Here is a 143,730-nt window from a genome sequence, read left to right as displayed (position 1 = left end):
TTTCCTTTAAAATATGAGCCAGTTTCTCCTACAAATATTTCTAATTCCTCAATTTAAAGTGTCACCAGAGTGCTAGCACCGTGGTGTATGTGACAGGTTAAGCCTCCACTTGTGGTACTGGTATCCCATATGAGAGCCGGCTCCAGTTCAGGCTGCGCTAGTTCTCATCCAGCTCCCTGCCAATGGCCTGGGAAAGCAGTAAGGATGACCTAAGTGTTTGGGTCACTGCATTCATTCTAGAGAATAGAAAGAAGCCCCTGGTTGGTAGGCTCAGATCAGATCAACCCTGGCCATTGTGGTTGTTTAAGAGGTGAAACAGCAAAAGAAACATTGTCTCTATCTCTGCCTTTCAAGTGAAAAAAAAAAAAAGAATCTTTTTAAAAAGTTACCTTTTTCTCCTAAAGGATAATATCACATTTATAGGAGAGCCCAAGATCGATTCATCCATCCAATCCCTGTTAGAATTCTCTCTTCAGATCTGCCAGTGCACATTATTTTATTAACTAAGTTCTCTGGAATAAAGCTTAGCAGAAGAAAGTGAGAAGGGCAAGTATTTAAAGCGTTTCCGTAGAATTCATTTGTAAAACACCTCTCCTTATTAGAGCTACAGTAGAATCATGCCTTTATGTTACTCAGTGTTAAGAGACCTCTAAGAAAGAATGTAGAGGATAATTTCAAACATAAATAAATGACCTGTTCAAACCATTAGCTGTCTAACAGGTATAGATAAAATGGATGCCAAATGGTCTAGGGAATTGACCAAGAAATCATCTTGCAATGGGATTTATTAGATAACAAAGATAATATTATTGAGTTCACAAGGAGAAGGTATTTCAAGAACCTTTTGGGAATTTATAATTACTATTTTCACTTGGACCTGAAAGATTCAGGAAATGGAAGTTGGAAAAGTCATTGTTTCATAAGATAATAGGAAATAATATTAGAAGTAATTTAAATAACTACTCATGATTATCTAACTCCACTAGAAGCAACTGAAAATGAAATTGAAACACATGCACCTCTGCTTCCAGTGAGTCAGAGTTCTTGGGAAATACTGAACACTGATAAATAAAACAATTGGAAAGAGTCAATGAGCAAGAATATGTGTTCAGTCAACTCTCAGAGATCCCGTGTGAACTGAACATTAAATAGAGGGAAAGTTACAATGTGGGAAGTCAATCATGAAAGTATTCTTGTGGGATACATGCCATAAACTTTTGATTTAGATTGAATACTACAGTTTCAGCATGTAGGAGTATATATATATATATACACAAAGCAATACAACTTTAACTGCAGTGGTGTTGAGTGAATTGGAAAAATGATGATGCCATTGTATTCCAATCTCCCATCAAGATCAACTCTGAACCAAGAATCCAGTCCTGTTGTGAGGGAAGAATAAGCAGAAGGCCCTACAGTCACATGGGAGACCTGGAAGAGGCTTGTGGTTCCTGGCTTCAGATCAGCTCAGCTCTGGCCACTGCAGCCATTTGGGGAGTGAACCAGTAGATGGAAGATCTTTCTCTCTGTATCTTCTTTGCTTTTTATATCTGCCTTTCCAATAAAAAATAAAATAAAATAAATCTTTAGAAAAATGCATGAAAATATAGAAGTCAATAGAACATAAACACAAAAATGAGAAAATATAAGCAATTTTTTTTGGCTAGGAAACCTCAAAACCTCGAAGATAAACAACAAAACCAATAAATAAATATTATGGAAAATATTCAGAGCATTTTAGTAAAGTGACAAGATCAAAACCTTACCAACCAATAAAAACTTGGGATGTAAGAGGATTAAATTCTTCAATTAAAATATTTAGACTGACTGAATGAATAAAATCAATTAAAAGGCTCAGATATACAAGCATATCCAAAAGATATAAAAATCAGTGTATCAAAAAGATAGCTGCAGAAAGCAAAATGTTAGTTGAGCAAGTGACTCTGACAACCACTCATGCCAAAGACATACCAATTTGAAAATCTAATCATGTACAGGGTAGCCTTCATAAGAATGATACAAGCCAGGCAAGAGACCAGAGACTCCCTTTTTAGCATAATAACAAAACAAAAAAATTACATAGAAAAACAGATAGGATTTAAAGAGTGGCCTAACACCTCTCTCAGGTAAGCAACTCAGCATAGAAAATCATGTTCCATTTGGAGGAGTGAGAGTGATTTGGATTTCAGTAGTATGCCCACTACAATGAAATGTCAAAGCTGGGCAGATCCCAATGGTCCCTGCTCACTGACCCATACTTGCAGACTGAGTGTTTGGACTCTGAATAGCCAGCTTTCCCCTCCCACCACTTATACCTGGCATTACAGTTCAGAACCTGTCTATCACCATGACATGCTGGCATTTGATAAAGACAGGCACATACCCCTGGTTACTGTTTACAGATAGAACTTCTGGACTTGTCCTAACACGCGTTCTGGTAGGGAAGACTGATTTTTGTGTGTCAGCACAGGCCTTAGACAAACTGGGGTACATGGAGTCCTAAAGTCTATGACGCTCAGGTATGATTTAGTCTAGTACTAGTCTGAGTGGAAAAGAGACCATTTTATTATCGACTTCTAGCCTTGAGCAGACATGAATGAACAATAGAACAGTATCCTGAGAGTCACTGCTGAGCTAGAAAAGTCTAACAATGGGCAAGTCTATTCCCTAGGTACATGCTTGTGGACCAACCTCAGTATTAGACGGAGACTTGCACTCTGGTAGGACACACACGTTTTATAATGTTTCACCATCAATATCATGTGCTCCTGGTGTGCACTCCCAGGGCTACACAAGCCTTATAAGTGGATAATCACTCCCATATCCTTGGGAAGCGGCCAAAAAATTGCAAACCTGCTTTGGGATTCAGTGGCAGATGGATAGAATACAAATTTAACACAACAAAAGAAAGCAAGCTAGAGATCAAATCCTTGATGAACAAAGACGGTAAAATTCTCAAAAAAAAAAAAAAATGCCAGTAGATAAAATCAAAAGCACATTTAAAAAGTTATTCACCATGATCAAGTGAAATTAATTGCAGGGGTACAAAGATAGTTCACATACACAAATCAGTAAGTATAATACACAGCATTAACAAAATGAAGGTCAAACACAATATGATCAATTTTTTTCAGATGCAAAACAGCCATTGGATTGGCCAGTGTTGTATTCTGGATTAAGCAGCTACTAGTGGCACCTGCATCACAAATGAGGATCAGTTTGAGATCTGACTGCTACACCTCTGATCCAGCTTCCTGATAGTGTCCCTGGAAAGCAGTAAAAGATGGCCTAAGTGATTGGGTCCCTGCTCCAATGAGGGAAACCTGGAAAAAAGCTCTGGGATCCTGGCTTTGGGCCTAGCATAAACCCTGCCACTATGGACATTTGAGGAGTGATGCATCAGTTGGACAATATCTGTGTGTGTGTATATATATGCACGTGGTGCTGTAAATATAGGAGTAGAGGCCATTGTCTCATACGCAGATTTCTCTTCCTTCAGACACAGTCCCAGGAGCAGCATAGCTAGATCATCTGGCAGGTCAATTTTCAGTTCCCATAGATTCTCCATACTGATTTCCATAGTGGTTGTACACGCCAACACTCCCACCAACAATGAAGGACGGCACCTTTCCCCTCACGTGCACTCCAGCAGGTGTTGTTAGTGGATTTCTGGATGTAGGCCAACCTCACCCGAGTTAGGTGGAATGTTGATGTGATTTTGATTTGCATCTCCTTAACTGCCAGGGAGCCTGAGCATCTTTTGTCAGGGGTACAATCTTTTAGTCATTTGAATTTGTTCTTTTGAAATGTCTTTTCTTTTCTTTTCTTCCCTCCCCCCCCCCCCATTTCTTCACAGAATTGTTTGTTTTGCTGTCACTGGGTTTCTGAAGCTCTTTTTGAATGTTGGACATTAATCTCTGATTGGTTATGTAGTGTGTAAAGATTTTCTCCCATTCTGTTCCTTGCTTCTTTACTTTGTTGATCATTTTCCTTGCTGTACAGAATCCTTTAAGTGTGATATAATACCAATTGTCTATTTTTGCTTTCACTGCCTGTGTTTTTGGTGCCTTTTTCAAGACACCAAATATCTTGGAGAGTACTTCCTATGTTTTCCCCTAATATTTTCATGGTTTATGAGTACGAATTGAGGTCTGTGATCCATTTAGAGCTGCTATTTTTTTTGGTAAGGTTAGAGGTGGTATAGACAAATATCTCCATGTCTGAGAAAGAAATTGTAATTACGGTCCCTTTAAAGTAGTGGAAAGAGTAGCCTAGCAGCTGAAGTCCTCGCCTTGAACATGTCAGGATCCCATATGGGCACTGGTTCTAATCCCAGCAGTCCCACTTCCCATCCAGCTCCCTGCTTGCGTCCTGGGAAAGCAATCGAGGATAGTCCAAGCCTTGGGACCCTGTACCCATGTGGGAGATCCAGAAGAGGCTCCAGGCTCCTGGGTTTGGATTGGTTAAGCTCCAGTTGTTGCTGCCACTTGAGGAGTGAATCCACGGATGGAAAATCTCCCTCTCTGTTTCTCCTCCTCTCTGTATATCTGACTTTGCAATAAAATTGAACTAAATCTTTAAAAAATTAGTGGAAAGAAGTCTTAAGTACCTAAGAATTAATCTAACCAAATATGCAGAAGAGCTCTGAAAACTATAAAACATTATTTTAAGTAGAAGACATTAAAAGATGGAGAAACTAACCATACCCCTGGATTGGCAGGATCAACATCATCAAAAATATCCATTTTACCAAAAGTAATATATGAATTCACCATGATTCCAATCAAAATCCCAACAACATTCTTCTCATAAATAGAAAAGATGATGCAAAAGTTCATTTGAAAACATAAGAGACCACGAATAGCCCAAGTTATCCTGATGAATAAAAATGAAGCTGGGGGAAATCATAATTCCAGACTTCAAGACATGCTACAGAGCAGTGGTTATCAAAGCAGTCTGGTACTGGTACAAGAACAAAGAAGATCAATGGAACAGAACAGAAACACCAGACGAGAGCCCACACATGTATAGCCAACTAATCTTTGACAAGAAAACTGAAAACAATCCAGGTAAAAACAACAAATGCTGTTGGAAAGTTGAATAGCAGTCTGCAGAAGTAAGAACTTGTCTAATCTCAATGATCTGTGATTATTTTCAAATTTTCTGTATATGAGTGAAAGACATCTTTTCATTTGATAATTGCTTTTAGCTCTTGTTATTATTTCTGCTTTTTATTTGTCAGCATCAAGGCTTGACTATAATGTGCATTTAAAGATGTTATCTCAAAAATTAAATCAGAAAGTAAGGGTGGAAGGAAGAGAGATGGAGAAGGTGAAGTTAAGAGAAGTGGAATATTCTTAGAATTGTTTCTATGAGCTACATGGAATCTGTTCTCTTTGTATTACTATTACATTAGCATAATAACCCATGAAAATTATGTTGTAATTGGTTGTAACTCTAATTTTTAAAGATATTAAAGATTACATGATCATTTAATTTTTACACTGTTAGAATTTATAAATCAGATTTTTAAAATTTTCCACTCACTTCCTTTTTTCCCTTAGTCCATGTTGATTCATATGAACATTATAAATTTTAAAGTCTTGAATACCCATTCTATTACCTGCTGTATCAATTTTTCTATGTATAAGGGGAAAAACTGTATACTGTATATTCAATTATTAATGAATAAAGTGCGAAGAAACACTTATAGGCTCTCAAAGCAAAGATTCTATTTCTCTTATCTTTGCTGTAACCCAAGATAAATATCACCTCTTACACCTTCCGTTTCCCACATCAATGTGTATAAAGCATACAGGAGCAATCATGCATTTTAGATTTTTTTCCTAATTTTGTAAGTCATCTTAAAACATCCAACCAACGTGAATGTTTTAATAATTCCCACTGCAATTTGAACATCTGTTCACTCCCCAAGCAGTGACTGGTCTTTTCCATGCCTTCTTAGTAATTCCCTGAATTAAATCATTTTAATGTAAGTGTTATCAATAAAAAGGTCATAAGGATACTGGCTCTCCTTGCAGAAGATTCAGCTTATTTTTACTCCATACCAGCTGAGATCATCTTCAGAAGCCAGATTAGTATAAAATACTATGTGAAAACGTTTTTAAGGACATCAACCTACTTTTTTTACATATGGAGAAACAGAACTACTGTGCGACTAAGTAAGTTATCCGATGATAAGCATTTGGGATGAGATTTTAACTGACATTTTCTGAGGTGAGGGCCAAGTTTATTTCTGGTGTATACACTTTGAGAGCTTTGCGGCCGGCATCTATTGTAATATCAGGTAGGTGTACAGAAGACAAAAGATTCGGGAATGGATAAAAGACCAGAGAACAATGTGGTGTAAAAGAAAGAAAACTAACTTCAGAATGAAGACATCAATAGGTAGTTGTTAAAACCCTTTACTTATGATAGAATTTTGGGGGAAAAAAAAAAGACAGAACCTGTGTCTTAGTGGCGAGGTTAAAATTCAGCTTTTAGTGTGCTTTGTAAGAAAGGTCTCTAACCAATTCAGCTGTAACTTATATTAGTAAGTACTTCCAGGTTAGTATCACCTTATTTTGTCTCTGTGAAAGCCTGTCTCATAACTGTGCCATGGAAACTCTGGAAACAGGAAGAAGTTTCTATTTCACAGTGTTGTGGCGCAAGGCAATAAATTCCATCAGAATGAATCTGACTGCAGACATCATGGCTCTCTTTCTGCTCAAAATATACATTGAGATGTCAGAGTCCTTCAGGCTCTAACCACAACATACTCTTTATCTTTGAAGGCTGTATGGCACTGTGGACATGAAGCGAAAATCTTTATACCTACAATGCTATTGAAATTGAGCAACTGAGAAGCAGAAGCTATTTCGTTGTTCTTCCAAACAATCACCAACAGAAAATTGAAGCAGGTATTGTCTCTTGGCAGATCTTTTCTGTCCCTTTGCTCTCTATTACTTTTATTTAGGGAAAAAAAAAATCTTCAGCTTGATTTGTTGTATTTTGTCCTAGTTTCTCTACTACCTACAGATGCCGGAATTCCTGCAGAAATCAGACTGAATGGCCCGCGGCAATGAATCCGTCGTGACTGAGTTCATTCTATTGGGTCTGTCTAGCTCTGCGGACCTCCAGATCTTCTACTTCTTGTTTTTCTCCGTAGTCTATGCAGTCACTGTGCTGGGGAACCTCCTTATCTTGCTTACCGTGGTGATCGAACCTCGCCTTCACTCCCCCATGTATTTCCTGCTGGGCAACCTCTCCTTCATCGATATGTCCCTGGCCTCCTTTGCCACCCCCAAAATGATCGCAGACTTTCTCAGCGAGCGTAAAGCCATCTCCTTCGAAGGCTGCATAACCCAGATATTCTTCTTACACCTGCTCGGAGGGGCGGAGATTGTACTACTGATTGCCATGTCCTTCGACAGGTACGTGGCTATATGTAAGCCTCTGCGTTACCTAGCCATCCTGAGTCCCAGAATGTGCGTGGGGCTTGTGATACTGTCCTGGGTTGTCGGCATTTTTCATGCTTTGAGTCAATTGGCATTTACTGTGAACCTGCCTTTCTGTGGCCCCAATGAAGTAGACAGCTTCTTCTGTGACCTCCCTTTGGTGATTAAACTCGCCTGCGTGGACACGTACATTCTGGGAGTGTTCATGATCTCAACCAGTGGCATGATAGCCCTGATCTGCTTCATGCTCTTGGTCATCTCCTACACGGTCATCCTGGTCACCGTTAGGCAGCACTCTTCCGGCGGGACCTCCAAAGCCCTCTCCACCTGCAGTGCCCATTTCACCGTGGTAACCCTTTTCTTTGGCCCGTGCATTTTCATCTACGTGTGGCCTTTTACAAACTTCCCAATAGACAAGGTGCTCTCAGTGTTTTATACCATATTCACTCCTCTCTTGAATCCAGTGATCTACACTCTGAGAAATAGAGATGTCAAAGATTCCATGAGGAAACTGAGCAGTCACGTGTGGAAGTTTAGGAAGACTGCTCACACTCCTTAATTTTTTCTCACACAAAAATGAAACAAAAATATTTGCTCCTCATTTATTTCCTTTACTCACTTGATGAACATTACTGACACTTAAGAAAAATCAGTTCACAACGCTATTTCTGTAATCAACTGCAGCAGTAACTGTGTTCTGGGTGTATAAATTATTCCTTAGGTAACGTAGCGGTTACTATGGGGCATAGCCAAACTTACACTCAGCATCTTCATGTACGAGGACTCACATTTTACAACATTCAAAATTGTCAGATCTGAGAGTGAGTGTTCTTTACTTCTATGTTTTTAAAATTTATAATCACCTTAAAGGGAAGAGATTTCATGTATTTCAGATACATTGTTTAAGAATATAACGTTCTTTTCCCACCTTCCCACTCTCCTCTCTTTTCTGTTTTTCTTGAAATCTTGTGATAATTTTAATTTATTTTAAAATCACAAGTAAAAAACGAATCCAATTTACAAGATCTAGAAGGACCACTATTAGGAGTATAAATAACTGCTATAAATAATAATCTAATGTTTTAAGATTAAATTCTCTCCCAGTTAGTTACAAAGAAGACAAGTGTGAAATTATGAATGGCTAATGTGTATGCCCCTTGACACTGAAGTAACAATAGAAGTTTTATTGGTGACAAAGTTCTGAAGAATTTTTTTTTAAGTTTAAAAATCAGGTAGAAATGGATGAGTCTTGGAAAATAAAAGCATTTACTATTTAATATGCATGTCATTTGTCTTTGATAAAAATAAGTAGACATCTTACTTATCTTTAATCTCTATGTTCTCTAGAATGAAATTCTCAGTTTTAAATATCACAACAAATCAGAAAAATTTTATGTTGAAGATTCAAAGGATCCCACAATTATGTACCTCAAATTAAATTCACAGTTCATTTCTGCAAAATCATGAGACTAAGACACAAAGATACCCAAGGATATAGAAACATTTTCAAAATAATAATAATTATGGGCAACATCTAAGTTGCTCATCTGCAAATACTGAATACTGATATTTCTTAAGCAGCAACAATTTCTTAGGGTGCCATGGTGTTCCTGTATTGTTTGTGCTCTAAACAGCCTAATGACCAGTGAGATCCTGAAGGGATCTGTTTACCCCTAATGCAACACAGAACTTAACATAAGGACCCCATGACCAGTGGTCCTTCGAATAGTTGATATGGCAAACAGCTGGAGTTTGAGGAAGATAGAAGTCATTCAGTTAAACCTGTTTTACAGATGATTAAATCAAGAAACACAGAAAATGTTATTTTTCCACAAACACCTAACTGAGGCTAGAGGCCAGCCTAGAATGCTGGTTTTTATTTACTGAAATTACCTTGAAATGCATTTTGCTCATTGCCATCCTGAGATACGCTCATGGGAGAAAGGTTTAGTGCATGAAACTGAACCATTATAGCCACTAATAATTAGTCAATTACTTCTTATTAAATTTGGAAAACATTTTGTATAATATTACTCTAATCTGGGAATAGAGTCAGACAGAAAAATGACTAAGAATATTAAGAAATCAAACAGAAAAACCTATTAATAGATTGATGTGTTGAGAACTGGGTGAAATGGATGAATAACAATAAATCAGAAAAGTAGAGAGGAGATCCAAATGGAAACAAACACAAATATTTAATCATCATAAAGAAATTAGCATATACTTATTTTGACTCAATAAGTTCTGTTTTGTATTATAAAACCGTAAATTATAGCAATGTTAAGATTGAAAATGTATTGGATTTGGTAATTTAAAGAGTCTTCTGTGTGTTTTTCGTGACTTAACAGCTGGTTACATTTATCATTGTGTCTAATTAGCATTGTAGACATCTCCTAAGGAATTGTTAATGAAAAAACAGTTGCTTGTTTGATTCTAAACATTATAGAATGTTCTCTCACATTCTCAGCTCTGCTAACAAGGCCAACTCTGTTAGCTGTGCTGTTCGTGTTTCATTCTGATCAGCTGTATATGGTTAGCTTATTTAGGCTTAAAGAGTGTCCAGTAAAGAGTAATCACGGTCTTCCATAATTTTTTTATGTGCACCATTTACCTTCATTGAACTTCAGCTATTTCACAAGTTAATCTGGAATCTAGCAAGTGAAACAGGAGTGATTATGCAGATATAAAAATATGTGACATTACTGAAAAATAAATGTACGTGCAGGCAAAACAAAATTGTTTCAGCTTGAATTAACTTCAATCACTGATTCATTGAAACAAGCCGTGACATAAAAGTTCCTGGATTCTGGGCCTAGTGCGATAGCCTAGTGGCTAACATCCTCATGTTGCAAATGTGGTGGGATCCCATACGGGCTCTGGTTCGTGTCCCAGCTGTTCCGCTTCCCTTCCAGCTCCCTGCTTGTGGCCTGGGAAAGCAGTCGAAGACAGTCCAAAGCTTTGGGACCCTGCACCTGTGTGGGAGACGTGGTAGAAGTTCCTGGCTACTGATTTCAATTGTCTCAGCTTGAGCCTTTGCGGCCGCTTGGGGAGTAAAACATCAGACAGAGTATTTTCCTCTCTATCTCTCCTCCTCTCTGTAAATCTGCCTTCCCAATAAAGATACATTTAAATAAAATAAAACAAAATAAAATAAAATAAAATAAAATAAATAAAATAGTGAATCTTCGTCTCCATGGTGCTGTCAATTCAAAAACATACAAGGATTTTCCATTTTTGTGTAGTTCATTCTATTTATCTCTTTGGTGTTTTGTAGTTTTCACTGTAGAGGTCTTTCACATTCTGATTAAATTATTTTGAAGTGAATTGTTTTTATAAATTCTTGGAATGATCATAGGAATGAATGATCAGGAAGAATCTTCAGAAAAATTGAGTCAATATGAAGAGGAAAAAAACATGGCTATAACGAGCAGGTGGAAAACGAGCATATTTGAGGGCACAAGAGGAAGAAAGATTCTAGAAAATAGCTTCAACGTGCAAGGTGATGGGAGGAAAGGCGAATATATGAAGTAGGTTTCCACTGTGGTGCAGCTGTCTAGCTTCCACCATGGTGCGGCAGGGCTTGTGGGGGTTTGGGGATGTGGACTTGCAGAGGGCTTGGTGGAATGGGGGTGTTCACACTGGGGTGTGCAGCCACCAGAACAGGTTACTGTATCTGCCTGCATACATGTGGGTAGGTCTTGGGGTAGGCCAGGCTGGGCCAGGTCATGACACATGCTGGCAGACCAGGCAGGGCCACAACACCAGCCAGTTCACAGTAGTGCTAGTTCCAAGCCTGGAGCCGGCTGGACTGAGCTAGGCTGCAGCACCTGCCTGCATAAGCTAGAATTGGGGACAGGCTACAGCACTCACCAGGAAATGCTGAGGTGAGGTGGGCCATGCTTGACTGGGCCATAGCACCCACCAGCACACTTAAGACCTCAGTGGGGGCTGGCTGGGAAGGAAGGTAGTGGGGGCAGCAAGGATCCTCCACTGGGCCACTCCTTCCACTGATGAGTGAGAACTGGGGCCAGGGCAGACCAGGATAGGCAGAGCTACAAGATCTGTTAGTCTATATGTGAGCTGGTTTTTGGAAAGAGCTAGGTTGGGATAAATGACTGTATCCAACAGTGTATGCATGAACCAGAGTAAGTGCAGGATGGTCGGGCTTTGCCACAGCATCAGCTGGCAAGAGCTAGGAATGGAAGCAAGTCTTGTCAAGCTAGACTGAAGAAAAACTTGGAAAGATCTGGGGCTGCAAGTGGACCTCTTAGGAAAACTGTGGGTACCTCTCAGATAGGTGATAGCTCCCACTGGTGCGCATGAGAACCAGGGGTGGACCTGGCTAGAAAGGCGGTAGCACCCGCCAGCACACAAATGAGCTGGATAGTACGGTCAGTTGAGTTTGGCTAAACTGCAGCACCCATTGGTGCATACAAAATCTGAATGGGATGTGGGTCTGACTGGACCAGTCTACTGCATATGCCAACATGCACAGGAAGCAAGGCTGGGGCAGGCCTGGTGGTAGTTATTGGGGGCCGTTTCAGCTGTACTGCAGTTCCCAGCTGTGTATATGAGGAGCTGAATGCGTGGTGGATAGGATTAGGCTGGGCTGTAGCATTCACTGGTTTATGTAAGAGATGGGGCTGGAGCCAGAACTACCCAGCAATTACAAATACCAGTGAATGTGTAGGCTGATGTTGTTGATAGACTGAGTTGGACTCTGTACTGACTGGCTAGCACACACAAGAGTCAAGTCTGGGATCGCCTCAGATGAAGTTTCTTTGGGGATCCTCAACCATCCACCAAAACTGCTGGACTCAGAGCTCCAATCATGGGGATATATGCAGGATTTGTGGTCTGACCATGGAGTGCATGTGTCAGAACTGGGCTTTTTCAGTGGCTAAGACAGAGCAGTAGATGGCATGCCCAGAGGCACGTAGGGGATATGGCAATCCATTAGGGCCTACAGAGGACATCTACTACTGCAGCAGAGGATGGAAGACAGAAAAAATTGGACAATTCTCCCAGCCAAGTGTTGACAGCGAGTATCTGCAGAAATGGAGAATCTAAGGTGGACTATGTCAGCCAATGGACCTTGGAAGGATTTCCTCATCCTTGGATTGATGAGATCGACAGCATTTCAGAACTATCAGAACGCTCAGAGCATGCCCCACATCAGGGAGAAGACATTGGGCTGGCACTCCCCAGCCCCAGGTACTGATGCGATTAGTATGCTGGGTGCAGCTTCTCCACTTCTATCCCCCACTCTTTCCCCCAAACACAGGAAGAAGAAAAATTGGAAACAACAGTCTCATCTACTTCTTTCTAATCCTCGGCCCTTCCCACCCTAATCAGTGGTCCACATGGGCATCCTTCTGACTGTGTAAATATCCAAAATAAATCTTTTTTTTAAAAAGAGGGGGAAGAAAAAAAGAATATATGAGGTGAAAAAGCAGTCTTAATTCTAACAGTTGTTGGACTATAGCTGCGAATGGATACAGCTTAAGCAAATACATTCCGTTGTAGATGGGGTAGGGAAAGAGACAAGGAGAAAAAGCCAAGATGACTTTTAGTCTGTAGCTCCAAATAGGGAAAAATAATTAAAATACCACTTTTCATCAGACCACCTGAGAAGCCTGCTGAAAGGTCTCACAGTAGAAATCAGGTAATGCTTTAAGCAACTGCTTGGAGTCAGCCCCCGGTTATCCACGCTTCCCCGTTACTTCCACAAGCACTCTCTTGTCAAAGATGACTTCAGTCACTGCTCCAAAAAGTTTTAGTTGTCCCAAACACACACAAGTGGATCATATGTCTCTTTGGAAATTTAGTGAAGTCTAAAATCTACTCCCCAGAATAATATCTCAAATAAAAGAATAAAATATGCAGAAGCACAAAAATTAAAGCCCTGAAGTATAGTTATTTGAATATTCTTAAATTGTGATAGAGTGATATATGTATGTTTTATGAATGCATTGAATGAGATCATTTTAAGATAGTGGTAATCATTAACGGTGCTTTCATATTTCTGCAACAACTTTTCACAATATAAAAACATCTATGATGACGTAATTGTTAGTTCCAATGATACTTCATGCAGTCATAAGAAATGCCGCACTTCGATTAGAGATTATGAAATAATAAATGCGTTTGTACCATCTAAATTCATACAACTCCTGGTTTCTTAGAGACTTCTTGATAGTCAGTAATTCACAGGTTAAGAACTTAATTCATGCCCCCTCCTTCTCATGTCCACATTTATGTTTGAAAAAGGTTTGTTACTGATGTGTGAAAATGAATTTTTTTGTGAGAAATAGTTAAGGAAAAGGTGTGAAGATAGATGAACAAGCTTTTATGATAGCATGGACTAAACAGCTACCTAAGTATTGTTCTGTAGCTAGCACTGAGTGGTACTATACTACTAGGAAATAGATCAAGTCAATATATATCTTAGAATAAGCAGAACTCTTTGATAGATTGTATCAAGTGATAAATGAGAATAAGGTGGAATTCAATTATGAACGTGTTATTTCTACTTCATTCATTTTTTCCTCTCTCTACCTCTCTCCAGTCTCGCTTCTTTGATGACTGGTGTTCTACACAAACCATACAGTCACAAATAGGTAAAATCATAAAAGATGGATGAGCACTCAAGGATGGTGCAAACACGAAAGCTAGCTTCAGGCGTTTACACAGGGGACATGTTGAGAAGGGGCTGCTGTGTTATGGAATCGGTGCAGAAGTCATGACCAGCCTCTGCGTGATACTCCGAGGGTGCACTTCAATGCTTAGCCAATTTCTCACAAGTAGACTCTACTATCAGGAATTCCCGTGAAAATTAAACATTTATTTTCTATTTTCAGAAATGTGCTAGATAAAAAAATCTAATTTGATGCTATAACGTTCTGATTCTAATTTTGATATCTTCCTGAAAAGCACGTTATACAATGTCTCCAAAAAGACAATTTATTCATATTTTCAAGAATCCACACAAGATCATTCCGCCTATAGAAGAAATGTTTATTAATATACTTCATTTAAACTGAGTAGCTGAAAAGTAACTGCCATTCATATTTCCAGTCAATATTTCCAGTAAATTACATTATATAAAAAATTAAAACACTTCACTACTATTATTGAATAGAAAAATCCAAAAAAAAAACCACGTGAAACTAGTTTAAACTTCACAATCATGTTTATTTCATTTGAAGACATTACTATAGTAAGGCAAGATGCTAACCTATTGAACATATTTTATTTATTATTCTCCTCCTCCATGCAATCTGGAAATACATTTTAACATAACATTTTAAAATCCCCAAAAATATAGTATTTCTTTAAAAAAAAAATACAGGCACACAAAGCACATAAATGCATTAACAATTGGCACAGGTACAGTATTTCAACATTACTTAACAGTAAGTAAATTGTCATACTCTATTATGGTGTAAAATCATGCTGTTTAGGTTCCAGTAAGCTCTTTTGTTTCCCTTTCTAAAGCATCAACATATAACTCTCAGTAACAAATTACTAGTTAATATTAACTAATAGCAAGCATTGTTAAATAAGTTACTGATGCTTTTGTTTCATTTTTGAAATATTATCGAACACTAAATATTTTATAAATGAAGAAACTTGCTTAATAACCTTAATGTGATTATTCATGTTTGCACAACAGGAAAATTTAGGGACCGGAAAGCAGGCCCACTAGAGACTGGCCCTACCTAAGTGTTGGACCCATGTCCCTCCACCAATAAATCTTGAACTTTGATGGATCGCCAACGTCCAGCGAAAGCATGAAGTAGATTAGACATTCAACAAATAATGACTACGCTCAGGATCAGGGGCTTACGTTTGAAAACAACAATAAATTTTATTTAATAATAAAACTGAGGCAAAAATCAACTTCAGTCTTAACCTTTATTTCTAATAAGAGAAACTTCACTCAGCTCAGGTTTCTTAAATAATGTGAATCTGTGATATGTTTATAGAATTCAGTCCTACAAATCCCTAAATTCATGTTCACAATTCTGATGATATGTTCAGTCTCTTGTACAAATCGCCTTTAAGTTTCAATGAATTACCAGATGGGTCTGTACTCTCAAATGGGTTGCAAAACACTGTACTAACTTTTATCAAAATGGTACCCACTTCTGGTCCTAGCTTCTTATTTTCCTAAGTCTAGGCTCACTGACTTAACAAGCAGATTTTAAAGCAAACTGATCACAGCACATCTCCAATAGGGTACAACCATTCATTGCACTGAATATCTTGGAGTAGTTTTCCCAATATTGAAATACCGGTTACTTAGTTTTTTCTTCATTGCCCTCTTCACCTCTTGATTTCTCAAAGTGTAAATAAGTGGATTCAAAAGGGGAGTGAAGATAGTATAGAAAACAGAGAGAATTTTGTCCACCAGGAAGCTTGCGAAAGGCCACACGTAAATGAAGATGCAAGGACCAAAGAATAGCAACACAACCATGAAATGTGCAGTACAGGTAGAAAACGCTTTGGATGACCCCGAGGAGGAGTGATCGTTGATAGTGACGAGAACAATGATGTAAGAAGTGAGCAAAAGCAGAAAACTCACGAGAGCAATCGCACCACTGGAAGAGATCATAAAGATCCCAAGAACATACGTATCTATGCAAGCCAGCTGGATAACCAAAGGAAGATCACAGAAGAAACTGTCTATAACATTGGGACCACAGAAGGGCAAATAGAGAGTAAAAACCAACTGACTCATTGTATGCAGGAAACCCACAGCCCAAGAGGTTAGCACAAGCCCAACACACACTTTTTGGCTCATAATATTTGGATAATGGAGAGGTTTGCAGATGGCTATATACCTGTCAAAAGACATGGAAATCAGCAGTACAATCTCAGTCCCAGTGAAGAGGTGCAAGAAAAAGATCTGTGAAATGCAGCCCTGAAAGGAGATGGTCTTACTCTCAGCAAAGAAGTCCAGGATCATCTTTGGTGTGGCAAAGGAGGACAGACACATGTCAATGAGAGACAAGTTGCTGAGCAGGAAGTACATGGGAGCATGGAGCTGTGAGGTGCACAGGACAGTGAGCAAAATCAGGCAGTTGCCTATCATGGTTATTACATAGAAAAGGGAAAACACCACAAAGAAGAATAGCTGGAGCTCATGGGAATCAGTAAGCCCAAGCAACACAAATTCAGACACTCTGGAACAGTTTTGCATCTCCACCGATGTGCAAACTCTATATTAAAAGAAACAAAATTACAGAGCTGGAGAAATTTGATATTTGTATAACTTCATATGAAGAATTATTTAACAGAGCATAGTTACCTAGAATGCAATTAAAAATATACTGCCTAAGAAGACACAGCATGCATATTTACACAGCAAGCTTTAAAAAGTGTGTGTGTTCCCCTGAATACAGCACATGAGTTAAAATAACAATTGAAATTTCAAAGGCTTTTCCTATACAAAAGCATTATACAGTATTGAGTCAACTGTTAGTGACCACTGGATTCATTTGACACCTCACTAATTTCAGGAGATTCATACAGTGCCCTGTGTGAGTGACAAATCGCCTGCTTTCTAATTACTTAATTCTGTAAATGACCAGATGACCTTCTTTTTAAAAGTGAAATATTCTCAAAGTTTACATTCTCCTAAAAAGGCTTTTTAAAATAGACTCCTTTCTTTGTGTTTATGCTATGCAAACATTGCTCATTATTTTAAACTATTAAAAAGAAACATAAAGACTCAGAATCATTTTTAAAATTACATTTACAGTGCTTCCTGTTTGATAACCTTTACTCTCCATATGTTATATGTTATAAATGCCTCTGCCAAATAGTAGAAAATGTAATACTACGCAAATGAAAATAAGTTCTAGCAAGTGACAGCTGGTTTTGCAAGTAGGTTTTGTTTATTCGTCCCAATAGCTAATTTAAGCCTTCGACCATGGAAGTTTTAGCCAAGGTACCTAAAAAATTTTCCAAATTATTAGAATATATTCTGGATTAAAGTTAATTCAATAATTAATATAGCTTAACAGTTCTGGTATTTAGACATAATTTGAATATCATCAAGATCATTACTGTTTTTAGGTATTTGGAAAGATATCATTGTATGTAAAACTATATGGCTCCTATTGTATATTAGATTATTTGAGAATCCTCAATTTGCACATTTGAATATTTCATGTATGTATAGTGGTTTTAATTATTAAGAGATAATATCATTGCATCTAATTTTGTGATGCAACTTATCTATCTTTGAAAATTTGATTTTTGTTTCTTATAACCAAGCATTCTGAAGGGATTAAAACTTAAATATGTTGTCAAAGAAACATGGTGGACATACCTCAACAAATGCTAAATGTCAATATACTAACATTTATGTTATAGTTTTATTAATATGAATAGAAATTAATGAAGTCATTTTCATTGATACAGATAATTAGCAAATGGAAACAGAATCTGTGAAAGAATTATTTAGCTTTCATTTTCTCTCTACTCACTACATATGATCTCCCAAGAACTGTATAAAAATAATAGAAAGATAAGTATGCAGGCAAAACCACTGCAGTCAACACCAGCATCCTAGAAGACCCCTGGTTTATATCCTGGCTGCTCCACTCCTGATCCCACTCCCTACTGATTATCTGGGGAAAGCAGTGAGAGATGGCAAAGTGCTTGAACCCCCGCCACCCACACTGGAGATTGGGAAGAAGTTCTTGGTATCTGGCTTTAACCTGGCCTAGACCTAGCCATTATAGCCATATGGGGAATGAACCAGCAAAAGGAAAATGGCTCTCTCTCTCTCTCTCTCTCTCTCTCTCTCTCGCCCTCCCTCCTTTCCCTCCTTTGCCTCTCCCTCTCGCTGTATAATGCTTTCAAGTAAGTTGATCACAGGAAACTCACATTATAAAAATCTGAAACTACTAACCATAGAAGGTCAGTACACATATAGAATTAACTCTTCTATCAGTTACCAATTCAGGAAACAATGTTTATTAATATTTATGCTATTTTCTCTGGATTAGCTGATGTCAGCTGAGTGCCATTTTCAGCTAAAATGCCTGTCATGGTTTATAGGTCAAAAAATAAGTTTTACCTGACTTACAATAAAAATTAAATAACTATCAAATGCAACTTTAGCTTCTTTTATAGATAACTATCAGAAATTTTCAGTTAAATCCACATGCTACCTTTAGGAAAGATCCAGAGCAAGTGCCTTGATGGCGAATTTTACAGTCTGTTAGAAGTAGAAAATCAGTGAAAGAAAAACAGCCTTCTGACTCATTTTTATATTATTGCTTTGACAAGAAGAAGTCCTAAAAATGAATTAAACTCTGCAAATTATAATATATAATATATTAATATATTATTAAATAAAATATCTAACATATATTCTATCATTCCATCCTTAACTCACTCTAATTATAACCTTTCTCACTATTTTCTCACTAATTTTGTGTTACCTTCAGCAAAATTTCTCACATAATTTGACTCATGTTTTTATTTGATAACTATCTTCAAAATTGTCTAAAAAAAATCTTCAGGATTCTTAAAAATTAAACTTTTGCCCAGGGTTTGAATATGACTAAATTTTTGCTGATCTTCATCCTATCCCAATACTTTCTCCTAGATATGGCCTCCTGGGAGAGTTAAGTTTGGTGATCTGTTTAAAAACTCAAAGCGCATTTGCAGTGTGACTTAGCTGGCTTTCACAACTCCATATTTAAGAATGCTGTTCAGGAATAGTCAGCTTACTTTATTTCATGAATAGGGGTAATCATATTGTATAATAACGCAATTGTAGTCTAACTTGAGGAATTTTTAAAAAGACTATTACCAAAGTAATTGAATCCTTGTAGTTTTTAATACTTTTAGATAACGAAAATATTTGTTAGAATTAATAAATCTTGTCATTTTACTCATTTTTATTTTCTTTGCTTATAAAATTAACAAATTTCCATTTGTAAATTCTACTTGAAATCAATAAATTACATCTTTTTAAATTCTTTTCACAAGAATGATGTAAGTTGCTTTGAAAATTTTCAGCTGCAAGCATCTGAATATTTTTTCTATCCTAACAATAATTTTTAATGAGAATAATTTTATATCTTTATATATACAGTCATATACTTTAATAAAATTATATTTATGTGTATCACTGTAAGTAACTAAATCATTGCCAGTCTTTTTTCTCAACTCTGTCTCCAGGAAGACAGTTCTGATGCCTTCTTATTAGAGCTATCTACTGTTAGATTTCCAAGTTATCTGTACTTTTTCTTTATTATGCATCATTTCTTTTGCTTTATATAATTATTAAAAAATAGTTAATGTATTTTTGTGCTACATAAAAAAACAAAAACCACAACCAATTCTTAAAATCATTCCTGTGAGATTCAGTTTGTAACCTACCGATTAGCCACACAAGAGTGTAAGCACCTTTTCCTCTGATGCTTGCAAGCTCACTGAAATGGCCGAGCTCTTTTGTAAGAACCAGAAGCATGGAGTATGATGATATACTTTCTTCTGCCTTTGTATAAGAACTCTTAGAAGGCAGTGCCACACAGGAGATAGGGGATTGGACAGTACCATCTATTTGCAGAGGGAGTTGTTAAAATATTGAACTGCTTTTCACAGAGTTGCAACATGTACTGTGGAGTGTGTCTTTGCTATTTAAAGTGAACAGCCATGTCCATAATAAAGCAGCATTCATTAGAGTGGCCTAGAGGAAGAAGTCATCTCCTTGGAGGATACAGGAAATATCAAGTTATTTCTTTGAGTATGAAACTTTCCATCTTTAGGCCCCACTGCCCAAAACCCCACAGTGGGAATGTTATTCTTTAAGGTTATGATAATTTGTCCCTAAAGAACAGTTGCATATGTATCAAAGAATGCTCATGCATCAAACTTTCTGATTGCACATTTAATGGTAAGAATTTAATCTAGCAGTGAAACTGCCAGGGAAGATGCCCATGTCTCATTTTGGAGTGCCCAGCCCAGCTCCTAACTCCAGTGTCCCGCAAATGCAGATTCCAATACAACAAGATGGTAACTGAAGCAGCTGACTTCCTCCCACCTGCCTGGGAGATGGGCTGAATGCATGACCAGCAGGTTTGACCCTGAGCAGGAGTCATTTCACACATCTAAGGAGTGAGTCAGCAGATGGGAGCTCCCTCCATCCATCCTTTTCTCTCTGTGTCTCTAAAATATCCTTCCTTTTTAAATCAGTGCTAGACAAAGCAGGCATTTGTCTTAACAGTGAAGATGTTTGTGTTCCACATCAGAATGCCTGAATTAATTTCTGGCTGTTACTGTTCCTTTCAAATAAAATAAACAAGTCTCTTTTAGAAAATAGAAATGGAGCCAAATGACAGCCTAGTGGGAAGCTCTAGCGACCATATTCCTGCAGACACTGATATCAACAACTGCACACAATCACCTTCATGGGAGCGGCTCGAGAAGCCAGACCAGCAGCTCAAGACAGGGCCTCTAACCGGCTTTTGAGTCCAGTGGAGTTTGTGGTCCTGGTTGAGCAGTCCTTTATCACAGCCTGAATCATCAGTGGCTGACAGGTGCATCACCAACAGTGAGCCCACTGCACCAACAGAAGAAGTTTCTGGAAGAACAGCTGCAAATGATTCTCGATCACTAAAGCTAACCCTTCAATGTGCCTAAAACGGTATACTGCAACAAGCATCAGGAACACCGGGCAACCATGACCTGAATCTACAAGCAAATGTTCACAGAGGTGAACATTTCAAAGTAGTTATTTTAAGGAAACCTAACATGTAGAAATAATTAAATATGCTAATGGATTTCATAAAGAAATGTTATTCAACAAAACGAGGCAAAAATTCTACAACTTAAAAATACATGAAGTGGGCCTGGCACGGTAGTGTAGTGGTTAAAGTCCTCACCTTGCACACGCTGGGATCCCATATGGGCACCGGTTCTAATCCCAGTGGCCTCGCTTCCCATCCTGCTCCCTGCTTGTGACCTGGGAAAGCAGTCAAGGATAGCCCAAAGCCTTGGGACCCTGCACCCATGTGGGAGACCTGGAAGAGCTCCTGGCTCCTGGCTTTGGATTGGCTCAGCTCCAGCTATTGTGGCCGCTTGGGGAGTGAACCATTGGATGGAAGATCTTCCTCTCTGTCTCTCCTCCTCTCTGTATATCTGCCTTTCCAATAAAAATAAATAAATCTTTAAAAAAATACATAAAGTGAAATTAAAAATATGATGAAAAGCACAAATAGTAGCATGGAACCAACACAAAAAAGAAATTGTCCGAAGATTATGCTATTTGAAAATGCACACTCAAAAAAACATTAACAAGAATGAATAAAGCACATGGCAAATATGTGACAGCAAAAAAAAAGTGAAATTATTCAGATTACTTGGATTCAAGAGGGACTTGAGAATGACAAAATGATCAACTAAAAGCACTCTTAAGCAGCCAGTACTATAACATAATGAGTAAAGTTGCTGCCTGCTGTGACAGAATCCCATATGGGCATTAGTCCAATCTCTTAACTTGCTCTGCTTTCAATCCAGCTCTTTGGTAATGTGCTTAGGAAAACAGTGGAGGGTAGTCCAAGTGCTTGGGACCCTGTACCCATATGGGAGACCAAAAGAGACTCCTGGCTCCTGGCATAGGATCAGCCCAGCTCCAGCCATTGCAGCCATTTAAAAGTGAATCAATGGATATGAAAGCTCTCCCTCTCTTTTTCTCTCCATCTCTCTCTATAATTCTCACTTTCAAATGAATCTTACAAAAAATAATTCAGAGATAGTGATGGAAAGCATTCCAAGCCTAGAGACATTGGAAGGTCAAGTTCACAAGCCAAATTCAGCCCAATCAAGGTTATCCCAAGACATATTTTAACAATGCACAAAATTTATTCTCTTTATACTAATAAAAAATGCAAAAAAAAAAAAAGGTAGTTGTGATGTTGGCTTCCGATATGGGGTGCTGATAAGAGTTCTAGCTCCTCCATTTCTGATCCAACTCTCCTTACAACAAAGCCATTTTTGAGATTTGAAAGATTATAGGTAACACAGTGGAGACACCAACCAGCTCCTAAATGGAATGCCAGCATCACAGGTAATGGCTTTATCTGTTACAGCACAATGCCAGCTTCACAACACAATGCGAGCTCTTAATTTATTTGTTTAATATTTACAGAACATTTCTATTGAGCCAGGCAATAGACAATGTAAAGACATGCCAGTCTTGAAGCCTACCACTGCATGATGCCAACCAGGTGACATTCCAGAAAAAGCAACTCTACAGATAGAGTAAAAATATCGGTGGTTGTCAAGCTCTGATCAGGGGCCAGAGAGAGAAACAAGGATAAATAGGTAATGTACAAATTTCTAGAGCAAAAAAATCAGTAGGATACCACAATGGTTACAAGCATATGTCAAACCCATGAAACCCTAATACAAACCAACTGAACCTGCAGAAAACATTGTGGCCTAATGGGTTAAACCACCACCTAGAATACCAGCATCCTATATGGGCAGTGGTAATGTCCTGGGCTGCTCTACTCCTGATCCACCTCCCAGCTCATGTGTCTGGGACAGCAGCAGATGATGTCTTAAGTTTCTGGACCCCTTTTTCCATGTGGAAAACCTGACTAAAGCTCCTGGCTCCTGGCTTTGGCCAATCCAGTCTTGGCTAATGAGGCCATTTGAAGAGTGAACCAGCTATGGAAAATATCTCTGTTTCTATCTCTCTTTCTGTAACTATGCCTTTCAAACAAATAATCTTTAAAAAAGCAAACCTGATGTTAATTATGAATTTCCTTTGTTGATGATAGTTTAATCAGCTACAACAAATTCAGTACACCAAAGCAAGAAGTTCATAACAAAAGTGGGGGAGGCAAGGAAGATAGTGCAGATGGTGTATTTCAGCTGAAGTGGGGAAGATCTGGCCTATGGGTGGTATTAGTTCTGGCCCTGTCACAGCAAATTCAGGCAGAACTCAAAATGCAATAAATCTATAGCATGCTAATTGTTAAGTTGATAACTCTATATGCCCCATGAGTAATGTTATAAATATCCAAATAGCTATTGGCAATAGAAAGGTTCCCAACCCCTGAATAGAAATAATTGCATGTGTTCCATTTGTTTTGTAAACATTACATTGCTCTCAAAAAGTTTTATTGTCTTAAAATAAAGGATAAACAGTTCCTGAAGAGCTTTGCTGTGAAGAGGAGGAGACAAATGAGGTCACAGGTAGATGCAGAAAGGTAGCTAGGAGGTTTTACTCAAGGTGAAAGGTATGTAGTTATATTGAAGGGAAAACTCAAGAGGGGGGATATGTGAATGCTATAGAAGAGTTACAGTGCCCTCAGTTGGAAGGAGATGGAACCATGTGCACAGGTGCAGGGGCTGATTTACAGGGACTGTATCAGGACACCCAGGCTCAGAAGAGATGAAAGGAAACTCAGTCACAGTTGCAATGGGCAAGTGGTTGTAATGATAGGAGCTTGATGAATATTATTCTACTGCCTTCTCAGTGAGACTGGGAGCAAAATGATAAACTGAGAGTGGGAAACATTGTTTGTTGATTAAGATCACTTTCTATGCTTTGAATATTATTATATAGTCTGAATATTACCATGCCCAGGATTTATGTTCATAAACAACTTTATCTTTGGCTGTCAAAAGCAAACCTATGGGTTCCAGGTTTATTTTCAGATATGCCCAAATGATATTTGAATTTGGATTGTCTTTAGACGAAGGAGTATTAGCAGGAGAGGTTCCACTTTGGCCAGGATAGAGATTTGGTAAGTACACAGTGGTTCTGAATCATTGTTGAGACCTTGAACAAAAGCAATGATACTGCTCAAACAACAAACGGCTAAGATTGTGGAAAAGCCAGCTTCTGTGACAGCCAAGCTCTCCAACATTGTTCTGGGAGTTATTCATGGATGTCTGGCCAAATAATCTATTCTTCCAGACCTTTCAGCCAATTCCCTACATTAAATATCATGTTTTTTTAAACATAATTGGAATGGATTCTGCTATCAAAAGCAGATAACTGACTGGTCTGCTAAAGTAGTGTTTTATTAGACTCAGAATGAACACAAGCTAGAAATCATAAAAACCTTCTAAGAGTAAACACAGAACTGGAGAAAAGAAAGCTAAACAGACCCCTGATCTTTTCCAGTTAAAACAACCAGCTTTTTTTGCCTCCTCTGTCTAATTACAAAAGAATAATGGAAAGTTTCTTTCAAAATATATTTAGGTACATAATCTATTCCTTTCAGCTTTTTGATATCTGAATAAGCACTCTGTCATTGATGAAACTGCAACAAAGGTATCACACTGCTTAAAGTTTTAGAAGGCCCTCTTTGTAACTGCAATCCAATTTAAACACTCTACACCCATTCTATGTGTTTGGATATGCCCAGGATCTCCAATTTTAACTCTAGCCTACCCAACTTGGACAGTATTATGTACTTCAAACATTTTAAGTTTATTATCATCTTCAGGCTGTTGTACTTCAAGTTCACCTTATCTACTTTTTCTACAGATGTTTCCATGATTGGCTTCCTCCCTTTGTCCAGTTATCAGCCAAAATATCAGCTTATTTGTGCAAAAAAAAAAAAGGTTGGCTTCCCAAGCCAAGATAACCTTTTCAATCCACCTCCTTTAGAGCATTCTGTCTCCTGAAGGCATCTTGCTTCTACTCTACCTTCACGTAGGTTTCAAATTCCCAGAAAATTATACATCCAAAATAGCATGGACTTAGTCTGTATCACGAGTAATTCTTTCTCCAATACCAAGAAAAGATCTACCAACTGGGAGGTGTTAATAAATGCAGCATTTGGGAAATTAGTGTTATCAATTTCAAATGAAATTCTACAGACTTTTATTTATTCCTTTTTCAGGCTAAGTGCTTATTAAACAACTTCTTCATGGAAGCTTTCACTTCCTGGTTGCGAAGAGTATAGATTACAGGATTCAACAAAGGAAAAATCACTGTATGAAAGAGAGAAACCACCTTGTCAGCTGGGAAGGCTCTGAAAGGGCGAGTGTAGATGAAGATGCCAGGCCCAAACATAAGAAATATAACAATGATATGGGTGGTACATGTGGACACGGCCTTTTTTTTGCCTTCGGAAGATGACCCACGTACTCGGTAGAGGATGACGGCATAGGAGGTCAAAAGCCCCAGGAAGCACAGCAGTGTCATGAGGCCACTGTTGAAGACCATCAGAAGCTCCACTACAAAGGTGTCCATACAGGCCAGCTTGATGACCTGTGGGACATCACAGAAGAAGTTATCCAGCTTGTTGGGACCACAGAAGGGCAAACGAAGGATGAGAGCCACCTGGATAATGGAGTGGATAAAACCTCCAAGCCACAGAGCTAGCAGCATTGCATAGCAGGCTCTAGGGTTCATGACAGTTGAGTAGTGCAGAGGCCGGCAGATGGCGATGTAGCGGTCAAAGGCCATCACCACAAGAAGCAACCCTTCCCCTCCTCCCAGGAAGTGCAGGAAAAAGAGCTGAGTGATGCAGCCTCTGTAGGAGATGACCTTCTTCTCAGAAAAGAAGTCCACCAGCATCCTGGGAGCCACGATGAAGGAGTAGGACGCATCCAGGAAGGCCAAGTTGCCCAGGAAGAAGTACAGGGGGGCTGAGAGTCCTGGGTCCGATCTTATGGTGAGGATGATGAGGCAATTTCCAGGGAGAATGATTAGGTAGAAGAAAAAGATAAGTACAAAGACCAGGAGCTGCATATTTCGAGAATGGGTGAGTCCAAGGAGGATGAATTCTGTCACCACCGTGCTGTTTTTGCTCTCCATCTCCCTGGACCATACTACGTCAGGAATCAGAGTTCCATATTCCTTGGCTTCCGTCTAGACCTTAGTTTTTTTTCCAGCAAGAAAACTATTTAACTTCACAGAAACAATACCTATTAATCTTCTCCAGTATCCTGGATGAACTCCATTATCTTAACTTCTCCAAATTTAAAATAAACAAAAGCAAAACACTGTTCTCAAAGTCATAGTCTTATTCCCTTACGGAAACATCTACATCTTGATTGTCTGCACCCTCTATCGTGGGATTCTTGCCTAGGTAAGACAAATGAGAAATTTCCTGAGACAGATGTAGCTTCAATTATCAAAGTCTTTCGAATTTTTGATGATACTACAGTCATGCATCTATTTATGAAGTTTCAGTCATGGACAGACCACATCTGAAACTGTTCAAGTTGACAATATTCTCGTAGGCTAATGTTGTAGTAGCTTTTGAAACATGGTTGTACAATGCATTACTAGCTTATTTGTGGTAGTGCCGCCTACTGAGTGGTATCTGTATAGCATATATGAGTAAAAGAAGTAATTGAAGTTTAAAGCCTTTTAAGCTGATACAATGAATGTATCAGTATATGCGTGCATACACTTCATAAATAGATATGCACATATTTAAGGTATATACAAAAAATTTTAAAGCTGCTAACTATAACAAATGTAATAGTTAACACTACTGGATATTCTTCATGCTACTTAGCATGCTATAAGTACTACAAAACATGGGATGCAGAAAGGAAGGAAAATCTGTTAAAGAAAGTGCTCCTAGTTACACGGACAGGAAAGAAGGGTAAGAGAAAGCAGGAAGAAATAATAAAACAAAGCAGATAAAAACAGCAAATCCACATAGTAGCATCTTAAGGAACATCTTTCAAGACAGTAAAAACGAACTGTTTTCTGTATCTCTACAACTACATACAGAGGTGATAAAAAGATTTCCAGATGTTCGCGCAATCACAGATGGAATTTATCAAAGTTATACTTCAACTCATCAGCACCCACGTCTAGACACACAAAAATGCGCACACATAATTTTAGTGATACATATATACTTTTTGAATGAGCTTTTCCATTCACTGCTTAACTTTTTTTCAGAAATAAGAAGTGAAGTACTCATTTAAATATCAGAAAATCCTTATACAGCATAGTTCCTTAGCAATCACCATGCCTTTATTTTGATTTACAACAACCTCGGGCTAATATGTTCAGGATGATTAACTGAAAAAGAAAGAAACTAGAATACATTGTCAGTTGTGCAACTGTAATAGCATGTGTTTCTTCTTCCTTTTTCCTTTTGCAGGTTTTTTTTTCATGTTATTATTATGATAATGATTATTTTATGATGCAGTTCCATAGGCTCTGGGATTTCTCATGCCCCTTTCCAAGCCTCCTCCCCCTTTATAGCACAATGGGTGGTCCTTCATGAACAGTCATAAGTCTGTTATTCTGTCTGTCATAATTCTGAAATTGCATTCTTAACTTTTACCCATCTCAGTAATCATTTGCCTCAACATTTATTCTATCATTTATCTATCAAAAAATTCCCTTAACTCAAGAATCGCTTCTACTTACCTGTAACTCTTACACATCCCACACAATCACACAGTTAGTATTTCTTGATGTATAAGCCATCAGCAACATCTCGAGACATCAGTGCTCTCTCAATGTCTTTCAGGCTGCCTCTGTCCTTGGCCTCACTCCTGTTTACCCATGTTAGCTGACAGTGGACATACCACACTACTTAACATCTCAGATCTACACTCTTTCCTGTCCCACTCGATGAAGCTTCTCTGAACGGTGGTCGCAAAAATCCAGAATAATGTGTGTGAGAGGAACATTTCTCTAGGGAAAGCAGTTCACCCAAAAAAATCAGCCAAGTGTGCCCATGGTCAAACCAAGCATTTTGTTTTAGCCAAAGTGGCAGGAAAAGTACTGTCAGAAGGAAACAGAAATCTAAGTGCTTCCCTCTGTACGTCTAATCTCACCTTTTCAGTTGACTCAGAGGCTTGTGGGACTCCGGTGATGATCGCACATGACAGGGTTACAGAAAGTGAGGTTGGAACTCATCACATTCTTGGGTACAGACAGCCAAATGCCTACAGGCAACTCTGAGCACCGCATGCAGCTCAGCTCTCGAAGCCAGATGTTTCAAGACCCCAGTGGCACGAGCCCTCGCCCTTCCAAGGCACTTCCTCAAGCCTCTTTCCTTATTTTCCTCTTTCCTCTCCCTTTAAAGAAGCACTTTATTTATTTTTCTAAGTTTGCTTTTGATGCATATCCTCTATTCATGCATTTCCTTTCCTTTTCCCCCTCCATTCCCATTCAGTGCCTACTCATTTTGCTTCTCTTTGCTTACAGTCCTTCTTCATTTTCTTTTTTCCCCCTAAAATTTATCAGTGATATTCCTCTTTGAGAATCTTTCACTTTTACCACTTGTCCTCTATGCTACTGTAGGATAGCTGATGCTTATCTTGCTTATAAACTTAAAAATAAAACAAAAAGCAAAAAGATTATCCTTGTTTCTTTGCCATCAAGAGTGAGCGGTATTGATGCTTCCACTGTCTGAAGAATGTGTGACTTACTTTTCTAAGCTAACATGTATTTTTTAAGCAACTTTCTAAAAATGTTTTGAAAAGGAAAAAAAAAAAAAAAGATAAATCTCCACCTGCTGCCTCACTATCTAAATGATGAAAATATCCACAGCTGATCAGACCAAAGCAAAGAGCCGGGAATGGCTCATGCAGGTCACCCCTGAGGTTTCCAGGGACCAAGTGCTTGGACCATCAGCACTGCCCCCAAAGATTGTCAGGAAAGTGGAATTAGGTGTTAAAGCTAGGAACCGAGCTTAGGCACTCCAATATGAAATAAGGGTGTTTTAAAACACTTCTTAACAGAGAGAGCAAAGAATTGCTTAACCATTGATTTTAAATGGTATTCTTCTTGCAATTTACCAAATCTGAGTACTCATTCTTATTTCATAAAATGTATTAATTTTCTACTTGAGGGAAACCTGCTAAAATGAAGTGATCGAACATTTTAAAACAGTGGTACATGGTAATGTCACTGTGATAAATGAAAATACTTAGCAAAGATTCTAAAAATTATGTTAATTGTCACCATATTTGTTGAAATGCAATTTTGTTAAAGTAAAAAAATGGTAAGCACTAAAGCAATTCTGACTGAAATTCATAATCAAATAATGACTTCATACTGTTGCATTATTAATTGTATAGCACACTAAATAGGTGTAGAAATTTAATTATTAATGCAAATTTTACGAAACAGATACAGAAACTCAGCTTTAAATACATATCACACCAAACAGGCATAGAATTTCAGTCAGAAACTTCATCAACAAAATGAAATGAGATTGAGGTCTAAATTACTTTTTTAATGTCTGCTTTTATAAAATAAAAATCACAATAATGACTTAGAAAGATGTATAATTTTGAAATTATCTGACTCATGCTATGGCTCAGAAATTCACTTACACACTGTGTAATACAGGAAAGTCAGTTAGCTCTCGGAAGCCTAAGCTTTTATCTATCAGTCAGGACAATATATTGACTCTGTCAGTCTCATACTGGTAATTTTGGTACCAAATAGAGTGGTGATAGCAACTGATGTGTTACGCATTCATGTGGGCTTAAACCAAAGTCAACCCTGAAAATATTTAGATGTTAAGAGGTACCTCTAATGAGTGGACACAATGGTACTGTATGCTTTGTCAGCAGCTTTGGGTCAACCCTGGCACAGCTGTAACTGCGTAAATCTGCTTAATTCACATATAGAATAAATTGTACAGGTTCAATCGAGTCTTCAGGTAAAAATATCAGTGCAGCTTATGGTTGTATATCAAACTTTTTCTCTTACAATTTTCTCTATAACCATCAAAATTCAATGATGAATATTAGAACCATGGGTAATGGAAGAAACTCTCATACCTGCTAAGAATGGAAATGGAGATGGCCTGGCTTGCCTGCAAACGTCATAAAACTTGTTAAGCTTTTCTCAAGAGCCCTCATGCCACTCTTTCTGTGTCTTCCTTCTCATCCTTCTGTGCCTTATAAAGAAAATATGTTAGTCATTTGCATAATGCTTGTTCTTTTAACACCAGATGTCAACTCTCCTGAAGCTAGTGACAATCTCATTTATAGTAAACGAGCTGAAAGTTGTGTCCACCATAAAAATAATTCTAGTCACCAAAAGCAGGTGAACGTCTATTCCTGGAGAAGATACAAAATGTGCACTGCTGATTTTGGACCAAGTCATTGGCTCAGGTAGCCTGCTGAATCGCTGGCTGCTGTTTCATTGCAGACCAAGACAGCAGATAAGGCAACAGAATGCTAGCAATGCTTTTCTATTATTCTTTCCTTTTTGAAAACTCCCCCAGAAATCAGAATCTCCAGGAAATCTTACATTACCCTCACAGTCTACAATCTTCCTATTCATGATAAGAAATTAATTGATCACATTTGCTATTGTTCATAGTTATTGCTATGCAAGGAATCTTGGATGTTGAAATCCACTCTCCTTATGTTGTAATGGAGAAAGTGCTTTCGGGATTTGAGACTACCACAACCTACCGAATGCTTCCAAAGGGAGTTATTAGACTAACCCTAATAGTTACCAAAGATTTTAGGCAAAGGAAAATACCAGAGCCTTGTTAAGACTAAACAGTTTTAAAATATGTAACATAAAAACAAAATCCTGGCACTAAATGAAATAGAACTCAATTTGGGCATATTCTTATTAGATTAGAAGTAAAGAAAAAGCTGAGAGAGGTTAATTTGCACTTGATAATAAAATTCAAAAAGAGAAAAAAATAAATAGAGATTACTGGTTTATATCAAGAGAGAATTCACAAGTCCTCTTGGCTGAGACTTTCGTACTTCCTTAAATGATCTGTGCTATCTCTTGCTGTCCATTTTCTTGCCATCTTTTTTTTCTGTTTTGAAGTAGTAAATGTACTGTACTTTATTCCAAGTATTTCTTAAAGATTCTATTCTTTAAGAAAAATGAAGGAAAATAAGAAACAATAAACTCTAAACATGTGATTAAAACAGCACAGCATAAAAAATTCCCACTTAAAATGAAAGAGTAAAAGCATCACTGCCTCAGTAACTATCATGGAGCACATTAACAGAATTAACTGAAAAGTTATACGAAAGGAAAATCAAATGAAAAGCAGATAATACGTAATTATGCACAGCAAATACACAAAGTAAACATAAAACAGTTGGGAAAAGTAAATACTTACAAATACATCCAATAACATAGCAGAAAAATGATCTTATTAATAATGACAACATAAAACATGAAATAAGTTTAAAAACAATGGCTATTCATGTCAGCCCTATGTAACAAGCTGTATTTTTAAAGGTGCAAATAAGTTCAGAGGCAAATGGTAATGGATTAAAAATATTATCAAATGAACACATTCCAACACGAAAACTGAACATGATTTAATGAAATTTGACTAATAATTACACAATTATTCAACATTAACTATAAAGTTGGTCAGTCGAATATATATAGCAATGAACAGTCATGAGGAACTTCTACCAATATTGCTAGTATTATAAATCAAAAAGAGAGCATATGATAACAAAATATTAATAGATGAGAAGATAAGTATATGTTGTTTTCTTAAGTATGCCACATAGTTGCATGTCCGCTAAGGACAGCAGGGAATTTAAATCTGGATGTGTACTTTGGCAAATTACAATTCATATCTAAAGCTTTACATTTTTATATTTAAAATACCACAAAGTACACAATCTCACTTAAAGGTCAGTGGAAGATATGCTTTCAATAATAACAATGTCAAAAGCACAATGTGGTAGGAACAACAACTAGAATTTTTATTGGAAATTTCAAAACTATTTATAGAAAGTACTTCTGAAAGCCAAGTGTGAACATGGTATTACCACCAACGTCTCCCTGTGGAAATTAGGGACCAGCAAGTATTACGTGACACAGAGACTTCATCAAAAATGTGACTACAGGCACATCTCAGGTTGACTGTGTTGTCCTGATTGCTGCTGCTGGCGTCAGGGAATTTGAAGCTGGAGTGTCCAAGAATGGGCAGACCTGTGAGTACCCTTTCTGGCTTACACTCTGGGTGTGAAACAACTAATTGTTATTGTTGACAAAATGCATTCTACTGAACCACCCTACAGCCAGAAAAGATACAAGGAAGTCATTAAGGATGTCAGTGCTCACATTAGGAAAATTGGCTATCACCCTGACACAGTAGCATTTGTGCCAATTTCATGTTGGCACAGTGACTACATGCTAGAGCCATTGCTAATATGCCATAGTTCAAGGGGCGGAACGTCACCTGCAAAGATGCATTGCATCATCCCACCAATTACGGATTGATTTATTTTTATTGGAAAGGCAGATTTTTACAGAGAAGAGGGAGACAGAAAGATCCATCTGCTGGTTCATTCCTCAAGTGGCCACAATGGCTGGAACTGAGCTGATCCGAAGCCAGGAGCCCTGAGCCTCTTCTGGGTCTCCCAGGTAGGTAGAAGGTCCCAAAGCGCTGGGCCGTCCTCTACTGCTTTCCCAGGCCACAAGCAGGGAGCTGGGTGGAAAGTGGAACAGCCTTGCAAGGAACGAATCTCAACTGAACTTGAACTGTGGTTATGCAACAAGGTGGAGGAATCCACCATGGGGGGAGGGGTATGGGAGGGGTGGGAGGAATCCCCAGTGCCTATAAAACTGTATCACATAATACAATGTTAACAACAATAAAAAAAAAATAATAAATATTTTACAAAAATGAAAAAAAAAAAAGTGGAACAGCCAGGAGGATATGAACCCGTGCACAAATGGAATCCTGGTAAGTGCAAAGCGAGGACTTCAGCTGCTAGGCCACCATGCCGGACCTGGATGCCTAATTTTATTCTGAACTTTTGTTGACAACTCAGAGTAGTGCTCTTATACATGCCTACCAGAACCACAATCTTTATTTCTATGACTTATTTTTAAGGATGAATTTACTTTTGTATTTGTAAGCCTATTATTTAATCTTTTTCCACATTTCTGTTATATATGACGTATTTCACATTTGTTGATGAAAATATATACCAAATAAATCAGACATTTAGCATTTATTTAAATTTTCTTCATAGCTTTTAAATGTATGCATGGATGATTTTACTAAACATCCTAGGATAGGAAGGGAATGTTCATTGTAATTTCCACATAAACTTTTGTAATTGTGCAAAAAGTAACATGTACAAACATACGTTATAGGGCGTTTTGCATCACTCTTCCATTTTACCTGCACATAAGTTTTAAGCTTTTATGTGTCAATATAGCTGTTATTCCACTCGTAACTTCACTTTTAATGTCATATTTCACTACATATTTCATCTATAAGACTTTCAGAATTCTTACACCATTTTAATACTTTTTTGTGTTTCATTTTCTGAGGAAGTTGTGAACAAATGAACAGTCCTTGCTAGAACATTTACTACCACTCTACCAAATGTATTCATATGAAACTTTTTTAAAAAATTTAACTCATGGGCATGGCGTGGTAGCCTACTGGTTAACATCCTAGCCTTGCATGCTCCAGGATCCCATGGGCACTGGTTTGTATCCTGGCTACTCCACTTCCCATCCAGTTCTCTGCTTGTGGCCTGGGAAAGCAATCTAGGACAGTCCAAAGCCTTGGGAATCTACAGCTGTGTGGGAGACCCAGAAGAGGCTCGGGGCCGCTGGCTTTGGATCAGTACTGCTCCAGCCATGGCGGCCACTTGGGGAGTGAATCATCAGACAGAAGATATTCCTCTCTGTCTCTCCTTCTCTCCTTCTCTCTGTATACCTGACTGTTCAATAAAAGTAAATCTTAAAAAAAAACAAATTGATCTTTAGTACTAAATAGCTAGTGGAAATCATAAAACTGAAATGATCGTATGACTTTTTCTATGCAGTTAATTGTCTTTCTTTCCTATCCCTCTTCCATAATTTGATAAATAAAAATACATAGTCTTTTTCAAAACACATATACGAAGTAGTATTTGGTCTTCAGGTCTTGTAACTTCTTAATTAAGCCATGCCGAAAACCTGATGGTGTAGCTCTAATCCATTAAGAAAAAAAAAAATATATATATATATATATATAAAGCTCAAGACTCTACAACGGTTCCCTACCACTGACAAATATAAAATGTCTAACACGGTACAAAATAGTTCAGTAAGTTGAGGCTTACAGATATATAAACTTTGACTCTTACATTTCTTGACTACTCATTGTACTCCAACCACACCAGTTTTATTTATATGATTTGAATACACTGAGTTTATTCTCCTCATGCTGTCTTTAATAGATATGAACAAAGGGAGATAATCAATGAAAAACAATATTTGCTAAGTAGATAGATTCTAGACAAAATTCTCCTTTTTTGACGTCTCCCTATGAAATCCTTTCAATAGACCACATGCGAACTTAATAATCTCTTCATGGAAGTTTTGACTTCCTGGTTTCGAAGTGTGTAAATCACAGGATTCATCAATGGAAAGATCACTGTGTGGAAGAACGAAATCACTTTATCAGCTGATAAGGCCTTGAATGGACGAGTGTAGATGAAGATGGCAGGCCCAAACATGAGGAGTATAATAATGACATGAGTGGTACAGGTAGATACAGCCTTGCTCTTGCCTTCGGACGCTGACTTACCAACATGGCAGAGGATGACTGCGTAGGAAGCCAGAAGACCCAGGAAGCACAGGAGGGTGAGCAGGCCACTGTTGAAGACCATCAGAAGCTCCACTACAAAGGTGTCCGTACAGGCCAGCTTGATGACCTGTGGGACATCACAGAAGAAGTTATCCAGCCTGTTGGGACCACAGAAGGGCAAACGAAGGATGAGCGCCACCTGGATAATGGAGTGGATAAAACCTCCAAGCCACAGAGCTAGCAGCATTGCATAGCAGGCTCTAGGGTTCATGACAGTTGAGTAGTGCAGAGGCCGGCAGATGGCGATGTAGCGGTCAAAGGCCATCACCACAAGAAGCAACCCTTCCCCTCCTCCCAGGAAGTGCAGGAAAAAGAGCTGAGTGATGCAGCCTCTGTAGGAGATGACCTTCTTCTCAGAGAAGAAGTCCACCAGCATCCTGGGAGCCACGATGAAGGAGTAAGATGCATCCAGGAAGGCCAAGTTGCCCAGGAAGAAGTACAGGGGGGCAGAGAGTCCTGGGTCCAATCTTATGGTAAAGATGATGAGGAAATTTCCAGGGAGGATGATGATGTAGAAAATTGAGATAAGTACAAAGACCAGGAGCTGCATATTTCGAGAATGGGTGAGTCCAAGGAGGATGAATTCTGTCACCACTGTACTGTTGTCCATGTCCATCACCTTTTTCTACAGAAGTTTAAGAAATCAGGAATTTATTTCAATATTGCCCATACAGACCATGGTTTTCCTAGAATTAAAATCAGAAAGTGGGTCTAAGCTTTTGGGCCAGCAGTTAAGAGAACATGTTTCCCGTACCAAGCAAGTGGGTTTAATACTCAGTTCCGAACGGGCTTATAACTCTAACAAGACATGTGTCAACAGTTTAGGTGCAGAACATTTTTAGGATGGGTGTGCAGAGAAATCCTCAATACCCCAGTGAGGAGTAACTGATCTTTGTGTCCCACCTAGTGAGGCATGAGTGAATCCACGCTGACCGTATCCTGTCTGATTCTAAGCTTTCCTTGTTGTTCTCTATCTATCTTAGATTTTTTGTTTGTTTTTATGTTTGTTTGTTTGTTTGTTTTGAGGGGTTTCCAGAGCGATCCTGATGGTCATTGCGAGAGAGGGTGAAGACCCAGAGCCAGAGCCGAACAAGGACCAGAGAAGGCTCCCCTTCCTAGTCCCAAAGGAAGTTTATTGTTCTTCTGTTTCTGTGGACCAAGGTGGAGTAATCCACCATGAGGGGAGGGTGAGGGGAGGGGTGGAGGGAATCCCAATGCCTAAAAAACTGTGTCACATAATGCAATGTAATTAATTTAAAAAAAACTGATACAAAAAAAAATATACTCAGTTCCACTCCTAATGCCAGCTTCCTGTTAATGCAGTCCTTTGAAGGCAACAGTGATGGCTTTGGTAACATTCCTGCCAGCCATGTGGGAGACCCTGAATGAGTCTCTGGCTCCCACCTTGGGTCCTCAATCCAGAGCCAGAACCATCACAGGCATTTGGAGAGTGAAAAAAGTGGATACAAATTCTCTCTCTCTCTCTTGCTCACCCTCTCTCCTCTACCCCTTCTCTTTCCATTCTCTCCTCCCTAAAATCTTTTTTTAAAGATAGGCTGAATCATGCTCAGGGCAATGATTCAGTGGCTGTGTGCTAACCTTACAAGCTCCTGGATCCTATACTGGTGCTGGTTTGTGTCCAGCTGCCCCACTTCCCATCCAGCTCCCTGCCTGAGGCCTGGAAAAGCAGTGGAGGAGACCCAAAGCCTTGGTCCCCGCACCCACATATGACCTGGAAGGCGCTCCTGGCTCTTGGCTTTAGATTGGCTCAGCTCCATCTTTTAGCCACTTGGAGCGTGAACCAACAAATGGAAGATCTCTCTGTCTCTCCTTTCCTGTGTAAATCTGCCTTTCCACTAAAATAAATGAATCTTTTAAAAATAAGATGGATCACATCTACAGTGCAGTATCTCTTTAGCATACTCTTTATGATTCTTCCTTCCGTAACTGCCAGCATCCTATTCAGAAATCCACACTTCAGTGCTCTAGTGCTGTGCTTGCTTTTAGCTGCCTTTCCTATGGAACTCTGGGATGCCACTGCCCTGTGTTTGCTCTTAATCTACATCAGGTTGTGAGAAATTTCCCAGAAATGAAAGTAACCCCAGTTATCAAAGTCTTCTGTTATTTTTTTTTAATGAAGCATTAAGGTGGTAAATGCAAGCAAAGTGGAATGATAGACTTTTTTAAGCTAATAGACATGTACATGTTTGTGATCATTGTCACCCATGTTTGTTTATCAAAATTCATTATAAAGTGGAAATAATTTCTGTCCTTACTACCCATATTTTTCTTTCTTTCTTTCTTTCTTTCTTTCTTTCTTTCTTTCTTTCTTTCTTTCTTTCTTTCTTTCTTTCTTTCTTTCTTTCTTCCTTCCTTCCTTCCTTCCTTCCTTCCTTCCTTCCTTCCTCTCTGTCCTTCTTTCTTTCCTTCTTGGTATGGGCTATCAACTCATCAATCTGGTCAACATCAAAAACTTTGGAGAAAACAAGATGTGATGCCTTCCTGTATAGTGTTCTCCAAACTGAGAATGCTCTTATCTTGAGGTATGTGCATGAAAATGCGTTGGTATGAATGCCAATGCAATGGCTCAGTGGCTAAATCCTTGTCTTGCAAGCACTGGGATTCCACGTGGGCAGAGGTTTGTGTCCAGACTGCCCCATTTCCCATCCAGCTTCCTGCCTGTGGCCTGAGAAAGAGGTAGAAGATGGTCCAAAGGCTTAGCACCCTGCACCCACTTGGGAAACTCAAAAGAAGCTCCTGGTTCCTGGATCTTGGCTTTGGATTGGCTCAACTCTGGCCATTGTTGCCACTTGAGAATGAGCCAGTGAACAGAATATCTTCTCTATCTTCTGCTCTTTGTAGATCTGCCTTTCCAATAAAAATAGATAAGTCTTTTTAAAATAGATGTATGTTGGTATGAAAACAGTAGCATAATTTCTATGCATTGTATTGTATAACATTCTTACAAGTTATATTTTGCAAGTTTTGCAATTCATATAGGATTCTGGCATCATTGGCCATGAGATAAGCAAAATATACATCTTGCTGATACATGCTCATGAATGGTTTAGAGTTGAGATGTAAATTGCAAAAACTGAAGACTTGAGGTAGAGCAAAATACTAGATGTAACACTGCACATTATTTCAGGTACCTTCAATTATGTGGTACATTTGTTAATATGTTCTGGAATGTACAGTATAGGACGAAAATAATAGGGCTCATTAACTAATTGAAAGTGAAAACAGAAGAAACAAAGGCAGGGAGATAATAGCGAGAAAAAAATTCTTAATTAAAAATCAAAGGAAATACTTGCAGTAATACACTTTTTCAAGACAAAAAATACCTTCTTTGGCTGTAGCAAACCTCAGTTGAACATCAGCAGGCATTTCCACATGTGGCCAAAATTAAGAATTATGAAAGAAGTGCTTGATAACTTGCTGATAAAAAAAAAAACGATTTTTTCTCCTTCTTACTCCCTTTTTTCTGCCTTTTGGTTCTCTGCCTTTAAATTAAATAAGTATTTTTCAAAATGATATGGTGTATATTAATATGTACTACATAGTTTTTAACTCATGGATAGACATAATTGTAGTATATGAACATTCTATAAAGTGTCAATGTAGTTAAAGATCCTGGATAATTACATTAGTATTGACAAGTGTTCTAAAAAGCAGTGAAATAAATAAGTAGATAGATAAATAAAATTATTAGCTTCTAGAGCTTTTTAGTATTGTGATTTTCTAGACCAAAAAGCTCTGGTTTCTAAGAAGCAAAAATACGGTGGAGATGCTCAGGCCCTGCCTTAGGAGCGAATCCTTGCGGTAGCAGTGACTGTAAACCTGAGAGACTACATGACAGGAATGGTGACTGTTTCATTTTAGGCTGTAAAAGGAGCCTCTCAGCCCAGTGCATGGGAGCCAGGTCAGAGCTGCTTTTGAGCAGAATCATGGCACTGCTGAAGATTTCCTCTGCAGCTCTCATCCCAGCACCTCTGCATTAATTACTATCCCTACTCCCTCACTTAATTCTGTTAGTCCATATACATTTAAACACAAGTGTTACTATTCCCAAAGTAGTGGGTATTTTAATAAAGGCTGCATACATCCCAATTAAATCAGACTAAATAAGAGGAGGAAATAGAACCGTATCGGAGAAGAAGATGTTGCTCTGTTATTCAGTTTAGATCTCTCATATTAATCTATCTCTGCTACGGTTCTGATATTTACATTGCAAGACAACACCTGAAGAGCTGCAATATGTTTCTGCTCTTTCTTTCTACCTACTCCTTATAAACATGAAGAATGACAAAATCATTTACCACTCTGGAAATCCAGCATTGCTCTCACACGGCCAACAGGCAGATTGTCGGTGCCTTTGTTCGTAAATATATCTTCTCGTGCAGAGGCCTCTTACACACTGTGATACATGACTAATTTGTGATGCAATGGAGAATGTACTTTGGGAATTTAAAGGCTAACAAAGCTGCAGAAAACTCAAAGGGAATTGTTAGAATGCCAACAGGATATAAAGACTGAAACTAGAGCTATATTAGATATTAGATCAAACATATTTAAACATATTTCATTTAAATACTGTATTGCTTCTGAATTTCAAGAGCAACCTTCTATCAGTGATAGAATGGCAAGCCTGTCTGTTGGTTTCTGTAAATAAATAGTCGAGAATGCTTATTTTTTATTTTAATTGAAATAAATATATAATTACACGTGAATTTAGAAATCTTGACTTTCAAAAAAGACTTGATATAGTCAAGTAGGTAGTAAGCTGTTCAGGTCAACATGTCTGGTGACAGACGGGCAAACCCAAAACAGATGATGTTCCTAGAAACTCCTTTGGCACAATTTTTTTGAGGGAACTACAGGTTGTAAAACGAACTCCTCAAGGGGAGCTCTCTGCAAAGGGACTCTGTTGTGGCCTTGCTAGCTTTTGATAGGAATAAGTGTCTCCCATGCACCACTTAACCAGTGATGATGAACCATTTATTTTTCGGTTACATTTGATTGAACAGAAAAAAATTAATAAGAATGTAGATATAAACACAATTTAAATATCCATAGGCACACTTAATGGTAAAAACCCTCTATTTTTAAAAATTTAAATAATGAACAAACATAAATAAATAGAATATATAATCAAATATATCTTCTCATAATTTGTGTCTATTTCAGAAAAGGAGATATGAAAAGGTAGAACATACACAAAGTTATAAAGATGAAAAAATAAAGATAAGGGAAAACTAAAGAACAGGAACAAATGCAAAAAATAAAAGGAACCCCAATCACTGTCACCATTCAGAGAGTGAATCAAAGGATGGAAGATCTATCTACCTCTTTCTCTGTAATTCCCTTCTTCAAATAAATAAATAAATATTTTTTTAAAAAAATAAAAAAGGAGTAAGGAGGCCAGTGTATCAAGATAAAAGGCAAACAGAACAAATATTTGTAACAACGTACAGAGGTAGCCAAACTGGCACCAGTCATCATTCAATGCAGGATCTAGTAGGCCTATGAGTTCCTATCTGGTTTACATATTTAAAATGTTTTTCTAGCTACTGAATGAAGAACGTGTTATTGTAGGCAATGAGTAGAGCTAAGGAGATCAGTTAGGGATCAATGAAGTACTATAAGCATGAAATGAAGACAGGTTAGGTCGGGAAATTGAAGAGCAGATGGAAGAGCAACAATTTTGGAGATACTGTCAATGGGAATTGTTGGTAGGCTGGGTGTGAGAAGTGTGGGTTTAAGAATAATTTTTGATTTTTGATGGCATAACTGCCTAGATGATTGTTTGATTTACAAACATACAGATAACTGCAAGTCAGACATCCTGTTTTAAATGTATTTGTGATTAAAAAATACAGTTAGTTTTCAATGGTAGTATGTTTTTATTTTATATAGAAAGTAATAAATGCAGTGGCAAATTCTTATCCCATCTCAGCTTTCTGTTTTTCCACCTCTCAAAGCAGAAAGCGGACATTAATTTCTTTTCTGTCCTTCAAGAATTAATACTTTTACAGGCAAGCATGACAATGCATTCCTGGTTATGCTTCCTGCAATGTAATATATGCAGATTGAAATGCACAAATCTAAGTGCTCAGCATCGTAACTTCTATTAAACATATACCCTTGAGTAATTATTATTTCAAAGTGAAAGTATTTGCATCACTCCAGAACGTTGCCCTGTGAATTTTGTCATTGGTTCCATCCAATTACTACAAGACTGAATTAACATTTTCTAATGCATAATGTCATACATTAGTTTTGCCTTCTCCTTCAATTTTGTAAAAACACAATCAAATTATATATATTCTATTAAATCTGGGTATTTATATCAGCATTACGGTGTAAGACTTACATATATTGTTGCACTTTCTTCAGATGTCCATCTTGCCATTTTAAACTTTTATGGATATTTTGCTTCTTTCAGATACATAGCTAGGAATAAAGCATGAATGTGCTGATGAAAACCATTTTGTAGATAGGTGTTTACATTTCTCTTGGCTTACTTCTTGCATGTGGAAATATTGAGTTCTAGGTAAGTACGTTTATATCAACCTGAAATTTTCTCAAATTTTTATTCACCTTCCAAAAGTGATTTACCATGTTAAATTCCAAATGGAGCCCTTTTTTCTGTATTTCAGATACTGTGACATCACAGACCTTCCTAATATTGGAAGGATTGCCCCAACCATATCTAATCAATGCCTGTATATCATCATAACCTCATCTGCAGCTAAGCAAGAGTCACTTGTTCCAGGCATCCTTTGCATCAGGCACACACAGGGCTGTTGCCATTCAGGACACTATTCCCAGTCTTAATTACCCCAAGACAAGATGCCAACCCCCTAGGAACATCCTCTACACTTATTTACGCTAGATGATTCTAAACCAGTCACTCAAGCATACCCAGTCACCACCCATTAAAAGCATGATTCTTCACATATCTGAAAGGCTGAGTAACAAAAAAAGAGAAACAGTAAGAGAGAGAGTCTCTTTCATCCCCTGGTTCACTCCTAAAATGGCTATAACTGCCAGGGCTGAGCCAGAAGTCAGGAACTCCATCCAAGTCTTTCCCATGTGAATTAGCATGAAGCTGGATTGAAGCAGAGCACCTGGCACCCCAACACTTCCGTATAAGATGCGGATGTTGCAGGTTTCGCCTTAACCAACTTGCCACAAAAGTGGCCCCATGATTAAAACTCTTGCACACTTTTTTTTTTAACCTTTCCCTTGTCTCCTGTATGGGGTCCATGACTTCTGTTTCTAGGTTTCTGATCTTATAAAAGCATCTTCCTTCAGAACAGCCCATTTTCTGAATTTCATGTCTTATTTTTCTTGATTCAAATAAATCTCAAATACTCTTAGAACATCATGTGCTTCTAACAAATCCTACATTCTGATGCCAGAATGTTCATGGATGCCATATTGTGCTGATTCTGTCAGCAGCAGCCCTTGATTTCCTACCTAAAACTATGAAGCTGCAAAAGAAAAAACAAACAAACAAAACAAAACAAAAAGCTGAATCCTTCCATAGCTACTACATAGGTTAGAGTGTGGAATGCTTGAGTCTACATGCCCAAGACACTACATTTACTTCTCTCTGCCAGTGGATACAGGAAAGAGCAGCTGCGGGTGCACAGGCGATGTCCTCTGAAGGCAAGGAGAAGGAACTTTCCTCCTGGCACCATGGAGTGAGTCTCATCCATGGACCACACAGAAAGAACAAGCAATGGAGGCAACTAAATCACACCAAGGCCTCTGTCGTCCAGGACAAGGGTCAAGGGGCACTTGCTAAGCCACATCCTGCTTTCCACCTGGGTTTTCTGCAGCTCCTTCCATCCTGTTCCTCGGAGTAACGGGAGTGTCTCTGTCCAAATGCTAGGTCGTGTGTTGCAAACAATTTTCCTGTGATTCATAATGTGCACATGTTTATGAGCTTGCTACTGACTCGGGTAACTTCTTTTCTGAAGTGTCTGTTTAAATCTTTCAACAGTATATACGAATAATTGACAGAATCAGCATATTTAGCAGGAGAATGATAAAAGATATCATTTCAAATAACCCTAATTTGGAAAGGAAGAACAGATAGCACTAATTTTGTAACTGCTCATACTACAGACTTTAGAAATACTTTATGTAAAAGTTCCAGGGAGTATCTTAATACGAGTTATAGAAAATAAAATCTAGAAATGCACTGCCCAGCATGGTAGAGTGACGGAGAAACTGAATCCAAAGTTTTATCTATGTATTTAAATCCACAAAATCATGAGAAGGCAGTGGTTACTATGTTGCATAGCACAGCCTCAGAACTTTAACTCAGGTAACTTAAATGGTCTGCAGGTGGGCAAAAGTCCAGGCCCAAGGTCAAGGCCTGAGGGCAGGGGTCCATAGTCAGCCTTTGGCCAAAACCACAGACCTGTATGCTTTGGGGATTTCCTTGAGATAGTTTCATACTGACTTTCGTCTTGAGTTATGTTATTGTTTTCTGATCAAGTAATGGCTAGTTCAAGAACTCTGAGGTCATCCACTCCCTTTTGGATCTCCTACATGGGATGGAAGAAGCCCAGATCCTTCCTCACAGGATCTAATGTCAACGGAAAAACAGCCAGGAGCCCCAAGCAGCCCTCTGAAACAGAAAAACAGTAAACTTCCTTGGGACTTGGGAGAGGAGCTTTCTCTGGTCCTTATTTAGTTTCAGCTTTGGATCCCAACTCTCTCTTGCATTGACCATCAGGGTCATTCCGGAGCACCCCCCCCCCCAAAAAAAAATTTAGGTTAGATAGACAGAGATCAATAAAGAAAGCTTAGAACAGACAGGAAACGGTCAGCTTGGGTTCAGATATACTTTACTAGGTAGGATACAAAGATTAGTTACTCCTCACTAAGGTATTGAAGATTTCTCTGCACACTCCCCTCAAAAACTGTTCTGTGCCTCATCTGTTGACATATGCCTTGTTAGAGTTATTAGCCAGTTCGGACAAGCCTAAAATGTGCCAAGCTCAGTAAAAATAATGCTTCAATACTATAAACTGCTAAATGTAAAAATGAAAATAAACACTGGACAGCTGAATAGTACCCTACAGCCATTTTAAGGTGAATAGCAGCCAGTTATGTATAAACTAAAATTGAAATGTCAATGAAGTAGTCACAGGATGTGGATAAGAACTTGTATTTTCTAACATACTGGTCACTCAATACCATGGCAATTAACTCCATAGTGTTGTAAATTGTTGTGGACGTTTTGTTGTAGCTTTTCATTGGACAGGATGATATTCTGTCAGCTCTGCTTTCAGACCAGGGCTGGTCTCCCCAAGAAACTGCTGAATTTATCTGGACAATAAGATGCTGGACTCTATGCATGGCACATGCTTGCAATGAAGGAATCATGACTGGATTTGAACTGTAATACTGCAACAAGGTGGAGGAACCCACCATGAGGGGAGGGTGTGAGAAGGGGTTGGGGAAATCCCAGAGACTATGAATTGTGTCATAAAATCAAATGAAATTTTTAAAAAAAGTAATGGCTAGTTAATATGAATACTGGGCAAGGCTATTAAAGTTTGTGCCATATAAATTCTTATAGTTTGATTCCGTAGGCAGTGAAATAAAAACTTAAGTGGGCAGGCAAGTTCCTCTTTCATAGCCTTAATAGACTTAGAAGGAAGTTTTGTCTGGGCCCTGCCTTACACTCATTATGTGTTTCTCAGTTTCTTTCTTGGTCCCATTGTGTACCATTCTCTGTCTGCACCCTGGTTTACACCACACAGGGCACAACTAAAAAAAAAAAAAATAGCACACCTTGCCAATGCTGCTATTAGCAAAAGAAAGTCACAAAAAGAATGAAACTTGAATTCTGAAATTCACACGAGTCAGTGTGCCTTGCAAAGTTTAGCAACATCTTGAGTTAGCGATATTCATTTACTTAATCCAGATATTGTTACTTGAAAAAATAGATGCTCAAGGGCATTTTTGGAAGGAAGCCAAAACAGGAGAAATTGAAAGGCATAAAAAAAAAAGAGTAAAAGAAATTTAGAAGTAATCAAGAGGAAACAGGGAGAGATGTGAGGACAGAGTCCCTGGGTAAATTTAGTGGTTTTCTGCTGGGGGTCCTGGGATTTTTGAAGGCAGAACAGCACATGAACAGATTTTGCATAAGGTGGTTAGATGCCCTTTTCTTCTACAGTAGCCTGACTTATTCTTGTCCATTCTCCAAAAAGTCCCAGTTTCTCATTAGTGGGACTATTGACCCTCGGTCTTTATTCTTTATTTTGGGGAGTATATAGTATTCTCTATATTGGGGAGTAGATATTCTTTACTTTGTCAAATATTTAGCAAAGCAAGATGCAAATCAACAGCAGTTCCCACACAACTGGTGATTACACAAATGTCTCCTGGCATTGTCGAATGTTCCCAGAGAGGGTGAAATGGCCTTCAGTCCTTTTTCAAATCATGTATGCATGAATGTGACTAGGTTACTGCTTAGTGGTTCACCAAAAGTTTCCCACTTCATTAATATTAGTTTCTGATTTCAGGTAATACTTGCAACTATTTATAATAGTGCTGTTTTTGTGGATGTTTTCCTTCTATTGCTAGCCTCAATATTTTCACCAAATATCCTTCTGTAGTAGAGGCATGTCTTCTCTAGAAGATGAATCCAAGTTAGATGAGAGGTAAACACAAAATAAGCAGAACTATGACTGGTTCCAATACAAAGAAATGACAGTAAGGTAATATAAAATCTAGAAACATAGCTTTTTATTGCGTATATATGTATAACTTCTGTAGTTTACAGATTTTTCCATATAGCTTTTGTTGCAAATATTAGTGAGGTCTACTGTTTGTTCATTTCCAAATGCTGGGAATTCAACTCAAAATTCCAGAATCATAACTCCAATCCATGCCTCGCGTAGCACTGAAGACAGGACATCATCCTAGGGAGAAAGTCCCAAAGCAAAGGACAAACTTAATGTATCATCTCTCCTTCCTGTGCAGCTGAGTTACACTGGATCAGGCACAAATTGAGACAAATTAAATAGTCTCAATATATAGATAGAATCTCTGCAGTAAAACAGTGAATGTGGGTTCCTGATATAATATACATGTATCTATATATGTATATATATATATATATATAAAGCCTCAAAGCATAGTCATATTACAGCATCGAATAAGACACAAATATACATTTCAATGCACACAAAAGGCGTTTCCTCTTCCATTAAGAGATTCTCTGGTTTTGAGAAATGAAAATTTAAGTAAATAAATACATGACATGAAATCAAATCCTGTAATATACATTTTATATTTGTAGTTATAGTCAGTGAAAAAGCTAAGACAACTATATCCCATTTTGGTGTGTCAGGGTACAATGTCCAGCTCTGGCTCCTGACTCTAGCTTGCTGCTAATGCACCTACAAGGTGGCAACCACAGCAACAACCCAAATAACTGGGTTCCTGCTGCTCAAGTGGGAGACCTGGGGAGAGTTTCAGCTTCCAGCTTCCTCCTGCCTGAACCCTGAATGTTATGAGCATTTGGGAGGTGAGCCAGTTGATGGGTTTCTGCTCTCTCCCTCTCTCTCCTAATTAGCTAATTAGCTAATAATTTTAAATGGTTTAATGGGACGGATCTCTGAATTGTAGTGCCAACAAAAGGAACACTCTGTCAATTTAAGTTGAACATGAGAGACAGAATTAACAAATATAGTAAACATAAAAGGGCCAAAAACAGCAGTTTTTTTTAAAAATTACACAACGAGGTGTTTATTAATCAAATGCTCCAGATGGAATGCGTCTAACTTAGCCACCAAACTATGTTCTTCTTTGAATTCGTAAACATAATTTCCCTAGTATGGCAAAATGTTGAGTTCCACTGCTAATACTGTTGAAAAGTCAGCCCTTGAAATATTAGTTGAAGTGGCTAGTATAAAAGAAAATCTTCACTTCCATCAATTCAGGGAAAAGCAAAAAATAAAGGACAAAACGGATGTGTGTTTTTCCAGATCCGGGAATATGATTTGTCAAAAACCATCCCACTGGGCCAGGATGGATACACAATATTTAGTTTGCTAACTTAAGGGTAGTCACATTCCTATGTTGGCCACTTGCACTTCCTAGTTCATCATGTAGATGAATCACCAGGGCTTATCTATTTTATTATTTCTCAATCTGCCATCTCCTCCCAGTCAGAGTTCCTCTAAGATAGCCATGCAACAATTAGTGAACACACATATGTTATCAGATCAATGTTATAAGTTAAATGATCTGCTAGATATTTCAGGGCATATGTGAGTAAACTTATCTCTAACTTAATGTCGTTGTAATTTCACCAAAAAGAAGAAGTGAAAATCATACTGAGAGTCTAGGAATTCACACGAAAGGACAAGTGAAGGCAGCATTACAACTGCAACCTTAAAACACTGGTCCTCAGGAAGATATACAATGATATTTCACTTCTCTCTACATAAAATGTATCTGTTGACCAACTTCCTCAACGCTGTCTTTACTTCCTTGTTTCTCAATGTATAAATTATGGGATTAAGTAAAGGGAATATCACTGTATGGAACACAGAAACCACCTTATCTAAGGAAAAGGAGTCGAAAGGACGAGCATAGATGTAGATGGATGGCCCAAACATTAGCACCACTATGGTGATGTGGGAATAGCAAGTGGACACAGCCCTGTTGGTACTCTCACCTGAGCCTGAGTGCTTCTTGAGCATGGCCAGAAGAAAGGCATATGACATTAACAGAGCAATAAAACACACCACAGAGATCAGCCCACTACTGAAGATCATCACCAGCTCCTCAGGGAAGGTGTTGGCACAGGCAATCCGGACCACTTGTGTGATATCACAGAAGTAGTTGTCTAATTCATTTGGTCCACAGAAGGGAAGTCGAACAATCAGAGCCACCTGTATTATAGAATGAACAAAGCCTCCCACCCAGGAGAGAGCCACCAGGATGCAACAGAGACGGCGATTCATGATGGTAGCATAGTGGAGGGGACGGCAAATAGCGGCGTAACGGTCAAAGGCCATCACTGTGAGCAGGAACATCTCTGATGCTCCAACGAAATGTAAGAAGAAGAGCTGTGCAATGCACCCACCGAAGGAAATGATCTTCCTTTCTACAAAGAAGTCCACCAGCATTTTAGGGGCTGTGATGGAGGAATACCAAATATCAAGAAAGGCCAGATTTGCCAACAGGAAATACATGGGAGAAGTGAGATGGGGGTCAAGCCTGATGGTGCAAATAATAAGGATGTTCCCTGGAAGAATGAACAAATAGAAGGACAGGAATACAACAAACAAGACAAGCTGCACTTCCCGAGTCTGGGATAGACCAGTGAGAACAAACTCTGTCACTCTGGTGTAATTTGCGGGTTCCATTTCTTCAATTAACTTTTCTCATATTGTGGCTTTGAAAAAAAAAAAGAAGTCACAGTTACTATAAATAGCATTTAAGTTAAATTAAATTACAATGTGCAAAACAGTTTCACACATCTTCTGATGTTAAGAGGTTGCATTAGGTTACTTTTGGTTGTCCAACTTTATATCCCCGAAAAAAAATGAGAATAAGGAAAGAGCAAAGCATGCCCTTATAAATTAAAACATTGAAGCATATCTACTGTGTTACGTATCCAAAGCCCAAATCTCAGCTTGTCAGTGTTACAAAATGCTATTTTTAAGATACTCAACTTTTCATTAATTCTTTCCCCAAGCACCTACCTTAATAAGCAATATGCAGGTACTTTTGAGTTTATCCAAATTTAAAACATGTAATGGAAGACATGCATCTATTTCTTTATATATATATATTTTGGTTGAGAAAGTGTGCAAATTTGAAATTTTAAGTTGTGGTCTAATATTGGATAAGCTGATCCAGCAACAATTTTATTTTTAACTAGGGAGTGGTTATTTTACAAATTGGAAGAATCTGATGAGGCTGCAGTTCCTGAAAGAATATTACATGACTCAAGAGATATTGGATTGCAGTCTTATACAAGGTTTCAAAAATTAACCATCATCTCTATCTATTGTCCAATTTCTTTCCTTAGATGAAGATGTAAATGAAAATACTGGTTTCTCCCAGAATGAAAGGCACTTAACTTAGCCGTTCTTGGTAAACCAAAAAACATGCTCATATTTCAACTAACAAACACTTTCAGAATAGACTTGAATGACATCAAGCAGGATTAAAATGAAACTGAGAGATTAGGAGAATCTGCTAAAGGAAGAGGAAGATTTAAGTCTGAATCTTTCAGCTGATAGAACTGTATCTTTATGAATTACAAAGTCTCAAATTTGACAAGCAAAAAGTAGCTGATAAAAACAAGAAAATGTTATAAATAGACTTTAAGCAATGCTTGATTGAAAACCCTGTGCACCTTTCAACCATTCAAATGCACTGATTGTGGGGGAATGGTGGAGAGTATATTCTGTCTCAGCTGTACTGAGCTACAGGAAAAAGAAGATATACTGAGAAGCTGAGACTCGAGTCAGACAGGAAAGATGACTGATTTTTTTAAAAGATTTATTTATTATTAATGCAAAGTCAGACATATACAGAAAGGAGGAGAGACAGAGAGCAAGATCCTCCATCCGATGATTCACTCCCCAAGTGACAACAACAGCCAGTGCTGCGCATATCTGAAGCCAGGAGCCTCTTCCAGGTCTCCCACACAGGTGCAGGGTCCCAAGGCTTTGGGCCGTCCTCAACTGCTTTCCCAGGCCACAAGCAGGGAGCTGGATGAGAAGTGGAGCCTCCGGGAATAGAACTGGCACCCATATGGGATCCCTGCAGGTTCAAGGTGAAGACTTTAGCCAGTAGGCCATGGCGCCAGGCCCAACTGTTTTTTAAACAGTAGGATGTGGAAGCACATAAATTCATTAAGTGAAGGCTTTGGTTGTATTATTATAACTCAAAAATATTTAAAATACATACATTGTCTATACATTTTATGTAGTTTTAGTTTTTCCTCAAAGTCTTCACAAATAATTAAATTTGGGAAAATATGGGCTACTTATAAGACTTATGCAGGTAGCTAGAAACAATCTTGAGCAGTAAGAGAGACTTGGATTCCTGCTGCAGTTTAGACACCAAGACCTGTGTGACACTGAGAAGAATTCTTCATACTTTTTCCGTGACAGTTTCTTACTAGCAACATGAAACATTTATGCCAGCACGTTAAGAATTGTAGGGAATAGTCTAGCTCTAAAACTCTACAATTCAAAGCTTGTGCTGTGGCATAGTCGGTTAAGCTATCAGCCATATGGATGTCGTTTTGCTCCACTTCTGACCCAGCTCCCTGCTTAGGGTCTGGAAAAGTACTGGAGGATGGGTCATTTGCTTAGGCCCCAGCACCCACATGGGAGACCTGGAAGAAGATCTTTGCTCTCAGCTTCAGCCTGCCTCAGCCCTAGCTATTGTAGCTACTTAGAGAACCAGTAAATGGAAGATTCCTTTCATTGCTTTTCCCTTCCTCTCTCTCTCTCTTTCTCTCTCTCTCTCTCTCTGTGTGTGTGTAAAACCCTGTCCTTAGTCTAAATAATCTTTAAAATAAAATATGCAAAAACTCTATGATTCTATGGAAATAGAAGTTGATTTAATCACAGAAAGATACATCTCATGATGAACTAGAAAAGAGAATTTTCAGACTTGAATAGTAAAAATTGCTAAGTAAATAGAAATGCTGATGGCCTTATCTGATCATCACATGCTGTAACCACGTGTGGAAATATCACACTGTATACCATGAAAATGTACCAACTGAATGTTAATCCAGTATTTTAAAAAGGAAAAAGAAAAATATGGATGATGGTGTAGACAGAAGGCAATGCTGCCGCCATTGTGGATGTGTACAACTCAATAGCTAAAGGAAAAACAGAAACAGCTGCAATGTATGTCCCTGTTCTTAAGATATTAAGCCCATGTACGTGATTCAGTAAGACAGAGAGGAGGGAGTATGCAGAAAATGTCTTCATGTACTGATAGACCCTTGGCCACACAGGAACTACATAAATAACTGCATTACAAAAAATGTTCAGATGTTAAGGATGGGGAAAGGGCACCCTACTCCACTGCTGGTGGGAACGCAGTCTTGATCTGTGCACGTTGCTTTCCATAGTAAAGCAGACAAGAAGAAAATGTTAGGGTCAGAGATGGGATGATCTCAACATGAGGATGTTTTGAGGAGTATTCACTGCTTGAGCTTTTCTGATATAAAACATTTATGCGGAGCGCTCTAACCACAGCTGACTGCCACTGTGTAACATCAGGAAGCTCACTTCCTCGCTCTGCCTCCACACACCCTGTCAGTGCAAGACAGATAACACCAGTTGTCTACTACGTATTATTAAAGGATTAATGAGCTAATACACAGAAACAGCATGCACATAGCTCACATTAAATAAATCATCATCATCATCATGGTACTTCACAAAGTAGCAAGTGAAAAAAGGAAATATCATCTTAAATTACGGCTTTCAACATATTGTCCTGTGATGTCTGTGTGCTTGTCTCTGCCCCAACTTGGGTCTCGAAAACTAAGAGCAATTCTTAGTTTGGAAAGAGGAAATAAAGGCATTTGACTCTTTAAGCATTACTGTCTCCTATTTTTCCAACTCATTGTTCTTTTTGAATGTTGATAGAACACTATCACTAAATCATTTGTCTACTCTCAGGAAGTCTGCTTCCAAAATGCCTGCCATTTTGTCAAGGTCATGTCTAACAAGCTCTATAGACAGGTTTTCTAGGCTCACATGTCTGTATTCTATTCACACTTCCAACTAAAACTAATCTGTTATGCTGGTTTCTCAGTTCATACTATATCTGCCAAAAACATAGAAAACACTGGGCTCCCTGGGGCCATAGAACATTCATTATTTCTATATCTACCCAGTACCTAAGGTATCATCTGGTAAGCTGAGGTCCTTAATATGTTCTATGAATGCTGGATAGATGGATGATTGAATGGATTTTAGAACAATAAACAAATGAAAAGTGGCTAAGAAATAGAAAAATATTTTTAAATCTAATTATTTTATTAATCCATTCAATCTTTTCTGTTTCTCGCTCACAGACCTCGATTTGCTTTCTAGAATCCTCTTTTTAAAATACCTAGTCCACTAACTTTAGTTTTAAACAAGGTTCCTTGTTTTCAAGTTCCTTTCTTACACTAACTTAAAAAGCTATCGCTACTACTAATTCCAGCCTCTTAGAATTACATGCCATAAACTCCACGTATCTAACCACTTCACAGAACTCATCCTAAAGAATGATCATTAAAAAATCCAGGATTTTTAGGGAATTTTCTGACTTTCTTTCAAGAGTGACAGCACTGTAACGATTAGCAAATTATTTTATTAATTTGGTACTCTCTGGAGATCTGTAAATCAGAAGCGCTTTCTGTATCAGAACTTGTTTCAGAACCTCTCTCGGACACAGTCAATGACCAAGGTGTCAATGCCCAGTCTAGCCCTGAGTTCAAAGAAGAAATATTATCTACCCATCCTCTGATTACGAGGTGTTTTGCACTATCACCGTATTTCCCCAAGACATTTTCTTGGTTAAGACTTTCTGATTCTTACCTCTGTCTTTGAGCATTCAACAGATTTTCTTCCAAAACTGTATCTACCCAATTATGAAACAGAGTGACTTATGTAAGAGCTCAATAGTACTCTTTCACCTACCAGTTACTGTGCCAGTCTTGGTACAGCTCAGGAATAAGGAGTTGCGGTGGAGGATGCCCCTTCCCCACCAACAAAGGGCTTTGTCTCCTATATTTCAGTATATATCAGTTCCTGCTCTGATGAAACAAGGAGCTAACTAGCACCATAGTTTGTAACAATAAAATCAGTTCCCTAGAGGACAGAAGCTGCCACCCAGGAATAAAAGCCCTAGGGGATGATTTAAATGTTGCCATGTGCTTCCTCCAAAGAGCATTGACTCACAACTTCTGAAATGCAAAGGATAAGTTAAGGGAATTAACTAATTCCTAGGATCAGAGATAGAAAATGTTATGATATGCTACTGCATTTCCAATTTCATTGTCACAAAGGACTGCGTCATTTAGAAGCGAACAGAAAACTTAGGAAAATTAAAAAATGCCCAAATTCAATATTCACTACTTGAGCAGTTTACCTGTGTTTGCCAAGGAAGCCCTAAACACTCATCCATCAACCAAACATAACATCATACAGTATTTCCTACATACACTAAAAATTATGTGTCAGACTGAGTAACAGACACCAGATATACGATGATGAAAAACAAAACTTCATTTCTTTCCATTCATCAGCCTAAAACAGGCCCATTTATGAAACCACAGAACTTGCTTGTATTTCCCATCTTAACATAACAGTTTGCACTGGAAATTATCTTTCTATGTCTTAATGTTGTGGAGCCTAAACAGGATGATAAGATAGGACAGCCAGAATTTTGTTGAGCTAATCACTGCATTGATAATTATAAATAATATACTGGATAAGTGAATGTGTAATGAACAAAATTATATTTTCCTACATATATTACCACTACCTCATACTATTTAATAAGCTCTTACAGAATCAACCTTAACAAATTAAATGACCAATTAAAAATTAGATTTGATTCTATCTCAATTTTACTTTGTCACCCTAATCTCATTTTCACATTTTTAAAAGTTATTCTCATATGGTTATTTGTTTAGGCATTAAGAATAAAATTATGAATATGAGGTTGACAGAAAAGCAATGAAGAATAATGAAAAGGAATAACACATAAAATCAACAGAAATTATACGTTAGAATGTTCTACATGAAAAAAAGAGAGAACTTAAAAGTTGTAAGGTCACATGACATGCAAATAATGTCCATTAAATTGCAAATTTTATGCCATTTACTGTCTTACTGCTCTGGCTAAAAGAACATGGCTAACAAACAGGACTGAGATGCATCTATTTTTATTTATAATTATACATCATTCTTCAAAGAGTTCATAAAAATGTAATTAAAGATAAGTTTATTTTCCTGCAAAAGGGTTTAATTCTGTACATATTTGTTTCATAATGCATATTTTTGATAAAATTTTTAAAGATCTTTCTATAGACATTTTCTTTATCTATTCATTGGTAGATAGAAACTTTATTTGTGTTTCTTGACTGTTTTGAAGAGGAATGTAATAAACAGGGAAGTGTAAATTACTCTTAGACAGACTGATTTAGTTTTCTCTAGGTATATACCCGATAGTGAGATTCTATTTTTAATTTTCTAAGCACTTCCACACTTTTTTCCATTATACCTCTACTAACATCCATTTCTACCAACAGTGATGAAGGTTCACCAGTACTTGTTAGCTTTTGTCATTTAAAGAGTAACCTTAGAATTTATGTGAGCAGGATGTGGTGTTGAAATGCCAAGCCTACAGCTCTTTGGGTCCAATGGGGCTGCAGGTGCAGCAAGAACCCATTGGTGTTCCAGAGTGAACCACATAGTGAGAAGCACCAAGGTGCTCCATACGTTCATACCAACAGGCATCCATACCAACATACATACCAACATACATACCAATACACATACCAACATACATACCAAAGTGCTCCATACGTTCATACCAACAGGCATCCATACCAACATACATACCAACATACATACCAAGGTGCTCCATACGTTCATACCAACAGGCGTACATACCAACATACATACCAAGGTGCTCCATACGTTCATACCAACAGGCATCATATGTAGCACAACTATTGATGGGGGCGCTGAAGTCAGAGCCCGTGAGGCCAATAGAACCTGAAGAGTTCCCCAAGTGTGCAGGACACTAACCAGAAGGGATTAAGAACCTGAATATAAATATGAAATGGAAGCAAAAATTATTCAAATGGGAGAAGCTCAGAAAGAGACTGGTGGAAATACAATATGAAGTTGTGTTTACCTTTATGAGAAACATATCATTGTCATTACAACAGCTACTCTCTCCTCTTCTTCCTGTCTTCATTTTCTGACTTACATCTCTTCTTGTACAAAGTAGAGAGAGCAAAAGAAATATGTGCTTTAGAAGAAAGAGAAAATCTGAATTAATAGATTCAACAGAATAGAAGCTGACTGCTTTCTCCACATTATTTATGAGTGTTTCTCTGGGCTGGGATTGGAAATCCTGTGGACACTACTGAAGCTCCTTTTCATAGCCATATGATTTGATTTGATGACGAAAAACAGTGCCAAATTGGTTAACTGAATCAAGTGATACTGTCTGGTATGTATTATGTTCTTAAAACAAAGACCAACTCTGTAAATGTGCTGAATGCCCAGCTGTTCTCTGTGGCACTTCCTCCATCATTTCCTCAATAAATGCCTGTCAAATTAGAAAGAGGTATATTTTGGCCACTGATGGCAGAAGCATAAAAGTAAAATGATAGTATACTTCCTTGACTTCAGCTTAACTGGAGCTAAAACTCAAACCTTTGCTAGCTTTTAAACTTTGGTGAATTACCAGAGTGACAAGAATCCAACGTGGTATCCCATTACTGTGATTCTCTCATGGTACCGCACTGAGCGTGATTCAAGCAAATTTTCTTGAGGTGCTGGACAATAACATTAGGAAAATAACTAGAAGCATAGATAGTGTAAAAGTTAAAACACGTTTTCAAATGGCATAATTCAAAACTTCGTAATCTAGAGAAATGAAGCTGTAATTAATTTAAGTCAGAACAATAAGTCAGTTTATTAGCAGAATGGACTATTGTCACACAGAACTGTGACCAGGCTGGGACAAGGAACGGACAGGGATCAGCAGAAGCACAAGCAACGACCCTTCATTCTTGGGAAAGCTCAGGGATGAGCGTCTGAAATGATGCACAAGAGACTCCCAAAGGCTCTGGTCTTGAAGCTGTTTTCTGCGGCTGCATTCTACCCATTTCTGGAAAGCAGCCTTCACTTGCTGACCTTTAAAAAACTAGCGCCATACAAGAAGAAAGCGCTCCCAGAAATATGCCCTGGAAAACAACTTTGTGAAAGTTGACATGTGCTACAGATTTGCTTTATAATAGCATTTTATTTGGTATTGTATGGATATCCTGGCTTTGAGTAAAAACCTTAGTAATGAAAGGACACCACAATGAACGCAAAGTGGCAGCCAAGCATGACTCAATGGCTAAATCCTTGCCTTACAAGCTCCAGGATCCCATATGGGCATCAGTTTGTGTCCCGGCTGCCATACTTACCATCAGGCTCCTTCCTTATGGCCTGGCAAAACAACAGAGGATGGCCCAGAGCCTTGGGATCCTTCACCTGTGTGGGAGACCTGGAAGAAGCTCCTGGCTTTGGATCAATTCAGCTCCAACTGTTGCGGCCACTTGGGGTGTGAACCAGCAGATGGAAGATCTTTGTATCTCCTTCTCTCTGTAATCTTCCTTTCCAATAAAAATAAATAAATTTTCAAAGAAAAAATAACACAAAGTGGAAGGGCAAAACTCCATTTGTAACATGCATAGAATTACTTAAGATTCAAACTAATGAAAACTGCAAAATTACATGAAACTGAAGAAATGGAAGGACATTTTACATCCTTATTTTAGACCATTATCAGAATTTCAATACTCTTTAAGTTAGTTAAAACTCAATATATACATTGTGTAAGTATATTTCAATATTTATTTGACTCATTTATAGTTAATTTTTATATTTAATTTTAATATATAAATTTGAAATTTAATATAAAGTCAATGAAAATTACAACCACTCCTTTTATAGAGTTAGTCAAGCACATACATTCATATGGAAAGACTGACATGCAAAAACAGAAAAACACTGAAGAGGAAGGACTATGACAAATAAATAACTACCAACTGTTACCACCAACTATAAAACTTCTGTGGTTAAAACCAGTTAGCACTAGAATGTGAATAAATAAGCAATTAGAATAGAATTGAAAGCCCAGAAACAGGGCTTAACACATGGTAGCCTAGTAGCTAAAATCTTTACCTTGCATTCACCAGGATCCCATATGGATGCCAGGTCTTGTCCCAGCTGCTCTAATTCCTTTCCCGCTGTTTGTGGCCTGGGAAAGTAGTTGAGGACCAGACCTTGTACTTGTGTGGGAGACCAGGAGAAGCTCCTGGCTCCTAGCTTTGGATCAGCTCAGTTTCAGCCATTGTGGCCACTTGGGGAGTTAACCAGCGGATAGAAGGTTTTTCTTTCAGTCTCTCTTTCCCTCTGTAGATCTGATTTTCCAATTAAAAATAAATAAATAAATCTTTTTTTAAAAGCCCAGAAATAGACCTAATATGCCCAGAAATTTTATGTAAAATAAATATGGTATTTAAAATCACTGAAGCAAACCTGGGCATTTTATTAAGCGAGATAATAAAATTGCTATTTTAATAATATATGGGTGGTGTTGATGTTGTGGCACAGAGGTGTAAGCACTGCCTGACATGCCAGCATCCCATATGAGCTTCTGTTCAGGTCATAGCTGCTCTACTTGCAGCCCAGGTTTCCACTAAGGCACCTAGAAAGCAGCAGAGAAGGCAAATGCTTGGCAGCCTGCCACCCACATGCAATACTCACAATTCTAAACTCCTGGTTGCTGCATGACCAAGCCCCGGCTGTGTGGCCATCTGGAGAACACAAGAGTGGGTGCGAGATCTCTGTCTGCCTTTCCATCTCTGCCATCCTTTATTTCAAATTAATTAATTAATATTTTAAAAATAATATATTGAGTCTATCTTGAGTCACAAACTGCTGTATATAGGCACTGCTGGTTTAAGATGTTATGGAGCATTAACCTAAATGTTGTGAGATCATTTTTGCCAGTCATAAATAGCTCCATTGATATATACTTAAAAACATTCTCAACAAATCTAAGGGGTTTTTTTTAATGCTTGTCCAACTCCTAAACAAAACTGAACAGCTTCCAGAGCTCTTCTTGAAGATACAGGGGAAGGGAAGACAGGTGCCACAGTGTCCTTGAGGAGTGCTGCCATTCTCATCTTCCAAGTGTTCTAGAAACCCTTTCCAGTCCCCATCCCTGCCAAAGATGATGAGCTAAGAAGTATGAATTACCAGGAAATCTATGAAGCTTTGCCCAAAACTGCTAGTAAGGAAAGAAAACCATAACCAAGGAAAATATCTCTCCTTTTTACTCATTGATTTGCCACATGAAAACAAAATGACCTAGAACACTTAAAATTGGCACTCATTAGAGTAAATATTTTCACTTACCACTGAGGGTTGAATTTGCAAGTATGCCCTTTCTGTCACTGCATCTTCACATGTTTTGTGAAAGAAATCTGTCCTTCAGAGACACAACTCAATGAATAATACTAGACACATAAATGCAGACTTGAAAGTGTACAATAACTACTTATGGTGTAAGTAATCACATATAAATATTTATGTATGTACTTTTGTCATACACAGAAGCAAACAGAAAGTCTGAAAGATTTTATCTACTGCTCCGCTATAAATGCCCTCAGTGGTTGGTGCTAGAACAGGATAAAGTTAATAGCCACAAATTCAGTACAAATCTCCCACATGAGTGGCTACAATCCAACCACTTCAATGATCGCCAGTTAGTTGCCTTCCCAGGGAGCCTGTTGTCAAGGAACTAGAGAAAAGGCAAAAGGAAGGGGACACCGGAGGAAGGAGTACCACCATGTTCTTAGAATCACATCTGCAAATTGCTTGCAATTTGGTGAAAACTAAATAAAAAGAAAAAATAAAAACAGGAAGTATAATTTAATAGAATAATGTAGAGAGAAATGAAAAATTATGATAATAAATTATTAACTTTATTCTGTAAAAAGAAGCTAGAACTTGGAACAGAACTGCCACCCAAAACCAGGGAGCCCTCTGAAATGGCACTCAAATCACCTTCACGGGTGCCTTAATTGCTAAACAAAGTGCCCACCCCCAGTTAATTTTATTTATAATACTTTTCTTAAGCTTCCAAAAGTATTTTTAACTCTCACTTTTTAAAGTGTCATATTCCCATTCCAGGAATTCAAATATTTTCTCTCCTCTAGAAGATAAAAGATTTTTGAATTTGTTTATTGTAAGAGTCAAAGTTTCATTCCTTTTTTAAGGCTGAGTAGTATTCCAAAGAGTATATATAACACATTTTCCTTATCCAATTGCCAGTTCGTGGGCATCTTGGTTGATCCCACCATCTTTTGCATTGTGAACTGAGCTGTAATAAACATAAGTGTACAAACATCTGTCTCAATACTAATATGATTTCTTCTGGAAAAATCCCAGGAGTGGAATAGCTGAATCATATGTATTTTGCAACAAAATGTATACAACTGGAAACAACTACGCTTAGAGAAGTAAACCAGTCCCCAAAATACAAATATCGTGTGTTTTCTCTGATCTCTGTGTTGTCTAAAATAGAGAGTACAAAAATATGTGTTCTGGGTCCACTGAGATGGGTTAACTGGCTAATTCTCTGCTTGCAAGTACCCCAATCCCATTTGGGTTCTGGTTCATGTCCTGACTGCTCAAGTCCCCACCCAACTCTCAGTTTATGGCCTGGGAAAGCAGTAGAGGATGGCCCAAATCCTTGAGACCTTGCATCCACATGGGAGACCTGGAAGAAGTTTCTGGTTTGTGGCTTCTGGCTTTGGATCAGCTCAGCTCCAGCCATTGCGGACATTTGGGCAATGAACTAGCAGATGGAAGATATTTCTCTCTGTCTCTCCTTCTCTCTATAAATACGATTTATCTTTCTAATAAAAATAAATAAATCTTTTTAAAAAGTATATTCTATACGAAATTGACATTTTGAGATTTATTGCTTACAGTTTTAGCCTATGCTCTTGAAAAACAGCATCTTATTTTCTACTTGCTGTTTGTTTAATAATACCTAATGCAGTGATATGCCTATGATTGTTAAGGGAACGGAAAGTATGTTACTGTAAAAATTAAAAAATAATAATAAGGGATGGGAAGAGAGAGTGGGAATGCAAGTCAAACAGAGGAAAGGGGCAAGTGTCACTATGCCCCTAACTGTATTTTGAAATACATGGCTTTTGTTGACCTTATAAAAATCGAAATGTGCTTCCCTTTTGTATATCTGATCGCATTAGATTTACTATGGCCTTCATAGAGGCTGTCTTGTTTTTCTTCATATGTTTTATCATATATGTTTTAAAGATAATAATTAGTATAAATTACTTGCTCTTAAGAGATCTGGATCAATAAGGCAGATCTTACTGGTAGGCATTCTATTAATGATCTTAAAAAAGTCAGACGATGGGGCCCAGGACAGTAGCCTAGTGGGTAAATCCTTGCCTTACATGCGTCAGGATCCCATATAGAGGTCAGTTCAATTTCTGGCGGTCCCATTTCCCATCCAGCTCCCTGCTTGAGGCCTGGGAAAGCCATGGAGGATGGCCCCAAAGCCTTGGGACCCTGTGCCCACATGGGAGACCCGGAAGAAGTTCCTGGCTCCTGGCTTCAGAGTGGTTCAGCTCCGGCCATTGCGGCCACTTGGAGAGTGAATCAGCAGAGGGAAGATCTTTTTTTCTGTTTCTCCTCCTATCTGTGCATCTGATTTTCCAATAAAAAAAATCAATAAATCTTTTTTTTAAAAAAGTCAAACTGTGAATTTTCATTCATGTCATTCCGTTTTTAAAGCCAAGCTTTGTGCAGCCTCTGTCTCTGGCAGCACGTGAGAGTGGCATGTGGGAAGAGGAGAGAGGAGATTAAACTGTTCCCTCTGTGTCTCGGCGGCCAGTCCTGAACCGCAACATCCCCGTGACGTGGTGCCTCGGGTATCTCTGCAGATGAGTCTGACCCCTCCTCTCGGGACTCCTCTCTGACACTTCCGGACCTTACCCAGTCACCTGCCTCCTACGCCTTCTCTCTGCACATCTTTGCCTGCACTCCTTTTCTGTCCTGTTTCCTATGGTCTCACACATCTGCTTGTTTTCTCCATTATTATTTGCACTTACATCTTGGAAGAAAAAGGAAAACTAATTTAGTCTTCTATTCGCTAGACCAATGTAGTTATTATTTAGTCTTTTAAAAGCAACTTTAAGAAGTAGAGGGTGACTCCTTACTAAGAAAAAAATGAAATGAAAAATGAGTATTAGGAAACACAACCATATGTTAAGGGTGATGCTATCCACAGGGGTGCAGTGTGGAGCAGCCATTGTTAAAAACAAAAAAATTGAATCGCCATCCGTAACATCGTACTGTCCACCCTCAACTGTAAAGGAGAGATATGTCAGTGCATAGAGTGGCCCAGTGTCTGGTCCCTTGCAGGCGTGGGGAGGAAAGAGCAACGGATGTTAGAATGACAACTGACATTTTTCAACTTCCTAGTGTGCAGTCATTTCTGTGTTATACATACAGTAGTAACAAATGTCATACAATAGCTATGTTCTTCATACATGTACAAACAAATAAAAATTGGTTAAAGCATAAGATCAAGAACAGATAAAAGTATAACACTGTTTTATAAATTGTATATAGAATTAGTTCAAGTCTGGAGAAAATAAGTGATAGGTGAAAATAATGACACAGAATTCCTAAAATATATGAGACACGAAACTAAATCTATTCAGAAATTCCTCAAACTTAAAATGTCTTTTTCAAAGTATGGGAAATACCCAATTCTAAGACCACTACAAACAGAAAACGAGCTTTTCCAAATTATTTTTTTAAAGCATAAAAGTGCTTTCACCCAAAATTTATGATAGCACTACATCTTGACTGAGGCATTTTAGTTGATCAAATCTTTATTCCTTTTTGATTCTTTAGTTTGTGTTACAAAATAAATAAACAAATAATTTCTTTTTTAAAATAAGATTTATTTTTATTGGCAAGTCAGACATATAGAGAGGAGGAGAGACAGAGAGGAAGATTTTCCATCCAATGGTTCACTCCCCAAGTGGCCACAACAGCCAGAGCTGAGCTGATCAGAAGCCAGGAGACTCTTCTGGTCTCCCACGTGGATGCAGGGTCCCAAGGCTTTGAGCCATCCTCAACTGCTTTCCCAGGCCACAAGCAGGGAGCTAGAGGGGAAGCAGGGTCGACAGGTTTAGAATCGGAGCCCATATGGGATCCCCTGCCTCCAAAGTGAGGAATTTAGCCGCTAGGATACCACGCCAGGTCCATAAACAATTTTTAATAAAAATAATGTCACAGTACCAAAAAGAAACTATTCGAATTCTCCAAAAGGATCTTTTAAAACATAGCTCTACATCTCAAAATATGTAAAACACAGTTTGCCCCTGAATAGAACAATTTGTCAGTTTCTACTAATTCCCCTCATCATTTGCTGTGCAATTTGTAAGTCTGCACTTGTTTGATTGCATAATAATCTTTTACAAATATATTTGCCTATTAGATTTTGTGGTATTTGTGCAGAAATAAGGAAAAAGTACAAAATAAAGGTAGAGGAGGAGGCAAGGGAGGGAGAGAAGAGAAACACAGCTTCTGAGAAGTTAGACACCTCTTTTCCAGCAGAAATAATCTAATTTCTTGAGATTTTTTTTCTCTTGTAGCCTCTTTCTGAATGACAGAATTATAGCTTGAGAGTTTGGTGTAAGTAGAAAGGTTCAAGAGCAGTTACGTGAGACACTGAGTAAGAGAGCTCACCCCGATTCTGGGAGGAAGTGAATAAGCCTGTCAGCTCAAGAAAACTTAAGTTTAGCCCATGTGAAATAACTTAGAATTATTTCCTGTCAAATGAAGCTAGTATGAAATAATCCTATTATTTGTTGAATTTTAGGGTCTATTCCTTAATATTCATTATTAATAAACTGGGGACCAGTTAAGGGTATCATCTGGTTCTCTGACGTGGCAGTTCCGATAAGCTATCCCTCCTGCTTTTCCTTCAAGGAGAATATGCGATTCCATAGTCTCTTCATGGCGTTCTTCACATCCCCATTCCTCAAGGTGTAAATGAGAGGGTTCAGCATCGGGGTGATGGTGGTATAGAACACAGACACTGCCTTATCCAGTGGGAAAGTGGTAGAAGGACGGAGATAAATGAAGATGCAGGGGACAAAGAAGAAAGTCACTACAGTCAGATGAGATCCACAGGTAGAAAGAGCCTTGCGCCGGCTCTCTGCAGACCGTTTTCGGAGACTGAATAGAATGATTGTGTAGGAGGCCAGAAGAATGAGGAAACACCCGAGGGAGATGAGACCACTGTTGGCAATAACCAACACATTCACCAGGGTGGTATCAGCACAGGCAAGCTTCAGAACAGGGTGGACGTCACAAAAGTAGTGGTCTATCACCTGAGCGTTGCAAAAGGGCAGCTGAAAAGTCAGGAGAGTTTGAACGAAAGAGTGACCAAGGGCTCCCAACCAAGACAGTGATGCCAGCGCGAGGCAAACATTGGCACTCATGATGCTGGTATACCGGAGGGGCTGGCAGATGGCGGCATAACGGTCAAAAGCCATGACCGTCAAAATAAAAATTTCTGCACAGCCAAAAAAGTGGAAGGTAAACATTTGAGTCACGCAGCCCCAGTAGGAAATCACCTTTTTCTCAGAAACAAAGTCTGCAATCATCTTGGGCGCTGTGGCTGAGGAATAGGCAATATCGACAAAGGACAGGTTACTGAGGAAAAAATACATAGGTGTGTGGAGCCGCGGATCAGAAAACACTGTGAGCAGAATGAGCAGATTTCCCACCACGATCACATTGTAGAAGAGGAGGAACAGGGCAAAGAATATCGACTGCGTTCCAGGATCTTGAGACAGTCCCAGCAATATAAACTCTGTGACATTGTTGGCCACTTCCATGGGGTCCCTGGCAGAACTGTTGGAATGGTTCAGGTTCTCTAAACACAAACAAAAAGTTTAGAAACCACGGCAAGCATGACCAGATGTAAAGAGAAAGGTCCTACAAAAATGTCTAGGTGATGTTAGATGTGGTAGAAGAAACTATTCATAATTCCCAAACATAATTCATGAACATTTTCTCTGCATTACTTGTACAGCCATATTGTAAACATAATGTGGACTGTCTGTGCACTTAGTTTTACAGTTCTTCTGTCTAAAACAAGAATCCAGGAAATCTGAAGTATTTTCTTAATGTTTTCTTGAGTTAATCTTTTCTCTATCACCTTTTCTTTCCCCACCTTACCCATCAAAAGTTCTTGCTGGAATGAAAAAGATTAAATTTTATTAAGTGAGCAACCTAATTTGATACTGTAGGGTTTTTTTTTTTTAAAGTTAAAATGAAGATCCAACATTTAAAATTCCAGTAACTCTTTTTTTTTCAGATTCTACATGAAGATTATTATTAGAGAGCAATATTTTGTTTAATTGAGACAAGACTCAGTTTCCACCTTGCAAACTAGACACAGCCATCCCAAAGCTTTGGGAGCTGGTATTCTGGTCCAGCAAGTAATATCATCATCCCACATTAGAGTGCTGGTTTCACTCTCACATAGATTTCTTTTCTAGAATATGCACATTATGAACTTTCTGAAGAATCTTCATGTGTGTGGGTTTTTTAAAAATGCTACACAAAACAAACATGCTTAAATTCCACTTTACACAAACTTTTGAAAATATGCTAGTGTAGGCAAAAAGGAGCTTAGAGATCAACTGAACTTTCATTTTAAAATTTTTGCTAATATGTAACACTTGCATATTTTTACAAAACAAAGTGCAATATTTCAATACCTGTATACAGTGCTAACCTACAGATGAGGAAACGAGCCTCTCCAATTCCTTGTATTTTCTTTGTTCAGGACCTCCTAGTTCCTCTCTTTCCACACCACTGTGAACTGCAGTCATCATGCTGCGCAATGGAACACAAGAACCCCTTCTCTGACACATTGTGATACATCACATTTGATTAATGCCATTCATTTAACCACTGGTGAAGCAACTGGGGCAGACAGAACTATCTAGGTTTTACTACTAGATTTGAAGAGTTAAACTAGAGCTAATTATAAGATCAATAATTCCTAGAATTAATGGAACAGATGAAGAATTTAAATCTTCGTAATATCCTTCAATACGATTTGAATCAGTAAAGATTGTCTCTTCTTGTAGTTGATGGTTAAGGTACCCAAAACTTACCGTAACTATCTTCTTGAGTGTGCTCCCACAGCATAAATCTGAACAGCCTGAGATCTTGGATCATAAGCCTTTCTGAGATAAAAATGCAGACTATACTCAGATATTCATACTAAATGACCGAGCTCTAAATGCTTCTCTTACGTAGTTGGGATTTCTCCTCTTACACAACCTAAGAAAACATTCTGAGTTTCTCTCTCTCTCTCTCTCTTCCACTTGTACCTTCTCCTTCTCTGTCTCTACTCTCCCTTGTGCTCCCTCTCTGTCTCTCTCTTTCTCCCCCTCTTCTTTGTCTTCTCTCTCTTTCCACTTCTTCCTGTTTTCCTGGGTTTAGAACCACATGCAGTATTCCAGTCTGCAAGAGCTTTTCTATGTTCCTGGCTTCCAGAAGGTAGACAAGCTCAGCAGCCTTTATGTATCACCCGAACCCGGGGGAATTTCTGGGCAGCTGGCTGGAGGGCAGCTGGAGAGTGTCAGTTGGGCAGAGATCATGCAAATGCATGGGTACTTCATAAAGTTTATGGAAATGTGAATCATACGTAGAACTTTTGTAATTAAAAATTGTAATTAAAAATTATTTTCAGGGTCAGACTGGTGGAGGCTTGGGTGGAATGCCAAAGCCCTTTTTGGCTCACAAGCTCCTGAAGTTAGCTAGGTGGTGCAGTCCTGGGGGAGGGGCAGCTGGTGAGGGCTTAGGCACCAGGCAAAGCCCTCAGGCTGACCAACAGCTGGCTCTGGGGGCTTAGAGATGGATTCATACAGGGACCCAAGGGCTCACACCCAGGTGAGAAAGGACTACTGAGGGAATACCATCAATAAGGCCATTGTACTTGCAGGTAAACAAGGCAACTGAGAGTGAGTGGTTTGGAGGGAGGATGCAGAAGACATCTAAAGGTCTGACCAAAGCATCAGCACATGTGGAAGACCTGGGCTGGGGTAGTTAGTATCAGTCACCACTGAAGACCACCCACTGGCACACACTAAAGCTGCGTTGGGGGCCTACCTGGCAGTGCTAGATCATGGTACCCACCAGTCAGAATCAGAAAAGCCGTTGGGTAATGTTAGGCTGGCCTATGATACTAACCAGTATGCTAGAGAATCAGGTCTGGGGAAGAATCTGTGAGGGGGTATGTGAGTTCACCCATGTGGAACTGCAATCTCTGCTGGCACATGAATGGAAACAGACCTGGATGGAGAGCTAAGGAGATGCCCTTACTGGGTTGGGGTTCCCACTGGTGAGTGTAAGAGCTAGAATGGGGGCAGAGGGCTAGGCTGGACATGACTGCAGTCTCCCTAGACAATGGTGTTGACTGGATTTGGGAAGCGACAAACTGGGCTAGACTCCAGCACCTACTAATACTCATGAGAGCCAGGGTGGGTATAGAACAAGCTGGGCTAGTTCTTGGCTCTCACCAAACCATGTGAGAGCTCTGTTTGGGCATGGACCAGATGTGGCTGGACTGTAACACCCAGCAGTAAGAACTGGAATGGGTAGGGGCCAATTGGGCAAAGACCCTGTTCCTGCCAAGACAAGAGGTAGGTTAAGTCAGCTTCCACCAAAGACCTGCTGGTATGCAAGACCTCTGCCTCTAGGAGGAGACCTGATAGAGGAGCTTGGAGAGTTACTTTTTCAAAATGAAGTCCCTGCAGATGAGCACAATAACCAAGGCAAGGAACAACCCAGACCAGGCCAGATTACAGTAACCACCATCATACATGCAGGTGAGGTCTGGAAGCAAGCCGAGCTGGGTCAGTTTATAACACACTAGCAGATGTTAGAACCATAATGGATTGCAGGATGGGATGCAGGATAGACATGGCAGGACCACAATAGCAGCCAGTTCATATTAAGGCCAGGACTGGGGGATGGCTGGTCCAGACTAGACTGCAGCAGCCACCAGCAACAGTTGGAACAGGGGACAAGCTGGACCAGGTAAGACTGAAGCACCTGCTGTTGAATGCAGAGGTGAGGTAAGCCACGTCATTCTGGGCGCAGTGGGCACTGAATCTGTGAACCCCAGGGGCAGGGGTCTGGCAGGGCCCAGGTTGCTTGGTCTGGGTCCCTTGGCCCACCTGCTCAGTGGATACCAGGTCCATGAGCAAGGAGGTAGAGGGTCTGGCAGGGTCTGGGTGCCTGATCTGGATCCTTGGGCCTGCCTGTGTGGTAGGTGCTGGGTCCATGACTTCCAGTGGTAGAGGCCTGCAGGACCCTGGTCAGGTCACCTAGAGCACCAAAGGCACCAGGGGAAGCTCACTGGCTACCCAGGGACATGCTGGTGTGGACTTGGTGTGTGGGATTGCAGGGGTCTAGTGATGAAAGAGGTGGGGGCAGGCAGAGGCCTGTGGTGTCATGTCCAAGATTGTTGGTCTAACCGTGAGTTCATGTTTCAGAGCTAAGCCTCTATGAGTGGAACAGATGGAGCAGTGAACGACCGGCCCAGATGCATATGGAGGTTATACCTATGGAGGCAGCCCATTGGGACCTGCAGAGGACATCTGGTACCATAGCAGAGGAAGGAGAACAGAACAGATTGGACAACTACCCCAACCAAACGATGACAGCAAATATCTGGGAGAATGGAGACTCTATGTCAACCAATGGACATTGAAAGCAGTTCCTCACCCTTGGATCGGCAAGACCAACAGCATTTCAAAACTGGCGGAACCACTTGGATAGACCCCTCAGAGCATGTGCCAGAGTGGGGACCCTGGTTTGTTGTCAGGAGGCCCTTCCCCCTCTCTGTGTACTGGAGCGGTTGGGAGGTTGGGTATGGCTTCTCCATTTATGTTCTTCCTTTCCACAGATACAGCAAGAAATAGAAAATTTGGAAACAATGTTCACACCCACTTTTCTCAATCCTTGAACCTTCCCACCCTGATCAACTATGTAAATATCATTTAAAAATTTTTTTAATTTAAATTATTTTCATACTGCTCTGTATCACATAAGACTGGAAGATATATGACTCTATATGTTTAGAGACAGTTCAAATTGTGAACATACCTCATAATTTTTTTGAAAATGGGATCACACATTTCTATGCAATTCTTTTTGAAAGCCTTAACATTTTCATAACATACATTTTCTTAGCTACATGGGTTTCTACAGACTTTTGTTCATACCAGCTGACTGACACAAGCCCCTTTTCAGAGTTTTCCTTTTTGGTAAAAATTAGAGTCTTGAAATCCTGTTAAATGGCCAGTGGTTGATGGGACTGCCAGTCTAATCTTTTAGAAAACAAAACTTAATGTATTCCTTTTTGTATTTTCAGATTTGCTTAGTCAATGACCTATATTAAAATTCTTACCAATGGGCCCAGCACAGTAGCCTAGTGGTTAAAGTCCTCACCTTACACACTCCAGAATCCCATATAGACGTCAGTTTGTGTTCCGGAGGCCCCACTTCCCATCCAGCTCCCTGCATGTGGCCTGGGAAAGCCATGGAGGATGGCCCAAAGCCTTGGAACCTTGCACCCACATGGGAGACCCAGAGGAAGCTCCTGGCTCCTGACTTCAAATCAGCTGAGCTATAGCTGTTGTGGCCTTTTGAGGAGTGAACCAGTGGATGGGAGATCATTCTCTCTCTGTCTCTCCTTCTATTTGTCAATCGGCTTTTCCAATACAAATGGGTCAATCTTAAAAAGAAAAAACATCCTGAGATCAGTGCTATTATTGATTTCATCATTCAAAGGATATTAAGAAATTGTCACAATAAACATTTTTTGAAGAAAAAAATGTTAAGTCACTTGCCCTTTAGTAAGTGTTAAAACTGGACTACAATGAGGTTGCTTGACAAGCGAGTCTCTACATGAACTTTATCTGTTCTGTTCCCTTCCCTACCGCCTGGGCTCACTCACTGCCATAGAACAGCTCACTCTCAGCAGGTGGTGAGAGACTCTGTAAGTAGATGTAAGACTCAAATAGTAGGATATCTATCCCATTTCCACACATGTAGCAAGCACGTAGCAAGGTTTTTTATATATATTTATTTTTTTATTTAAAAGACAGAGTAACAAACATATGTAAAGACAGAGAGGAAAAGATGTTTTCCATCAGCCACTTCATTCCCCAAATGGCCACAACAGTCAGGGTGGGGTCAGGTTGAAGCTAGGACCAATAGCTTCTCCCAGGGCTCCCACTTGGATGCAGAGGCCCACGAACTTGGGTCTCAGCTGATTTCCCAGTCCATTGACAGGAATCTGAATTGCAAGTAGAGCAGCTGAGACTTGAGTGTGAGAACACACAAATGTTGGCACTGCTGGTGGCAGCTTAATACACTATACAAAAACAAAAGTCCCACAAGTATCTTTAAATTAATGAATGGATGATCATTTAGTAATGAATTAATTAATATTAAAAGCATCAACATCAGTAGAAAATATTTGGTAGAGAAGTCTTCAGAATATGTTTTGCAAATGGAGTAAGTGCAATAGTATGCTGATTTTTATTTAATGATACCTTCTAAATTCTAGGGCTCTTAAGCCGAGACACTTGCACCTGATGCTGTGGCATAGCTCATGTGATGTCAGCATCATATGACACCAGTTTGGGTTCTGCATGCTGCATTCTGATGCTACTCTTAGTTAATATGCCTGGGAAAGCAGCTTTACTAAATGTGTACAGCCTTAGTTTCCATGATGAAGCCAAGGGTTCCTGTTTGGTGTGATGGCTCTGTTACAGCTGCTTGGGGTGTTCACATCTCATATCAGGTCCTCAAAGTTTAAGTTCCAGCTCTGTCTCTGATCCAGCTTCCTGCTAGTGTGCTAAAACACAGCAACTATGGCTCAAGTAGTTGATTCATGCCACCCACTTGGGAGATTTGAGTTGAATTCTGGATTCTTAAATCCTGCCTGGCCCACATATAGATTTTTTTTACCTATTCATGGGGCTATCCAGTGGATGGAGGTTTCTCTTTCTTTTGCTCTCATTCTCTTCCTCTCTCCCCCTCTGAAACATTTTTTTTTAATTTAATAAAATAAGTAGATCAGTAATTCGCCAATGCTTTCATAAATAAAATTTCTCCTTGCTTCCTTTTAGTTATGTTAGTAGCCTAAAAGGCCACAAGAACTGAGAAAGAGTAGGAGATTTGCCACAAGTACCTGTAGGCACTCATATGCCTAAGCTGTAATGCTAGCTAACAACATGGAGGTCTCTTCTTAAGCTCTTGTTATTACTGGAGATCCATTTCCAACAGAAAATTCCCAGACTGCTTCAATTTTGCACCAGTATGTGGCAATGCGGACATTAAGCCCCAACATTAAGTGAAAAATCCATTCTTTATTCCAGTATATAGAAAGCTCTTGCACAATTAGAGTATTAGAGTTAACACAGCACATCTTAGCACTAGATGCAGTTTTACTTTTTTGTTTCCTTGTCCTTCAGCTGAGGAGCCACAAAAGCTGCTCTGTGGCAACTGGCGAGGAAATAAAGTTAGCAAATATAAAAATATTACAAACTTTTTTCTTTTTCCTAGTATTTGGTAGCTAAACACTTTTCTACAACCATAAAATGTTGCGAGGAGCAACATTTATGAAATAAATACATTAAATACATTAGATAACATTCAGATATAAATACGTTAAATAAAATTGTTCAGGTGAACCATTTATGGATCTCCTAGTTCTAGGGTTCCTTACAAATGTGATAGAAATTAAGTAATTAGTCCATCCAGTTGAGACAAATACTCCTTCTGAGGAAGAAATAAAAGAGCCTAATTACCTAAATCTTAGCACATTTTTTAAAATGAATGATTTGCTCATTGATCGCACTTTTTAAAGAGATCTTGAGCAATTCACTTAACGCTGACTTCAATTACAAAAAATTAAGTTACACAATATTAGCTGTTTCTCAGCACTTGTTTGAGACTTGGAGGCAGTAACTATGCACACCTCAGGAACAAAGTGGATGAGTGCTTTAAATGACAACCCATTTCTTCCTCTTCACCTTTAAAGCTCAGAGATCTTAAAATGATCATTTGAAGCTCGTTGACTTGTCCCACTGTAATTCCATTCAAAGAAAGACTCATGCTGAAATTAGATGCTTATTCTAGATAAGCCTCTACCATACAGTGTTAGCAAGCTCTGTCACCCAGCACTTGCAAAGTCCCTTGATCCCATGCAGAGACTTTAATTTAAATGAGTCGTCCAACTACATTTGTAAAATTTGGCATACTGGGGACTGGCTCGGTAGTCTAGTGGCTAAAGTCCTTGCTTTTCATGTACCACGATCCCATAAGGGTGCCAGTTCATATCTCAGCTGCTCCACTTCCCATCCAGCTCCCTGCTTATGGCCTGGGAAGACAGTAGAGAATGGCCTAAGACCATGGGACCCTGCACCTGCATGGGAGCCCCAGAAAAACTTCTGGCTACTGGCTTTGGATAAGTCCAGCTCCATTACGGTCACTTGAAGTGAACCTGCAGATGGAAAATCTATCTGTCTCTCCTTCTCTCTGTAAATCTGACTTCCCAATAAAAATAAAATAAGTAAATATTAATAAAATATTGGCACACTGTGGGAGCACAGTTCCCAGAAAAACTAACATGGAGGCAGCTTGGTACTGTCTACAGGCTTAGTTAGTGATAGAATAAAAGGAATTCACACAGCAAGGAAGAGATTCTGCTGAAACCTGAGTGCACTTTCTGAAGCCAGGAGCTATTGCGTCTTAGAGAAGCATGACACAAAATGATATGTCACACCTTTCATTTGTTTGTAAGTAAAAACTGAAGCAAATGAACGAAAGCAAGATTCCTTACAAGACAGAAAAGTTGATTTCTCCAAGTGTCCTCTAATGTCAGCACAATCGAACGGGAGCCACAGAATGCTCCGGAGCTCCCCACATGAAAGTTAAGGGCCATCTGTGTCTGTAACTATAACCAAGAGTAATTTTTACGCTCAGGTCAACCAAACGATTTTCATGCATATACCCATGTGTAGGATCAGATCAGAGTACTCAAGGAGGGTGTATTCTCTAAGTTCTTTCTTCCTTCTCATATTTTAACAAGGCAACAAGAGACCATATGTTTTTTTTCTCAGCTTCCTCATAGATGTCTTCATATCAGCATTTCTGAGTGTGTAAATGAGGGGATTCAACATAGGTGTGATCACTGTGTAAAACACAGAGAATACCTTATCCACAGAGAAGCTGCAGAAAGGTCTCAGGTAGATGAAAACACACGGCACAAAGATCAAGCTGACCACTGTTAGGTGGGAGGCACAGGTAGAAAGAGCCTTGCTCTGGCAATGCCGGAAGTGAGTTCTCAAGTGGATCAGGATGATGGCATAAGAGAACAGCAAGACCAAGAAGCAGACGAGGGAAAGCAGACCACTGTTGGAAACCATGAGCACCTCTACCACAAAGGTGTCCACACAGGCCAGTTTGATGACCTGGGGAACATCACAATAGAAGTTGTCCAGTTCATTGGGGCCACAGAAAGGCAGACGGATAACCAATATGACCTGCGTGATAGAATGAATGAACCCCACACACCAGCATGCAAAAACTAATTGAAAGCAAAGCTGGCGGTTCATGACAGTCAGGTAGTGCAGAGGGTTACAGATGGCAACATACCTATCGTAGGCCATGACTGTCAACAAAAGCATCTCACTGGCTCCCAGAAAATGGAGGAAGTAGATCTGGGCCAGGCATCCTGAAAAAGAGATGGTCTTGCCCTGCTCTAGGAAATCACCCAGCATTTTGGGCACAGTAACACAACTCAGGCACAAGTCAATGAAGGAGAGATGCCCCAAAAAATAGTACATAGGAGACTGCAGCAGCTGAGCATCAATTCGCACAGTTACCACTATCAAGAGGTTTCCAAAGACAACAGCCATGTAAAACAGCAGAAACACTAAGAAAAGAAACAGCTGGATTTCCCAGGACGATGATAGGCCTAGGAGAACAAATTCCGTTGCCATAGAATCATTTTCTTTTTTCATCAGGCCAAGAATACCAAGTGACCTAGAGAAAGAATCATTAAATCAGAAGAAAAAACAAGTTAGACAAAAAAAAGTATGTGTATTATCTAAACTATTGTGAGCTGTGTGTATATAGAATCATATACAAGTAAAATAATTCAAAAGAATTCTGAACTAACAAGTATATAACTCCTATACTCTTAGAACAAAGAACCTTAGGACTTCTTCCAACTTTTATTACTGTAATGCTTTTATTACTGTAATGCTTTTAAGTTGCATTCATAGCATGAGGTTTTCAGAGTCTGTTCATTCTATTGTTTGAATAAACAGAACACACTTAAGGACAAGAATTCTGGTAGGAGGTACTCAATGACCAGCTCTGCTACTTAGCATGTGATCTCAGGAAGTATAAAATAGCTCTGATTCTTCTTTATTGATTATTCGGTGATGATAGTATTTCCAAGATTGGATTTTTCACTGTTTTATTTTTATATTTGTTTCATTTACCTGAAAGAGAGATTTACAGAGAGAGGGAGAGAGAGAAAGTTAAAGAGAGGTCTTCTACCTGCTGGTTGACTCCTTAAAAGGCTGCAATGGTCGAGGCTGGTCCAGGACAGAGTCAAAACTCAGGAACTTCATCTAGGTCTCTCACATGAATTCAGGGGGTCTGAGGACTTGGGCCACATTCCACTGCTTTCCCAGGCACATTAACTGGGAGCTGGATAGAGAGCCAGGGCTCATACTAGTGCCCACAACATTATAGGCAGCAGCCTTACCCACTAGACCACAATCCCCGTCCAAAAAAGAATCATCTTTAAAGATAAAGAATCTTTTACTAAGATTTTATCTCAAGGTAAGTGAGTGGAAACTAGGTTTAGGGTTGAAATAACTTTTCTATTCCTCTATCACTAACTTTATGATCATCCTTTTTACTTCTTGTAGGGCCAGGGCATTTAACTCTATGATGCTCTAATTGATGGACGTAATCCCTTCACTTTCTAGAAAAAAATTGGAGGATAAAACAAAATATACAAGAGGTTATCATTTTCTATCCTATGCACGGTCTTAAGCAAGATCTGATATATTACAAATTTTCCGTTTTCCTTGCATATAACCAGTATTACACATTTTCATAAAAAGATGGCATTCTGGTGTCCTTCCGGCTATCTGAAATACCTAGCTGATGGGGGATCAAGATGTGGTTAAACATATTGATATGATTTCAAATATCATATAAAAGTCTGACAAAGAAACATTTGATAAAGAAACGTCTGATAAAGAAAAATCAAAATTAAGAAAAGATAAGAACGAGGTCTATAAAAACCAGAGGCAAAAAAAAAAAAACCCACTGACATGACAACACTGTTGTCACTTAGATTTAGAATATGACTGAGAAGCAATGCGATTACATTAGACCTCCTTTTCTCTACACATTTAACTTTTTGCAGTTCCACTTATCAACGATCAAGTAGGAAATTTCACAAATAAGCAATTATTGGATTTTAACTTGTCAGAATGACAGCATCCTGCCTGTTGTTCTCAGGAAGTGAGCCATCTCTTCAGCCAGGGTATCCGCACCATGTGAGCCACACACACTGCTTACCCTTAGGCCATCTCCACTATCAGACTGCCTCTCAGGGTAACAACATAGCATGGAGAGAGCTTAATACTAACCCACAATTTCAGACATCTACATGGGGTCTTGCAAAATAACCCGTATGAATAATATTATAATCCTTCAACATGAAAGCAGAATATCTGGAAAGACATATTGTTCATTTACGATTGCCACAGAACAGATGCAGATAAACAAGAACTGAAGTATAAATAATTAAAAATAAGTGATTCAAATGAGCAGATTGAATAAAATTATGTAAAATACAACCTAAATTATAACAATTAATTTTAACCTCTAGTTTATGATCTATTTCACCTATTTCCTTTTTAATGGGAATACAGACAATGGCTATCAACAGTAATAGAATGGAAAAATGAAGATTATATGATACATTATAAAAATCATTAAAACTATAGTAGTATAACATTCGTTAAATACTGATTTAACAAAGGAATGAAACAAAAATTTTTTAAAATTATATTTGTAGCAGTACTGATATATCCAAACATTTCTTTGTTTTTACTTTTTTTGGCCTGTTTGTTTTATAAGTTTCAGCTTCCTCATACAAGGCAAAACGTGTAGTGCTTGTCTTGCTGAGTCTGGTTCTTTCACTCAACAGGATGTCCTCCAGTTGAGTCCATTTAGCTGCAAATGGTAGAATTTCATTCTTTTTTAAAGCTGAATAATATTTCAGGGTGTATTTATATTCTAATTTTTTATCCATCCATCTAATAATGAACACCTTGTTTTATTCCAAACTTTGGCTGCTTGAATAGTGCTGCTATAAATATGTACTTCACCTATTTCTTTAAAGCAATATTTAATATCAGGGAATTTCAGCACTATAAATATGGTGGACAGTTTTTAGGCAATTACCATAATAGTATTTTGACTAATTATATCAATATCAAAAATCTCTTTTAAATCTTTTATAAAAAGAGAAAATTCCCAAATGTTTTAACACAGTTTCACAGCAGAATGATACTTCCCACTTTTACCCTCCCTGACTCAGCTTCCTTGCTTGCTTTCTTACTTTTTCACTTTTACAATGAGATACTTCAATTTTCTTTAAAACCTCAAGTTTAACCCTTGACTAAATAAAGAGGTCGGCAAGTAGGAAGTAAAAAAACAACTGTTCCTCAGGAGTAATACACAAGTTCTACTCAAACATCAAAACATTATTCTGCCCACAGACATTACACTTTTGTACTCTGTATATTAGTTACCACAAACCAGGAAAAAACATGTGACATTCGCCTTTGAGGACTGGCTTACTTCACTAAGTAAAACTTAAATAAGACCAAAAAAAAAAAAAAAAAGTTAATCCTGCTATCTGATTTTTAACCAAACCTGGGGTTAGTGTCCAGTTTCCTTACCATTTTTAGTAAAAGTTTGCTGCTTCATATAATATGAAAATATAACAATCAAAATGGGAAGGCCAGTTTTGGTACCAATAAAATTGTCATGATTGACAGCAACATCCTCTAGTGTCTGTCTCTGTTGTCTGCAGCCAGAGTGAGAAAATCAACCTATGACTACCTATTACTACTCTGCGGAGACTAGACAGAACGGTGGAAGCATCAGTGTGAAGGAATGTCTGCCTTCAAAACCACTTCCTTTTGCAACACCATTTCATTGGCCAAAGCCCTGCTCGGGCCATGGAAGCAGCAAACTCGGGCCCTACGAGGTGTCTCAATTCTCATCCCGAAGGTGACCTAAGGATTTACAAGAAGCAACAAAAACATGCTGTTTGAAAAGTGAGTGGAAGAAACTGAGAGTGTTTAATCAGAAGTCAGAATGTTTGATGGGAGTTTCAGAATGCTTCTTGAGAAATAGAAATGTTGTGGAAGGGTCCTGCTGTGTGCAGAAAGGACCGAGCGTTTCAGACAGGGAGGGCTACTCAGCAACAGAGACCTCCCAAAACAGGAACAAGACAAGACGCTGGGGAAAACATGAAGAAAGAGAGTACGGTTTTTCTTATGGGACTTGTATTTTTTAGTACATATAAAGCATATTATGTTTTTCTTGCTGTCTTCTCTGGTTTTTTTACTCAACGAAAAGCATTACTGGAAGAATAATGGAAAATTATTTGTTACCTGTAGCTTAAACACCATGTGAACTCCTTCTTCAGGCATCTGTGTTTTCTAACTTATCAAATACCATCAAGTGAACAAATCGGTGGGATACGGCATTTCTATTGCAAAAACATGATTCTTCCCTGTATACATCTTTTTATCTTGTTTGAAATTTTATTTCAAATTACATTTTAAATTGAATTTTAAAAAGAAGAGGAGATGATCAAAAAGAAACTGAAATGATTGAGACTGTGGTAGATTTCTAGTCCTGAAACAGTGTTGCCATGAATCCAATGCCTTCAGTTACATAAAATTTATCCATGTTATCCAAAACTCTTGAACTAGCTTCCAAGACACCACCATGCCTAAAATTCTATGAAACTAAAGGAATTTCACTATTTTGTGAATGTTTCTTAGTGTATGAACCTAGAACAACAAAACTCAAGTGATCTCTTATCAAAGTGTATAGAAAAATAGAAAAGTAATGATAAACATGGTATCAGAGACAGCAATTGGAGCAGGTTGAGTCTCAGAGCTTTGAATAAGCATAAGTGAGAAACTTACATCATTATTTAACAGGAGTTATGTGGTTTCGGTTAAGGAATAAGCTATTCTGTTATTCAGACCACCAGCCACCTCTTAACAGTTCCAGGATAGCAAACTGAACAAACCCAGATGACCGTCAGGGTTTTCCAGTCAAGGCCTTAGCTACTTCTTTTTAAGTCAAACTCTGATTGAGGGCTGGCTAACTGTAAGGACTGGAAAGCTGTCCTGTCCCTTGGGCTCTGGATGCATCTGAGGTTTTTGTTGTCCTTCCACCATCGCTCAGCCTAACGAGCCCTGGGATTCCCCAGGCTGTTGTTGGAACTGCCCAGATTTTTTGGAGCTGCTCAGTTTTTTCTAGAAAGCAGACCTGGCAACCTGAAGAATTGGAAAATGGAATTGCTGACTGCTTTAAAAAGTTCACCCTTTTCACTTATTTAGAGTCAGTCATTGACTCGGCACTGCACACATCATCTTTTTTCTAGTCTGTTCATGACAGAGAGATAACTTCAGCTTTTATCAGGGAGTGTGGGTGAGACAGAGACCCATGAAGATGCTATGATTCCTTGAAACGACACCTGAATCTTTGCATGAAATGTCCGGTGGCTTATCTCCTGGCACCTATGAATCCTGTCTAAAGAGCACAACTGTTGTCATTGGTCACCACACATTTTTATTTTGGTGAATTTTTCCTGTCATAATATGTAAATGTCATAAAAGTATTTCTTAAATCAATGATGATTACATGTCAAATTGTGTTGATTCATTAATGAGAGACAACAAGATATGAAAACCCATTTTAAAGACAGCACAAGAATTGTTTTATATAATCAGATCACAAAAAGTAAAATGAATAGATTTATGTTAAATATAATTTATTTAATTTTTTATAAACAGCAATGCAATCTTACCCTTTGGGGTGGTCTTTATTAACACAGTAAAAAACACAATTAGGCAATTTTAGCTGCACAATGCATGAAGTCCTATAAATATTAAATAGTAATATAGTAAATAACAAATGAAACAAACTTACATCCCTCTAGAGTATGTGATCCTTATGTGGGCTCACTAGACAGTGTTTTAACATAACATCAAATGGTCACACAGTCACTGCTTGGCCTCATTTGAAATTTTTGAATAATTTTTCTTAAATGGTTTTTTAAAAAGCTATAGTAAATGCTCATAGCCTCCAGAGACATTTCAAATCACAAAACCATTTGTTTCAATGCATTTTAATTTTATTTGCCTTGAGTTATTTATGTATGTTAACATGAGGTGTTCAATAACCCATGCAGATCTCTCTTTTTAAGATATATGTATTTTTATTGGAAAGTCAGATTTACACAGAGAAGGAAAGACAGAGAAACATTTCTGTCTACTGGGTCACTCTCCAAGTGGCCACAACAGCCAGAGCTGAGCCAATCCAAAGTCAGGAGCCAGGAGCTTCTTCCAGGTCTCCCAAGTGAGTGCATGGTCTTAAAGCTTTGGTCCATCCTCTACTGTCCTCTAAAGCCAGGGAGCTGGAAGAGAAGTGGAGCAGCCAGAATATGAACCAGCACCTATATGGGATCCCGCCACATGCAAGGCCAGGACTTTAACCAGTAGGCTACCATGCTGGGCCCACAAATCTCTTTTTACGTAAACATCCAATTACAATCAGTCATTGAGATCAGAAAAATAACTACCATCTGAAACTTACATAAGTAGTCTGGTTGTACCTTCTATAACCTTCATAATTTTGGAGGTGCCCTTTTGTTTTTATTCATGCATTCAGCAACTAGAAGTCTAAAAAACTCATATATATATTTAATCTTGCTACAATAACTTTAAGTGCAACAAATTCCTTTTTCTTAAATATTCCCCACATTTTCTAAGGTCTTTAACCTACCAAGCCGTAACTTTCCAAATGTGTAAATATGGGTCCTGCAAGCCACACTTGGTAGGTATTGTTTTGACGTGTACAATGCAACCATTGTCTTGAAATGATGAGGGAAATTTCAGTGAATTTCCTAATTGTAAAATAAAATTAAATTTGATGTGAATAAAAACACCTAAAACACTAATTTCTACTTGGGATCAGGATGGAAACTAAAAGTTGCTGACTGATGAAATGACTATAACATATTGTGTTAATATGGAAAGAACTGACCTTAGCCAGAATTATTAAAAAGGGAAAGTGCATCTTGGCTCCTGTTCACTGTAGTGCTTACATCTTCATTCCCAAGCACAACATACATGGTGTGGTTCCAAGTCTGAGCGCTGCTCTATTGCCCGCTTTGAATACATGCGTACATTACGTGCCACATGATTTTTGCTCACATTCTCATTTCCAAATAGAATGGGAAATTCATGAGATGAATATGTTATTCTTTGCCACTACACTGGACTCCAGGAGTTCTCTAAAAAGATATTTAGATGGCAAGAGCCTGAAGAAATATGTAGGAGACATGTCAAAGGACCTATTTTTCCAATATGAGTGTTTGCTTCACTTCTTATGATAGCTTATATTTTGCACACACACACACACACAAATGCTTAGAAGAATTTTCTGGAAATAATTTCAATAACCTCAAGAGAGAAAACATTCCAGTAAGTACGAAGCAAGTAAAAGATCGTAAACTAAAAATACAAAATAATTCTTAAATACCATAAGCAAAACTCCCATAGCCTTTAAGCTGCTACTCTTCTCTTCCTTATGAAAGACAAATATATTGTTATTGTTTTCTTCATTTTCCAGCTCTGTCTGGAGACTGGCTCTATGGTTGTTGCCTTTCCCTAGAGAAACATTGGCTCCATAAAAGACAAATGATAATTGGCTTTTAGTTAGAAAAGCAGAACTACGTGTATACTCTCCATGCCTACTTTTTGTTTTGTCTAGGTTTTTTTCTCTAAGGAATTTAAACAGAAAAGGTACTGGTAAGTCTTGAGAGACCGGTCTGCCCATAAGAGCTCTCAGATGAAAACTCCCTTTTATTTAATAAAAATCAACTATTTGGAGATATTGAGCAAAAATATATAGAGAATAGCAAACTCCTCAGTATACCCTTCATTTGTCTTCAGCTTTTTTAGGTAGGTGGCACTGGAATCCTTTCTTGCCAACAAGAAACTGGAGATGACATCATTCAGCCATCTCCTCTGATGAAACTATCTGCAGGGAATGAAAAGCCAATCTTACAAAAGGGGATTTGCTTTTTAGTGAAGTTTCTAGACAGCCATATATTTGAGACTAAGACAGAGGGGGGAAAGGACACAATTGACTTTGATCTATGGTTTCTCCCAAGCAAAGCCCCAGGTATGAAAAAAATCATATCATATTTCTACCTTCTTTTCTAATGAGCCAATCCTAATGTGTTGTTTCTTATATTCCTGATGAAACATCTGAATTACAAAATCCAGGCAAGAGTACTCTGGATTCCTGCAGAAGACTGTGATATTTGTCATTAGCTGAGGTAAGTAAAAATGAATTTCTTTTATAAAGCATTAGTGTGTGTAGGTTTTTATATTTTTTCAAAATTCTAAGTTCATGTCTCTGTTGAAGTAACATGAGTTCAATCATGATCAATAGCTCTAAAAGATAATGTAAAATGAGGATAGAACATTTCCTTTCATCTGTTTTAGGTACTATATTAACATATATTAATATAACTATATTAACATGCATTTATAGGGTTCCACAGAAACATAGAAAGGAAAATTAAAGCTATGATAAAAATTACTGTACCCTAGAAAGTCCTGGTAGGCTAAGGAAATAGGAAAAATGAATTGACTTCATAGTGTCTCATACATGTGTCTTAAAACTACCTAATGTTAGATCTCTGTGTTTTGTTTTTACTTAGTCACACATAGAATTGTATAACTACTGGGTGGCAAAGCTGGGGAAATCATGCTAACGGTTTTAATCTAGCAAAAACAGGTTCTCTGATATTGCTACAAGATGAGCTGGGCAAATTCAGGCAGACAACCAGGCCAAATCAGAGTAACATCTGGAAGAGAGAAATTTAGCAGTTCTTCTGACATGAATAAAAGTACCTTTGTAACCACCTTCTTTGGGAAGGTGAAAATTTTCTTTGCCTTAAGTAAGGGAGCCAGACTGAACTACCTCAGGTCTGTTTTCTCTGAATTGTGATGCCTTGGCTTCTTCAGATGGATCTCCAAACACCAGATCATTAAGAGTTTTAGAGAATCATCAGCTCAGCCTAGACTTGAAGAGCAACCCTGCCTTCTTCTTAAATACCCAATCTGCCTCACTGATTACTCAGTTATGTTTCTGCTTTTCCAAGGACTTCGTGGACTTTTTCATCTAGCAAAGCATCTAAGGAAAGTTGAATTAAAGTAGCAACTACTTAAAGGAGAACACAAGAACAAACAAAAGCACAAAAAAAATTTTTTTTAATCATATAGATCCAAAAGTGCCAGAAATACAGAGTAGTTGTCTCGAGGAAAATAAAATTAACAGAGCAGAACAGGCCTAGAACCTTGGCCAGGGATTTCATCCAGTGAATTACAGCAGCCAGAGTGTGGCCCCAGTTGATGATCAGAATGAGCCACAAGATGTCAAGCAGTTCTGGTAAACAAAGTTGAGCATATCCTTGCCATTGTTCCAGGGACAATGTTTTCATGTGTCCTCTCGATATCCTTCAGGGTTCATATTGAGATTCTTTCCTTTTACTCTGTGGACCAACTGAAAGCAAGAGATGGAGCTCAGTAGAATTCAAGGAGACCAGCACATTTTTAACAAAGGCTGAGTTAGCCTTAAGATTTCATACAGGGTATCTAGCCATTTATGCTTTCTTGGTTCTAAAGGGATTTCTAAGATGTTAAGTACAGAACAGCCCCTTGTAAAAATGATACATTTGTTTACTTTAATGTCATGCCATATTAGCCTACCACCTCTTCTTTTTTTTTTTTAATTGTTGCTTACATTGTATTATGTAGTACAGTTTTATAGGCGCTGGGGATTCCCCCCACCCCTCCCATACCCCTCCCCCCATGGTGGATTCCTCCACCTTGTTGCATAACCATAGTTCAAGTTCAGTTGAGATTCATTGCTTGCAAACACATGCCTAGCATGAAGTTCAGCGTCTTATTGTCCAGATAAGTTCAGTGGCCTCTTGGGGAGACCTTCTATGGTCTGAAGATAGGTCTAACAGAGTAAAGATCCGGTCAGTTAAAAGCCCCAACAAGGCCTCAGTATCAATATACAACATTATGGAATTAATTGACATAGTATTGGGTAAACAATATGTTAAAAATAATGCAAGTTCCCTTCTTCGAAACATCTGGGTTGAGACAGTATCAATGACAGGTTCAAAAAATAACAAACAACCATACAAAAATTACAGGTTAAATCAAGGCAAACATGTGGTATCTAATCTTTTGGGATTCACTCATTTCCCTTAGCATTATAGTTTCCAGTTGTGCCCATTTAGCCAAAAAGAACTGCATTTTGTTTTTTTTAATAGCTGAGTAGTATTCCATGGAGTAGATGAACCAAAGCTTTCTTTTGGGCATGCACTTGCTCTCGTAAGTCCCCACTTCTCAAATTCAAGGTATGATTATTAAATCTGTGGACAGATTAACTAGTCCAGGTAGAAAGTTACCTGTATCAATATTCAATCAGAGGCATAAATAGATGCATTTATTTAACACACAATTACAAAACTGTATCAGCCGTAAGATAATGTATTAAATAAATGAAAAAGGGATCAAAAATGATTAACATTTGAGCTTTGTTCTCAGAGGTTTATATCCTTGTGCATGGAAAGAAATATAAAATGTGAGTATTTTTTATTTGTTACAAAAAAGTCAGTTGCTTATCAAATGTTATATTTCATGTCTTCTGTCTTGAAATACTGAGCTAGTTTTTTGTTCAATGGTAATTTAGCAAATATGCTCTAAATACCTATGAAGAGACTTGGATTATGTTATTAGGGGAAAAAAGGAATTGAAAAGTGTAATCTTTCCATGTCTGAAGCTCTGCCAAAGACTGCCAAAGAGATTCAAAATGGATACTAATTATGATAAAGCATTGTATAATGAGTTTACACATGTACATTGGATGTATGCAGAACAAAGAATCTCAAATACTGTGGAATTCAGCAATAGTTCAGAAAGGATGAAATTGTTGAGTGGCAGAAATTCAAAGAACCATTTGCCCAGGCCAAGAGAGAATAAGTAAATTAGTGGAAGAAGGGAAAAGAAAATAAAGTATGTGAGAGGGATGAAAAGAGTAAAATGAAGAGGTAGTTACAGATGGTTTGGGGTATGATTTATTAGAACTCCAGCTATTCTTTTCTTAGTGGGGTGAGGGACTCCAGAGTACACAGAGAAAAACATGAAGTTAAAGACCAAATCACATAGGCTCATGTACATCAGGTTCAGTTGTTTGAATTTGCTTTTGTGATGTCGATGTCTCATTGCAGTGCAGTTCACAGCTAAATGAACCTCTCTGGGTCAGCATCCGATTCCGAGTCAGTGAGTGAATTCATTCTTCTGGGCTTCCCCTGCAGCAGGGAGATTCAGGTCTTCCTGTTTGTGCTCTTCTCCATCATCTACCTCCTGACTCTCATGGGAAACGGAGCCATTATCTGTGCTGTGTGTTGGGACCAGCATCTCCACACCCCCATGTACATCCTTCTGGGAAATTTTGCATTCCTAGAGATCTGGTATGTCAATTCCACTGTCCCAAACACGCTGGTCGACTTCCTTTCAGAAGTCAAGACCATTTCATTCACCGGCTGCTTCCTCCAGCTGTATTTTTTCTTCTCCATGGGTTCTACTGAGTGCTTCTTTCTCTCAGCGATGGCCTTTGATCGGTATTTTGCCATCTGCCATCCTCTGCATTATGCCACAATTATGACTGGACAAAATTGTGTCAAGCTGGTAACTTCCTGTTGGGTGTGTGGCTTTCTCTGGTATCTGGTGCCTGTTGTTCTCATCTCCCAATTGCCTTTTTGTGGCCCTAATGTCATTGATCACTTTGTATGTGATTCAGGTCCACTGTTGACCCTTTCCTGTGCCCCTGCCCCGATATCCAAGCTCACCAGCTATACACTAAGCTCCCTTGTTATTCTCCTGAGCTTCGTTTCCATCCTCATCTCTTATGCCCTGGTTCTACTTGCTGTTCTTCGGTTGCCCTCAGCATCCAGTCGGCACAAGGCCTTTTCCACCTGTGGATCCCACCTGGTTGTGGTGCTGCTCTTCTACGGCACTATCATGGTGATGCATGTAAGTCCTGGGTCCAGCCACTCAACCCTGATGCCAAAGATCATGACCTTGTTCTATGCCATGGTTACTCCTCTCTTCAATCCCCTGATTTACAGTCTCCGGAATAAGGAAATGAAAAATGCTTTATGGAAAGTTCTGGAAAAGTTTAAAACATCTTTAAAGCTTTCTGGCAGGAATCCCGGGAGGAATGTGGAATAGTCTAGTTTAGTTTGATATATGTGGAATAGCCACTGTTACTTTCACATTAGTTCAATCATTCAATCAATAAACAATTGAATGCTTCCTCTAGGATAGACATCTTTCTTTGACACTGACCTAAGAAGCTCATCTCTTCTCTCACATAACAATCTTATGGAGGAGATAGGTATAAGGGAAAATTACCATAAAATGCAATAAATGTGTTAATCATTAAATGTACAAGTTATCCATGAAAACAAAGAAATAAAACATCTAAATTTCGCTGCGGTATGGTACAAGAAGAGGATGTCAGTGTTAGAGGAAATTTCAGTAATTACAAAATTGTGCCTGTGGCACAGAGGGGAAAAATCTTGTTCTTCTATAGTTTAATGTCAATAATATCATAATTGCTTTAAAAGATATGAGACTTTGAATCAGAAGATGTTTATGAAATTTGATTCTTCCTTGATTCACTTACTGAATTTGGCATGTCCCTCCATGTCGACTATAACATGGAGTGATACTCCCCACCCTACAGAATAATTAGTGTGAGGTTTTCATGAAATGATGGATATGAAAGTTCCTAAAATAACACGTGGCCTGACCTTGGAGTACATGTATCAATACTGGGCAACCTCAGTTGCTGATGCCTGCGCAGTGGACAGCTTGCCCAAATACACATGGGGACATGACCAGATCACCTAAGCCAGCAGAGGATGTCAGAGGATGGAAAGCATAATAAGTTTCCTGGCCCAGCTTTGCAGCAAGTGCCTGGCTTTGGTGGACACACTGACGTAGACCTGGACAGCCATCAGACCATGGGAAGAAGCCAGCAATGTCTCCGAACTGTCAAAATCACTCAGTAACACTTGGAACATGCTTCCCCATATTAGGATCTTTAAGGTGTCATCGAACAACCATCTCTCCACCCCAGGTGCTGATGTAGTGTAATAGCAAAAGCATCTAACCTCCGCCCCACCCCAACCCCTCGAGGACACTGGAGAAAGCAAATGAACTAGAACCGTCTTCCACACCTCAATATTCCCTATCCTAATCAGAGGCGCACATAGGGTATGCCCCCATCTCAATTATGTAACCAATATTAAAATTTAAAATTAAAAAATGAAAGTTTCTAAAATAAGTCCTAATATATAGGTGTTAATTGATTAGGAACAATGATGAGTTATATATTATTCTTTACCAGAATAGAAAAAAAACCTCAGAATCCCACTCTGGAAGTCACCCCTTAGTATTTTTGACAAATCATTTTTATAACTTCTACCTTACCTTTTCTTGGGATATAGGGGATATTGTTCCTACATTTAAACCCAAACTATGAACTTGGCTGATTTTGGTTTGGTATGTACATGCATGTATGTGAACTTATACACATATATGTGCAGTGTATTCTAGATAATTAGCCCTCAAAGTGGGTTTTATACATTTTTAGTGACACCTGAAGACTTTCCAAAAGGTAAACAGCATAGATATTTTAATTTCCAGACCCTCAACTTATATGTACATTTTCCTAAACATCTTCTGCCACAGAACAACTCGTGGTTGAAAACTCCAGTTATCTTATTTTAAACATCTTCTTTCGCAATGACCTGTCCATAATTTAAAATACGAAAACTATCTTTCAACCACTCTGCCCTTAGTTTTTAACATTGGTCAAGTATATAAACTTCTTGCTGGGGTTGTAAATGATTAATTTACCATATTGATCTTACTGTTGGGAAAGTAAGTGAATTTAACTGTCAAGTAATAAATGCTTTTGAAAGGTAACTTATAAATATTTGATTTCTTCACAATTAGAAAAGAGTCTTACTTTTGGGTTCCTGATGCAAGAACCTTGGTGCAGCTAGTTTATCAGGAAGTTGGAACAAGGATCAACTACCCTGGATCTGCTGATAATTGTCCATCTGAATGGTACGAGGCTGGGTTATTTGTCATCCAGTTGTGATATGTCAGTGTCATACAAAGATAAACCCATCTGTCTCCTTGGCACCATAATAAAATGTGTTTATAATTATGGAAATAGTTTTATCTTTTTTTCTTTTGGTCATTATGGCCAGAATCAAGAGAACAACTTTGTGAATAACCTTGTTGAACTATCTTTACAGATAATGTTTACATAGTCTAGTCATGAATGGAAAAAATCTAGATAATCCTATTCAGATATTCAGCTAACACATCACTCCCAACAACTCGGACTCTCTCAGTGATGGGGAATACATCCCTCAGGGGTCACCCTTATTTGTATCCTACTCAAAACACCATCTAGGGTAGTGATAATACTAAAAATTGACCTGTCTGGAGGAAAACCATATTGGACCAAAAATGGAAAGGAAACAAGAAACCTCAGCAACTGATCATGTGAAATGACATTGTATCACTATATACAATGTTCATAAAGAGTCCTTCTGAGGACACTATTGACATTTATATAAAGCCTAAAGATGCATCTTTTGCTGTTTTGTTTTTCTTTCAGCTTGAAAACCTTTACTTTTATCATTAGAAGAGGGATGGTGTCTTCATCCCCACTCCACCCCCCACAACCATCTCTCACTTTGTAACAGTAAGCCAGGATGTGTTGCCTGATTCACTCATGCTTTTCCTACAAGGATATGCAGCCAAAGGGATAGTAAGAGGAAGCTGGGAAGAGAAACCCTTAGCAACAGATGCACCACCTGCTCTTAGGAATTGCTAACCAATGGCAATTGTCAGTCTCTATTTCACCAGTCCTCAGCCTGTCCAACCACAGCCTGGTCCCAAAGGTTTCTCTCCTAGATTCTCCTAATTAACAGAGACATTGTATAGGATCGTCTTAGTCACGTTCAGATAGTAGGGCAGCATGTGTTACAGGCATTCACATCCATTGCACAGCAAGGCATTTTATTCTTTTTTTATTACCTAAGGAAAGGGATAATAGAGTTATCGAATGTTACTTTCCTAATAATAGCAGAATAGTAATAGCAGAATAGAGGTTTAACAGGTTAGGTCTAGATCTTGGATGCTAGGTTGTTTTTGGAAGGGGGCTGGCTGATGAGAAGATGATGTGGTGTGGGGGGCTCTGGAGGGCCCACGGCCCCAGTTCCCAAAGTGGAGCAAAGACTCCCAAGAATCATTCTTTATTTTCATTTCCATGGTTTTGCAGCCAGTGGTTTAAGATGTCTGTGCTCCAAGCCACTCCCAGCAGGCTCTCTCACCCCAATCTTCTGATGCTTGGGTCAGATCCTTTGAAATTATGTTTGAATTTTTCTAAAACTATGTAACCTCAATTCTATTTATGAGCAAGAACCCTAGATGTAACCAAATCCCTCTTTTTGGTTTAGAGTTTTGATCTCTACATACCCTGTTGAGGTTCCTGCAGTGGGGCCTCCTGGGCAGAGCCAGCCACCCATGAATCCCTTTGGCTTTAGCCTGAGTAGCCCAGCCAACGCCCCACACTCCAGACAGGTCAAAATTTTTTCTAAGAGGAGAAAGGGCCTGAGAGTCTGCCTGGGTCTCTACAAACAGGACCTTTCCCTCAACAGGTATCAGACCAGTTGTCTTCCTCTTTAGCACCAGGAGAAAAAGCAGCAAGACAGAAAGTCTCTTCTGGTGCAGGCCTCAGGAGTTGTGACCTGCGGACAGCATGCCCTTACTGCTGGATGCCTCCACCTGCACTGCGGGAGGATTGCTACTCCAGCCACCAACTCAAGGCATGGCTGCACCCCTGGGTAGGCCTCTCCCTCAGTACATACACATGCTCACATATGATACAGAGCCCTCTGGAAAGATAAATGTCCACATTGCTAAAACTGATTTCCTTGCTTTATTAAGGGTTTTATGTCGAGAGAATTTATGTGTGAATGTGTGAGTATGGTTATTTCCCACTTGAACTAAACAATAGGAATGTGAGAGAGGGAAAACTAGGCAAGCTGTCTCCACTGACTCATTGACTATGTTTTTGGCATTGGGCAGGTCCCAAAGGACTCACAGCTCCTATCAGCGAGTGTGTGTGTTAGTCACACACAATCCTGCCTTGTGAATGCAAAGTGTCTTCTTCCTTTAGGTAATTCATGTAGTATTTAGTTGGAAACTTCACAATGCCATTAACAGATCTAACAGAAGCAATCTCAGCCATCATCTTGGGTTCCAAAATGGTAATATGGAGAAAAGATGCTGTTAGATAGGGGAGCGCTGAGGGGTTCCGTTGTGCCTCCCCCTGCAGAAGTGTTGGCTACCAGACCCAGTCCCCATCCATCCAGCACACTCATGCTGCGATGTTTTCCACAGCAAAAGAAAGTTGCAGTCACCTTAAGACCTTCTCATTGTTTCTCCTCTCTCTCTGTAAAAACTATCTTTTTAAATAAAAACAGATAACAGTAAACAGGCCAACAACGAATGAGGGGATTACATAAATAATCAAAACTTTCCTTACAGAAAGATCTCAGAACCTAATGAATTCTACCAAACATTCAAAGAATTATCTGCAAGCTTTTCCAAACTTCCCAAAAATTGAAGAAGATGAAGCCATTTTTAAATGAATGTTATGATACCAGGCCTACCCAATACCAAAATCAGACAAGGATACCGTGAGACAAAAAAATTATAGACCAGTGCAAAAATCCTCAACACTCTCACACCAAATTCAAAGGCACATTAGGATAATCACACACTATGCTCAAGTAGAATTTAGACCTGGTGTGTAAGGATGATTCAACAGCACACACTAAATAGTGGATGCAAAAAGATGCAAATAAAAATGAAAGATAAAAGTCACAGTTATCATTTCAATATATGCACTGAATTAAATACAATATAAAATAGCTTTTTATTAGTATCACAAAAAAATATAAAAACTATAAAATTAAACATTAGGGCAAAGAAAACATGCTTTGGTCAGTTAGGGGAGTAAGAGAGAGCAGTATGTACTCCATTTCCCATCTAGCTCCCAGCTCTGCACCCACAAAGGAGACACAGATGAAGCTCTCATACAGATGTGAACCACTGGATGGAAGCTCTCTCTGTGTATTTCTGCTTCCCTTTCTGTAACTCCAACTTGCAAGTAAATAAAAAACCTTTATTTCAAAAAATCTAAAAATGGAAAGTATTGCAGAAAAATGTCACTTGAACTGCATATTGAAGAACAGGAAGAGTTTTTTCATGGGACAAAGGAAGACAAGAGGAATTTCAAGTAGAGAAAATGACCAAGAAGAGAATATAAAAAATTTCAAGATTTTCAGAGAAAGAAATACTGTTCAACACATCTGTTTTAAAAGACTTTTTTTAAAGTAATTACAGATATATTTATGGAGAATTTGAGAAGTTGGTCTTTATTGTGTGGATAATGAAACCAGTGATGACGTTAGGCAAGCAATAAAAAAATCAAGCCTATATTTTCAGAGTGTGTAAGGACTGAAACAGTAACAACCAAAAGGTGGTAAAGATCTAAATAACATTTTGCCTTGGTCTTTCATTGTGAGGGGCTTTTGTTTTGTTTTTGCTTAAGTAGTCTCTGATACAGAGACCAACCTTCAGAAACCATATATTCTTGATGCAAGTTACTTGTTAAAACCATTCATTCCTTTCTGTGTGTCTGAGGTATACCATGTAGACCCTCAAATGCTATAAGACAAAACTAAAGATGAGGTAGGTGCTGTGGCATCTTGGATTAAGGGACTAACTGCAGTGCCGCCATCCCATCATTCCATAATTTCCTAATGCTGATTTAGCATCATGTCCCAGTAGACCCACCTCCAATCCAGCTCCCAGTTAACTACCTGAAAAAGCAGTGGAGGATGGCCCAAGTGCTTGCACCCCTGCACCCACATGGAAAACCTGGAAGAGGCTCAGGGATCCTGGCTTTAGCTGACACAGGCCCAGCCACTGAGACCACTTAGGTAGTCAACCAGTAGATGGAAGATCTCTCCACCACCACCCCTTTCTCTCTCCCTCTGTAACTCTTCCTTTCAAATAAGTAAAATAAATCTATTTTTAAAAAGTGAAGAGACACTAAGCAATGAAAGTAAATTCTCATATTGAGAAGCCAAATGGGCCTCTAATAGGTTTGCCAGTTAAATGTCTTGAACTTTCCTCTAATATGTAAAGAAATCTTCCATACTATCCTTCTAAAGTTCTATGCATTTCAGTGTCCTACCAAGTCTACATCTCAGTGTTTTGCTCACTGGACTCTGTATCCTCCAGAATATGAACAATAACATCTGTAATGTTCCTCAGCTTAATGTCAGAACTTCAGCTTGTATTTTGTAATTTTTTTTTCTCAGACTGAATCTCAAGAAGCTTTTTATTTTCAATTCATTTTCAGACTGGCAAGTTCTTCATAAATAATGATGCATTGGAGAAGTTATCATTACTCCTGACTGAATCCTCAGAGAACGTACAGTCATTAACATTTGAAGATCTGTTGGCTTGGAAGAAGTGAACTGTCCTAATGCTGTAGAGGCCACATCCCAAGAGAACATAAGATAAAGGAGGTGCATCTTTCACTTTTTCTGCAGCCATAAAACTAGCTAAAGGCAGGACAAAATTTACAAAATGAGGTTATTTCATGATTTGGTCCATGTCAAAACTGTAGCAGCTGTACCTTTGGAGCACTGCTAAGTGACAGGATTCCTCTGTATCATTCCTGAGTTTCCTAATGTTGATTTAGCAATGCTTCTGTCTTAGAGCGTTTCTAGGAGATGCACATTACCAAAAGAAGCACAAATACATCGTCCAGTTAATCACACGCTAAGACACTCTACATTACAGGTGTCTAGAGTAGGTTAGAAGAAAATATTCTTTTCCAAGTTCTGCGTTTGTGCCAAAAGTGTAAAACGTTTTACTTTTCTGCTTATTACCAAAGCAAAATTGTTCCAGGTAACTGAGTTCCTGACATCTTTTCTGCTAGAAGATGGGATAAAGTAAGCTCATTTAGGACACAGAAAGTATTTCATTCTTGCCAATTAGTTTTTTAATTTTATACAAACCTATTAGCAAAAGTAATTCAAAAAATGTTTGAAAAACCATAAAGTACATGTTCATGCTTAGATATTTTTCACAAACTTTCATGCATATTGACCAAAATACTATGATGTTGAGTATACCGATATGATAGCGACTATTTCAGTTCCCAGAAATAAGGTGAAGTCTTGGGCAAAAAATTAAAGCTATTGTTTTCGACAAAAGATACTACAACATTACAACATTAAAAATCAGTGTTGGTAAGTAATGTTATAGAACTGCATTTTATGATGTTTTAGCTAGCAGAAATAGAAATTCAGTTATTTAAAGTGATTACTGCCAAATAACTGCAAAATATATACAGATTTTTGCATATTTAAATAATGTTAAGTAATATTTAACTGAGCTATAAAGAATTATATAAAAATTTTTTACTGATTTTGCTGTACTATCATTTAGGTTTGAATGTATTAAATTAATTTAATTTTACCCAGTTCTAACATGGTTTCATAGTAAGACAGACACTTAGAAACACATAAAAGCTAATTTCTGTGTAGCAATCTATGCACTAAAGTTCAGAGTACTCATTAGGTTATATTATCTTCCTGATGATTCCTTTGAAGAACTATCTCACATTGTCTTCTCTTCATTCTTACAGAAAGGAGTTCCTTTCAAACTAACCCTGACTGATTACAATATGCTTCTTGTCCTTGCAGGTTACTGATTCAATGAATATTTCTGACCCAGGTTCTGGCATTGCTTTTGTCAGAGAATTTATACTCCAAGGTTTCTCTTGTGAGTGGAAGATTCAAATCCTGCTCTTCTCCCTCTTCACTACCACGTATGTTCTGACCATAACAGGGAACGGAGCCATTGTTTGTGCCTTGTGGTGTGACCAGAGACTCTACACCCCCATGTACATGTTCCTGAGGAATTTCTCCTTTCTAGAAATGTGGTATGTCTCTTCCACAGTCCCCAAGATGTTGATCAACTTTCTGTCAGAGAAAAAAAATATCTCCTTTGCTGGATGCTTCCTCCAATTCTATTTCTTTTTCTCCTTGGGTACATCTGAATGTTTCCTTTTGACTGTCATGGCTTTTGATAGGTACCTTGCTATCTGTCGTCCCTTGCACTACCCTAACATCATGACTGGGCATCTCTGTACCAAACTGGTCATTCTCTGCTGGGTGTGTGGATTTCTGTGGTTCCTGACTCCCATTGTTCTCATGTCCCAGATGCCCTTCTGTGGTCCAAATATTATCGACCATGTTGTGTGTGATCCAGGGCCACTGTTTGTATTGGCATGTGCCTCTGCCCCAAGAACCCAACTGCTTTGCTACTCTCTTAGCTCACTAGTTATCTTTGGTAACTTCTTCTTTATTCTTGGATCCTATACTCTTGTCTTAATAGTCGTGCTGCGTATGCCTTCAGCCACTGGGAGACATAAGGCTTTCTCTACATGTGGGTCTCATTTGGCTGTCGTGTCTCTGTTCTATGGGTCTTTGATGGTCATGTATGTAAGCCCAGGACTTGGACATTCTGCTGGGATGCAAAAAATAGCCACTCTCCTCTATGCTATGGTGACACCACTCTTCAATCCCCTCATCTACAGCTTCCGTAATAAGGAGATCAAGACAGCTCTAAAGAAAGTCTTGAGACTTCCAACATAACCTAAGGCAGAGTCCAACAAAATGCAATAACATTTTATGTTGTTATCAAAATCTATAAATAAAAACATAGTATCTATGAAGCCTTTATAAAGTTAAAGTGGCCAGATTATACAAATAAGTAGAAATATTTGGTTTTGTTGGCCACTTAAACTGTGTGTTGAAGGAATATATATATTAGAGTATTTTCTGTTAGTTGGTATATCATTATCTGTGATAAAAATGCTTACATTCTAATTGAATTTAAATTCATAAATCTGAATCAATAAAAATATAACTGTCATTTTTGTTTATTTGGTTCGTTTTTCAGTAGAGTAGGAAAAGTATGTATTTACTGTTTATGAGCTTTAATATATTTAGCCTTATTATTTTGGTGATCTGACCATTTCTGATAAATAAGCATTAAAAGAGCAGTTTGCTAAAATTTCTGTAAGACATTATTTTAACTTAGTAGCTTCCAGATCTATGCTGCTTCCTTTACACATTACTTCTTTGTAAACCATAAAGGGTAGATTCTAACTCCATGTAGAGTAACATCAGTCAAATTATCCAGAAATCCAGTGCCCCAGGTACCCAATATTTAATCTAAATGAAGTTATTTTTTAAAAGATATATTTATTTTTGTTGGAAAGGCAGAATAGATTTATAGAGAGAAGGAGAGACAGAGAAAGATCTTCTGTCTGCTGTTTCACTCCCTGAATGGATGCAACAACCAGAGCTAAGCTGATCCAAACCCAGGAGCTGAGAGCCGCTTCCAGGTCTCCCACACAGGTGCAGTGCCCCAAGGCATTGGGCCAGGCTCTGCTGCTTTTCTAGGCCATAAGCAAGTGGGAAGCGGAGTAACCAGGACACACACTGGAGCCTATGTGTAATCCCAGAGCATACAAGTGAGGATTTAGCCATTGAGTCATCGCAGTCGGCCCTGTTAATTAAGTTTTAAATAACAGACTATTTCATCCTAAGAATTGGAGAGTGAAATGATATTTTTAGATAAATTATGAACCCTCAAAAGGATAAATAATCATTCATTTCTTGGTAAAACTGTAAAAATAGTATTAAGGAAAAATTTCAGAGGCTAAAAACATCCAGAACTGAAAATCACTATAGTGCAACTACTTTTATTTACAAATGTAAGCCTATTCGGTTTACTAAAATTGCAAATCTAATGTTCCATATTACAGCAAGTTTTATAGTTAGTATTTTAATTTTCCAATGAATAAACAAGGTATAGGCTTTACGTTTTTTTTTAATTTTTTTGTTATTAATTGTATTGCATTATATGACACAGTGTTATAGGCACTGGGATTCCCCGACCCCTCCCCGAACCTTCTCCCTATGGTGGATTTCTCCACCTTGTTGCATTACCACAGTTCAAATTCAGTTGAGGTTCTTTCATTGGAAGTATTTACCGAGCATAAAGTCCAGCATCTTATTATCCTAGTGAGTTCAACGATTTCTTCATGAGACCATCTCTGGTCTGAAGGTAAAGCCTGCAAAGTATCGTCCCAATCAATTAAAAGCCCCGACATAACATCAACAACAATTTACAACATTATGGCATTAATTGACATGGTATTGATTAACCAATATGTTAATAGGAAAATGCAGGTTCTCAACTGCATCCTGTGATTTCTTCATAGACATTTCAGTTTTGGTTTATATTCAACCGGGTTCCATACACCTTAAAATGGCTATAGATTACTATTCAGCTGTCTCGTGTCTATTTTCATTTTAGTATTTGGCTGTTTATAGTGTTGAAGCATGATTTTGCTGAACTTGGTTGTTTTTCGGATGGTCTGAACTGGCTTATAAGTCTAGCAAGATAAGTTAGACTTTTAGTTTTATGTGGCGAAGTGAAAATTTTCCTGCAAGGAAGACTTCCCTTGCAGGCAGTAAAAGGCTAACTTGTAAAGGTTACAGTAAAAGAATTTTACACAAGGGCATTAAAAGAAAAAAATGAGAATGACTGCTTACACAACTAATTGTGGAGTAATTGAGCATAAGATTACTTAACATCCCATAAAAGAATATATCCTACAAAAGGATTTTGTAGAGGAAAAAAAATGTGTGTAACAGAAACACTAAAGCATTTCTTTTCAATTGATTTAAGACAATAATTATAAAACCAACACTTGTGGGAAAATAATTAGAAGTGAGGCTTACTCTGATACACATTTTAAGCTTCTGGAATATGAAGTCTTCAAAACTAATAAAAATGCATATTGTGAAAAACTATTCATGGATTTCCAAGTTTGGGGAAATTAGCTTATCTTCCAATTCCATTTTACACAAAGCTTTAGACTTGCTCTTGTATTTATCTATTTACTAAGTTCCCCATGACAAGTAGGCATACTTCATCCAATGTATAAGGTATATACATCTTTAAGAATATTTTAAAATGCACATACAATTTTTTAAGATTTTTTTTTTTGGAAAGGCAGATATACAGAGAGGAGGGGAGACAGAGAGGAAGATCTTCCGGCCAACAGATCACTCCCAAAGTCAGCGCAACGGTTGGAGCTGAGCCAATATGAACCCAGGAGCCAGGAGCTCTTCAGGGTCTCCCACATGGGTGCAGGGTCCCAAGGATTTGGGCCATCCTCAACTGCTGTCTCACGCCACAAGTAGGGAGCTGGATGGGAAGCAGGGCCACTGGGATTAGAACTGGCAACCATATGGGATCCCTGTGCATGCAAGGCGAGGACCTTAACCACTACGCTATCGCTCCGGGTCCAAAAATGCACATATAAATTAAAGCAATGCTTTCAGACGTTGGTGCCTGAGCATTCCCCTGTAATTGATGTGCCTGCAAAAAGCAATGTTAATACTCTGGACAGGCCTCACAGCCTGTGCTTGGGTAGAACTTCTCAGATGCTTTTTGATGTAGAGCCATCTTGCAAAAGGAAGCAAATTTGGTACTAATTGCTTCTCTTTCATTCGGATCTGATACTTTTATAAATGAGAATTGGGTACTTGGCAGAAAATCCTCATGCTGCTGTTTTCATTCTAGATGTGTGAAATAGGGAAAAAATAAAGAGGGAGAAATGAAAGAGAGAAAGACAGAGAGAGGAAGGAAGGAAGGAAGGAAGGAAGGAAGGAAGGAAGGAGAGAGGGAAGAGGGATGGAGAGAGGGAAGAGGGAGGGAGAGAGGGAAGAGGGAGGGGGAGAGGGAGGGAGAGAAGGAAGGAAAGAAGGAAGGAAGGGTGAGGGAAAGAAGGAGAGAGAGAGAAACGGAGAGGAAGAAGAGAGAGGAAGCAGGGGATGGGGAGGTGATAATGTACAGTTATCAAGCTAATTGATGCAAATATAGATTCCATATAATTTTATTAGACTTAGAACACAGTATAACACAGAAAAAGAGAAAAAGAGAGAGTTTATTTATTATTTTATTTTGCTAATTTTTATATAGTTGATTAGGGCACAAAGAGTCAAGGGCTAAAGGAAAGTGGGTAAGACCATTGTTTCTGCATTATTGTGTGTTTTAAATCTGGGAGCTGTGACGCCCTATATGTTCTCCAAGATCCCTGATTCCCCCACTCGGTCCACTCCCCAATCTAGATTCACGTGCTCCAGCAGGTGCTAGGTTCTTGCCTGGCATAGCCTGCCACTCCATCTTAGCCTGCATGAGCTAGAGGATATTGAGGCCCAGCTCACCTCACACCCTGTGGTAGGATGCATGTGCAGGTGCTGCAGCCTAGACCTGCCCATGCTGCTACTAGGCCCAGCACCCATGAGTGTCGGTGGGTCCCATGGTCATTCCTAGCTCAGCCCATCATCACTCCAACTCTTAAGCTAACCAAGTGAGGCAAATGGGGGAACTTGGGAAATTCTCCTGGTGGACCACAGGCCTGGGGGTTGGGCAGGCTGGGCAAGACAGCTCCAGCTGTAGCCTAACAAGTATGAGGGCTGATTTTGGAAGGAGGTGGACCAGGCAGAGAAAGCAAAATTTAGCCCACCAGCAAGTGCAGAAATCAGGCTGGAGTACAAGTCATGTTGGGCTAGGCTATCACACCAACCAGTTTACATGAGCCAGGGATAGGAGCAGACTGAGCAGGGCTAGATCCCAGCACCTGCCAGCAAGAGTTGGGACTGGAGCCAGCCACGTCAGACCAGGCCACAGCATGAAGAGGCAAAGGCCAAGACAAGGGAGGGTCAAGCTGGGTCAGAGCAACCACTGGCACAGGCAAGATCTATAGCTCGGAACAGGCCTGGTTGGGGAGCAAAGGGGACACCCTGGCTGGGTTGTGGTTCCCACTGGTTAGTGCAAAGGCCAGAGTGGGGACTGCTGTTTAGTCCATGCACGGCTGCAGTGTCCTTCAACATGGGTGTGAACTGGGTCTGGAGTATGCCAGACTAGGCTAAACTCCAACACCCACTGGTGCTCGTGAGAACCAAGGTAGGTGTAGGATGGGCTAGGCTAGGTCTCTGCCCCTGCTGCACTATGCGTGAGCTGTGTCTAGGTGTGGATCAGGCTTGGCTGGGCTTTAGCACCCAACAGCAAGAACCAGAATGGGTGAGGGCCAGTCAGGAAAAGCCACTGTTGCTGCTAGAACAGGAGGTGGACCAAGTAGGATTGGCCAACGGAACCACTGATAGATGAGAGATCTGACTCTGGGAGAGATTCTGGGTGGAGCTTGGGAAACTCCTCTGTTAGGACAAAGCAGGTGAGCACCAGAACCAAAACAGGGAGCAGGCCAGACAGGCTAGGGAATGGTACCCACCAGCATACATTTGGCAGGTCAGATATGAGTCAGACTGGGCCATTTCATATCACTCGCTGGCAAATCCAAGCACCAGAAAGGAACGTGGGTCAGGCTGGGTAGGGACATAATGCCAGTCAGCCCACATTAAGGCCAGGATTGGGAGCTGGCTAGGCTAGGCTAGGCTGTAGCCCCCACCAGTGTGAGTTGGAATTGGGGATGGCCCGGGCCCACTCAGGCCACAGCACCGACTGTCAAATGCTGAGGTGAGGTGAACCATGCCAGACTGGGCCACAGCACCCAACCAGCACACGTGAGACCCAGGGGAGAGCAGGTAAACCCAGTAGGAGATACAGGGGTGGGAGGGGGGCAGGACTGCTGGGCTAAAATCGGGGACTAAAATCTGGGCAGACCAGGCCAGGCAGGGCTACAACACCTGCTGGCTTCATCTGGGCTGGATCAGGGAAAAGCCAGGCTGGGCTGGTTTAAAAAAAAAAAAAAATGCATGCATATGTTTATACATGCATAAGCCAGAGTGGGCGAAGGTTAGTTGGGATTCGCCGCAGCATTTGTTGGCAGATGCTGCCACATGGGTCAAATTCTGTCAAGCTAAACAACAGAACCACCTGGAGTGTGCAAGATCTAGGAATAGGAGTGGCATCAGTAGGGAAACTGTGGGCGCCTCCCTCTTGGGTTGCCCCTCCCACTGGTGAGCATAAGAACCAGGACTGGGGCAGGCATGACTAGACAGAGGGTGGCACCCACTAGCCCATGAGTGGGCTGGTTAGTGGGGATGGATGGGTTGAACTAGGCTTCAGTGCCCATTGACATGTACAAGAACTGAATGGAATGTGGGACAGATCGGACCAGTCTGCTGTACATGTTGGCAAGCACAGGAACCAGGGCAGGGGGAAGAGCTGGTGAGGGTTATTGCAGTTCACTCAAACTAGGCTGCAACTCTCACTGGTTTGTGTGAAGGCTGAGTGTGTAGTGGGCAGGATTGGGATGAACTCCAACACCCATTAGTTTGCATAGAAAACAGGGCTGGAAACAACTAACCCAGCAATTGCAACCCCCAGTATGTGCATAGGATGATTGGGGTGATGTACTGTGCCAGACCCTGTACTAGCAAGCACACACAGGAATCAGGTCTGGGATCACCTCAGATGATGTTTTTATGGAGATTTCCCCAGCTGAATGTTAGACTCAGAACCCCAGCCATGGAGAGAATTGCAGGTTCCTTGGTCTGACTGTGGAGTACATGTGTCTAAGCTGGACCTCCTCGGTGTCTTAAATGGAGGAGTGGTGCATATGGAGAATGTGACAATACACTGGAGGCTGCAGAGGACACCTGGTACCACGACAGAGGACAAAAACAGAACAAATTGATTAACTAACCCGGCCAAGCGTTGGTAGGAATTATCTGAGAAAATGGAAACTCTAAGTTGGATTTAGTCAGCCAGTTGATTCTGGAAAGATTTCATTGTGTTTGGAGTGGTGGGATCAACATCAATTCAGAACTGTTGAACTATCAAAACAACTTGATCAGGACCCTCAGAGCATGCCCCACATCATGGACCCTGGAATGATTGGTAGGCTGGGTGTAGTTTCTCTGTTGGTTTTCTCCCACCCTTTCCCAGATACAGGAAGAAACAAGGAGAATGTAGAAAAAAGTCTCACCCACTTTCCTCTAGCCCTTGACCCTTGGTACCCTAACTATGTAAAAATCATCAAAAAGAAAAATAGATAAGCATTTTGAACATGAAAAAAGTTAAACTAAGTTAAACACACAAAAATTTAAGAATGTGTATGAAGACCTGGCATCCCCTCCTGTAATGCTGTAATTCCATATTGGCACCAATATGTGTTCCTCTTCCAATCCAGCTCTCTGCTTATAACTTGGTAAAGTAAGAGAAGATGGTGTAAGTCCTTGCCCCTGCATACAGCTGGGAGACCTGGAAGAAGCTTCTGGCTCCTGTCTTTGTACCAACCCACATCTAGCGACTATAGCCATTTGGGGAGTAACCAGTAGCTGGATTATCTCTCTGTCTCACCTCTCTGTATCTTGGCCTTTCAAATAAAAATATTTTTCTAAATATGTGTATGGAAAGAAATTTAAGTTTCTTTCTTAATCTTTAGAAATCCTTCACATTCATATAAAAAATGAATGCTTGTGACAAGAGATAAGAAAATTTGTAGCAGGAATAAAGAAGAAATATTCAAACAGGATTAAGAAAGATAGAAATGTGAAGGTGGAAAGCCTTCTGTTTGCAATACGAAATTACTAAAACTTCACCCTGGCTCTGATTTCATTATTTCCCTCCAGAAGTTTCCCAATGACCCAAATCCTCTAAAAATAAAATTTTACCATTCAAACAGAAATTAACCTTTCATTTTCTCCCTTTCACTCTGCACTCCCAGCCTCACTGGAAAAGTCAAGCTTCTTCCAGAAATAGCAATTCCCTCTACAATCTTGCTTTAATACTGTGAGATGCGGGTAGAAACGGCAGAAATGATGTTTTCTTGTTGTGAGAAAGAAAACTGTCCTGGGAAATGAAGAAGGAACTTGATCTCTCAGATGTTTGGAGGATATGATACAAACTTAGTGAGAACTGAAATCCTAAAACCAGACTGGAAAGAGGAAATCATGAAACCATTAAGATTATTGCATGGAAAGAAAGGGAAGCAAAAATGGGCCAGCCTTGGAAGAAGCTAACGTGTCAAAAAGGCTGGGGGGAGGAGGGCATTCTCTTTCCCTGAAACTACCCACCCAGAGCTACGTAACAGGGATGTGCAGCTCTGACACAGCAGAGGCCATGAAGAAGACTTTTGCTCCTTTGCTGTAGACGCTGAGAAAGAACCTCCCAAGAAATCTGGACTGTTTTCACAGAACTGCATTTCCTCTTCTCAGACAACTCCTGCTCTACTGCTAGGTAAGTATTGTGGCAAAAGGGAAAAGTATTTAGACCATTACTGGGAAGGAATTTAAAAAAGAGAACTTGTTCCCTACTGTTGGTAACAAAATCATCCCAACTGGAGACCTTTATGCTTAGTGAAATAAGACAGTCCCACAAGGATGAATATCATTTGTTATCTCTGATATAAGACAGCCTTCATGCAAAGTACAAAATAACTAAATACATAGGTAATCAAGTTTCTACATACATTCTCATAGATGAACTGCATAACGGACACAGGCATACTGGCAATTGAAGATATACTGCAGTAAGTGACTTTGCTCCCAAGTAAAAGGAGGACTCCCAATCAGTTAAATACATCTCGGCAGTATGACAGTAGATGTTCTATCTTTACTGATATCTACAATGCCATGATATGTTTAAATACCAGGAAGTTGAACTTATAACTATTACTAAAGGAAAATTTACTATGATAATAAGGTGAAAATGATGGGAGTGGAAATCAGGGAAGGGAGAGAGGAAGGAATCCTTATTCCTACAAATTGCGTCATGGAAAATAATAAGATTAGTATTCACAAAAAAAGACTTTCTTCTTTGACTTTCAGTATTAAATTTAAAGAAAAAAATTAATGAAAATTGTCGCTTTGTCTCTCCAAGGGAAAACCAAAAGCCAAGAGTTAGACAAGAAAAAGACAGAAAGTTAAGGAGAATATTTGAATTAATACTTATCACAATTTAAGTGTAAAATTCAGGAACTGTCAGTTATGGATCAATGGTAACTGTCTCAGGAGTGACAGCACCAAACTGATTTCCTGAAGACAAAAGGTCAGTCCAGAGCTGACACATGATTGTATTCCCTAGATCTCTGTCCCATGACCATTGTGTCTCTTTAGCTGTTGCTCTTCAGCCTCTGAAATCTCCCAAGATGCTAAAGTAGAGTTACTCCAACATAATCTGGCATACTGTTTAACACACTCAGGGCTCAATGAAACAGCCTCGGAAGTGCACGGCACTAACCATGGAAGCAGAATATAACATCAGGTTTCAAGGTGATGTCCACAATAATGTTGATGGATTTTGTAACGTTGAGTCATCTAGATCGTGAAGTTCCATGCCTTTCCAGGTCTCCCCTGAACTTCTTACCAAAGTCTTGGGCACATATAACAATGCTTCTGCAGCCACTGAAGGCATATGACTGATGGTAAGGCAGTTTTAGAGCTTCCAGAATTGGCTTTATATCTGCTCATACGTGTTACCCCCATGGCAACTTAAGGAAAGACAGAAATGTCTGTGTCTTCCAATACTAAGTCCTGCCTTGCCCATTAGGGTCAGAAAAAGCCTACACTCTCTCAGGAAAGCAATGTCTTTTCCTTTCAAGTAACTGAATCTCTGGCACCCAGAGAACCCATCTGCTCTCCCTCCTCTGTCCATCATTTCAAGGACCTAGAGGGAGAACATGGATTACTGTCCATTTCACATTTGGCATTTGGAGGCCACACCAGGAGGAAGGAATGAGTACAAAGGAAATGATCAGTGCTACCTTGTACCTGCAATACTGAAACTGAAACACAAGAAGTTCATGACCTTAACTGCTTTCAACCTCACAATGACCATGCTCACTTTCTCCACGTTCTTGAGAGCTTAGTTAAAGCTGGCTGTAGAAGCTGTCTGGTTTCCATAATCTTAATAGAGTTCACTTGAAATATTCCCTCAGCACTATCTGAAGACTTCTGTGAAGGAAGCACCAATCTAGGAAACAGAAAATCTGCAGGGAAATCCCAACACAGCCAATAACCCACTTATCTGACCTTGTGAAAGCAACTTAGCTTGTTTAAACGTGAACTACCTCATGAGTGCATAAGGGAATAACAGGTGCACATACATAGCAGAATAAGTCCACAAGCTTAAGATCAAATGAGAGTATATGTCCATTTCTAGTGTCTGCAACATTGCCATTTTTTTCTTCTCCAAAACACCCTAACTCTAGAGTGCGCCGTTTACACATAGAAGACCCCCTCTAAATAAAGCAGCATCCTGAGCCTGTCTTCCACTGCAGGAAGACTGGGAAGTACGGCCAGTTTTTCTGCTGGGACCCCTCGCAGACTATCTTGCTGTCCTCTGTTTCTGTCTCCCCCGGCATGTACCTACAGGAATTCGCACATGCATATTGCACAACTTGCATTTTCTGCTTGGTCAAACGTCTCCTTTATATCATGATTACAAAGCTGTTTCTCCCATATTTTCCAGAACCTCCAAGGATGATCCTCCAGGACTGGACTGCCCACTATTACAGCATCTGACACCCTTCTTGTCCCCCCCTTTTTCCCAGGAGCAGGACAAAAGAATGAAAAGACATCTATCCTCCTTGACTCTTCTACTGTGCCTGATGGGTTTCAGCTTGATGAGCTCAGCATGGACTGCCCCTGACTGCACCATAGGAGACAGCTCCCTTTTGTCTAACCTCTCTTACTACATCCCATTCTGTTCTTTGGCCCCAGGACTGCGCCTTTTTGCATCATGCTCCAACGTTAAAGACCTGCCTCAGACCCTGACTTCAGTACCTTGGGATACAGAAGCACTTTGTCTACAAGGGGAAGTTCCACTCCTGCCAACTGGTGCCTTTCGCCTCTTTCCATCCTTACGACTATTGAAACTAGAGCTGGGTACCATCATGGTTTCATCTGGAGCATTCCAAGGACTGGACCAGCTGCAGCACCTCTCCTTAGAACATCATGCCCCTTGTTGTCTGGATTTGTTTCTCCCTGGAGATGCCCTGGAGCCCCTCACATCTCTCAACAGCATTTCCTTCCAAGGCTACTGCTTGAATTACAGTCAGAGCATCCGATTACCAATCAGCCTTAGTCATCTGACCCTGAAGCACAGTTGTTTGACAGAGCTGCAGGAACTACAGCAGATCTTCCCAAATCTTGACCCTGATTTCCCTCCTTCACAAAGCCCCAGACCATCGTGTCCTTTCCTGCAGGTTTTGGATCTGTCTTCAAACCTGCACCTGAGTCGGGTGGGTGTTGGAGCTTTGGGAAGGCTCCATCTCCATTCCCTAAGCCTGGATGACACTCCCATGAATGTATCAGGCTTGCTAGACTCAGGCCTGCTCCACCTGGGCTCCCTCTCCCTCATACAGACAGGTCTAAATAAACTGCCTGGAAATGTGGTGGACTACTTTGACCTTGATGCTCTTGATCTGGAGAGGAACCAGATCCAGAGCATAGAGGATGAGCAGCTGCCAGGTTTGCGCTCCCTGGCAGTGCTCAGCCTCCACGCCAATGGCCTGCAGTTCCTGCCCACTGGGTTCTTGAGTGCTCTTCCCCAGCTTCAGAGACTCAACCTTTCCATGAATAAACTGGGTGCAAGCCTGCTGCTTCCAGAAGGACTAGGCAGCTCAAACCTGAGAGTGCTAGATCTGTCTCATAACGAGCTCTGTATCCTACCCTATGGAGCATTCTCCTATCTTCCCCAGCTCCAGGAGCTCCGGCTGAGTGGTAATAACATCTCCAACTTATCCAGCGAAAACCTGGATGGACTGAAACATCTGAAGTCTCTAGACCTGAGTTGGAACCAAATTAAAGTGCTCCATCCAGGCTGGCTCTCCTCTCTTCCTGCCCTAACTTCATTGAATCTTTTGGGCACTTACTTAGAGCATATCTCAGGCAAGCAGCTCCAGGGTCCCCAGGAGTTGAGCCATCTGAAACTGGGTTCTCTTAATATGTTGGACATCTACCCTCCCTGGCCTACCGTACTGCTCAGCTTGGAGATACGGGCACAAACTGCTCTAGAGTTTCACGTCCCCAGTGGGGAACCATTCTTGTTCTTGGAGAACCTCGTCTTGCAATCTTCCTATGTGGTTCTAGAGCCAAACAACAACACAATCCATTTTCCTTCTCTACGCCACCTTACTTTGCGAGGATGTGACCCCTCCGTTTTCTCAGGTTCTAAATCAATATTTCTGTCACAGTTTCCTCTCCTGGAACATTTGCACTTCTGGTCTAATCATGAGCAGCTAGAAAACTTGCATTTCTTGGGCATGCCCAGCCTACGAGTGCTGGAACTGGGAGATACAAACGTGCCCTCTGAGTTAGGACCAGTGACACTGGAGGAGCAACTAAAGCAGGTACCTCAGTTACAAGTGTTGGCATTGAGCCATGTGAAACTTAGGAACCTATCCATCAAAACCCTCAGGGGCTTGAGCCGACTCCAGCTGCTCTTGATCAACTCTGAATGGGCCCTGGGGTTGGACAGCAGTCTCCAGGAGATAATCCCCCAGCTACCCCAGTACATTTATTTCTCCAATGTCACTTTTGTCTGCCAGTGTGAAAGCTCTTGGGTGGAGCCCTGGGCAATGCGGGCCCCAAACACCTTTGTGTATGGTCTGGAGGCATCTATCTGCATTGCTAACACCTCTGACTATTCCAAGACTTCCCTGCTTTCCTTCTTTTCTAGTCACTGTACATATGAGCCTGAGCTCCAGGGCTTTCTCATCAGCTTCCCTCTGGTGCTCCTGCTCATCATCTTTGCACTGCTTGGCTGCCCTAAATGGCTCTGGCTTCACTACCTGTGGAACCTGTTTTATGCCTGGTGGTGGAAATTGTTTGGACGGGTCCCCAGAAGACCTTTCCACTATGATGTCTTCATATCGTATTGTGAGCAAGACCAAGCCTGGGTACTGGAAGAACTGGTTCCTGCCTTGGAGAAGCCTCTTCCTGCCGGTGAGGGTTTAAGGTTATGTCTGCCAGACAGGGACTTTGGGGTTGGCCAAGACAGGATGAATGCTACGGCTGTCAACATGGAGAACAGCAGAGCCATCCTTTGTGTGCTCAGCTACCAAGCGCTGGAAAGTACCTGGAGCAACCTGGAGCTAAGACTCGCCACCTATTATTTGGTGACCAGGCCTGGGATTACTCACCTGCTGCTACTCTTTCTGGAGCCTATTGATCAGCAGCAATTGCCAGGTTACCAACGCCTCACACGGTGGCTCCAGAAGGAGGACTGCTTTGAAGTGCCCCAATCCAGGGTGCAGTGGGATACATTCTGTGAGCAGCTTCGGAGCAGGCTAGAGAAAGCTGAACAAGAAAGAGAAGATAAAAGGGTGTGAGAAACTCAGCCACAAAGGAGCACTTCACTTACTCTCTCTGTAATTCTTTCAAAATAAGTACAAAAAAAAAAAGCAAAAGAGGCACCCAATCTCAGTGGGAGCACATGTTTCAAAGCGTTTGGAAGCCAAGACACTCATTCAAAAGACACTCCTGATTCCTACTGGTCCTTCCCAATGCAAGACATCTGCTACCACCCCAACCCCGCCCCCCCAAAAAATGCACAAAAATAAAATCTCATATGCATTTTTAATGGTGAAAAACTATTTTGTCTCAGAAGAATAGGGCAAGTCAAGGTTAAGTAAAATCCCAGTTTCTCCCTAATGTTAATATTTCCCAGTACAGTGTTTCATGTCATTGGGTCTATCTGGGTGGCTTTCTTACCCTAAGTGTGTGTCAGGAAAGTTTAGATGCAACATGATTTGAATCTAATTTTTATATCAGTTTCCTAGTCTTCATCTGATAAAATTTATGATTAAAAGTAATATTTCACGGGCCCGGCGCGTTGGCGCAAGTGGTTAAGTCCTCGCCTTGCAAGCCCAGGATCCCATATGGGCGCCGGTTCTAATCCCGGCAGCCCCGCTTCCCTTCCAGCTCCCTGCCTGTGGCCTGGGAAAGCAGCAGAGGACGGCCCAAAGCTTTGGGACCCTGCACCCGTGTGGGAGACCCAGAAGAGGCTCCTGGCTTCGGATCGGCATAGCATCGGCCGTTGCGGCTCACTTGGGGAGTGAATCATCGGATGGAAGATCTTCCTCTCTGTCTCTCCTCTCTGTATATCCGCCTTTCCAATGAAAAAATAATAATAAAAAATAAATAAATCTTAAAAAGTAATATTTCAGAGTATCTTGTTCCATCACTAAGTCAACTTCTTCTAGAAAATTATTTTCTGCATTAAAATATAATGTGTTCCCCACCAAATTTTACTAAAATTTCTAACTCTGGGCTTTGTAAATTAAATGGGATGTATTCAGCTGCTCCACTAAATTACCATTCTGTGTTTGTTCGGGTATAATATTCTCTTATTCTTAAATTTAAATACCCCAGTTTCTTCTACTAATGCTCAGTTTCCATATTTCCAAATCTGTAAATTGCTTTCCTTCTGGTACAAAAATAATGATGTTGAGACATTGAAACAGTTTGTTGGGAAGCCAACACCAAGGTGCAGTGGTTTAAGCCGTTAGTACATTAGCATTCTATGTTGAAGTGCCTGTTTGAGTACTGTTCCTGGACCTGGAAGCTCCATTTTTGATCCAGCTCCCTACGATTTCCTGGGAAGGAAATCAGATACCAAAGTCCTCAAGCCACTGCACTCACTTGAGAGACCTGGAAGAAGCTCCTGGCTTTGGACCAACTCACCTCTGTCCACTGAGCACATTTGGGGAATGAATCAGCAAATGGAATATAACTTTGCTTCGCCTTTTCTCTTTCTGTTGTTTTGGCTTTCAAATAAAAAAATCTGTTAAGAAAATAGCAGGAGTCATCAAACATCATTGAAAGATCAGAAATAGCGAAAATAAAAATACTTAAAACAAAACTAAACCAAAAAAAAAAAAAAACGTTCCTTCAAATTCACTGCAGTTTGATCATGTTCTTATGAGAGGTATTATGTAGAGTTCTGTATCTTATCTATGTAGAATTAAATGTGATTATGTCCTCCTGGTTTTTAAATCATTGCTTCCAATTATACACTAATATTTTTAGTTGTGATAATAATAGTGTTTCTTTAAGTGTTTAATCTTTTTTGTAATTGAAGCAATACTGGAACAATGAGTAGTTTACAGTTAAGACAATAGTTTAAAGTTAAGTACAAATACAATGATTAGTATTAATCCAAAATTCCCAACTTAGCTACAGTGCACTTGGGACTGAGTGTGTGTGTGTGTGTGTGTGTGTGTGTGTGTGTGCAAAATGAAAGAAAGAAGGGAGCAGGTAGACAAGTTTTTTAATTGCTTTATGAAATCTCTGCAACAGTTGATTTCTAATTTTCTATCTTAGACTTCATAGAACCATTGTTCCTGATTTTAATTCTTAAATCCAGTGTCATTTGTGGAAAAGCATAGTACAGTACATAAAAACATATACAGACACGTGTGGATATACTCAACATTCTGATGCAAAGTTTAAATCCAATTATTTTTGAGATGAGACCCAAGACTCATCTTTCTCCCTTTCCCTAGAGACTGGGTCAATTTAGATTCAGGGAATGAAGTGCTATTTGAGTCCTGGCCAAGACTTTCTCACTGTTACCCCAGATGAGACCAATAGGAGAAGTTGGATAATCCAAAGACATCAATAATAAATCTTAGCCCAGTTATGAAGTAATGTAGGTCAGGACTGCAGCTCAGTAGCAGGTATGAGGTTAACTGGGGCAGTGTGCTCTGGGTAACCAGCCTTACCGTGATGTGCAGTTGAAGACAGAGAGGCCACGGTTCAGAATGTGTCTGCTACATATTGTATTCTAGAGACAAAGATGTGACTGGGTCTCGAAAACTGGAAAGGCCACAGTGTCCTCCATATCAACAGATATCCATCTTTTTAGGCTAAACCCTGTGATCATGTGTGGGCTACACATGGTTGCTCCATTTGATGATGTTACCTTCGCCAAGCCTCACTCTCTTTCAGAAAGCCTGCTGAGGAACTTGTATGCTAGCACCACTATACTCATCTTTGCTGCACTTTTATTTCTGCTGAAATATGAGGCAAGGAAACTGGGGCTGACTCATATGCTCTGAGAGAAAAAGTTAAATTTGGATGTCTACCTTCTAACATGACTCTATACCGCTCATCCAATAACTTCAGGTAAGGCTTCATCCAGATTTTTTGCTTCATGTCTTTTTCATTTTCCTCTAACCCTGTGTTGTATTTTCTTTACATGAAAATGTAGTTTACAATAGCTCTCTGGTAATAGAAACTGGTGATATTTCCAACTATACAAATATAATAAAATGTCCAGGATCAGAAACATTCTAAACAAACACATTCATTTACAAATATATTTTATAAAATATCTCACTTTAATTCAAATGTTAGCTTAACTAAAAAACCAGATAGAACAGAAGTATGTTTTGCAATGACAAGCTTATTCCATACATCATTACATATTTAGTCACATATACAAGATTTCTGGACCTCAGTATCAGAAGTCAAAGGAATTTTTATTAAAAATTAATAAAAATTAATGCATTAGTGTTCTAACTAATTAGTGCATTAACTAAAGAAGAAAAAATAAAAGTATCAGTGACTGCAGCCTATCCTTAAAAAGGAGAAGTTTCAAATGGTTAGTTCACTTAACTATTTAAAAATAAGACCAGCCAGTTGATACAAAGATTAAAGATACAATTAGATACACATAGCTTCAACTTTGTAGCAATGTTTTCTCTGACTTGTGGTAGTTAATATCTAGAGTACAAAATGCAATGTATATGAGTCAAATTTACAGCAAGATTTGATTATTATTTATAGCTCTTGTCTCTACTCCCAAGGAGTAGTGGTCTTTCTACTTTCTATGTGATGAATTTTTTACTTCATGTGGGATTAAATCTGTGATGATAGAGTAAATGGAAAGTAATGTATCACAAAATTAAAAGGAAAAAAGAAAGGAAATGGGAGAGAGAGGGTGAGAATACCAGAAGCTTTGACATGTGTGTATGAAATGAATGAAATACATGGAATCTGTTCTGTTTATATACATCAACAAGCAGTTTCTATGAATGTGAATGTGAGAATTTTCTCTGGGTGTAACCAGGAGTTAAAACTGATGGGGAATGCTAAAATTGATTCAATTCTGAATATGTTTTGAACAGAAGGCCTTAAGGACTTCAAGGTAGTTTGGACATGAAGTAGAGAGTGGTGGTAAAACATAACATGGACAAAATCTGTGCCCTGAACCACTGAGTAAATCAAAGTTCTGTTTAGTAAAGTGGTGAGAAAACAAGGACCAATAAGTTTGTGGAGAGAAAAACCAAAAGATCTGTTTCGGTCTTAAATTTTAGCTGTATTAGAAGTCAAAAAAAAGAGATAAGAGACAAACAAATCCAGGTTGCAGAAAAGATTTCACAACTCAACATGGAAACTGTGGTTTTATCTCATGGAAATCATTTGAAAGTCAAGGGACTATTTAAAGGGTAACTTAACAGAAAAAGTGAAGTAGGAGAAGATGGACTGTGACGACACAGATTCTGAAAATACACTTAGAAGTCAAGAAAACCAAAAGAACTTTTAACACTGAAGCTCCAACTAATGGAGTAAGATTAAACAGTCAGTGTACACAGTCTCAAATATCATTCAAATATCAGCACTTTCAGTAATTTCACACTCTGCATACCTTTGCTTTTTGTGGCAAATATTAAGTGTCATCCTGAAGTATTTTCTTGTATTAAAAATCAAATGACTCCTAATAAATTTCAACTAAGACCAAAGTCTCTTGTTGGGTATATTTGCGGCTTCTTCCTGAAGCATGCTTCCGTTAAAGAGGATTCTTCTGGTATTCTCCACCAAAATCATATCAACTTAATTTTAAATGTTCATCTATTTTGGCACTGCACCAAGTTTCTTTTTTAAAAAAAACTATTACTTTTATTGGAAAGACGATTTATTGGAGAAGGAGGGACAGAAAGAAAGATCTTCCTTTGACTGGCTCACTTCCCAAATGGCCGTAATGGCCAGTGCTAAACTGCTGTGGAGCCAAAAGTCAGGAACTGCTTTCAGGTCTTCCATGTGGACTCAGGATCCCAAGGATTTGGGGCCACCCTCCACTGCTTTCTCAGGCCACAAGCTGGATGAGAAATGGAGCATCCAGGATGTGAACTGGTACCTGTATGGGATCCAGGAGCATCAGGAGGGAGGATTAACCAATCAAGCCACTTGTGCCAGGCTCTTCATTAAGCTTCTTATGCTCAATAATTTTCAATGGCAAAGTAGATTAAATTAAAAAGGAGGAATTTTTGGATTAACTATACACATATCACTAAACTTAAAATTCCATACTCTATCATTGACGTCTTTTAAATAATAGACATAGAAACTTCGCTACTTGCCTTACTAGAAGTCACTACTGATTGCAAGTCATTTTTCTTACACCTCTCCTAATATTTACAACACTACATGAATTAAATCGCCATCTAAAATCATGCATGTGATATTTTTAAGACTGTACAGGAAATAAATTCCAGTTGTGTGTTTATATAATCTTAATATTTCTTCCTCAGTATATGAATTGAACAGTTGTTTAAACCTCCTCAGAGTTTACATAAGTTTTGCCTTGGTTGGTGTTTCTGAGATAATTGCAAATCCTGAGCTGGCAAGCAAGCATCTATTTCATTTAATGTAACGAGAACACTAAACACATGTTGGTGTTAATGGACCATGACAGACATAGTGGTCAATATGACAAAACTTGTAATAAACACCCAAACTCCCCAAGTTCTTGATTTCCTCCCAGTGTCATACCGCGGCAAAGAAAGCTAACAATATTTTGGTTACCTAAGACCATGCCATTAATTGAGTTGTAAAGAAATTCTGAGAAAATGTTCATGAGAAAATTTATAGAAAGCCATTTGTAACATAATTTTTCCTATTATTGCAGTAGTAGGAGAAATTAAAATGAACAACCCAGGAGGTCATAATCACTCAGCCCCTGTGAACAGATTCGTTCTTCTTGGATTTCCTTGTACCGGCGAGATTCAGATCCTCCTTTTCTCCCTCTTCTCGGTGATCTATGTGCTGACCCTAATTGGAAACCTGTGCATCATCTGTGCTGTGTGGTGGAACCAACATCTCCACACCCCCATGTACATCCTGCTGGCCAATTTTTCCTTCCTGGAGATCTGGTACGTCACTTCTACTGTCCCCAATATGCTAGTTAACTTTCTCTCAGAGACCAGCACCATCTCTTTCTCTGGCTGCTTCCTTCAGTTCTACTTCTTCTTCTCCATGGGCACCACGGAGACTTTCTTCTTGTCTGCGATGGCCTTTGACAGGTACCTTGCCATCTGCAGGCCCCTGCACTACCCCATTATCATGACGGTTCGACGTTGCCGCAGAATGGGAGCCTGTTGCTGGCTGTGTGGCTTCTCCTCGTTCCTCCTTCCAGTTTATCTGATCTCCAGGCTTCCTTTTTGTGGCCCCAATATCATTGATCACTTTTTATGTGACCCTGGGCCCCTTCTGAAGTTGTCCTGTGTGCCAGCTACTTCCACTGAAACCATCTGTGCCGTATTTAGCTCAGTCCTAATTTTCTCTACCTTCCTCTTCATTACCAGCTCTTATGCCCTTGTGATCAGGGCTGTGCTCAGGGTCCCCTCGGCTGAAGGCCGGAAAAAGGCTTTCTCTACATGTGGCTCCCATCTGGCTGTGGTGTGCCTGTTCTATGGCTCCATCATGGTGATGTATGTGAGTCCCACCGCAGGCAACCCAGCTGGGATCCAGAAAATTGTGACTTTATTTTATTCTGTGTTGACTCCACTTTTCAATCCCTTGATCTACAGCCTCCGTAATAAGGAAGTAAAAGAGGCTCTGAGAAAGCTGTTCAGGATTACAAGATGTGATCAAAGACAGTCTCTCAAGAACTAGAATTGAAATATGTGTTGGACATACAGTCACATAAACATGTGGGAGAGTAATGATTCTAGTAAATTTGAGAAAAAAAATATTCCTAGAACTTCTCAAGGCATATGTTTCTGTGATTCAAATGCAAAATGAAACATTACAGATATTACACTAACTCTTTGTCTTAGATTTTATTGTATCATGATTCCAATGTGTTTTACCTGGAAAGAAAATGCTTCATATTCGCAGATACTTTTGAAGACAAAATCGCATGTAACCAAGGTGCCAATTGGTCAGTTTCTTTCCTTGTGCAGGTATGTATAAATTTATCTCCAAACCCTCGCTTCACTGGGATTGGAAATCTCAAGTCCATCAACTATCTCCATACACACACACACACACACACACACACCACGCAAATATACTCCTTATCCATTTGTTTTGCTTCGATCATAGCAGCTTGGGTGTTGAATCAACTTAACATTTTATCCAAAATTAACTTCACTTCCAGCTCTACATGCATTAATTAGCCTCACTTCGAAACAGGGTGAGAGAGAGTCAGAGAAGGGGCTGCCACACTAAAATTCCAATCAATTCTGTCACATTGAACCTGAGCTACCACATCACTCTCTTCCTCCTCACCCTGACGTCATCTCCCGCAAGAATAACTAGAGTAATCCTTTTTATCTTCACAAGTTATTTTGTGCATCTTTTGGTGTCTGAAAGTCTTCTTCAAGTGGACTATCCAAAAGAATTATTCTTAGCAACCTAATATCTAAATGGTGTGTTTTATAAGGAATTTATCTACAAATGGTTATGTTTTCACATTGATTTAAATTTGTATAACATATACAGATCTTCTATTGTTATCTCAGAACCATCCACAAGCTCTCAAAGCAAGAGAATCAAAGCACTAAAACATCAAGGTAAGATATAGGAGCAGGACCAAATGGGACAAGCCCAATGAAACAATAATAATCTGTGTCTTCAGTACTTTATTTTAAAAATGTATTTCTCTATGTGTGTTAACATGAACAGTAAGCATGCAGAAAATATATCGTCTGATGATAGAAAGAATGCATTATAGCCAATGTCTGAAATGAGGTATGTTGCTCCCAAATTCATTTTCAAACTGGTCTGGTCATACTGAGCCTTAATAAATAGATATCAAGCTAAAGGCAAGATTCACATGGGCATTTTCATTTCAGCCACACAAAGGAGATAGTATAGGTTTGTCAGCCTACCTTAATTCACCACTTCAATATTAAACTAATTAAGACTAGTCTACTGAGCCCTTAACCTACAACGCAGAGAAGTATGTTTGCAAATCTTAGCATTGCTTTTGTGCACCCTGGAAGTAAACGCAATGTGCGACTGCACATTTCAGCTCCTGGAGCAACAAACCCTTGCTGGGCCAGGAATGGCCTCCAGAGCCCTCTTCAGTGCCCCTTGGCAGGAGAGGGGGAAGTGAACCACAAGCAACGGTCCAATATTCACTCATCAAAAGAAGGAGAGGCTGGTATTTAAACCTCCAACCCTCCCACTCACGAAAGAGAGACAGAGGGGAACTTTAAATTGTTAGCTAAATGCAAACTAAGTAAACAATTGTAGGCAGGAAAAAAATGTGAAGAAAGGGAAATGCCCTTCATAACATCCACAAAGGTACTACATTATAGCCACGCAGTTACTAAAGTACTCACCAGGAAAAAGATGTAAGCTTGAAATAAACTGAATACTCAGCCTGATACATTGAAAAAAGAAAAGACACGGATAAATGAAGACTATTTATCATGTTTCTCAATGCAATGAGAACAGGTAAATCAATCACTGTGTCAAATAAACCTATAAATTCATTGAAAAAATATTTATAATGCTAAAATCATATCTTTTAATATTCAACGACTGGGGATTGAAACAACGAATTTTCATATATCCAGGACACAGTTTATGTTACTGCTTTTAAAAATCATATTTTGAAGTATATTTGATGGATTCACAAAATGTTAACATAATGCTAAATTTTTTCCAAAACAGAAAAGTTTCACAGAGCTGTTTCCCAATTTATTTTATAATTAGGAAAATTAAAAAAGGAAATAAACCAAACTTTACAGATATTTACTGTAATAAAGACTTTTCTCTTCATCCATGGTTATATAAAATGTTCTTCTTCCTGTGTCACAATAAATTTTATTTATTGACATAAAAATATTTAACTTTTAATTCAAAAATCTATGTTTAGAAAGATGTGGTCTTTCTAATCTTCCCTCAGAGTGAAGTGGGAGAGATCTTGCTTCAGGAACTGAAATTGAGTCACCACCCACAGTCCTTGCCTCTGACAGTTACCATGGCTACGAAGGTGGGCGGAGTTTGCATCTGCCCAACACATCACTGGTACCGCAGAACCGGAAGAGGCGGTGTAGATCCGGTTCATCACCAGGACAACGGAGCTCTGAAGGACCAATGACGCGCTCGGATCAACATGTTCTCTCCTGATGAGAATCACGGGTATAAAAAGCCTTCTGCGCGCTTCTTTGCACGCCTTTTTCTTCTGTGCCTTTTCGGCCCCGCGGTTCTCAGCTTTCTCTCTACTCTCCAATTGCGTTCTTTCCCTGGTGGTTGGCGAACCTTACAGTGCAACTGATAGTGCCTAAGAGATTCCTTAGCAGAAAATCAGGAAGCAGTTTGGTTGACAGCCCTACAAAAAAAAAAAAAATGGTGATGCGTATGTGCACGAACTCACTGGTGTTCCATGCGTGTCCTATAAATGGTCTTAAAAATTTATTTTGGAAGGAAGTAGGGTTGTGGCACAGTGCGTAAAGCCACTGCCTGCATGCCAGCATCCTATATGGACACTAGTTTGTGGCGTTCATACATGACAAAATACTTTACCAGTATAAAAGTAAACACTTAAAAATATGCTGAAATTAGAGACATACTACAGAAGTGATAAAATATTCCAATTGCACAATTACAGTTTGATTAACAATAAGGTAGAAATGGAAAAAAATTAAGGAAAAGTTAAAAGATTGAGTTAAACCTAGAGTGCCATTAGTAATTTTTTCAATCTTTTCCTATTTGTCAGTTTTATTCACTTATTTTCTGAGTTACCTAAACTGTTTTAAAAATCATGCTTTAAAATTACTTCAAAATAATTTGGTTTTTAAAATTTTATTTTTATAGAAGAAAGCAAATTAGAGTAAAAACAAGTTTTGTTCAATTTTCTATATGGTGTAAATGCAGACTATAAAATTCAGAAAGCAATGTGAAGCATTGTATGCAATTATAAATGACTAAATTTTTACATAAGGATAAAAATTGTTAGTGGTGTCATTTCTGAAAAGAGGTTTTCTAGAAGATGAATTTGGGGGAAAGATGTTTGTGAGTCCAAATTCTTTGAATTTACCTCTGAGACAGTCCTTTCCTCAGTGTCCTATATGATGTACAGATCCAGTTTCTTACTTTGACAACCTAAAAGGAGGTAAAAAGAAAGAAAGAATGAAATAAAATTTTTCTGTTCATATTTGACTTGATTTTAAATACAGAAAAAAATTTTTAAATGCAAACTCACATAAACACACAAGACTTTAAGAGCTAATTCACTGAAGAGCTGGTTCACTCCCATGTATGGCTGCAACCGCTGAGCTGATCCAAAGCCTGGAGTCAGGAACTTCTTCTGGGTCTCCCACAAGAGTACAGTCCAAAGACTTGAGCCATCCTCTGCTGCTTTCCCAAGCCATAGCAGGGAACTGGATTGGAACAGTCATGACACAAACCAGTGCCCACTTGGGATACTGCTACCACAGACAGAGGGTTAGCCTGATATCCCATCATGCCAGCCCCTAAAGTAAATTTTAAATGAAAATCAAATCCATGTTCATTAATTATAAGGTTTAATATTATTAAAATGGCAATATTAAAAAGTGATGTATAGATTCAACATTTGTAACAATCCTAAAGGTCTTTTTTTTTTCTTTGAGAAATGAAAAACATGCCTCTAGAATTCTATGGGATTGCAAGATAAATCAGAAAATCAAAACAATCATGAAAAAGAAAAACAATGTTGGAGAACCTACCTTTCAAATATTTAGATTGTACTTCTGGGCAGAGTCCAGGTACGTCTGTTCAGAGGTGCAGGTGTCTGAATTTCCCAGCCATGTGGCTGCGGCTGGGAGAACCCATGCCAAGCCAGGCTTCTTGCTGAAGATCCTAGCTCCCCATCCACCACTGCCAATCCTGGGCTTGTCCAAGTCCAAGGTCTGGGAATTTCCTCCATCCACAGTGATCATACTGCAGGTGGATCTTGGACTATTCTGGACATGCTCAGGATCTTGGCTCCAACCACCACCACCATGTTGGTGGACAGAGTCCAAATAAGTCCGCTCAAACGTACAGATGTCTAAAACTCCCAACCACATGGCTATGGCTAGGAGAACCCATGCTAGGCCAGACTTACTGCTGGGATCCTAATTTCCTGTGCACTACTACTAGGCAGTGGGCGAACCCTGGACTTGCAGGTCGCCAGAGCGACAACAGAGTGGGCTTTGCCCACTGGTCACCTGGCAGCAAACTCTGGGGTCTTGGGTGTCTGGAATTATTGCCTAAGAACATCCATGGATAAGGTCACAGTGAGGTGAGGAATGAATCCTGAAGGACCACCCAACAGTAGGGCCACTGTACTTGCAGGTGAACAAGGGGATTTAGACCTGGTGGTGTCAAGGGGAGAGAATGAAAGATCTGTATGGATCAGATTCATGCACCAGCCCACGTGGGAATCTGGAGTTCAGCTTGTTTGCATGGAACAATGCTGACCATCAAACGCTAGGGCTGGAGGCCTGTCTAGCAGGACTACATTTTAGTACCTGCCTGAATGTTGAAACAGGGGACGGGTCACATTAGGCTGGGCAATGACACTAACCAGGGATAGGAGCAGACTGAGCAGGGCTAGATTCCAGCACCTGCCAGCAAGAGTTGGGACTGGAGCCAGCCAGGTCAGACCAGGCCACAGCATGAAGAGGCAAAGGCCAAGACAAGGGACGGGGTATGCCAAGCTGGGTCAGAGCAACCACTGGCACAGGCAAGATCTATAGCTGGGAACAGGCCTGGTTGGGGAGCAAAGGGGACACCCTGGCTGGGCTATGGTTCCCACTGGTTAGTGCAAAGGCCAGAGTGGGGACTGCTGTTTAGTCCATGCACGGCTGCAGTGTCCTTCAACATGGGTGTGAACTGGGTCTGGAGTATGCCAAACTAGGCTAAACTCCAACACCCACTGGTGCTCGTGAGAACCAAGGTAGGTGTAGGATGGGCTAGGCTAGGTCTCTGCCCCTGCTGCACTATGCGTGAGCTGTGTCTAGGTGTGGATCAGGCTTGGCCGGACTTTAGCACCCAACAGCAAGAACCAGAATGGGTGAGGGCCAGTCAGGAAAAGGCACTGTTGCTGCTAGGACAGGAGGTGGACCAAGTAAGGCTGGCCAACGGAACCACTGATGGATGCGAGATCTGACTCTGGGAGAGATTCTGGGTGGAGCTTGGGAAACTCCTCTGTTAGGACAAAGTAGGTGAGCACCAGAACCAAAACAGGGAGCAGGCCAGACAGGCTAGGGAATGGTACCCACTAGCATACATTTGGCATAAGTCGGGTGTGGGTCAGGCTGGGCCATTTCATATCACTCGCTGGCAAATCCAAGCACCAGAAAGGAGTGTGGGTTATGCCAGTTGGGTCACAAAACAAGCCAATTCACATAAGGGCAGGGTTTAGGGACCCAATGGGCTGGGCTAGGCGGTAGTAAATGAAAAAAACATGTACTTTAAAGTATGCTCTGGTTTTGGCATAATGATATTTTAAGAAGTGATCGGAAAGGATCCACAATTGCTGATTATGGAGAAGATGCATCAATTTTAACTATAAGAAGATGCCAGAAGAAAGGCTGAAGAACCATGTACCCAGGAGACATTTTGAAGTTGCCATGGGAGGCTTGCAGAATAGGACAGGGATTCCTTGAAATACCAAGTACAGTGTACGCAGTCACAGCAGCCTGCAGTGTACTACCTCAGCCAGCAGCGGGTGGAGAAACCCTGAAGCAGCCTACATGACACTAAGGACTTTGCTCACAGGAGAACTCGGAGGTCATCACTGATTCCGAATCCAGTCTGGAGGCCTGGTTGTGGAGCAGGGTGCCCACTTAACCCCCTGAGGGGATGCCATGTTGCTTCCCCAAACACATCAGGGCACTGACAGCTTGCTGGGACAGAGCCGCAGCTGACTTTTGTGAGGGATGAGCAGCCCACAGGGCAGAGAAGGGCTCCCCTTCACCCTGTGGTGGTGGAAATCCTGTGACAGTGCAAGAGCTATGAAACTCTGGAAACTAAGAACTTTGTGAATATTGGAGAAGAGCCTCCGTGCCCCCAGGTTGGAGTGCGTAGGAGCTATAAGGGGTCCACATGCCTGAATGGATAGAGTACATGGGCACTGTGAGTTCACCCAAGGCAGTGAATTAGCTGCTTTAGTTTGGCACAGAAAGACCTGAAGTTGCGAGCAAGCCCTTTTCCGTACTGATGATAATCACAAAATATCTACCATGTTTAACTGGGGTGTCACTCTGCATTCTCACCCCCGTCCTGAATGCTGACTGGAGTCCCGTGGTCCCACACACACCTTCGAATGCTTGCTGTGAGTCAGAGGCATTAATCAAGCCAGAGAAACATACTTCCAAAAAGAGAGGCTTGGGAGGATATACCATGAAGTAATAACCCAGATGCATAAAAACAAATGTAGAAATACAAAAAGTGTGGACAAGGAAGACAATGCAAATCCTCATGGAGAACACAAAACTATATCATACTGGACTTGAAAGAATGAAATGACTGAAAAAATGCCTGAAAGGGAGTTTTTGCTTTTTTTTTTTTAATGATTGTAAAAATTCCTTGAAAACACGGAGATGCAATTACAGGGAGAGGAAAAAAAAACAGAAACCCTGCTTGTGGCATGGATGAGAAATACTGCAGGGAGATAAATTAAAAGAAATTAAAGAAAAATCAAACTGAAACAAGAAAAATAAAGAATTTAATGGTGCAAATAGAAAAACACAATGAAAATCCTTAACCACAGAAAGAAAAAATATTCTCATTGTGAAGTAGTTACATCTTGCTGTAACAAGTCCACAGAAACAGCCACAGAATTGTAAAAATCAAACCTAATGTCAGAAGGCTGTAAATTACTGCTCAAAGGTTGGTATTAATCACACAGTGGTTCTCTTTCCCTCTTCTTGATTTCAAAAGGAATGTAAAAGTGTCAGCACCATTCACGTTACTCAGGGAAGATGAGTGAACGGACAGCCCACACGTGCTGAGCTGCACTGCCCGAAGAAGGCGCCCCTCCCAGCCTGCAGCCTCGGAGGCCACCCTTACCAAGAAAGAGCACCTTGGCCCCACACAGTGGATTGCTTCATTCCCATTGACGTGGCTTCAGTTTTTAGCTTCTGCACAGGGGCCAAATTCATAAACTCAATCACGAGCTCAGAAAACGAATGGCCTCCTGATCCCAAAGAAAAGGGCTTTTTGTTTGATTAGTTGCCAATACACTAAATAGTTCAACTCTCCTAACAGGATATTGAGCTCAATATTACCCTAGCACATCCAGGCCATGTGGCACATGTCCACCTACAAGGGTGATTGTCCGGGGCCAGCTACCTACTGAAGTTTAGTAAAGGAGAAGACGAAGAGCTGCCAACAATTGTTATAATACATCACAGAGATGAGTGTAAGAAAGAGAAACATACAGGAGAAACTGGAGAATAACAGTGAAGACATACAGGATCCATGCTTCAGTGTAGACATATGCTGAAAATTCTGAGGAAAGCTGCTCTTATCAGAAAGGTTGACTTGTCAACCTCTTGTTGAAGAAAAGTGATTTTCTTCAACTACCTTTAGGCTTAGATTAAAAGTGGAAGGGTTGAAATTGACTTGGAAGGAGGTGGCACATTGACTGGAGTAATACCAAGAAGTTTGCTTGAAGGAAACCAGAGAGCCAGTAAATCAGCATGAAATCAGCAAATATGAAATGGCATTGAGATACATGATGAAAACCTAAATATTCCCTAGATTCTTCCAATTCAAACTTAGTAATGAGAGAGGAGTAAGTTACAGAAGAAACCCAGTTACTCTTGCTAATGTAATGCCAATTAATGTTTGTTCTAAATTTCTCCCAGCATCAGTGTATGCAGCATAGGCCAACTCAATATGCTCTTTATAGTTTGCATGAAATGATGATTAGCCTGCCACCTTGTGGTTGGGGGCCAACATGTACAAAACTTGACAAGCCAAACAGCTCACCTGTCTGAAAAAGTTCTGACAATTGTCCTTCTGGCTACAGAAAACCACCTTGCCCAGGACTTGTCCATTTCTATTAGCATGAGAGGACAGTGTATTTACCTACGTGAAAATGAATAGAGTCTGAATTTCAGGCTTTGCATGAGATCCTTGCTGAGATAACACCCCCTCAGACTTTTGTCCCGATCACATCTTACAGTACCCTGAAGTGGAATATCAATCTTGCTTCTCCTGAGTTTAACATTCAAATGGTTTGGTTTTTTTATTTAATTAGATTATTCATGAAGTATAGTGACAAGATTAAGACACAAGCCTCCCAAAAATGACTGTTACATTAACCTGAGTGAAAAATGACATATAAATTTAGTCACAACTAAAATCCTTCTTCAATCTATCTATAACTTTCCCTAGAGCTGTACTATCCTCTTGAAACATGAAGCACCATGCTGCCTGCAAGTCAAATCTAATCTAGTAACTGCTATGAATTTCTGGTTCATCACTTTTTTAAAGATTGATTTTTATTGGAAAGGCAGATATACAGAGAGAAGGAGACACAGGCAGAAAGATCTTTCATCCAATGATTCACTCCCCAAGCAGCCGCAATGGCTGGAGCTAAGCCAATCCAAAGCCAGGAGTCAGGAGCTTCCGCCGGTCCTCCCACAAAGGCGCAGGGTCCAAGGCTTTGGGCCATCCTCGACTGCTTTCCCAGACCACAAGCAGGGAGCAGGATGAGAAGTAGAGCAGCCGGGATCAGAATCTGCACCCATATGGGATCCTGGCACATGCAAGGTGAGGACTTTAGCCACTAGGCTACTATGCCAGGCCCTGGTATATCACTTTTAAATGTTAATGCCTGCCTAATATTTTGCATGTAAATCTGCTAGCAATGAGCCTGACATAGACTCATTTGTGAAGAAGTCTCTAGGAACGTGAAATGAGAATAAGACTCCAGATAATTACTATGCAGACCGTTTGCAGGAGCATCCTGGGTGGCCAGAAAGAGCAGTGGAGGGGACTGCCCGGTAAAACAACCACATCTGAGGAAGGAGAATAGACAGAGAGGTCACCTTTAGCAGGGAATTGTGAGGGTCCTTGGAGATGTTTAAAAACTAAATTTCAGTGTCATTTAATGCAAGGGAAGGAGAGTCCTAGAATAAATCATCAGCATTCATTTTTAGGGGAAGAGGTGAGGGGAGCTTTGAAATCCAGAGCCAGTCTGGAGTTGTCAAGCAAGCAGCAGCAAACCAGCCGAGCCATTGCTGGTGGCAGGCTCCATGCTGGAGTCAGAGAGGGCCTTCCTCTTTGAGCTCATCACTGCAAGGGAAGCACAGCAAGGAGCTCAGTGGTGCTCTGTGATTCTCTGCTGTTCCTGAGGCCTCCAGTAACAGTACGTGGCCAGAAAGTGATGCACGCCAGTGGGCAGGAGACATTCTGGCACTCTAATGCCATGTTCAACTGGTTAAGAAGATTTCTTGGAAGAATGAGTGTCAGCACTGCACCAGATAACGGAATCTTGTATGCTAAGGTGGCTTTGAAATATTATTGAGGTCCCAGCATAATAGTCTACTGGCTAAATCTTCAGCTTTTATGCTGAGGATCCAAATGGGCACCAGTTCACGTCCCACCTGCTCTACTTCCCTTCCAGCTCCCTACTTGTGGCCTGAGAAAGCAGTAGAGGATGAACCAAAACGTTGGGACCCTGTATCCATGTGGAAGACCCCAAAGAGTCTCTTGGCTCCTGATTGGTTCAACTCCAGCCATTGCAACCACTTAGGGAGTGAACCAGCAGTTGGAAGATCTTTCAGTGTCTCCTTCTCTCTGTATATCTGCCTTTCTGAAAGAAATAAATCTTTAAAAATAAAGTTATTGATATGAATGACTTGAATGTGAAGGTCCTTAGGCAGTCCTGCTGCTCTGTTGCATGCATTGTCACACAAAGGGAGACAAACCTTATTGTGTTTACCTAAAAACACATTTTCAACCACAGAAATGTATATATGACACCATTTAGTTTATCTTTTTCAAAATCCATGTGCCTGTTTTCTAAACCCTGTAAGAGAAAATCCATGAACTGTGTGTTTGAAAAGCCTGTTGGGAAAATCTTGGCCAGCATCTCTTTGTTTCTTGATGTTTGGTTGATGATGTGATGACAGGATTTAGTGTGCAGTGGTGGAATCAATAATGAAAAACTAGGGCCTGGTGTGATGACGTAGCGGTTTAAGCCCTCGCCTTGAATGCACCAGGATCCCATATGAGTGCCAGTTCTAATCCCAGCAGCTCCGTTTCCCATCCAGCTCTCTGCCTGTGGCTGGGAAAGCAGTCGAGGATGGCCCAAAGCTTTGGGACCCTGCAGCCACGTGGGCGACCTGGAGGAAACTCCTGGCTTTGGATTGGCTCAGCTCCAGCCATTGCAGCCACTTGGGAGTGAACCATCGGACAGAAGCTTTTCCTCTCTGTTTTTCCTTCTCTCTGTATATCTGCCTTTCCCCAAAAATAAATGAATGAATGAATGAATGAATGAATGAATGATGAATCTTTTTAAATGAAAAACGAAATTTTAGAATTTTAATTGAGGATTTTTAATTAAGATTTTTTTAATTGAGGATTTGACAAGTAGTCAAAGCCAAAATAAGCAAATGGGACCACATCAAAACAAAGAGCAATTGGATACTGCAGTTTTAGGAAGTGATGTTAGAAGGGCACTTTGTATGTGGGCAACCTGATGTGGGTGGGGTGCCTGTGCACAGAGCAGCAAACCCAAACCCAGAGGGAAGGTACGGGAATGAAAACTTCCAGACTGGTACACACAGGAGAAATAGCAAATAAGCAAATAAACTCCCTTCACATCATCTGTTGTGAGGAGAGCAACAAGCAGAGTCTCCAGCTGCAGCGTTCAGGATCCATCACAGGATTTAAGCAAAGGCCATGTTTTGCACATTCAGTCCTGAACCAGCCACAGAGATGGAGGTGTGCCCTCTGATCAATGCAAGAACTCCTTGGGCCAGAACTTCTCCTAAGGCTGGTTGAGACGTGTTGTATTCGTTTTATGCCTAACAAAAGAGCTATAGCTTTTGTCAATGAATGTCCAAACTTGCCTATGGTGAGATTTTGTGTTGTGCTTATATTGTCATCCTGAAATTAGTACAATTAAATTTATGATTTAACTTACAAGATCAGCACCGTGGCTGTACAAAGAAGATATTTTTAATGACAGCAATACAAACATAGCATAATCAACATTTCTCTAAAGAAATTTCATATTTCATTCTAAACAGAATTCATATTGGTGTGCAAAGTATTTTTTTTTCTCTTTCTTCACAATAGAAACAGAGACTCTAATGATAGGTCTTCCAGTTGAAGCTCTATTGATATTTAATTATTCCCCAGGAAACTTTTGCCAAGCCTGATTCCTTGAAGAACAACAGGAAACAGAAACTACTTCTACAAAGTGCCCTGTTCCTCAGGGAATGAAAGGGCTTGGGATTCATTGTAAATAAATAAAATTTCAAAACCATTTCATCTGTTGAACAGATACTTTTAAAATATCAGGGGAAATGACCCAGAGGCTCTAAAGATCATGGTGGAAATTAACAAACAGAAGTAATATATTCATCTGGACTTTCATGCTTACTATAAATACATGTTCTAAAGCAAGGAAAAAAGCCCTATAAAATTCACCTTTTGGAACTCATGGCAGATAACAAATTGAATTGGTCAATTCTCCAGAAGCCCCTAAAATCATGTAGGATAATATTACATTTTTCTTCTTTTTTTAACACATAGCCAAGGAATAAGGTAAAAGTTTATATACCATAATGCCGTAAGTACCAAGTGTTCTACATAAATGGGTCTATTGGCAAATGATGTCTTCTTGTTATTGACTAATTTAAATTAAATTCAGACAAAGGAGCTTGAGACTATAAATTTTGCTTTTGTTTCACTGAGTTTTAGAATAGATAAATATATCTAGTTTATCATCTTAAAATATTAATATTATTTACAAAAAGATCTGGGAATTTTATGTGAAAATATGTAACTGATAAGTTTCTCGAGGAAGATTTGTTACCAATATTATCATGAACCTTGTTATTTGTTCAACAGGAAAAAAAACAAGAAAAATACCTTATTTTACTCTGATATCTGATTTCCCATCCCAAATACTGTTATCAGTTTCACAAGTTTATTTTTTTAAGATTTTTAAAAATTTTATTGGAAAGGCAGATTTACAGAGAGAAAGAATTTGGCATCACTCTCCAAATGCCTTCAGTGGTTAGAGCTGAGCAGATCCAAAGCCAGGAACCAGGAGCCCAAAGCTTTGGGCCATTATCGACTGCCTTCCCAGGCTACAAGCAGGGAGCTGGATGGGAAGTGAAGCAGCTGGAACACAAATCAATGTCAATATAGGATTCCCAGCACTTACAGGCTAAGGGTTGGCCATTTGAGCCTTTGTGCCTGTAACTCAATGTCACTAATTTAGCATGCCCCAGTCTTATGTGAAACAATCCTTCTTAACAACCTTATTCAACATGTCTATGCTTCTTGTTGATTGCATTTGTAGAAGCATCTCTGAACTGTAACTTTATACAGTCAGTTTGTGTATTCCTAAAAAAATATTGCAACAGAAGACTCAAGCAGAGTAAGTATTTTTTTTAAATTTGGTATGACTATATTGTCATTGAGTATTTAACTTAGCGAGCATGAAGTCCTAATATTGTGAAGGGTTGTTGTCTTTTGAATCAGTGAAGCATCTGTAGAGTGGTGTGGTTTCCCAAGTTACCTCCAGGAAACGGATAGACTGGGCCATGAGATTGGCTGTAGATCTCAACCATCTACGTGGTCCAGTAGACAGTAATGCTATGGAAACAGAAATCTACTTTAAATACCAAGTGTGAGAACTAACAATTAGGTCCTATGGAAGCAAACTAAAAATGTAAAGCTAAGCTTCACTTCAATTATAAATTCGGAGAAATGACAGAAGGAAATGAAGTAAGATAACCCAAGTCTCAAGATTGTCTCAACAGAAAATGCCTAGGATGAGCATTAAAAAATATAGTAATATGGATAAAAAGGAGATGAAGGAACAAGCACAGAAATAAGGTATTAAGAATGTAATTTTGTAACTACACATACAAAAATCAACGACTTCTGCTTGACAATTTTTTTTATCAAAATTGCCCAGGTCTGACCACATTGAAAAATCTAGTCACTCAGAACAATTTCTCTCCCTAACGTGAGTTTCCCTAAATTGTCTATCAAGTCCTTTCATGCAAAGGTGTATCAACATTTTCAAAATTTTAGGATAAAAAATACAGTATTCTTCTCCATGATGCTATTTGAGTCCATTAGGCAGGCTAGAGGAAGATCGTTTCTTAACTTCAAAAAAAACTCATGGAAAGTTGAATTGAAATGTAGGTTCAATTTAGTGAGAAATTCATGCAGCTTTGCAGGTTTTTTTTTCACAATACTTATTTTTCATTAACTTGTGGGAGATCTCTCACATATCACACATAGAGGATGAGATACACACATGGAATTTAAATAACATTACAAATGATAACCTTGGACTCTTATGTGTAATCCATTATCTTGATCTCATTTAATGTCTTTCCAAAAATGATGTTCCTTATTTGTATTATTATTTCTATTTTCCTAAAATGAAACCATACTCTTGGGAGAAAACTGGAAATCAATCTTGTTCTTCACAGAAACCTCACTGTCCTCTACCTTCTCAAAAAAAAGCAGGGGCTGGGGGGTGGGAGAGGGGTGTAAAGGAATTCAGTATTTCCGGAAGAAATACCAGCAGAAACTGCAGAAACCAATGTCATCTTCTTGTCCTCCAGACTAATGAATGGATCCAGCAGAGAAAACATCAACTCCGTTAGCTACTTCATCCTCATGGGCTTTCCCTCAAGCCCGGAAATGCAGTTCCTCTTCTTTGGACTCTTCTCAGTAGCTTATATTCTAACCCTGATGGGGAATACAGCCATTGCCTGCGCTGTGCGATGCGACCAGCGCCTTCACACTCCCATGTACATCTTCTTAGGAAATTTCTCTCTCCTGGAAATATGTTACGTCACCACAACTGTCCCTAACATGTTGGCCAACTTCCTCTCCACAAGCAAGGTTATCTCCTTTGTGAGCTGCTTTGCACAGTTCTACTTCTTTTTCTCTTTAGGGTGTGATGAGGGTTTGTACCTTTGCATCATGGCCTCTGACAGATACCTTGCCATCTGCCGCCCCCTGCACTACCCACGCATCATGACCAGGCAACTGTGCACTGGCCTCGTCATCTTTGGATGGTCTTCTGGTTTTATCCTCTTCGTAACTCCAGTTGTTCTTATTTCACAGTTGCCCTATTGTGGCCCAAATGTCATCAACCATTTTATATGTGATCCTGTCCCATTGATGATGCTGTCCTGTTCTAAAGACACCACCACTCAGTTCACTTACTCAACTTTCAATGTAATCTTCATGATCGGCACTTTTCTCTTTATCCTGTGCTCCTACGCTCTGGTGATTCTGGCTGTGCTAAGAATGCCCTCTGCAGCAGGCAAGCGCAAGGCTTTCTCCACCTGCGCCTCTCATCTGGCTGTCGTGTTCCTGTTTTATGGCTCTATTATGGTCATGTATGTGAGCCCTGGATCCAGACAGCCAGTAGAAGTGCAAAAAATTGTGACCCTGTTTTATTCTGTAATAACACCTCTTTGCAATCCTCTCATTTATAGCCTGAGAAACAAGGAGATGAAGGCTGCCCTAAGGAAAACTTTTGGAACTGAAACTGCTCATAAATTGTAAATGTGAAGACATGGTGAACCAAGTTTCATCACAAACTACATTAAGAAGACATACATAAGAACAGTTATTAGAGAACCCAAGTGTCCTGAAGGAACTCATCGTTTCTTGTACATCACTCACTACATGATGGGTTAGTCTTTATTGAAAAAGTAAGATTGTCTTGAGAAAAATTGGGCCTTCCACATACATGTACAATGCAGTTTCTAAAATGCTGATATTCTTGATATTTCAGAACTGGAGAAACATATTAGATTGTAACATAGATCACACACTTTTTTCTAGTTTAATACTAAGTAAATTCTCTTCCACTGGCGGTTACTCACTGAATTAAAAAAGGTAGGAATTCTGAACGAAATGTTTAACCTTGCAAGTAAGATCTCATGACTCTACCTACAAAGAATATAACTTGTTTTTACTTAAAATGATTTTTAAAATGAATAGTTTGAGTTTAATAATAAACTAGAGCTCAGATAGCACCCAAAATCAGGATTCAGAATTTAGGATTTTTTTTTTTTTGCATGCTATTGAAGTAAGGCAGATGCTGAGTGTGCGGGATCAGGCATGAATCAGGAATTAACTCTATTTACTGCAAACGCAGTGTCAAATTACAAGTGTGAGAATCATGTTTTATTTCAGTATTTTGCTGTGAGACATCTTTAGGTGCTTTTCTTAAGCGTCTCTGAAGATCTTTCCTTCTTTGAAGGATGCAATCACAAGTTGTTGGTTTATTAGCCATATATCTATCCAAAGATGGCTCACAACTGGAATGAAATGATGCAGTGAAATAAAATGCAATAGCTTATCAATTTTTATTTGCCTGCATCAGGAAATCCCCTTTACCACAGCTGTTAAGTAGCTTCCTTCTGAGAAGAATTTGACACTATCTGGATTTTGAGAGGCAGGATTTCTGGGAGGTTCAGTAACAAAACACATTTTTAAGATTTATTTCATTTTTATTGGAAAGGCAGATATACAGAGAGGAGGAGAGACAAAGCAGAAGATCTTCCATCCATTGATTCACTTCCCAAGTGGCTGCAATGGCCAGAGCTGCACCAATCCAAAGCCAGGAGCCCTGAGCCTCCCCTGGGTCTCCCACACAGGCACAGGGTCCCAAGGCCATCATAGATTGTCCCCCCAAGGCACAAACAGGGAGCTGGATGGGAAGTGGGGTTGCCGGGATACGAACCAGTACCCATATAGGATCCCAGTGCTTGCAAGGTTAGGACTTTAGCCACTATGCTACTGTACTGGATCCACAAAACATATGTCTTAGTTGCATTCATATAAGCAAAGCAAATTCAATGAGAAAACAATTGCCTAGACAGATTATTTTCAGAAGCATAAAAATATCATTAATGTGGTTTTAACATTTTGGAGGTTTCTTGATTATTTTAATTATGATTTCCTTATGTCTCATTCATTCTACAATATTCATCTTTTAGGACAGAGTGAGAGAAGACATTAAAAAGCATTGTGTTTAATAAAGTGAATGGTTGATTTTTATTAAGGTGTGTGGTTTCTGTATTTGTAATCGTTTTTAGTAGTCAACACAACTTTTCATATCCCAGGCTGGTTATAAGCTATGATGACTATCATATGTGCTCACTGCCACTTAACAGAATTAAATACAAACTATATAGCAACCTTCACAAATCCTGTGCTTTATAAATCAAGACTCCAGTAAAGAAGAGTTAAGCCAGGAGCTTCCCCTGGTTCTCCCACACAGGTGCAGTGTCCCAAGACTTTGAGCCATCCTCCTCCACTTTCCCAGGCCACAAGCAGTGACCTGGGTGGGAAATGGAGCATCCAGGACACGAACTGGTACTCATATGGGGTCCCAGCAGTTGGAGGTGTAGAAATAGCCAACTGAGCCAACATCCCAGCCCCAATATGAAAGCTTTAAGGAATTCAAAACCAGGTTTTGAACACAACAGAGTTTCCCAAATGGGAAGTTAGAGTATCCTTAATTTAGTATTTGGAGGAGATGCAGGGTAAGAGGACATCAGTAAAAGGACATACTTAGTGTTACTCAGAAAGCTATCTGCTCCAAGTTACTTTCAGCAGAAACTGCTGGACAATGAGCAGCGAGCTACTCCCAGACTCACCACCTTTGCTTCAAACAGAGATGATTTAACCACCTCACTGCTCTGATTTCATTATCAAGTCTTAAGGATTGGCGTTTAGCCTCGCAGTTAAGATAGCCACCCTGGGCAGGATGCTATGTGACACAGCAGGTTAAGCCATCACTTGGGAAATCTGTATTTCAGAGCTCCTGGGATTGAATATCACCTCTTCTTGCAACCCAGCTTCTTAGCCTATGTGCCTCAGAGGCAGCAGAAGATGGTCCATGGACCTTGGCTCCTGCCAACACAGGGAAGGCTTCAATGAAGTTCTTGTCTTTAGCTTGACCCAATCTCTGGCTGTTTGGGGTATTTGTGAAGTAAACTAATGAATGAAAGATCTTTCTCACTCTCTCGCTCTCATCCCCTATGCCTCCTGTACCTCCCCCTCAACCGTATTTCCCACATGGGATACCTGGCAGCTCAAATGTACCCCTCCTCAATGTGAAACACTACTGTGGATTTATTTAAGAAGCAAAGAATTAAAAAGATCTGAAGTTTTGCTCTTTCACAGGGTTTTTGCCAAGTGCTTCATAATCCAGAAAGTTGCTTGCAGCAATGATCATTCTAAGTAAATTTTTGCTCCCAATCTGTGCAAATTTTCCAGCTAAATTTATTATGGCTAAATAAATAGCGATAAAGACCAGATTCTGGGGTTGGTGGAAGACCATTTATGGTACGAGATAAGAATATATAAATACAAAAAGAAGGCAAAATTATAGTAGTAGGTTTCCCATAGTGACCAAAAGGCATCACAATGACTAGGAAATCATGACAAGTAAAAGCCATCAGGAACTTGGACATAATTTTTCTATTCATATATCTTACATGTGGGGAAAAACATAAACAAGCTTAATTACACTCTAAATTCTCACTCTAAAATGGCAGGGCTATCTTCCAAAGAATTTGATGAGTCATATATGTTCTCTTTAAAAGTTTTTTTTTTATTGTTGCTTACATTATATTATGTAGTACAGTTTTATAGGCGCTGGGGATCCCCCCCACCCCTCCCATACCCCTCCCCCCATGGTGGATTCCTCCACCTTGTTGCATAACCATAGTTCAAGTTCAGTTGAGATTCATTGCTTGCAAACACATGCCTAGCATAAAGTTCAGCATCTTATTGTCCAGATAATTTCAGTGGCCTCTTGGGGAGACCTTCTATGGTCTGAAGATAGGTCTAACAGAGTAAAGATCCGGTCAGTTAAAAGCCCCAACAAGGCCTCAGTATCATTATACAACATTATGGAATTAATTGACATAGTATTGGGTAAACAATATGTTAAAAATAATGCAAGTTCCATTCTTCGAAACATCTGGGTTGAGACAGTATCAATGACAGGTTCAAAAAATAACAAACCACCAAATGGCAAACAAACATATGAAAAAATGTTCCAGCTCCCTAGCAATAAGGGAAATCCAAATTAAAACATCGATGAGGTACCACCTAACACCAGTAAGATTGGCCCACATAAACAAGAACACCAACGACGCTTGCTGGCGAGGATGCGGGGAAAAGGGAACCCTACTCCACTGCTGGTGGAGCTGCAAATTGGTACAGCCTTTATGGAAATCAGTCTGGAGAACACTCAAACAACTCAAAATCTGCATACCATATGACCCAGCAATAGCACTCCTAGGAATATATCCAAAACACCTGTTTTACGACAAACCAACATGCATCCCTATGTTCATTGCAGCACAATCAGTAATTGCGAAAACATGGAAGCAACCGAAATGCCCATCAGCAGAAGATTGGATAAGAAAGCTTTGGTTCATCTACTCCATGGAATACTACTCAGCTATTAAAAAAAACAAAATGCAGTTCTTTGTGGCTAAATGGGCACAACTGGAAACTATAATGCTAAGGGAAATGAGCGAATCCCAAAAGATTAGATACCACATGTTTGCCTTGATTTAACCTGTAATTTTTTGTTTGGTTCTCTTTAAAAGTTAACAAGAATCATTATTCTGAAAATCAATGCATGAACTTCAAAACATTTGCAGCAAATTAAACTTATCTATGAATTTCATTTTCTTTCCTGTATTGGCTAATGCATGTGAAATCTGTTGACAAAGTAATAAGCACATAACAGATACTAAAATCTACCATCTAAATCTGGTACAAAGCCTAGACATGATATTTGTAGTCATTGGAGAGGGAAGATTTTACCCAATTATGAAGGCACATAGAACCCTTGGAGTAGGATCCCCCAGGGGATCGCAGGGGTTCTCTTGCATGCAAAATCTGATGAGAACTGGACATGACCAAAAAAACTTCTGTTCAGAAAGGAACAGAGATCAACTTATAATACCGTTTTACTGAGTAACAAATATGGACTAGGGATAATTCTTGGGAGCTAATTGGGAAGATACTCAGGACTTGGGTTTTTATTGTCAACTTGAAAACACCCGTGTGATACAATGGAATATCTAAGAACTGAGGCAACCAGGGGAATCTAACGTGAAACTGCTTTCGTAAAACCCAGAACGACTCTGAGGTGCTGGCTGAAACAGCGGAGCTATTACTGGGTGATAGTGTCATCAGTGGATCCAGAGAAGACTGTCACCTTTGAGATTAGGACTGATAGGAAAATACACTGGGGGATGGAATCACACTCCTGAGGTGCAGCCTGCAGGGATGAGGGTGGCCCAGAAAATGGCACACAATGCAAGCCAGGGAGAGTTTGCCAGCACCGTAACTCCTTTTGTGTAACAGCCTACGATTACTCTTTGTGAAGGTCCAGTTGAGGGAAGGGATCATCAGAAAATCCTGCACTCCTAGGCATCTACTCAGCGGCATGTGAAAACGCCTTGACCATCTGCTGCAAGGTTCAACATACGCATTATTGATACAAAAGGAGGACAAGGAAGTTGCTGTATTTCTACCCAGAAAGATATTTTATATTATAAAATAGTGTGCAAAATAATATGTAATTTTTTTCACAAAGTCATCAGTTCTTCTGTAGATCATCTCAGATATCTAACCAGAAAATACATGTTAGACAATCCCATCAGAAAAACCCAAGTTGGCACCAATTTTTTTAAAATTATCCTCTAAATAAAAAGATGACGAAAGTCATTAGTCTTTCTATCACTTCAGAGGCCATAAAACATTTGTAAGTAATGTACTGTTATTTTTATACGGCATAATCAAGATGTTAATGGTCCTCTAACTGAAAAGAAAAAAAGGAAACATAATTACATAATCCCACAATGGTCCATGGCAGGAAGAAAATGAGCCTCATCATGTTGAGCCTGCAACAGTGAGGCAAAAATAATGAGAAAAAATAAGTTTGCCCTGCATCAGAAGAGGAAGGAAAAACAATTTGAGCAGGGACAAGGTCTTAGAGTTCTGGACTTGGAAATAAGCTGCCGTTCCTTTCTCATTGTCTCTTTCTTTACTCCTTCCAATTTTGATGACCAGTTTCTCATCCACGAGCCACTCTGGAAACATCCTTCTTCTCAAGGGTGCCTTAGTCATCGCTTCATTCTCAGATAAGTTTACTCTGACTTTAAACAAGAGGGAAAGGAGAATTGTTCATTCAAATCCAACACTCCTGAAAATCACTTGTCTTCCACCCATGTTCTTACCATGTTTCTTTGTCCTGTTAATAAGCAGACAGTTCAGCCGCTTAAGTAAAATCCTGATCATACAGAAGAGTTTAAAATATTCACTACACACTTCAGGTAAGTCTGAAGAATGGAAAATTCGGTTGATCTAGTTCTGGGTAGTATCTCCTGTAGTCACTCCCATCTAATGCTCTTCCAGGGAGCGCACAGCTTTAAATTTAAGGTTCCAGCCTGTTTGTCATGTTTGCTCTTTCTGAAGGAACCCTAAAATGAGTTCGTATGTGAGTCTCCCTTTGGCATTCGGATGTATCAGCTAGCCTGGAAAATAACTACCTTATGACCAGTCCATGAGAACTACTTAAACAACATTTTATCATGTTGTATGTCTTCAGTTCCTAGTACAACTTTCCTGAGATTAATCTTCTACGTTCACAAGTAGAAATGTCACGTAAACAAGGCAAATGTAAATAAATTAAGTTACATGTAGTGAGGAACACAGCTAATACAGGCACAGCAGAGTATACACAACAAAACTTGGATTTTAGAATCAACACCCTAGAGGGAAAAGAAAATCAATGCTACATATGTAAGTATGAAAACATTTCTTTAAAAGACCTACTATACCACATGGTGACTATAGTTATATATAGTCATATAGTTACATATAGTCATAGTTATATATATTTCAAAATTGCTAAGAGGGTAAGCTAAATACTTTCAGCATGAAAATAAGTAAGTACAACGATAGATGCATTCATTAGCTTCATACTTTATACTTACTCTGTAATGTGTCTGTATGTATAGCATAAATTGTATTTTAACACATAAATATAAATAAATAACATTTTCCATGAAGATAATTTTTAAATGACTCAAACAGTGGAGAGAGGAGTAGGACTTGAGACAATAATCACAAACAATAATTACAACAAATAACAAACACATGATAATGTTGCTATTAAACCTACTATTTCAAAAATCAAATGGTCTTCAAAGAAAGTGCCCCAAAATGGATTATGTCATAAATGGTGCAACAATTAGGAAAAGATACTAGCCACAGAGGAATATAGGATACAATATAGCAATTCATCTTTGCTCAGTAATACTCTCAAAATTCTTCTTGTTATCCACAGGAATCTAGTTCTAAGAAAGGAAAGTTGTATTATACATGCAATGTAACTTTTAGCTGTTGAATGGATTTAGTGAAAACCTAATTTGAAATTTTATGAAAAAGTAGGGTTCCATGGCACAAAAGCTTATACAAAAGTACCTAAGCAGGATGCCCAAAAACCTTTATTTAGGACTTATCTCCACCAACAGTCAAGATTAACTTTGGTTTAGCCTAACCTCTCTGATCTCAGTTTCTGTGATATAAGGAAATGAGCTTGATAACTCTGGAAATCCTTTCTGACATTAGCATTTTGGCATTGGAGTATTTCACCTCACAGAGTTAATTGTATGCTTTTATTTCTTTTTAATTGAGTTTTTGTAGAAGATACTTCATCACCAGTGCAGCAAACAGGGTGAACATGCATCTGAACTGAGAGACGAAAAGTTTCTTCAACTGTTTCTTGGAGAGGGGCAGAATCTCATCATAAAGAGTGAAGTCAATGAGGTGTCTGTGGTTCTGTGCATAGAAGTTATTCACCAACGTCCTTCAGTCAACACAGGTATCCAGAACAGATCTCCGGGATACAAGCCACAAACAACATACTGATACACTTTGTGTGCTTTTCTAATTCAATCTTAGAGTACCTGTAAATTTTGATTATGCTTAAAACATTTCCAAATACTATACAAAATTTTTTTCTCTGTGTTGGAAGAAATTGGATGAGCCTATGTGAAAAGGCATATAATGGAATTACACAACAAAGCAGAATTAATTTAATGTGAATGAAATCCTTTTGTGATCTACAGTTGTCACTGAAATTTGTACTTTGAAAGGGTATAATATAGAGATAAATATAGTGATGTTGGTGGGAGCATGGAGTGACATATTGAGCCAGATTCTCTTAGAACCCTGAACTCACTATACTGAGCCAAATCCTTGCAAGAGGAGTTACAGACTTCTGAATCACATGAATGCTCTTCCAAAAGAAGAGACTTAAATATGTCCTGGTCACAAAAAATAAAGGTAACATCTCAAGAGACAGAAAATGTGTAGAATAGTGGGTTGTATTGCTCATTCCCTTTATCACTTATAAAAATGGGTATCTTAGACGCCCATAATGCTACTGGGTCTGTGAGAGAGTTTATCCTCTTGGGCTTCCCCTGGCGCAGGGAAATACAGGTCCTTCTCTTTGTGATTTTCTCTGTCATCTATTTCCTGACCCTTCTGGGGAATACATCCATCATATGTGCTGTGTGGTCAAGCCCCAAACTCCACACGCCCATGTACATCCTGCTGGCCAACTTCTCCTTCCTGGAGATCTGCTATGTCAGCTCTGATGTGCCTAAAATGTTGGCCAACCTCATTTCCCAGAACAAAAGCATTTCCTACACTGGCTGCCTGCTCCAATTCTACTTCTTCTTCTCCATGTGTGCTGCCGAGGGCTACTTTCTGTCTGCAATGTCCTTTGATAGGTTTCTTGCCATCTGTAGACCTCTACATTACCCCACCATCATGACTTATCCCCTGTGTGTCCGATTCGTGATGTGTTGTTGGGCTGGTGGCTTTCTATCCATCCTCATGCCTGCAATTCTCATGTCCTGGGTGCCCTTTTGTGGCCCTAACATCATTGACCACTTTTTCTGTGATCTTGGACCATTACTGGCCCTGTCATGTGTTCCCGTTCCTAAAACAACTCTAACTTGCGCTACTATAAGCTCTCTTATCATCTTCATTACCTTCCTCTACATTCTTGCATCCTATACCTTAGTTTTGCGTGCAGTACTGCGGGTCCCTGCTGGCTCAGGCAGAAACAAAGCCTTCTCTACATGTGCGTCCCATTTCTTGGTGGTTTCTCTGTTCTATGGCTCAGTCATGGTGATGTATGTAAGTCCTGGCTCCAGGAGCCATCCTGGGACACAGAAATTTGTGACATTGTTTTATTGCATGGCAACCCCATTCTTTAATCCATTGATCTACAGCCTCCGAAACAAAGACATGAAAGATGCACTTAAGAAAGTCCTGGGAATATCATGGAAAGAAATTTCTAAAAATTCAAAGAAATGACATAAATTGTTGCATCACAATCCTTTCAGGAATACAAATTTTACTTCTAAAAAGATAACTTTTAGATAATGTGACTTCATACACAAAGAATACTTGTCACTTATCAAAAAGCAAAGAATGTCAACGGTCCTAAAGATGTTTGCAGATAATTCTATAAAATCCTCATCCATCAATGCACCATTTCTGTTTCAGAAATTTTTAAATTTCTTATGTAATCAAGTCTTTATTTACAAAGCTAGATTCCTGTTTACGATGTATTTATCTATTTTTATTGTAATACTATTTTAACATGTTTCAAATTTATCAATTTTTGTTTAATTTCCAACTTCAGACTTTTCTATAATGGGATATGAAAATGCTATAAAATATATTTTGTAATAAACTATTATTAAGGAAAAAGTACAAAAATCATGGCAAATCCTCACATTTCTGCAAACCTACTTATCTCCTTAGTAATGTGCTCAGTTTGGTGAATATCTGAACTATTTTTGTGCACATTTACATGCAAAACACATGAGCTATGAGTTTGAATGAGTATACAAATTGGATGATACTTAAATATTGTTCCACAACAAATCGACTCTGTTAACCATGCCTAGCTATCACCTAAAGAGTGATGTGTGAGCAGGTAACTTCATCCACCTTCTGCAGGTACTTCTTCAGTCTGGGACAAATTAGTCCAAAGGTGCTGAAGACACAATTCTTGAGGAAAGACTCTCCATAGAGGTTGTCATGAACGGGTAGAATCACTAACCCCACTGTGTGTGCTCAGGAACTCCCTCCACATAATCATACAAATCAATAAAGCAGAGAATGTGACAACATGCATTCAAAAAATAAACTTAATTTCTCCATTGGCTTGGCCTCAACATTACTTGAACTCTACAATGGTTAGTCCTTCTACCTTTATCTATCCCCATGCTACCCAACAAACGAGCTGGGGTTCATACGTAGATGCTGAGCATTTGAAACATGACTAGGTCTAGCTGAGATGGACTGTAAGCTTAAAATTACATGCTGATTTTGAAATCTTAATATAATTAATAATGTATCTCATTAAAATGTTTATATCAAGACCAGTGCGATAGCGCAACTGACTAATCCTCCACTTGAAAACACCAGCATCTCATATGGGTGCTAGTTCATGTCCTGGCTAACTCCACTTCTGATCTAGCTCCTTGATGATGGCCTGGGAAAGCAGTAGAGAATGGTGCAAAGCCTTGGGTTCCTGTATCTGCATGAAAGACCCAGAAGATGGACTCCTGGCTTCAGATGGGCTCAACCCTGACCATTGCAGCCATTTGAGAGTGAACCAGTAGATGGAAGATCTTTCTGTCTCTCCTTCTCCCTGTAAATCTGCCTTTCCAATTACAACAAATAAATTTCTTTTAAAAAACAAAATATTAAAATGATTACATATGGAGATAAGATTTTATCTGAACTGGGTTAATTAAAAGATGAATATATTATTTAAATTGCCACCCATTTCATTTTATTTTTACTAATATGCTAACAGAATATTTTCAATGATAGTAGTGACACACATTCTGTTTTTACTGGACAATCCATTCTTAGTGAATCTAATAGATTTAAATTAAATTAATTCACCTGTATTATGAAGTCAGCACATTGGTGTAATAGGCTAAGCTTCCACCTGCAACACCAGCATTCCATATAGGTGCCAGTTCACATCCTGGCTGCTCCACTTCCAATCCAGCTTCCTGCTACTGTACCTAGGAAGGCAGTGTAACTTGGCCTCTGGCATCACTATTGGAGAATCAGATGAAGCTCCTGGCTCTTTGCTTTGGTCTAGCCCAGACACAACCATTGCAGCCATTTGGGGAGTAAATGAGTGATGAAAGATCTCTCTCTCCCTCTCTCTGTCTCTATCTCCTTCTCCTCTCTCTGGAACTCTTTCAAGTAAAGAAATCCTTTTTTAAAGACATGCTGAATTTTTAAGTCACCTTTTCCTTATTTCAAGGAAATTGTGCCCTGTTGACTTCTAGGAGAAATCCTATTTTACAGTAAACAATTAAGTTTATGTCATGGTATATTTCATTTTTACTGTTATAAGAGATTGGAATGTAATTTTTATTCTCTGTGATTTGGGAGCACTGATATTAAACTAGTTTTGCAAGATGAATAATTCAGCTTCATAAAATAATGTCATGGCCTTTAAAGATACCACTCATTTGTCTTGCTGTACATGAGAAAATTATATAATCTTTCATAGGAAAACTTAAAACTGATTAGAATAACTTCCCTGAAATCTGTTTTCATCTCACAACTACCAGAGGTTCATTTGATTTCTAAGTACCATGCTTGTATATTAAATATTGCTTAGTATTTATCATTAGCAATGCTACTTCTCTTTCTTGACACATTTTCCCACTTTCTGTTATATGCCATATTTTCTTGACTTTTCTCATTTCTCCATTTTCATCTTTATCCCATTTCTCATTTTCAGTCCCCTTTGCTATGTCTCTTCAAGTCTTCAAAAACACTTATTCCTTATTTCTTTGGCGATATTATATACTCATGTAATTTAAATACCAGTTCTAATAACTCCAAATTTATAAATCCAGCTCAAATACAGCTTCTGAATTTTGGATTAATATTCCCATTTTTAGTTGATACATTCACTTGATTGTCTAAAGTAAATCTCTGACTCCATATATCCCAGCCACATGGGAGACCTGGGCTGGGCTAGGTAGCATCACCTGCCATCCGTTGGAGCACAAAAAAGCTGGGGCTTTGGGGCACTCCTGGCTGGGCTAAGCCACAGTACCTGCAAATAAGTGTCAGATCAGGGAGTGAGCCACATCAGGCTGCAGTACCCACCAGAACATGAGAGAACCAGATCTGGGAGCAGATTCAGTAGGGGATTTGTAGGTCCATCTTTGTGGAAATACAGCACCCACTGGTTTGCACACAAGTTGAGGGTGGTGAAGGGCCATGCCAGGCTAGATCACAGAATTCACCAACACTCACAATGGCTGGGGCTGGGCGGGAGCCAGATTAGGCCAGGCTACAGCACCCATTGACACAGGCCAGGCAAAGGCCATGACTGCAGCACTCACCAGCATGCATGAGCTCTGAGGCTGGCAGTAGGTTTGCTTGGAGAAGCTGGGGGAGTCCTTTGCTAGGTTGCAACTCCCACTGGAGAGCACAAGAGCCAGGGCTCAAAGCTGCAGCACTCATTGGTGTGTGTGTGGGCTTTGGGACCCTGCACGCGTGTGGAAGACCTGGAAGAGGCTCCTGGATCCTGGCTTTGGATCGGCATAGCATTGGCCATTGCGCTCACTTGGAGAGTGAATCATCGGACCAAAGATCTTCCTCTCTGTCTCTCCTCCTCTCTGTATATCTGACTTTTCAATAAATAAATAAATCTTTTTTAAAAAAAGTGAGACTAGTATGCAGTTTTTTAAATATTTGGGTTTTAATTACATGAAAAAGCTTATGTAAGCTGAATATTAACTTGTGAATTTTATGTCACAAATAAAGAAAAATGGTTAAGACCAAAGTTACAAGAAGAAATATTTCAAGTGTTTAGTTGTATTTGTATCTGTTAGTAAAATTATCTGTTGGTAATTCTTTCTTGGCTTTTCTAAGCTTTGCACATTTTTGCAATGAACTGAATACTATTTTGATAACCAGAATTTAACATTTTGTCATGAATGAAATTGGTTATCAGTAAGCAGTATTTTCTTTCCCTGCTAACTCAGGCTCCTTCGCAGATTTCACAGAATTCATATACTGGCATTTTCATTAATAAGATGTGAAATTTTAAAGCAAATTCATTTACTTAAGTTTTGATTATCTCATTTATAAAATTAAAATATATAAATATCTGAGGGTACTTGGGGGTTAAGGGAGCTGATTCCTGAAGGTTACTCATCTTAGCATTTGGCACAAAATAAATTTGTAAAATATATTGACTGCTAATATCTGCATGAAAAAGAAAAGGTGAACTACTTTTGGGTCCATGTGATGAATTCAGAATGGTTTCAATTCCATCAGAGAAAGCAGCTTTAAATTGCACACCAAGCAGGCTGTACAGTCAGAGCAGAGCCCTTGCTCCTGTGTGAGAAAAGGCAATTATTCTCATCCAAGATGGACCCTTGGTCCATCCTGCTGAGGAAATCTCCACAGAGACTTCCCCTCTAAGGAAGTTGCTTTTAACCTATCAATACTTTCACCAGGGACAATAGGAAAATCTGAACTTTCATGTTTATTCCTGATGAAGTGGCAAAAGAATTTGCCTTTTCAAATTTAATTTAAAAAAAAATCCCAAACACACCCGAAGGGCAAGCACAAGGGACTGAGCCCGAGTGCCAGGGGAAATGAAGAGCAAGGAGGGCATTTCTCTGCAGATACGATTCCCTATCCTTATCCAAGCCTGGAGCAGCTCCTTCAATAAAAGGCAGACCCCAGAGCTCAGGGTTGCAGGATACAGGAAAATGTGTTATATTTTTCAGTAAAGAAGCATACAACTTATAATGTTATAGGAAACATAACTTTTGGATTACTGTTGATTATGACAGAAGAAAAATTAAAAGATAACTATGTTATCTTTATTCCTGTTTACTATTGCCATGGCTTTTGTGAACTTTATTCTACATTCACACATTCTCCTTAAAATAAAATTCTCTGAGGAACAGCTAGATCTTACACGTAAACTAATATATTTTTCTGCTTCTTTTAGGAAAAGAAACTAGACTGACAAATATGAGAGAAGAGCAAAAAATAAATCCTTTTCCAAAAGCTGATGGTTATCATTCCTCACAACATCATTTTCAAATTTTGCAACTGTTTATTTCCTAAGATAAAAAATAATATTGCCCACTCAACAGTTAAATCAATCTACAGGTTGCCCTGTTGGGAATTTTCCCGTTCTTTTAAGCCGTGGTTGGTGCAGAGGCCAATTGCACTGACTTTAAATCTAGGTGCCAAATGAAGGAGAGATAGCATCCCACAAGGTAAGTGTCTTCAAAAATAACGTTTTGTAATGATGATCTTCTCATTATACATTTATAGGTTGCTCACAAAAGTTTGGAGAAATATAAATGAATAAGGAAAATTATAGCTTATTTTCTAACCTTGCAATATATGCCCCTATTAATTTTGTTATATTTCTATTTAGCAGATTTTCTCTTCCTCTTATCGACATTACTTTTTCTGCAGAATGAATGTAAAGAACTACCTTAATTCTTACTATGCAAAAAATTCTCCAAAATATTAGCTAGCTTAAATTCTATAAAGAATCTTTGTTACAAAATAATGATAATAAAAATAATCAGCATTACCTTGTTGTTCCAAGTTGGAACATCTTATTTTCAGTGATAGTCTGCATTTTAACATCATACTCCCTGGAAATTCATCTGTACTTCCATACTGAACTTCTTTATGATTTGTTTCTTTCTGCTTTACTAATTCTATTTAACAACACTATGTATTTTAAAAGCTCTTGGTATTTCTAAACAGCCTTCCAGAAAAAGAAATGTTTTATAGGCTTATATTCCCTACAACCTTGTTTCTGAGTATCATTTCATTACACCTTTACCAATACTGGTATTTTGTGATTATTCTGCTTTGTTAATTTAAAAACAAACAAACTCATTTTTTATATTTAACAAAGTTCACTTAGAAATATAGAGGCTATTAATTTAACTCCCACAAGATATACAGAAATTTCATATTCTCTTCTTCTTTCAATTCCTTTAATTTTATTGAAAAGAACACTGTCTCTAACTCTAAAGACATTCCACCTTACAGCCAAAATATCCATTGCATTGAAAAGCATACAAAAATACTGGAGAGACTCAACTAACTTGTGGAATTTTGAAAATTTAGGCCAGTAATCAAAAATGTAGAAGATAAGCCTGAAAATATTGTACCTATCATCTAATTGATCAATAAATGTGATCATTACTACATGAACTGAAGTCCATGATAAACAGTAATCATCTTCTGGTAAAGTGTCATTACCTGTTGCTCTTTAACTATACAAGTATTGAAATTATGTAACATAGATAGTATGAGAACCAACTTTTAATAATTTCCCAAGAACAGATTCCCCAAGTCATCTTGTCATCTTACAAGTAATCCTGAAGAAAAAAAAAATTCATCTGCAGAGAAACAGAACTGAGACAGAATTAGTTGAGTGAAGAAAGAATGGATTTCTCTAAGAACCTGAATGAGCTTTTCATGTGACTAAGATCTAAGGAGAAAGGCTGTCAAACTTCAGCCGGGAGCACTGTGGTGAGAAAGTCTACTTGCTTGCGAGGTTTACAAGATAGCACAAAAGCCCTTTGAAGAGAGAGTCCCTGGGCCCATGCCATGGTAGGGTAGTCTCCATTCCTAAGAAAGAACAGATCTGTGCAAGAGAACTGACATGAGAAGAAAGTCGAACTCAATTACCTATCATTACTAAAACCTTCAGACCTACACAAATTACATTCCAGGTTAAGAATTTGCTGATATAATCTCAAAACTATTATTGAGTTTTTTAAAGAATTCTGGAGAATGAAAGAACACTTTGTGAAACTGAAATTGAGCCAAGGTATCAGCTTTTAATGCCAGGAAGGTAAAGTTTCTATGATTTGCTTAATAGTATATGCAAAAATCCTTTCCAGAAGTAACAGGCTCACTTCCCGCTTTGGCATCCATTTGTATTTATTTATTTATTTATTTTGCTTTAGCTTAGTCATCTATCTCAGTTGTTGATAGTAAGAGATGTTAAAATTTAAAATGCTTTAAGTGAGCTGAAAAAGTGTTATGTTCTACACAATATTTTCATCAAAGATAAATGAAAAGAACAAGAAAGATGGAGCAAATCTAAAGGTAATAAAAACAGAAAAGAAAAATTCTTTGAAAGTTAGTACAATGCTTAAAAGATCTTAAACTGAAGTACTTGGTGAAATCCAACAATTAATGTATTTCACTCCAAAGCAAGCATCCAATGGAATAAGTTTGGTTCTGAAAAGTTTTGTGAAGAAAAACTCTGGGATTTTTGTTGGAAAAATAACAAGAATAAAACATGTTTAGAGGGTTCAAAATCTTACCAAAATGTGTTCATATAATAGGCACAATTTCCTGAGGCAGAAACAAAACCAAACCAATATCAAAATGAGAAAGTGACTCCAGAATGGCAAAGAGATCAAAAATCAACTGAAATTTCAGTCAAGAAGGCAATGCCCTGCCTTCCTCTGTAA

The 143,730-nt window shown here is 39.2% G+C and overlaps 13 protein-coding genes across 13 annotated transcripts; 7 read left to right on the top strand and 6 right to left on the bottom strand.

The window, feature by feature from the left end:
- The first annotated feature begins 7,068 nt into the window (after positions 1–7,068).
- Positions 7,069–8,016, top strand: LOC121148892 (olfactory receptor 4K3). The gene has a single exon (XM_040969246.1). The coding sequence runs from the start codon at positions 7,069–7,071 to the stop codon at positions 8,014–8,016; it is 948 nt and encodes a 315-aa protein (XP_040825180.1).
- Positions 8,017–12,771: 4,755 nt separating this feature from the next.
- Positions 12,772–19,237, bottom strand: LOC121148355 (olfactory receptor 4K2-like). The gene is made up of 3 exons (XM_040968416.1): positions 19,212–19,237; positions 15,721–16,684; positions 12,772–12,798 (listed from the first exon to the last, which is right to left on the bottom strand). The coding sequence occupies exons 1-3, from the start codon at positions 19,235–19,237 to the stop codon at positions 12,772–12,774; spliced, it is 1,017 nt and encodes a 338-aa protein (XP_040824350.1).
- A 6,104-nt stretch (positions 19,238–25,341) lies between these two features.
- On the bottom strand, positions 25,342–26,271 carry LOC121149092 (olfactory receptor 4N2). The gene has a single exon (XM_040969536.1). The coding sequence runs from the start codon at positions 26,269–26,271 to the stop codon at positions 25,348–25,350; it is 924 nt and encodes a 307-aa protein (XP_040825470.1). The 3' UTR covers positions 25,342–25,347.
- An 8,453-nt stretch (positions 26,272–34,724) lies between these two features.
- On the bottom strand, positions 34,725–35,651 carry LOC121149204 (olfactory receptor 4N4C). The gene has a single exon (XM_040969685.1). It carries the CDS (start codon positions 35,649–35,651, stop codon positions 34,725–34,727), a length of 927 nt encoding a protein of 308 aa, XP_040825619.1.
- An 11,788-nt stretch (positions 35,652–47,439) lies between these two features.
- Positions 47,440–48,483, bottom strand: LOC121149048 (olfactory receptor 4M1). Its single transcript, XM_040969475.1, has one exon. It carries the CDS (start codon positions 48,439–48,441, stop codon positions 47,500–47,502), a length of 942 nt encoding a protein of 313 aa, XP_040825409.1. The 5' UTR covers positions 48,442–48,483; the 3' UTR covers positions 47,440–47,499.
- Positions 48,484–62,858: 14,375 nt separating this feature from the next.
- Positions 62,859–63,797, bottom strand: LOC121149356 (olfactory receptor 4S2-like). The gene has a single exon (XM_040969926.1). The coding sequence runs from the start codon at positions 63,795–63,797 to the stop codon at positions 62,859–62,861; it is 939 nt and encodes a 312-aa protein (XP_040825860.1).
- An 8,280-nt stretch (positions 63,798–72,077) lies between these two features.
- LOC121149317 (olfactory receptor 4Q3) lies at positions 72,078–73,055 on the bottom strand. Its single transcript, XM_040969837.1, has one exon. The coding sequence runs from the start codon at positions 73,017–73,019 to the stop codon at positions 72,078–72,080; it is 942 nt and encodes a 313-aa protein (XP_040825771.1). The 5' UTR covers positions 73,020–73,055.
- A 10,617-nt stretch (positions 73,056–83,672) lies between these two features.
- Positions 83,673–84,659, top strand: LOC121148354 (olfactory receptor 11H12-like). Its single transcript, XM_040968415.1, has one exon. It carries the CDS (start codon positions 83,673–83,675, stop codon positions 84,657–84,659), a length of 987 nt encoding a protein of 328 aa, XP_040824349.1.
- A 7,631-nt stretch (positions 84,660–92,290) lies between these two features.
- On the top strand, positions 92,291–93,264 carry LOC121148856 (olfactory receptor 11H12-like). The gene has a single exon (XM_040969196.1). The coding sequence runs from the start codon at positions 92,318–92,320 to the stop codon at positions 93,257–93,259; it is 942 nt and encodes a 313-aa protein (XP_040825130.1). The 5' UTR covers positions 92,291–92,317; the 3' UTR covers positions 93,260–93,264.
- A 9,954-nt stretch (positions 93,265–103,218) lies between these two features.
- On the top strand, positions 103,219–105,984 carry LOC121148606 (toll-like receptor 11). The gene has a single exon (XM_040968762.1). It carries the CDS (start codon positions 103,219–103,221, stop codon positions 105,982–105,984), a length of 2,766 nt encoding a protein of 921 aa, XP_040824696.1.
- Positions 105,985–108,749: 2,765 nt separating this feature from the next.
- Positions 108,750–112,552, top strand: LOC121148353 (olfactory receptor 11H6-like). The gene is made up of 3 exons (XM_040968414.1): positions 108,750–108,781; positions 111,224–111,285; positions 111,567–112,552. Exons 1-3 carry the CDS (start codon positions 108,750–108,752, stop codon positions 112,550–112,552), a joined length of 1,080 nt encoding a protein of 359 aa, XP_040824348.1.
- A 14,145-nt stretch (positions 112,553–126,697) lies between these two features.
- Positions 126,698–127,648, top strand: LOC121148352 (olfactory receptor 11G2-like). Its single transcript, XM_040968412.1, has one exon. It carries the CDS (start codon positions 126,698–126,700, stop codon positions 127,646–127,648), a length of 951 nt encoding a protein of 316 aa, XP_040824346.1.
- Positions 127,649–135,547: 7,899 nt separating this feature from the next.
- On the top strand, positions 135,548–136,516 carry LOC121148351 (olfactory receptor 11H6-like). Its single transcript, XM_040968411.1, has one exon. It carries the CDS (start codon positions 135,548–135,550, stop codon positions 136,514–136,516), a length of 969 nt encoding a protein of 322 aa, XP_040824345.1.
- Positions 136,517–143,730: the final 7,214 nt, after the last annotated feature.

The sequence above is a fragment of the Ochotona curzoniae genome, unplaced genomic scaffold (genome assembly GCF_017591425.1).
Source record: "Ochotona curzoniae isolate NIBS_2020 unplaced genomic scaffold, NIBS_Ocur_1.0 scaffold_4701, whole genome shotgun sequence".
NCBI classification, from domain to species: Eukaryota; Metazoa; Chordata; class Mammalia; order Lagomorpha; family Ochotonidae; genus Ochotona; species Ochotona curzoniae.
Note: the sequence above shows the minus strand (reverse complement) of the source record. Positions and strands in the feature narration are given on the sequence as shown.

Coding starts and splice junctions, on each gene's coding strand:
- LOC121148892 (XM_040969246.1), top strand. CDS start 7,069: ATGGCCCGCGGCAATGAATCCGTCGTGACTGAGTTCATTCTATTGGGT.
- LOC121148355 (XM_040968416.1), bottom strand. CDS start 19,237: ATGATTACCCCTATTCATGAAATAAA. Junction 16,685..19,211: donor ACCCCTATTCATGAAATAAA/GTAAGCTGACTA, acceptor CTTTTAATATAG/AGTTTGCACATCGGTGGAGA. Junction 12,799..15,720: donor AAACTACTCCAAGATATTCA/GTGCAATGAATG, acceptor TAGGGTGGGAAG/GGCCGAGGATTAGAAAGAAG.
- LOC121149092 (XM_040969536.1), bottom strand. CDS start 26,271: ATGGAGAGCAAAAACAGCACGGTGGTGACAGAATTCATCCTCCTTGGA.
- LOC121149204 (XM_040969685.1), bottom strand. CDS start 35,651: ATGGACATGGACAACAGTACAGTGGTGACAGAATTCATCCTCCTTGGA.
- LOC121149048 (XM_040969475.1), bottom strand. CDS start 48,441: ATGGAACCCGCAAATTACACCAGAGTGACAGAGTTTGTTCTCACTGGT.
- LOC121149356 (XM_040969926.1), bottom strand. CDS start 63,797: ATGGAAGTGGCCAACAATGTCACAGAGTTTATATTGCTGGGACTGTCT.
- LOC121149317 (XM_040969837.1), bottom strand. CDS start 73,019: ATGAAAAAAGAAAATGATTCTATGGCAACGGAATTTGTTCTCCTAGGC.
- LOC121148354 (XM_040968415.1), top strand. CDS start 83,673: ATGAACCTCTCTGGGTCAGCATCCGATTCCGAGTCAGTGAGTGAATTC.
- LOC121148856 (XM_040969196.1), top strand. CDS start 92,318: ATGAATATTTCTGACCCAGGTTCTGGCATTGCTTTTGTCAGAGAATTT.
- LOC121148606 (XM_040968762.1), top strand. CDS start 103,219: ATGAAAAGACATCTATCCTCCTTGACTCTTCTACTGTGCCTGATGGGT.
- LOC121148353 (XM_040968414.1), top strand. CDS start 108,750: ATGACTCTATACCGCTCATCCAATAACTTCAG. Junction 108,782..111,223: donor CGCTCATCCAATAACTTCAG/GTAAGGCTTCAT, acceptor AAACCTCCTCAG/AGTTTACATAAGTTTTGCCT. Junction 111,286..111,566: donor TGCAAATCCTGAGCTGGCAA/GCAAGCATCTAT, acceptor CTATTATTGCAG/TAGTAGGAGAAATTAAAATG.
- LOC121148352 (XM_040968412.1), top strand. CDS start 126,698: ATGAATGGATCCAGCAGAGAAAACATCAACTCCGTTAGCTACTTCATC.
- LOC121148351 (XM_040968411.1), top strand. CDS start 135,548: ATGGGTATCTTAGACGCCCATAATGCTACTGGGTCTGTGAGAGAGTTT.